This window comes from Leptonychotes weddellii, chromosome 9 (assembly GCF_054177405.1).
Source record: "Leptonychotes weddellii isolate Sample4059 chromosome 9, ASM5417740v2, whole genome shotgun sequence".
NCBI classification, from domain to species: Eukaryota; Metazoa; Chordata; class Mammalia; order Carnivora; family Phocidae; genus Leptonychotes; species Leptonychotes weddellii.
Window position 1 is genome coordinate 99612580 of NC_138377.1, and position 142203 is coordinate 99754782.

Genomic DNA, 142203 nt, shown 5'->3' on the forward strand with positions numbered 1-142203 from the left:
GGAGAAGCAGGCTTCCCGCCGAGCAGGGAGCCCGATGCGGGGCTTGATCCCAGGACCCCGGGATCATGACCTGAGCCGAAGGCAGACGCCTAACGACTGAGCCACCCAGGTGCCCCTAGAAGACATTTTTATGGGGGCGCCTGGGTGGCTCAGTCGGTTAAGTGTCTGCCTTCGACTCAGGTCATGATCCCAGGGTCCTGGGATCGAGCCCCACATCGGGCTCCTGGCTTAGCGAGGAGCCTGCTTCTCCCTCTCCCTCTGCCTCTCTCCCTGCTCATGCTCTCTGTCTGTCTCTGTATCTGTGTCTCAAATGAATAAATAAAATCTTTAAAAAAAAAAAAAAGACATTTTTATGGTCAAAGAGAGAAATTTACATGTATATTCTATAGCTCTAAACACCTTCCCTAAGTAGGAGTGTATGTTGTTTTCTTACATCTTTGAAAATTGCCCTGAAGTAGAACCATAACCAAATCGATGCTTCTTAATGATCACAAATGGGTAATTATTTTAAAGTTTATCAGTACGATTTTGAAGGTAGAACCAGGAGACAGTTCACATATTTATAAAACCAGGTCTTCAAGGGATCTGTAATCTTAGAAAAACAGTGCATCTAAAAGCATTACGTTAGAAGACTACTAAATATTGGGGGCAGGCTTTTATATGCTTGTGTCATCATCTCTGTCTTTGGCCCTTGCACTGGGAAAGCAATGTAAGTTAATTGCTTGTTGTACTAGGAAATCTTGCATTCATGATTTAATTTGTTGTCATTTTTTATTTTCTAACTTGGGTTTCAGTGCAATCGACTGTTAAAGTGGTGTCCTGCCCCAGATTGCCACCATGTCGTTAAAGTCCAATATCCTGATGCTAAACCTGTTCGCTGCAAATGTGGGCGCCAGTTTTGGTAAGCAAGTGATTTCCCAAATTGAAATAGTACACATAGCTTTTCTATTTATTCTTGGTAGTCAAATAGTAGAAAAATTTTTTTTACCTCAGTGGGGAAGGTGGGTGATGTTGATTTAAAATAGTGTATATTTCTTTTAAATAAGAATTAGATTAAAAGGCCACATCTTAAATAATTTTTTCTCTTTCCTTGTTGCTCTTTTTTCTAATGGGGGAAAAATGCAGCTATAATCATATTTTCTTGTGTGCTCCACTGGAACTAATATGGGAGCAAACTTACAGATCTGGGACAAGAACTTAGTTCTTCTTATTTCTGACGGACTGCTTATTTTGTCAGATTATGTTTGGTTCCTTTATCATTCTTGCTCTGTTTTCAAGTTATCTCTTAGGAAATAAAATACACAGGATTATTTTTCCTTTACTCTGACAAGTTTAATCTTACTCCTAGAAAGAAAATGTGCAGATAAATTTGGAGAGATAAAACATGGTTGATGAGATATGCTTTTTAACCAACACTTTCCCTGTGGCTCCTCTGGCCCCAGAGGTTCCTGGTAACCTCTGTTCTTGGAGTTTATAACATACTCTTCAGCCTTTGAATTCTAGATTTGACTTAATAGAGAATTTCCAATACCACATATTCTTATTAGAGAGTTAAGATGATTTTCCATTTTTTCCTTGTGGATCTTTTAGGAGTAAGAAAACAATCAAACCAATTAGCTCTAAGAGCTGGCAAATAGACATTATAATGGTATCCCATACCATTCTTTTTTTTTTCCTCCACAAACAGCTATAGAATTAGACTTACACGTCATTAATACTAAATATTTCCAAAAGGAGCAGGTAAACTCACAGAGATTAAATATGTATGAAATACATGCTATTTTGGTAGAGATTACATTACTGTTTTAGAGTTTTAGATACATTACTATTTTAGAGTTTACCCTGTAGACAGGAGGTGCAGTCTGATTATATACTACTGCTTTATTTATTTATTTTTTTAAGATTTTATTTATTTATTTGACAGAGAGAGACACAGCGAGAAAGGGAACACAAGCAGGGGGAGTGGGAGAGGGAGAAGCAGGCTTCCTGCTGAGTGGGGAGCCTGATGCGGGGCTCAATCCCAGGACCCTGGAATCATGACCTGAGCCGAAGGCAGACGCTTAACGACTGAACCACCCAGCTGCCCCTATATACGTACTTTATAACATATTTTTAGTTGATACCAAAATACAGAGAATAACAGCAATGAATACTTATGTAGCTATTAACCCAGCTTACACAAAGTCAGTATTTTGTTTTTGTTAAGAAATAAAACATGACAGATTCATTTGAAGCTCCTTTGTTCCCTTCTCCATCCCACTCCCCATCTTCTTTTCCAGAAGTAACCATTATCTTTGACTTCATTTAAATTGATAGCACTCTGTTCCTCTCATTTGCAAAGGATTTTTGGCACTCCTGAATTACTTGATTAGCTAATAGCCACTCAACAATTATTTTTTCATAAGCATTTGTATTTATTCTTAATTTATACTTTCTTAAATGTATATACCATGTGCCTAGAGTACAGGAAGGAATTAACAATTAGTATATTCTTAGAAAATATTTAGTCACATTCTTATGTTTTATACTTTACTTGGTACAATTTATCTCTACAGGGCTGAGGTTGATTTGTTTGGATCATGCAAAGATGTGACCTGTTTGCTTCCCGAGTATTGCTCACTGTGCATTAGCATTAAATTACATAATTACTCTACAAAATCAGACTTTTACTCTTCATTTGGGGTGTTAAGAGATTTAATATATGCTAATAAAGCACTGGTCAAAATTTAAGTTCAAAATAGTGAAAATTATTTGTTTGGTGAATTCAAGATTGTTTACAGCACAGAACTATACATATATAAAACGATCAGAAAAATACAGATGGGATTAAACTGAATTTTTTTATCTTAACAGTGTGGTGGATGTTTAGAGAGTCCTTTCTTATATAATTGTCATCAGAGCGTGTCTTCATGCCTATAATCATTTCTTTATTTCACACATACACCACAGTACACGCTCTCCTAACACTAAATTCTAAATAATCTGCTGTGGAATAATGTAAACTTGGCTCATGCCCTTGTATTTGCCAGTTACTAGAAACGGATGAAACCACTGAGAAACTATGAAACATGAATTTGCTTGCTTGTTTATTTACTTACAGTAGGTAGGACTTAATTCTTTTAACTCTTATGTTAACAGCTTTAACTGTGGAGAAAATTGGCACGATCCTGTTAAATGTAAGGTGAGTTTGTCTGGCATTTTCATTTTTAAATAATGTAATAGAACACTTCTGAGACTTGACTGAAAACCAGGGCCCACAATTTTGTTATCCATTTGTAGATAGAAGATTGTGTTTTTCCTTTCTATTTCAGATGAACATCACAAGTATTCATGAAGCATTCCTTAGGAATAAGTCCCTTCCTGATGATTATCAGGATAACAGTGGTTAAGGCACCTCCCTGGGCAGGCTTTGTAATTAATTAGCTAAGGGGAATGACACATCTTGGAGCTGGGCTTCTCATCAAGCTCTAGGTTCCCCACTTGGCTTCAGCCAGAGAAGGTCTTCCTTTGGTTGATTTTATATATATAGGATGTGAGAACTACAGGATTCCCTTGGTTTAAAAGGAAGTAAATCCAGTGATAATCTTGTCCTTTGCCTTTTACATTTAAACTTGACTGTATTTTAATGTTGAAGTAATTTGCTATCCTTTTCTTAAGTCTTTTGTTGTACCCTAACAGTTGTTGTTTTCAAACAGTGGTTAAAGAAGTGGATTAAAAAGTGTGATGATGATAGTGAAACCTCTAATTGGATTGCAGCCAACACAAAGGTTGGTATTTTCCTTCAGTAAACTCTTGGTAGTGAAACTGTTATGAGAATAGGTGCATTAGCAAAATAAGTTTACCTAGTTAAGGACTTCATTTTACCTTTTCTCAGTTAAGATTTGGGGGTTTTTTGGTTATTTTGGGGGCTGGGGGTTTTGGTTGAGTTTGGGGTTTTTTGGTTTTGTTTTTTCCCCCTAGAGTGCCAATTTTTTAGTGTTCCAAGTTTATTTTATTGAGCACTACTGCAACATGCACAGTACTCTTCTTTAGAAGATTTTGTCTGTTAGGAAAACATTGGTTTCCTATAGAAGAAAAAGCTAACAATTTTTCTACCCAGGGGTTTGATAATGCTTTTTCATATTGTTCTGCCTTTAAAAATCTCCAGGGTTTGGGGCGCCTGGCTGGCTCAGTGGTAGAACATGAGACTCTCGATCTCAGGGTTGTGAGTTTGAACCCCACATTGGGTGTAACTCTTTTCTTCTTTCTTTCTTTTTGCTTTCCTTTTCCTGTCTCCTTTTCCTTTCTTTTCTTTTCTTTCATCTCTACACCCAGTGTGGAGCCTGAACTCACAACCCTGGGATCAAGAGCTACACACTCTACTGACTGAGCCAGCCAAGGGCCCCTCCTTAAGGAGTCATTCTTTAGAGCAGTATCAAGAGTAATTGAGTAACTGTTTTTGTTATGTAACTGCACTGGGCTTAACATGTCTGACATCTTTAACATACTAAATTTCTAAAATAATGATTGAAGAGGCTTGACTCCTAAGAACTGGAAGTTTTGAGGGTAATATAGATATCCCTTGTTCTTTTGTTTTTATTTTTGAAGTACATTACTGCTTATGATACTAGTTTTAAGATTCAGTCTCCTTATGACCGTGGACCACTGCTTTAAACCTAGACAGATGTTTTGTTCTGCAAATGGATGTAGTCTTGAGCACCCTTCTTTTCTGTCACAAAGTAATAAGCATATGTTTGAGTCCCAACTGTGTACCCAGCAATTTCTTAGTAGAAAATTGTATAAATAACCAATCTTTAATTCAACCTTATATCCCATCTGTATTGGAAGTGACTAGGGTGATGAATGGTAGTGTTATTCATGGACTATTCATTTTTAGTATTGCCTTTCACATGTGAAGATGATACTTAAAGAATACTGAGTTGTTTGACTAGTGTTAGAGCCAGTCACAGGACAGTGATAAAAAAGAGTATTTATACAATGGAGGCCAAAACACACAATTTTATATCATTAGTACCCTGTTGTACCCAAAAAGATTAAAACGTGAATATATTTTTATGTCCCAGAAAGCCTTAGTAGTGAAATAGTCTTGTCACATTAAACAAATGCCTATGCCTTTGAGGAATGTATGGTTGAAATCAGTATTTTTGTGCTCTCTAAAATTATCATGGTAAAAGTAACTCATGTCACTTAAGAAAACCTTTCTGTATTGTTAGAAAGTTGTTACTTTGTTGTTGAAAAAATTTCCCAGCCAGGCATACTTTCTTGAAAATTGATTTTCCATCAGATAGGGCTTTACCTAGAATCTTTTAGTATGCTCTGTAAAACTTAGAATAGGGCACTTGTATTTTTACTAAGTAGTTTGATTAAACTGTAGCCCTCTTTCTGCATCTAGAGAAATCCCCCAAATACTATAAACCCCCAAGATGTTTAAAATAAGGAGTACGGGGGGCACCTGGGTGGCTCAGTCGTTAAGCGTCTGCCTTTGGCTCAGGTCATGATCCCAGGGTTCTGGGATCGAGCCCCGCATCGGGCTCCCTGTTCTGCGGGAAGCCTGCTTCTCCCTCTCCCACTCCCCCTGCTTGTGTTCTCTCTCTCGCTGTGTCTCTCTCTGTCAAATAAATAAATAAAATCTTTTTAAAAAATAAATAAATAAATAAAATAAAATAAAATAGGGAGTACAGGGCGCCTGGGTGGCTTAGTTGGTTAAGCATCGGAAGCATCGGACTCTCGGTTTTGGCTCAGGCCATGATCCTCACGGTCCTGGGATAGAGCCCCAACCTTGCATTGGGCTCCTAGCTCAGTGGGGAGTCTTCTTCTTCTCCCCTTCCCCCCTCCCCCTGCTCCTACACACACTCTCTCTCTCTAAAATAAATAAATCTTTAAAATAAAAAAAAATACAACAGGGAGTATAGGCTTGAATATGTTTCACTTTGTTTAGAAAGTAGATTATTAAGGAAGAATGGCAATTAGTAATAACAAAGTTATCTGCTTGGTAGTTTTGAGAAAAACCAAAGAGTTTTTCTCTTGAGAGGCTTCAGAAGCCTTTATTATTGTTATTTGCTCCTTAAACAGCTTTGCAGATTATCAGTGGTATCCTAACATATTGAGAGCTTGATACTATTTCGTTAACTATAACCCAGAAATATAGAATGAAACAGATATTTTAGACCTGGAATTTGCTTCTTTGGGAAAATGTAAAATATCTTAGTTGATTTCAGAGATTTGATTTCAAATGTATAATTAGAAATGGCCACATTTCCCTATTTAAAATGACTATAGTTTATGGGCCAGGGTAGTCTGTTTCACAAAGGCAGAATTTTGTAAGTAATATAATGGGTGATACTCCCCCCTTGTGGGAGTTACAGGCATCAAACAAATGCAGCAAAAATATAAGCTTTACATCTTATTTATAGTTTCATTAAAATGAATAAGTTTGATTTTCTACATTTTCCAAAAGAAAAATAACAATAGACCTGCTGTAGGGTAATAACTTTGGCTCGTTAGTAACCAAGAATATGACACAGACTTGGAAAAAGCTGTGATCTCTGTAGCACAGTTATAAATGGACCACAATGAGAAAGACTTAAAGCAAGGGTATTTGAGGGTGCCTGCCTGGCTCAGTTAGTAGAGCATGTGACTCTTGATTTCAGGGTTGTGAGTTTAAGCCCCATGTTGAGGGTAGAGTTTACTTAAAAACTACAACAACAACAAAAATAAATAAAACAAGGGTATTTGACAGAAGAAAGTTGGGAAATTCAGTAGCCACAAGAAGAATTTACCTGTCTTACCAGTCCTACTTGCCTGATTCTTAAGGCCAAATTGCTTGGGCTTGAATCCTGACTCTGCCGTTTGCTACCTGTGTGACCTCAGACCAGTGTTTTTATTATTTTTCTCTCCCTTAGTTTATTCATCTGACAAATGAAAATAGGATCACTCTAAGGATTATGAGTTAATGCATATAAAACACCGAGAACAGTGTGTGGTATACAGGAAGTACTCAATAATTATTTCTAGGTGACACTGGACAGTTAATTATATTTACATGAACAAAATGTTTTACCTCCTATAAAACTATTATTCTACATGTATGGTTAAAAGTACTTCATGTTTTTGTCCCCAACCCCGCTAAAACAAATCTTTTAATTGTTGTATATCTTAATAGCCAGTAATAATGGTAATAGCTTTTCTAGTAGTACTTACTGTATTGCACACTGTTTGGAGTGCTTTCTTTACGTGTATTCATAACAATAAATGTATTTAAAAATAAACCAAATCTAGAACTGGCTTCTCTTCGGTGGTAGTAATACAACCTAGTGTAGCATTGACACCAACTTTGTAGTTTCTCTTCATAGGAATGTCCCAAATGCCATGTCACAATTGAGAAGGATGGCGGTTGTAATCACATGGTCTGTCGTAACCAGAACTGTAAAGCAGAGTTTTGCTGGGTGTGTCTTGGCCCTTGGGAACCACATGGATCTGCCTGGTAGGTTGGGGAAATGAAGGGGAGAAAATGTTCACATAAGTATGTAATATATGCTGTGTATTAACAAATGTTTCTACCTCATGGAAGTCACCATCTAACTTGGGAGCTAGATAAATGAATATAGTATGTGATCATTGTTAAAAGTATATGCAAGATGTCCAGAGACAGGGATAAATGAGGCATATTTCACAGAGCAGGTAATATTTGAGAATTTTAAGGGGGATTAAGAGTTCATTAGTTGAAAGTGGTAGGAAAAATGTTCAGGGCAAAAGGAGCCTCATGAACAAAGGTAGAATGATGTGAAAGTACATGACTTATTTAGAGAAGAGTTGGATTGTCTAATATGTCTGTCTAGGCAATAGTTGAAAACTAAAAGATTATTGGCAAGACCCAACCTGCAGTTGTGTTTTATTTACCCTCGTATGCTATTAGACAAAAATGTGTCCCAAACTTTAAAAATTGGAAAATTGCGCACTGCAATCCAGATTTTTAGCCTTTCTTTGAAACATAGGAACAAGCCTGCATTCATGCTTGGCAGCATTTGCCTGGAATTGATTAGTAGCCCCTTAGATGAGGCCTTTACTTTCTAGTTTGAAATATTTCCCCAAGACTGAATCTTAAGGGCATTTGCATATATCATGCTAGCACTATGTATTTAAAAGATGGCATCACTTTTAATAGAGATAATATATATCTCTCTTCTGTCCATATTTCATAGCAGTTTGGGAAAATGTAAGTTAGATTCGTGATGTCTTGAGTTTTGAGAAAAAAGGGAGCTAGCACATCTCCTGGTAAAAATGAAAGTATTTCTGAGTGTTTTAATACACAGATGACCCATTTCACTAATTTGTGTTTCCTGCTTATTGGCATTTCAGTTTGTGGCCCCTCCTAAGTTGTGGGGCATAGGAAAAGAGTTACAAAGTAGACTGGGACCTAAAGTAGTTTGGACATTATCAGAAGGATTTTAAGTGGGGAGTGACCTGATTAGATCTGTAATTTAGATGAGATGGCTCTATATTATGTGGTTTACATACATTACCTCAGAATTGTGGCTGCTTTGTAGAGAGTGAATGGGAGGGGAAGAAATTGCAGGGGCAGGACAGGAGGAGGATCTCACCTTAAGACAATGGCAAGTCTTTTCTTTTAGTTTCATTGGAACTTTTATTAGTTTCATTAGAGGAATAGTGAGAGGGATTACTTGGCCTGAAATTAATTCTGACTTAGGTAAAACTAGTTGGTTGTGTGGAAGTAAAGAAGGTGATTTTACCACTGTCAAAGCCAAGAATGGTATTGGGGGTTAGCCAGACAGGTACTCTAGATTTTAAGAAGCAAACTGGGGGATTAGACTATTCCCAGAAACTAAATTCACTCTAGTATATTTAAACCAATAAGCCTAATGAATAGAGAAGAAGAGTTATTAAAAGATACATTTCTTGTTAAAGATGCCTTTTTTTAAAAAGATTTTTATTTATCAGAGAGAGAGAGCACAAGCAGGGGAAGCGGCAGGCAGAGGGAGAAGCAGGCTTCTCCCCGCTGAGCAAGGAGCTTATGCGGGACTCGATCCCAGGACCCTGAGATCATGACCTGAGCCGAAGGCAGACGCTCAATCGACTGAGCCACCTGGGCGTCCCAAAGATACATTTTTTGTATGTAAGGAAATCTCTGATCATAACTCAAATTTTAAAGAAGCTATATTGAAAACTGAACAGAGGGGTGCCTGGGAGGCTCAGTCAGTTAAGCGTCTGCCTTCAGCTCAGGTCATGATCCCAGGGTCCTGGGATTGAGCCCCACATTGGGCTCCCTGCTTTGTGGGGAGCCTGCTTCTCCCTCTTCCACTCCCCCTGCTTGTGCTTTCTCTCTCTTTCTGTCAAATGAATAAATAAAATCTTTAAAAAAAAAGAAAACTGAACAAAAACAAAACAAATGATGGATACAGGAGAATGAAGAATGGCCCAGACCAGGGTTGTCAGAAATGTTTCCTGTGTCTTGTCTTTACCCATAGCTAACATTGCAAATGAATCATTCTATGCTTCCTTATTTAAATCTGAAAATGCCCCAGATTCTCAAAATAGCATTCCAAGTAGCACTGTCCATCATCTGATTAGAAGTATAGATGAATTCTCTTTGCTTTTCTGGCCTTCAGTTCCTTAATAATTTTGGCTGAGTAAAGTCCAGAATGAGTTGAGGCTTATAAATACCTTAAAAATATCAAAAGGAACATTTTTAAGGATATGTTCGATAAGAAGAAGAGGTATTAATAGTTGACCAGTAGAGGGCAAGAAGAGCCGATCTTTGGGCTAAATTAAGTAATTTTTGGTAAGAGAGGATTATAACCCAAGCTGGGGGGAAGTTAATAAATCTCCTGACTCGAGTGAATTGTGGTCTGGGTTACTTTAAAAACTGAAAGATGAGATCAGTAAGCTATTGTTGGTTATTTTACTGAGTAGTTAAGGAAAATAGAAAGCTACCACAAACTGAAAGCAGACAAAATGTAATCCCAAATTTCCAAAATTTGTGATTGATTCCACAAACTACATATAAACCACATAACTTTTCTCTTATGTCAAATCCCCAAATCAAATGGTATTATTAGGATGATGGATTAGGGAGTGTTTTGTAGACCTCAGCAAGGTATTTCAGTGTGAGCTGAGAAGTTTGTGGCCTAGGCTATGAATACACGCAGAGATACTTGGGATTAATTGAATGTCCATTTCTTGGAGTTACAGGAAATGAATTTGAGTCTTCCTAAAGGAATACTTCCAAGGTTTGCTGAAAGATTTTGTCCTTACCTTTTTTATTCACGTAAACTATCTATTGCTTTTCTGGTCAGTTTTACTGACGACTTTCTTTCACTAGTTAGAGAATCATGCATACATTTTGGGATAACATCATAGAAGAAGATTAAATTTATAGACATTAAAATCCTGGAAAACTTGACAAGCTGGAACAATGAGTCCAGTTTAACAAGATTTAAATGAAATTCAGAATTCTTCCTTTAGATCTAAAAGGATTACTGTTAAAAAGATTCTGAAGACATGACTTACAGCATGTGAACAATATAGTCCATAATTAAGGGCATGGCCCTCAGTTGGGAGACCAGCATTTTTAGCTCTGAAACCCTAGTTATATGACCCTTAAGTATGTTACTTGTCTTCTCAAAACTTAATTCTTTGTCTGCTCAATGAGGATAATAATACACATTTCATAAGGTGGTTCAGGGAATTGAATCTGATAGTACATTTAAAGACTTTAGTAGTGAGTGGGTGATATGTAGTAAGCACTCAAGTATCAGCTGCTCCCATAATGTAGACTACCAGAAAAGCAGAGGTAGAGTTAATCAGAACAAGGGAAATGCCAGTCTTGTTCATCTCTACTCTGAGCTGACTTCTGGGCACGTTTCCCCTGCTTCTCATTTTGTGTGTCATTCAGTTTTCAGTGACTCTTGAAACTATAATAGCATGTAAAGCATATAGCACAGCAACTGTTACATAGTAGTCCATCAACTGTTGGTTCTCTTTGATTTATAAAGATAAGAAGGTGAGTAACTGGAAAAATTGGAAATATTTGGTTTAAATAACAGACAACCTAGGAAATAAGACCTCTTTCTTCAAAAACTGAGTTAGAAGTTCAAACTGCAGGGGCGCCTGAGTGGCTCAGTTGTTAAGCGTCTGCCTTTGGCTCAGGGTCCTGGAATTGAGCCCCGCATTGGGCTCCCTGCTCAGCGGGGAATCTGCTTCTCTTTCTCTCCCTCTGCCCCTCCCCACCACTCATTCTTTATCTCTCTCAAATTAATAAATAAATAATTTTTTTTTTTTTTTTTAAGTTCACACTGCAGTCAGGAATGGAAATTCTAGAATGACAGTGTTTTTTAATGATTACAAGTGAGCTGATTTGGAATGAACTACTTCAGGAGGTGGGGAATCCAACAACACTTTGATTTCCTTTCAGTCTTGTAATTCTGTCATAAAGGTAGAACCCTGGGCATTTTAAATACCTCAGTTTACCTGTATAAAGAAGAATATTGCTTCTAGATAATCTCTGAATCCAGGCCAAACTTCTGTGATTTGTTCCCTTTTCATTGATTTTTGGCCTTACAGAATCCTCTTAATTTACTTTAAGGTACAACTGTAACCGCTATAATGAGGATGACGCAAAGGCAGCAAGAGATGCACAGGAGGTAAGTACGTTTATTTTCAGGTGACAGTTGAACAAGAATGTGCTTACGTGTTTATTAGGGAATAATTCAGCAGAAGTTTTCAATTCTGAAAGAGTTGTGGAAAGACACCCCAGTAAATACTGGGTATCTGTGTACATTTAGAAAGGGAATCTTATCCAAAATGCTTATCAGTAGCACTCCTGTTTATAGATTTGTTTGCTTTCTTTTAATTAATCTAGTCATGTAGCACAGTATTTGTTAAATAGTTTTGCTGCTGTTTATATACATTCTTTTTTTTTTTTTTTAACCTCATTATTCATCAAGAAGTGGTAAAGATTATAGATGAGCTGATTTAGAATGGACTGCCTCAGGAGGGGAGAGTTCCCTGTTACTAGTTAGGGATATAACTCACTGTTGTAGATGGATTCAAACACTAGGTGTGAATTATCTTCATCAACACTTTGAGTTCCTTTCAGCTTAGTAATTCTGTCATAATTGTAGAATCCTGGAATTTAATTATTCCTTACATTAGTCTATTCCATATTGAAATTCCCTAGTTGTCCCAAAAATGTTCTTTTCAAATGGTTTTCCTTACTAGGATGTCATTCAAAACATCTGCTGCTTATTTTTTTACTTTTTAAATGTTCCTTTAAAATTGATTTCTAATTGAAAAGACCATAAATACAAAAGAATATATACAGCCTAGTCTATCATATTGTTAGAAGTGAGAGTTCTGTGTCTCATTTTTTTAAAAAGCTGGAAAATAATATTTTGTATTTATAAATGATGAATGGTGTTTCACAGATTCTCACAATATCTGTGTTCCTTTTAAAGGGAAAAAAATGCCCACAAATTCCAGTGTTGATTTAAATTATATTCACTATAAAATTACTTAAATGTTTCAACATAAAACCAGCTATAAACGTCTATGCTCATATACAACTATACAACCAAACCAAGAAAACTACGAAACCTTTGAGACTCAAGTTAAAATTAATTTGACAGGTAAATTGTTTGTTGAAATAAAATTACTGTTGATAAACTGCTGGATGGCCCAAGTTTTTTTAAATTGAATGGTACTATGCTACTAAGTGCCATGTGGCAACTTGTTTTCCCACCGACTTTTTAGATCTCAGCTATTGCAAACCTTTATTCCTATAGTGCATCATGATCTGGTTTGATCAGAATTTATCATTGATGTATTCTCTTTCACTTGTTTTCCTCATTAGCTTAGTACAGTTAATGTTGCTTAATGCCAGTTTTAGCCATTTCACAAAGTAAGACCTGAAATAAAACTTTGATTCTTAATTATAAATTCATTGAGATTATCCCAGAGTGTTTGTGTTTTCTTAGGTTGTCATCAGATTTTAAAATACTTTTAAATCCCATGGTCTGTTTAGACCAGATCATTTGGCTCCCCTACCCCACTCCCATTGAGTATGATTAGACTCCAGTTTGAGATGCATCACACCATGTAGTTTTAATATAAAAGTTGTATACTGAAGAGTTATGCTTTTCCAACCTCCCATTTGGACTTGATTCTACTTTTGTATTTTTTTATTTAGCTTAGTTTGTCATTGCATTTCTTTCTGTTGTTGTTTTAATATTAGCCTTTCTCCCTTATGGCTTTCCCCTTCTGTTTTAAGTAGTCACGATTGTCTTAAATCCTGTTGAAGAAACCATAAATTTCTCTAAAGTTTATTCTAATTCTGATAATAGTTATCCTACAGAGAATACTCTACAGAGAAATGTTCTTTTTTTTCTTAAGCTGCATTGTATTTTTCCTAATTACCATGGTATAGGCTTTTAGTTTTTACTTCTGAATGAATAGTAATCTAGCTAGATCTAGCCAGATATGGTATTCACCAGTAGAGAAAGTATATGAGTTATCCTTGGCCTCATTTGGGTGCTGGTAGAATCTCTTTCTGAGATCCACAGGGAGGGTGGATTATTGTGCATAGCTTCTAAGCCAGTTTCTAACATGTGGATTCTAGAGGGTAGAACACATTATTTTTCTGGTTTGCATCTTTTGGACTAAACTAGAATCTTCTGATCTTGTGGGTGTACAGAGAAAGATTTTATGAGTGGCTTTATTTGTTTGTTTATTTAGTGGGAGCTGTTCCTCCCAGAATGGAGCACACATTGCATGCTCATCTGGGCTCTTCTTTCCTCACTTTCCCTACTCCCGTAATCTGACATACTATTCATTGGGAGTTATAGCCTTAAAAAGTACTAGAAGGTTGGCACACAGTCCAGAAAGAACATAGATGGGTAGTTGAGTACTTTGGAAAGGTGTACCTGTGTTGTAGAAAGTTGTTGACTTAACATACTGTGCCATGGTGCTGATCGTGGTGGACATTTGGATTTTCTTATTTTCTAGGCCAGGAGAATTAGTATACTTTTTCTGTAAAGGGTCAAATGGTAAATATTTTCAGCTTTACAGACTATATGGTCTCTTTACAACTATTCGACTCTGCGTCTGATCTTGTAATGCTAAATCAGCTATAGACTCAGATGAGTAGTCATGCCAGAGTTATGGACAGAAGTTGAACAAAGTTCCAAGTTAACTTTATTTACAAAACCAGGCAGCAGCTGGATTTGGCTCACATGCCAGAGTTTGCTTATCCCTGTTCTAAGCTCTAAGCAGTCAGGTTTGTTGTTTTGGACTTCTTTTCCAAACTGTTTTTAGGTCATCACTCAGTGCATTTCTCAATCCAGGTTCTGGCATTTGATTTAAAAGTTGGTCTTATTTGCAGTGGTGGAATGGGTTCATGTTGAATTTTAGAGGTATTTTAGTGAGAAGCTATTTTAGAATTATTGAATCATTAAATCAGTTACTAAAATCCACTAACATCATATATTTTATATGGTAGTTTAGTTTTTCCATTTCATCTTGGAAATTTGACAGACTTGAAAATATTAATGCTTCGGGGGGAGATAAAATGCCAAGCAGATTATTTTCTACATATTAGATTTTAGACATAATTGGCATTAATTTTTTGATTAATGCATATTTAATAACATTAATATTGCTTTTAATCTAATAACAATGACATATAATTGGCATAATTTTCCAGTGTACAAGCATTGATTTGATACCTCTCTGATTCTTGAGTAGTAATAATAGATTTTTTTTTTAGATATTTCACTGTTTGATACTGGATCATGTAATTGGCTAATTATGTGGTTCAGAGTTAGTATTTCTAAGCAGGAACCCAACCATGGGCCTAGTAGTGTCTGTGCTATTTGTAGTCTCTGAGGCATAAGGAGAGGAAGAGGAAATGACAGTAAAAAGAAATACGTAGGGGTGCCTGCGTGGCTCAGTTAGTTAAGCATCAGCCTTTGGCTCAGGTCATGATCCCAGAGTCCTGGGATTGAGTCCCACATCGGGCTCCCTGCTCAGTGGGGAGTCTTTTTCTCCCTCTTCCCCTTACCCTGCTCGTGCTCTCTCTCTCTTGCTCGCTCTCTTAAATAAAAAATCTTAAAAAAGAAAAAAAATGTGTATGTGTGGTACGAAACCCTTTCATAGTGGTTGCATTTAACAAACATTTATTAATCATTTTCTGCATATTAGGCACTAGAGATAACAGTATTACTTTTTGTTTCACTTATTTGTGGAACATAAGGAATAACATGGAGGACATTAGGAGAAGGAAGGGAAAAATGGCGGGGGGGAATTGGAGGGAGAGATGAACCATGAGAGACTAAGGACTCTGAGAAACAAACAGAGTTTTAGAGGGGAGGGGGGATTGGTTAGCCCAGTGATGGATATTAAGGAGGGCACATACTGCATGGAGCATGGGGTGTTATACGAAAACAATGGATCGTGGATCACCACATCAAAAACCAATGATGTATTGTATGGTGACTAACATAACATAATAAAATTAAAAACAAAAAAAAACAATATTACTTTTTAAAAAAAACTATCTCTAGGGGGCGCCTGGGTGGCTCAGTTGGTTAAGCGACTGCCTTCGGCTCAGGTCATGATCCTGGAGTCCCTGGATCGAGTCCCGCATCGGGCTCCCTGCTTGGCAGGGAGTCTGCTTCTCCCTCTCCCGCTCCCCCCTCTTGTGCTCTTTCTCTCTCTCTCTCTCTCTCAAATAAATAAATAAAATCTTTAAAAAATAAAAAAATAAATAAAAGACTATCTCTAGAGATTTACAGTATACTGTGAGAGACCAAGGTGAATTATTTTTGCAGTCTGATAAATAATATAAAACAAATCTAGACCAGGTATATTGTTTCTTTGGTAATACTTCATGTATCTTTAAAACACTTTAAATATGGGGCGCCTAGGTGGCTCAGCTGGTTAAGCGTCTGCCTTCAACTCAGGTCATGATCCCAGGGTCCTGGGATCAAGCCCCGCATCGGGCTTCTCCCTCTCCCTCTGCCCCTGCTTGTGTTCCCTCTCTCGCTGTGTCTCTCTCTGTCAAATAAATAAATAGAATCTTTAAAAAAAAAACAAAAACAGATTTGGGGCACCTGGGTGGCTCAGTCGATAAGCATCTGCCTTGGGCTCAGGTCATGATCCCAGGGTCCTGGGATCGAGCCCCACATTGGGCTCCCTGCTGGAAGCCTGCTTCTTCCTCTTCCACTCCCCCTGCTTGTGTTCCCTCTCTCGCTGTATCTCTTTCTGTCAAATAAATAAATAAAATCTTAAAAAAAAAAAAACTTTTAATATAACTGCAATACCATTATTATCTTTGTATATATATATTTTTAAAGCAATACTTTGTTAATATCATTATCCAGTGTTCAAATGTCTCCATTTATCTCATAAATTTTCTTTTATAGTTGGTTCAAATCAGGATCCACACAGGTCCACAAATTGGATTTGATTGATATCTTTTGAGTATTCTCTAATCTATAGGTCTCTACCGTTCCTTTTTCCCCTCCACGTTGCCAGTTATTTGTTGAGGAAACTAAGTCATTTTGTCCTGTAAAATTTTCACATTCTGGATTTTGCTGATTGTAACTCCCTGGTATCATTTAATAGGTTCTTTTATCCCTGTATTTCCTGAAACTGGTGGTTAATTCTAGATACTCAAATTCAAACTCAGTTGGGGAGTGAGAGGGGCACCTACCTGTTGATATTGTAGACTTTCTTTGGTATTATATGAGGAGTTAGATGATGTCTGGCTGTCTCTCTGTTGTTTTCTACTTTAAAATGTTGATGCTTCTTGTTTACTTACTGCATACTGCAGAACAGTGTTATCCAGTATAACTTTCTGTGATGGAAATGTTCTTTATAAGGCCACTGACAACAAATGGTTATTGAGCACTGGGGAACTGAATTTTTTATTTTAGTTTAAATAGCCACAGGTGTCCAGTGGCTGCCATATTGGGAAGTGCAGCTATAGGATATTCATAGCAGTATTAAATAACAAAAGGTGGTAAGAGATATCTGTTTATTCCTGAGTTTACCTTAAATTCCTATACTGTTTCATCTGTAAATATATCAGCTTTTGTGTGTATTTGATACATTTGTTATAATTACATGTCCATAATTTTTCTTAATGGGACAGCGATCTAGGGCAGCCCTGCAGAGGTACCTGTTCTACTGTAATCGCTATATGAACCACATGCAGAGTCTACGCTTTGAGCACAAACTCTATGCTCAGGTAAAGCAGAAAATGGAGGAGATGCAACAGCACAACATGTCCTGGATTGAGGTGCAATTCCTGAAGAAAGCAGTTGATGTCCTCTGCCAGTGTCGTGCCACACTCATGTACACTTATGTCTTCGCTTTCTACCTCAAAAAGAATAACCAGTCCATTATCTTTGAGGTAGGAATAGTTACTGAGTGGGGGAAAATATCCCTGTGTCATAGGTCTACTTGGTCTTTCATGGATAAGATACATAGAGTTTTAAAGGTTCCTATTTGCTCAGAATTTAGATTTCTTGTCCTAAACTCCATTGAAGTTGATGTGGTTTAGCCAGCTAGTGATTAAGTGCGCAGGCTCTGGAGTCAGCCCTGAATTTGAAACTTGACTTAATCACTTTTTAGCTCTGTTGACTTGCAGCAAATTACTTAATGTTATCTATATCTTTATTTTAAAATGGAGTAAATACTTCTCAAGGATGTTAACAAGGTTTAAGTGAGACAATACATGTATATTGCTTATATAGCACCTGGCACATTGTAAGTTCTCAGTAAAAGCCTTTATTCAGGCAAAACTAATATATGGTATTAGAAGTTAATATGGTGGTTACCTTCGGTGGAAGAGTAATGACTAATGGGGGCTTTTAGCACTAAAGGTTTTTCAAGTAGACATGCTCATTTAAAATTGATGCATAGGGGTGCCTGGGTGGCTCAGTTGGTTAAGCATCTGCCTTTGGCTCAGGTCATGTTCCCAGGGTCCTGGGACCGAACCCTGCGTCGAGCTCCCTGCTCAGTGGGGAGCCTGATTCTAACTCTCCTTCTGTCGCTCCCCCTGCTGTGCTCCCTCACTCTCTCTTGCTCACTCTCAAATAAATAAAGTCTTTTAAAAAAAATTAAAATTAATGTATAATAAAAAAGAATGAGATCTTGCCATTTGCAGCAACATGGATGGACCTAGAGAGTGTAATTCTAATAAGTAAATTGATTTCACTCATGTGGAATTTATAAAACAAAAACAAATGGTCAAACAAAAAAAAAAAAGGAGGAAAAAAAGCATTCTTAAATACAGAGAACAAACTGGTGGTTGCCAGAGGAGAGGTGGGTGGATGGATGGTTGAGATAGATGATGGGGATTAAGAGGTATAAACTTCCACTCACAAAATAAATTAATCACAGAGATGAAAAGTATAGCATTGGGAATTTAGTCAATAAGATGGCATTAACGTTTTTTGGTGACAGATGGTGACTACACTTACTGTGATGAGCACTGAATAAAGAATTGTTGAATCACTATATTGTACACCTGAAACTAACGTAAACTGCGTATTAAAAATTGATGCATAAAACACTGATGTCCATAGATGACTAGACAGTAACCCTGACTAGCAGATGGGAATTAAATGGGTAAATGTGTAGAACTAGCCATAGTAGTAAAGGATAACAATTTTAATCTTACATGCATTGTTCTCTTAGAAGAAGTAGGTTGCAGCCAGCTGTAAACAGGAATGGGTTTATATATTTTCCTCAAGTTTCCCCTCTCTTTGTGTTTCAGCAGATAGCAGTTTGCAGAACTAGAATATTCCAAAAAGACTTTTCCTAATCACTTTCAGGACTTTTTCTTGATATTCTTCCAGTGGTAACGGGTAAATCTTTCGTTCTTTTAACATAAAAAATTATCCTGGAAAAGAGAACAAGTTGTTAGAGGTGAAAGCGATTAAAGAGCTTACAGGTGCAGAAACCACCTGTGAAAATTACAGTCAGTGTTGAGAGCAGTCTATTGGCAAAGAAGCAGATGGTGTATCTTTTAGCTTTCATCTAAGCCAAAATTTACTATGTATTTTTCCTCATTTCTTGCAGAATAACCAAGCAGATCTAGAGAATGCCACAGAGGTGCTTTCGGGCTACCTTGAACGAGATATTTCCCAAGATTCTCTGCAGGATATAAAGCAAAAAGTACAAGATAAGTACAGGTGAGATTTCTTTACCAGTTGTTGAGCAAAAGTTTCTGACCCTATGCCTTAGTGGCGAAGTTAGATGATTGTGAAACTTGGATTTAGCATATTCAGTAACTGTGTTGCTACCATGTTTCCCACAGATTGCTTCTGTCTTTTGGGCAATGAATTGCAGATAGTAGTGCTAGTCAAGTATTTATCCCATTGGCAGGTTCTGCATCTTCCATTCAGCTTTATCTACTTAGTTGCCACATTGTGAGGAAGAAAGAACCTAAGAAAGGGCAAGTGGTTATTATGAGGAGGGATGATATTAGGGTGCTGGTTGTAGCCTGGGGATTCTGGGGTTCATGGCTATCGACAAGTGAGCTAACCAAGCTTTTTTAGAGTTTTTATTAGATTTGTTTTTTCTAAGGAGAGGATTACTTTGTCCTAGGGGTAGAGGATACTTCAAAATGTGCTGCCTCTTAAGCTAAAGATGCAAAATGTTTGCTTTCTCAACATGGAGCTGCTGTTTTCCCCAAAGTTGTTTTCTGACATATATATACTAATATCTTTTTAATAGTAGTAGGAAAATTTGGACATTTGGAACACTTGGAGATTTAGTCCCAAGTAATATTTTCACTTCCCTTAGTCAACTATAGTTACTACATTGTGTTTATAGTCACTTTCACAGTTAACAAAGATTTTATAGGTGGGAATCAGTAACCCTTGAAATTATTTCTTTCTGAAACTATTATCTGTAGAATGACAGAATTGAATCAAATGCTTTCTAAGGGACTTAGGAAGTTCTTACAATTTATTACTCTAGAATTAATTCTCAAAACTGGGAATCACAACTTTTGAAGAATACCTTTTTAAAATCGGAAAACGGTTTGTTTTTAGCTGTGTACATCTAGACCTGAAATGTGCCTTTTAAAAAAAAACAAATGCTTCTTCCAGGTCTGGATAAACTGTACGAGTGCCTTTAAAATTAAGTAAATGCCTCTTTTTTTATTATTGGAGGCTGACAAGTTTTTTTTTTTTCTTTGATTGCAGATACTGTGAGAGTCGACGAAGGGTTTTGTTACAGCATGTGCATGAAGGCTATGAAAAAGATCTGTGGGAGTACATTGAGGACTGAGAATGGCCCTGCATAAAATGAACTCTGAAAACTTTACCATCTAGAGTGCTCATGCAATTAAAACAAAACAAACACAAACAAGGAGGCACTAAGCCTGTTCTGACACCTCTGGTCTGTAGTACCAGAATTCTGTTTTGTTAACGGAAAGTTTAAGTAAATTATATTGTAATAAAAAAAGGTAGATAAACCATTGTACAACAGTATTCTAGGCCGCCAACAAAAGTGTGACAGACACACTAAAAGCCCTCCAACTTTAACTTGTAACGTAGCTTCATTCTCAAAGCTGACTCCTTTTTTTTTTCTTTTTCCTGAGTATAGTACAGTTAAAATTTAAAACTGCTCCTTGACACTGCTTTTCATGTCCAAACCAGCCATTTTGTTGTACTTTGGTAAAGAACTTCTTCCCCTTCCTCCCCTACACATACAGATACACCCACACACACAGACTGACTCTCTTTCTCTCATACCCCAAGGTCATGAGTGAATTAGTGAATTAGTTCCTTGTAAAGAAAATTCTTGGGGCGGGGAAGGGGGTAGGCAGCAAGAGGAATTAAACAAAAAAACAAAAAACTTTGTATATGACTTTTAAAACAAGAAGACAACACAGTATTTTTCAAAATTGTATATAGCGCATATGCATGGACAAAGCAAGCGTGGCACGTGTTTGCATAATGTTTAATTACAAAAAATATTTATTCTTTAAAAATCTTCAAGATTATGTCTATTTGCTGTGCATTTTCTTTCAGTTTGCTTTATCTTTCCAGGGTTGAGGGTTGGGATAAAGGTGTGTTGGTTTAGCACCTCTGGAAGACCTAACTAGAGCTCTGTGATTTTCCTTTCCTGAGATTACTTTGCCCTTTCTGGTTTTGATATGTCCGTTGCTGGCCATGGGCCTCATGCCTTGAATTCCAGCTCTTGATCAGGGACAGGGAGGTCAAGCTCTGACTAAATGCCATGGCCTGATAAGGGCCGCAAGAGGGAGCTTTTTGCTGTCGTTCAGGAATGACCCAGTCCCCAACCTCCCCCCCTCCCATGGCCTCATTCATCTACCTAAGCCTTTGTGCACCCGTGTCATGCACATACCTGAAGGCTTCCTATGCTCCCTGTCACATCCAGAGGAGACATTTCAACTTTTTTCTTTCTTTTTTTTTTTCCCCTTAATTGCTGCTTTTGAGCCTTTTAAGATTTTAGTTATGGCTCTTCTCTCACCCCTTCTTTACATTAGGGTGTCAAATAGAATGTTTTTGCTTTAAATATAAATATAAATAAATAGCCATTCACTTAGTTTCAGATTGTGAATTTAAAATGGCAGATACTGAAATTGCTTGTGTGTGTTGCTGTGGGTTCAGTTTGAAGGCAAACACCCCTAGAACATAATACTCCCATCTAGTGCATTTAAATAGAAATCACTGAGTTTGCTTCTTTTCTACTGTCAGCAGATAGGAGAATTAATAATGCATTTTAGCTGTGATGTCCATTTTTATGAAATTTCTACTAAGAGCTATGTTAAAAGTAAAGGATGGTGGTGGTTTTATTAACTATATACCTGTTTAGGCCATTCTGGCTGTGGTATTTTTCAACAGGTCAGCATCCCTAAATCTGTCAGTTTTATACAGGAGTGCATAGTGAGCTAGGCAACTAGATCAAGAGGTCTTAATATTAAATACCAGTTTTCGTGACCTCTTTGTCTTCCTTTAAATGTCTTGCGCCTAGGGAGTGTTTACCATTTGTGAGGCAGCTTTGTCTGCTCTTGCATTGTACATCTTATTACTCCATTGGGAAGTAGGTTCACTTTCCTCTGGCCTTTTGCCTAAGTTAGGCTTTGCTGAATCAACCCTACTTTTCCTTTTAGAAAAAGGTTGTTACATGAGATGTACTTGCAACTGTTCTTTTCCCATCAAAAATCAGTGAATGTTTGCTGAGTATATTATGCTGCTTCCTTAAACCACTTGTCGCTTTAGGATCAACTTCACCCATACCTTTTATCCTCTCCTCCCTTGCCACCTCAGGTGCAAATCTGAACTCAGTGTCTGCTTCTTCCATAGTCTCTTCTCCCCTCTCCCCCGTCATTCATTTGACTTTATTTTAAATGACTGCATCAATCTTAAAAGACATTTATCAAAACTAAGGAGATTTTTTTTTTTTTTTTTAACAGAAAGCTTGAATGAGTTCCTTTCCCTGGTAACTTTGAAAAGCAGCCAGAGTTGCTATCTAGATATATGTGGCTCCCTTAAAATGTTTTGTGTATGTGTGGTGTTTTTAAAAATCTTACCAGTTAACTGCAGTATCTAGGTTTCAGTGTCATGAATCCTCTTTACATGCTGCCCTTGCAACAAGTATCCAAAAACAGTGTGTGCACTTCATAATATCAGCCCCCACCCATGGAGGAACAGTGCTTTTTAGAGATGCTTTTTAGTTTCAGTGTTGGCATATTACCTAAGGGTATTGCAGGTGTGGGTGCATTCCCTAATTTGTATGGATCAAGGTGAACTGGCCTTTTCTGAACTTCAAGCTTTTAACAGCTATCTCCATATTTGATGGAATTCCCTGAGTTAATTGCTTTCATTGTTAGTAGCTTCAGTGACCCCAGCTGCGATAGGCAAGCCATATTGTATGACAGCTTCCCTATTTCACCTACCTAAGTCTTTTTGTCAGAGACCTAAGTCTTTTTTGTCTACTCACGGTAAGCACCAGGGTCTCCTTGTCTTCTTGAGGGCAGTTACATTGTCTTTTGAAAGTGCATGCTTCATTTGAACAATTCATTGAGCAGTAGATGGACTTTAAATGATTTTCAATAAAATTTTGATCCAAAGCTCAGGATACACACAGTGGTAAAATTGAGTAGCATATAATATCATCAAACTCTAAATTCTGTGTAATTTGCTGCGACCCAGATTGTATGTGTTTTATGTGTGTTTAAATAAATATATTAAATACACATGTGTATACATACACACATATATAACAGATCCAAGACTGACTGACTTGATTTGAAATGGTTGAATCTGCAGTGTAAAATGTGGTTCAGCCATGATTAGGAACTGAAATTTAGTACAAGAGAGAAAAGGACTTGATGTAACAAAATCTTTTAGCTACAAATCCCGGTATAGAGCACTTGGGGGATGGGAGGGGGCGGGTTGGTGAGACAATCAGATCGGTAAATTGATTAAATGCTCCTAACCCTGTAATTTTGTGCATAGAGCACCCTGTGGTGTGGAAATAACTGTTCTTAGATTTTCATTGTAACTGGACTGTTCAGGTTGCCCAGAGGGAAAGAACATTCCTAATTCTAATAAAATAAACTTTTATTTTGTTATTCCATTAGTTACTTATGTTTATTTTTATAGTTTAAAAAAAGATCTATTGGTGGCCCAAGTCACCTATATTATGTGCCTTATTCACTGTTCCTACTTAATATAAAATGATGAGATTTGGTTCAGTTTCTTTGCAGGGAACTGTGAATGAGACCATCCCCAACAATTAACTTGGTTAATGAAGGCTTCGGAGCATTTTCTGAAAGCTTTCCAATTTGTCTTGAACATTGAATTTAAATTGCTCTTTGGGTTGTAACAGTGATATTAGATGCTCAGATTTTTGTCAGTTTTTTAAACTATTTTAAAAGTCATTTAAACTCCCTCACATTGCTTCCATTTAGCTCACTCTTAAAGCTACTAAGTATCTCTTGTAGGGGTGGAGGGAGACTTTTTTCTTAGAGAAGGTCCCCATAAATCGGGAGACCCCATCACTGATATTCTAGCCAAATCCAGATTTGAAGACAATTTAATTTGGTTTTATTTGGATCTATACTTATGAGTGTTCATGTATCACTTCTATCTTCAAAGCACTTTAATTTCTATTACTGTCTGTGAGAAGAAAATAAGGCTCAGTGAGGTCAAGTAACTTGCCCAAGATTTCAGTTTGTTCTATCTGGGACTCAATCAACATTGTACTACCTCTTTGTATATTAATTTAGTCTCAGAATGACCTAGCATTCAGTACCTGGAAAGGTGGCTCTTAACTACAGCATTGTACTTTGAAACCGCATAAAAGACTATATAAATGCCTGTCACTGCTGTTTGAGGAAGGTTAATGTACTATCTCTGATCTTTAATTTGTTGATGCAGTTTCAACAAATGTGGCTCTTTGTTTTGCCCAGTCAAATGAAACCAGCTATGAGAGAAGAATAGCCCTTCCCACCTTGCTGATTAGGACAGTACTCATGGGAAGACTGTCACATGTGATAGTTGAGGGTAAAGGGTTCAGCATTATTTGATTTGATAATAGTGGCCAAGCAATTTGCAGTTAATTGGTCTAGTTATTTGTTCAAGTGAATTTTTAATATAAAGAATTTTGGATAGCCTACTAGAACTTGTTACAGAATTTGTTTTGTAAGTGATAACTGAAAATGTACAAACAACTGAAATCTACTTGTTCTCAGCATTTCTTAGAACTGGATGGCATATGGGGCTTTAAAAAGATAAGTAGTGAGCATTATGGGGAAATCTTCGCTCCTTCAGGAACAGGAAAAAGTGTGGGCCCCTCAGATTTTGTCAGGTTTCTTTGGGGATAAAGTTGGTGTATTTCTGGTTCATTTTAAGGGATCTGCTGCTTAATCTCCCAAGATGAAATTGCTAACCTGCAAATGCTCAACTTGGAAATAAATAGTGCCTATTGTAGGAGTAAACAGACAACTTCTGAGTTTTAATTTTTTGCTTATTGTGGAATTAAATCAGTGTTTAAGGCAACTGTTGGTCTTTTCTCTAGGCAGCAGGTTGGGAAAAATACTATGAGTTTTTTTTGAAAAGCAGTTTTCAGACTATGATTAAACCACAGATACGCTTGTTTAGGGCCATTTTCAGAGTTGGAGCCAATTAGTATATAAATCAATCACACATTGATATGTAGCAGCTCTGACAATACCAAAAGCACAACTTTATTACAGTAATCCAGGGGTGTCAAGTAAGACAGGAATCTCAAAATCATATCTACAAGAGTCAGGTAAATATTTTAATAGACTACTGTGGGCTAAGTGGGCTCTGAGAGGAGCATGGGAAACAAACATTATGTGAATTCTCAATTTTGAGATGTTGGTAATTCACAATATTCTTAAATGTAGGTCAAAAAAAATTACACTTGGGCCATACTGTTTTTCAGTTTGTGTTAATCTTGGGTTTGCTACTGAATGCCACTGTCCATCTGACACACTGGAATCACTAAGCAGAGTAAAAACTAATGCCTACATTGCACCCCGTAGAGATTATGATTTAATCACTTTGGTTGTGTCCTGGGCATCAGTAATTTTTAAAGTCCTATCCTTACCCCCATCCCTGATGATTATGCAACACAGTCTGAGACATGCAGACAAGGTTGGGACAGTTGATCTAGACGTGTATAGTTTCAAGGAGGGAGTATAGGTGAGCACTCTAGGTCATAAAGGACAATGGACCTGTGGCAAATTCACAAGCTCAGGAAAGGGCTATACTGTAGGCCCTAGCTGAGTGGGGTTTGTGGATTGGTGTCTTCTAAGGGTCTAGTGCAAAGTACCCAATTTGTTTTTTGTCAGTTTTCTGGTATGTGGTACACCTTGGAGAAAATAATTCATTTTACAAAACCAAAAGAACAGTAGAACTGGGCGCCTGGGTGGCTCAGTTGGTTAAGCGACTGCCTTTGGCTCAGGTCATGATCCTGGAGTCCCGGGATCGAGTCCCGCATCGGGCTCCCTGCTTGGCAGGGAGTCTGCTTCTCCCTCTGACCCTCCTCCCTCTCATGCTCTCTGTCTCTCATTCTCTCTCTCTCTCAAATAAATAAATAAAATCTTTAAAAAAAAATTGTTTTAAGAACAGTAGAATTGATGAGCAGAGTAGAATGTTCCCATCAGTTGGCAATATATTCTCTTCCCAAGGGGGAGGAATCTATCTGGGGAGTAAGTTAGTGTAGAGTCCGAGCAAAGGTAGTTGAATGGTTATTAGCAAAGCTGTCATTAAGCTATTTGTGCCAAGTCAATGTACTTAATCACTGAGAGTTAAGTTCAGAGCACTTGAGAGTCTCCAGTTTCTCACTGTTGTTTTCATTCTTGTGTGTTAAAACAGTGGATTTTCCTGTTTTTATTCCCAGTGTGGTGTAGTGGGAAAAAATCTCAATATTAGCCATAGTTTTTTATGGGCTTTTCTTTTGTAAAATGGGGATACTAATAAGAGCTCTAACTTGCTGAGTGCTTCTTGCCAGATGCCTTATATTATCTGTATCTTATAAGCAGCCCTAAAAGTAAACATTGCTCTTCTATTTTATAAATGAGAAAACAGGTTCATGGACGATTAACTCACTCAAAAATTAGAGTTTGTGGCAGGGTCATGCTTGTCTAATTCCATGTGTTCATTCCATCATGCTCTATTGTCTGTTTTATGGGGATATTGTGAGAATCAAAGAAAATTAGTTGGAAAACAAAGCCTAGTTACAAATAATAAGCATACTAGTACTAATTTAGACAAAAAAAAAAGATCCAGAGCTGTCTCATAGACTCCCAAAGGCAGGATGAGATTGGACCCAGGAACTAAACTGGCATTGTGTATCATCTATAAATCCACATCATTCTAACAGCTTCTGCTTTTCTTGTCAGCTACCCTGTAGCCCCAGGTGTTACATATTAACTGTGCCAGACAAGTGAGAGAACCACACAGCGGTGGGCCAGGATCATCTGTACAAATGTGGCTTCTGAGAGCTTACCCCTATGGGTTGGGAGGCAGATCTTGGGAGGTCATGGTTTGCTAGCTGCATGTCACAAAAGTTGTCTTCGACAAAACCAAAATGACCTAAAAATTTTTTTTAAATAAATGTAAAGAATTAGTATATAATAGGCAATTTTGGCTAACTTATTTCGTGTTTACGAACTGCTTCAGGTTCATATTTTTTAAACTCACAATCCTGGCTGGCACAGTTGGAAGAGCGTGTGACCCTTGATCTCAGGGTTGTGAGTGTGAGCCCCACATTGGGTGTAGAGCGTACATTAAAAATAAAAAATAAAAATCCTATGAAAGAATTACCATACCCATTTTATAAGTAAGAAAATAGAAGCTCAAAAAAGGTGGGTAATTTTCCTGGGGTATTCCTTTTGTATGTGGCAGAATGAAAATTCAAACCTAGAATCCTTCAGTGATATCCATGGTATCAAGCACTGTTCACTGGAGGTACAGCAGTGAACAGAGTCTGCTGGTTTATCTGAAGCTATTAACCCTGATTCTACACAAAGACTCAATGGATTGTCCAAGGTCCCCCAGACAGTGGCAGAGCTGGAAGTACATTTTGACCATTACACTGTATTTCATCGCACTAGTTGCTTTAGACCGAAAGTACCTGCTAAAGTTACATTCACTGGCTAAGGGATTTCCAGCCTTAGATTGCCCTGTAGACTCAATGACCAGTTCTTATTTTTGGCTCTTCTCTAGTCAAAATGTTTCTTTTGTTGTTAACCTCAGATACTGTAATAAGAAGGACCCAAAGTATGCCTTTTTCTGCCTCACATTTGAGAACCACCCTAGTGTTTTAATGAGAGTTAAGAAACAAGCTTCATATTCTCAAACCCTTTTCAGAAGGCCAATCTTACCTATTGTGAGCTGGTTTCCTATGCACAGAGTAACATTTCTTGGCTTGGTGTCTTCTTTGGCACCTGTATAAAAGTTTGGTATTTGCTTTTCAAGCTCCCTGCTTTTTGCCATGGAGTATTCGAGTTACTTTTCAGGTTAGGAGTTTTGAAGGTGATCATAGGAATATAAAATTAATTCTGTATAGTAGTTAATTCTCCAGAGAGTTCTCTAGGCTTTGTAGATTTTAGATTGCCTTCCGATGGCTAATGTTGGTTTCTGTATAAGAACAAAGCGGTGCCCTAGAAGCCACTGAAGTGTGCGTTAAATGGCTATTTCTTAGAATTGTGAATCTGGGGGTTGTACAGTGAGGATTCGGTTCTCTGGAATCAATAGGCCATGGTGGGATTCCTGGGGAGTAAACAAACAGCGTAGGATTTCATCCTAAATTTTCTGAGGGACACAATCTAAAAACAGTACCTACTGAATTTTCCAGCTTACCCTTACAGGGAGGCTCCCTATGTGTACTCTCCCTCAGCAGGTCACATCATTTGCTCAGAGGGAGTACAGCATAAAACGATAGCCAGCATTTATGGAGCACCTCTTGTGGGCCTACTTGGGCAGTAGACATTCTGATGGAATGCTCTAAAATTGTAAGTTCTTGCATATGCTCTCAAGTCATTTATAACCTAATTGCTGGTCTTCCTGGTATGAACAAAGTTGTTTGCTCATTAATAAATTCCTACCATATAACCCTGCCTTGTGGTTCATTTCTACATAACTAGGGCAAATACTAAAGAGTTTTCTAATAAAGAAGAAAGCATAACCTGAGTGTCCCAACAGCTTTGGGGAAAGATGCCTGCTTTGGATAGGAAATGAGTCTGTATCCAAAAATCCTGCACCTGATTTGGAGCATTGTAAAGGTCACGGCTGCAAATGTCAAAGAATGGGCTTAATGAAGAGTGATAGTGTTCTATATGCCTTTGAAGAATTTTTGCTTTTTTTTTTTTTTTTACTAGCTTGCAGTAGAGTAGGTTAATTATTGTACCATCTGTTCATGTTAAAATCATATTAGTACAAGTCAGTGCCTTACGATGGTCAAATGGTTGCCCACTAACCAGTGGAAATAAACTATTGTTCAACAAAATTGCTTCATAGATTCTAAATGCTATTTCTTTGGGACACTCAATTGTGTGTCCTTTAAGATAAATTCTATAATCAAGGGCCTAGCCTGAACAGACATGGAGGAAGGAGAACAAATCGGATAGGTTAGTAAAGGTTTGGAGACAGATGCTCCTGGAATAGGAATCCTCCACTCACTTTTATTTTAAATTGATATATAGAAATCAATATTTCATAAAATGTGCACATCTTACATGCTAAGTTTGATGTTTTGACAATTGTATACACCTGTGTAATAACCCAGAATAAGATAGAGAACATTACCATTAACCCAGAAAGTTCTCTTGTGCGTCTTTCAAATAATCTCTGCTCCCATCCCTACTCCAATGACTATTTGCTATTTTCTATCATGAAAGATTTGTTTTGCCTGCTTTTGGACTTTATAAAAATGGAATCATATAATATGTACACTTTTGCATCTCGCTCTTCTTTCACTTAAAATGCTTTAAAGATTCAACAATATTGTATGTTTTGGTAAATTATTCTTTATTGCTAAGTAGTATTTCATTCTATAAATATACCACAATTTGTTTATCCATTCTCCTATTGATAGACTTTTAGGTTGTTTCCAGCTTGGGGCAATTATGAATAAGGCTGCTATGTATATTCTTATGTAAATTTTAAATTTTGTTTTGTGGATACATGTTTTCATTTATCTTGGATAAATGCCGAAGAGTAGAAAATTACTGAGTCATATGGTAAGTGTATGTTTAACTTTTCAAGAAACTGCCTTCCTGTTTTTCGAAGTGGTTTACCATTTTGTATTCCCATCAGTGATAGAGTTCTAGTAGCTCCATATCTTTGTCAGCATTTACTGTTGTTAACAAGTGTTTTTTTTTATTAGCCATTTTGGTCGGTATGAAATAACTCTGATTTTAATTTACATTACATTTCCCTGATAATTAATGATGTTGAGCACTTTTCATATGCTTACCTTACATTTGTATATCTTTCATGAAGTGTCTTTCATGTCTTTTCCCATTGGATTGTCTTTTTGTGATGATGATTCTTTGAATTCTGGATACAAGTCCTTTAACAGATATATGTGCTGTGATTTTTGTTGTTTGATTGTAGACAATGGGTTATCTATTCACTTACTGGGATATTTTGATGAGCAGGAATTTTTATTTTGATAAAGTCTATCTTATCAATTTTTTATTTTATAGTTTTATGACCTCCAGGTCACAAAGAACATATTTTCTTCTAAAAGTTTTATGGTTTGGGGTTTTATGTTGAGGTGGATCACAGATGGTCTATGACCCATCTCAGTGGTTTTAAGCTTTACATCTTTGGTTTGGAGTTTTACATTTAGGTATATGATCCATCTCAAATTAATTTTTGTGTTCAAAATGAAGTTTATTTCAACATGGATATCCAGTTTCAGCAACATTTGTTTTAAAAAATTTTTCTTCACCAATTAGATTGACTTGGCAACTTGGTTGAAAATCAATTGACTGGTTATTTCTAGACTCTCTATTCTTTAATCTGAAGAAATTCTTTTAGCCTTTTTCTTATAGTTTCTCTGGAGATGAATTATCTCAGCTTTCATCTGTCAGAGGATGTTTTTATTTTACTTTTATCTTTGGTATTTTAATTGGATATAGAATTCTATGTTGACCTTTTCTTTCTTCTTTCAGTACTTTAGAGAAGTCATTTATTTATCCTCAGGTCTCATTTGTTTCTGGTTGGAAGTCATCCTTCATTTTTTTTTTTTTTACCTGTGCATAATGTAGGTTCACCCTCCCACCCCCCATGATTACATCTGCTCTTTATCTTTGATCTTCAGCAGATTGACTAGAGATGTTTTTCCTTGTATGTAGTTTACCTAATCTCTCGGATCTGTGTTGATGTTTTTCACTAATATTGGATATTTCTTGTCCATTATCTCTTCAAATATTTCTCTTGTTCCATACTCTCTCACCTTCTCCTTCTGGGACTCCACCTTCACATATACTAGATGATTTGGTATTATCCTACAGATCTCAGATGATTTTCCCCACATTCTTTTCTCTTGTTCTCAGTTTGGATACTTTCCGTTTAGCTGTCCTTAAGTTCCCTAAATGCTTTCCTGTTAACTCCATCTAATGAATTCTTTATTTCTGATATTGTATTTTTCTTTTTCTTTTTTAAATAAACTTTTTTTTTTAAAGATTTTATTTATTTATTCATGAGAGACAGAGAGAGAGAGGCAGAGGGAGAAGCAGGCTCCCAAGGAGCAGGGAGCCCGATGTGGGACTCGATCCCAGGACCCTGGGATCATGACCTGAGCCGAAGGCAGACGCTTAACCATCTGAGCCACCCAGGTGCCCACTTTTTTTTTTTTTAAAGTAAACTCTACATCCAGCGTGGGGCTTGAGCTCATGATCCTGAGATCAAGAGTCGCATGCTTCACTGACTGAGCCAGCCAGGTGCTCCTGATACTGTATTTTTCATTTCTAGCATTTCATTATATTTGTATAGTTAACATGTGTCTGCTAAAATTTCCCATTTCTTCATGAATGTTATCTACATTTCCACTAGATTTTTTAGCATTTTCATCATAGCTATTTCAAAAACCCTATCTATTGATTCCAGTGTTTGGCCTCCACCAGAATTTTTAGCATTTTAATCAGAGTTATTTTAAAGATCCTGATAATTCAGCATCTAGGTTGTCTCTAGTTCTTCTATTGAACCTTTCCTCTGTTACGATGGATCTCATTTTCTTACTTTTGCACGTGCCTTTGATTTGATTGTATGCTAGACATTTTGCACACACAAAAAAAACAGGAGAAACCGAAGGAAATATTACTTACCTTCAAAATGGGGCATGCCCATTTTTCTTTCAACCAACTTGAGTAGTGGCTCAGTTAACCTAGGTCTGGGCTTTATTGTGGCTTTAGTTTAATTCAGTTCACCAATCAGCACTTTCCCTTCAGTAAGTCCTGGGTTTGGGACATTGGCAAGATTCCAGAGATCTGACTTAGCTTCACAGCCAAGTCATCAGTCAGTCTTTGGAAATGTGAGAGATCTCAATGGAGACAAAGTGATCTAGCTGCCAGGTTTTTTTTGGTCAGTGGAATGGGGTATGAGGAGGTATTTCTCTCCATTCCTGTATGTGCCCTACCCTAGTCTTTTGAGGAATAATGCCCACAGTGCTTTGGGGATGGATCTCTCAGCTCTCCTGCCCCACTGCTTAACCTTCAAGAGTGCTTCTGGTGGATTTCTCAGTGTTCCTCCTTTGTTCCCTCCTTTTTAAAGGGTATCTTGCACTTGGGAGAGGCTCCACTTACCTCAAAGGAAGGACTGATCTGTCTCAACTCTTCTATTATCTACCCCACTCCCACTTCTCATCTGTTATCTCCCCATACTTGGTTAAGATCCAAGAGATAAGATTGGTGAATGGGTTCAAGCTTTCTCTGTGGATTTGGGTTCTCTCGATGCTAATGTCATGCCAGTCTCTATGGGCCTGTTAAAATTTTGTTAAATTTCAACTGGTTTGTCTTTATTCCCCTATGGGGGATTCCTCTTCCCCGCATAGTTCAGCCAGAAATATGAGTAACCATGGGTCTGTCTCTCCTCTGACGTGCTAAGTCCTTCATTTATGAAGGTTCATTTATGTTTCTTTATGTCCTTATCTTTCTGATGGGTTTAAAAAGATTTTTTGATCTTTTAGCTAATCTGTCCTTTTCTTTGTTTGCTAGGATGGGAGCTATATCCTCTTGTGATTTTCAACATCCAAATCAGAAGTGAATTCCAGGAATGAGAATTTTCAAAGTGGTTTCATTTACATATTTTATTAACTAGTTTATAAAATTAAAAATAAATGGATAATAAAAAGTCAAATTTTATTCAGTGGTAAACAATGAAAAATAAGTCATCTTCCCATTCTATTTCCCATAGCCCTCTTTACTCCCTGTACAGAGACAAACATCATTACCAGTTTCTTGCAATTTCTTCTCAAAATTTTATTTACAAAATGTGAATATCCTCCCCACCTTATTTTTTTTAAGAAACAGAGGCATACTCTATTTTTTACACTTTACTTTTTTCCATATAATTATTTCACCATCTTGAAGTCTTTTATAGGCTATAGTATATGTTAGTATGGATGTACTTTGGTTTATGTAAACAATTCCTGGTGATTCAAGTTGTTGCCAGTAGTTTTTCTCACAATGCAATGTATATTCCTTTGCCCACATTCACTGTTGAGTGTATCTGTGGTATCAGGAATAGGTATATTTAAAGTGCTTCATGAAGGCCACTGGAGCTTCACATTATTTTATAGTGTGTTTCCCTAGGTGTTCCCTGGCTCTTAGGAGTTGGTGGTATGAGTTTTGGGAGGACCAGTACCACACAAGAGGCATAAGGTGCTGTGCTAGAGAGTTGCCTAGCAGGTGACATCAGAACAAAGCTGGCTGGGTTAGACCCTATCAGTGTAGCTGTCTTCCCTTCCTCTCTCCTTCCCTTCCTCTTTTCCTTCCTTTTCTTTTCTTTTTTGGGGGTGTAACTCATTCTTTATACATATATTGGGGATGTTAAAAGTTACTGATGCCTGATTCCTCTCCTGCATCCTCAAGCCCTACCATGGGGGAGAAAAAGATGAATGTCATTTTGTTTGTAATGCCTTAACCAGCTGTATGACTGAAATGATCCTGATAAGCAAAATTACATCCAAGGAGGATTTCTAAGGGAAATGAAGACTCATTGGTTATATAAGAATCAGTGTCTTTGTGATTCTGGGATCTTCCTGTGAAGATGTTATGTTTTTTGAGGAATTTGTTCCTAATTACCTATCTAATTAAAGCACATTAAACTTAGTTATTGCAATTTGAGAAACCAACATGCTTTCTTATGAAAAAGGCCCATGCACAGAAAGTGCTCCATCTTTCTCCTAAGATCTGCGATCCAAGGAGAGATATATAAACATAAGATAATAACATCTATTTATTTAATAACATAGGCGTAAAGAATGTCATGTAGTCCTCACAGGACCCCTTTCAGGGAGATTTTATATATTGGGAAGTGTGCTTATCTGCTTCCCTAAGACTCCCTATCTCAGTACTTGACTTTACTATTCATCCAGTTGCTTTTAAAGTTAGAAACCTGGTAATTTTCCTGTGATATCTATCCCTCCTTCTCTCATTCTCCCATATCCAGTTCTACAGCATGGAAAAATTTACTTCCTAACATCCTTGAGAATCTATTCACTCTAGTCCAAGTGAACTATTTCATTGTCTTTTGTTTGCAGTATCCTTTAGTCTCGCCTAGATTATCAATTCTTATCCCCCTCTTGATTCATTTCACTCATTAGCTAACATGAACTCTTTATTTTTTTAAAGTTTATTCCTTATTTTTTTGAGTGTCTCTAAACTCAATGTGGGGCTCAAACTCATGACCCCAAGATCAAGAGTCACATGCTCTTCTGAGCCAGCCAGATGCACCTAACATGAACTCTAAGTCTGACCTTGTCACTCTTTGCTCAGAACTCTCTAGTGCCTTCCCAATGCCCTTAGAATAAAATCCCTCACATGAGCTCTGTGGATCTGCACCACTAGTCTTTCCTACCTCTCCACCTCTTGCAACCAACTCCTTTCCCCTTTCTTCTTTCCAGCCACACTGGTCTTTTTGTGCTGCAAACTGGCCAAACTTCTTCCATCCTCAGGGCCTTTGCACAAACTCTTCCTTTGCCTTAGGATTCTCCCCAGGCCTTGCCTACATCCTTGTTCCCCAAGCTAATGCCTTATCCCCTAGATTTCATTTTTAAAAATCTCTTACTTCTCTGTCCAAACAAATCTATATTGGATCTCCCTGTTATTTGCAATGCTCCCTATTTCTCCTTATTAGCATTTACCACTCTTCTAATTATATAGTTATGTAGTTCTTTTCATTTAATTTTATTTTCTCTAATTGGAATAGGTAATACATCCACTTGGTAAAAAATCCAAGTTGTACACAAGGCATAGAGTAAAAAGTCTCTTCTCTTCCCTGTCCCTCTATATCCAGTTGTTCTTACTAATAACCACTTTTAACATTTTGAATATCCTTCCAGAGTTATTTTCTGAATAGACAAGCAATTCTGTATATAATATTCCTCTTCATTTTTTGCCTTCTCTTTATTAACACAGATACTATATACATTTTTCTGTAGTTTGTTTTTATCAGTTAATAATGTATCTTGACAATTCTTCTATGTCAATATGTAAATTGTTGCCTCTTTTCATGTACCAGATAGTATGGGCTTACCATAAAATTTTAACCTCAATTATTAGACATTGAGGTTGTTTTCAGGCTTTGGTTATTACAAACAATGGTGCATTGAATAACTTTGTATGTAAAGTCATTTCCCGCAAATATACCTATAGAATAAATTCCTAGAATTGAAATAAGGGAATTAAAGGCTTTATGCATTTTAAATTTTGTAGTTATTGCCAAACTGCTCTCCATGGAGGTTGTATCAATTCACATTCCCACTAGCCACAGATGAAAAATGCATGTTTCCTGACAACTGTGTTAGTGAAAATTTTTTTCTTTGCCATGTAAGAGGTGGAAAGTATCTCTTGGAAACTTTAATTTGCATGTTTTTTCTTCCTTGCAAAGTTATACTTCATGTTTAACAGCCATTTGTATTTCTTATTTAGTGTGCTGTTTCTTCATAAATTTTGCTTATCTTATTAATGTCTGATTTACTCTCTCTACTTTAAGGTCCGTGCTGTGGGTGCAGGGATCTTGTTAGTTTTGTTCATTACATGGTTAGTTCCAGGTACTAGAATGAATGAAGCTCAAGAAATGACTGGCTCATGTCATGCAGCAGTCAAGTTCAGAACTCATGTTTGACTCCAAAGTCCACATGATTTTCCACGATCACTCACGGGAAAAACTAAGCTTTTAACTCACCACCCCAGGGGCCTGATGGGTAATGTAAAACGGCTTAAGTGTGTCAGGAAGTGGACTGTGGCAAAATGGCGAACCTAAGTACAGTCGCAGCGGTTTCTCACGTTTTACTGACATTTGGGAATGGAAGCCCATTGTCGGATTTTTACATGCCCCCAGGCCGGGTTTCTCGCTTTCTTGTGAAATCTCCCGGTTTTTAAATATTTCCAGTCAAAAAAAGACTGCGCTCACATGCAGCCCACCGGCAGCGGATTTGCAAATTCTGGCGTAGAGAGTGGGAACCTGATGAGGCGAATACCTCAGACAGTGAAAGCTAAGAAACGAGGAGGTTTTGTTAAAGTCGAGAATGGGGTTCTGTATCCTAGGGTTTGAGGGCCAGGATTCCTGGAAGGACTGAAATAAACGCAAAGTGGCGGAAGGATCGCACGGTCTTCCCGGCTGTGTCCGGCCATTCCGGCCAGCGCGATCCCGAGTTTCTCCAGCAGCGCCCAAAACAACGTCGTGGGGGCGGTCAGGGTTGCCGTGGAGGAAGAGAACTGCCTGTGTGTTCCCTCACCGGGCCCATTAGCTTCAAGCCGTCGCGAAGCACCACCCGACCCTTAACAGGTTTCCTGAAGACCCTTCCAGGTGAACCGTTCAGGCCCGCGATCTCTTTTAGTTCCCCGCTCAGGCCCCTCCCAACTTCCCCAGAGCCACGACTTCCGTTTGCCTGGTCGTCTGGGAAACCGCTAACTTCCGGCCGCGAAGCGGTGGGCGGAGCCAAGATGGCTGAGGAGCCGCTCGTGAAGGTGAGCGCCGAGTTTCTTTTTGGGGTCCCGTCCGGCAAGCAGGCCAGGGCCAGGCCGGGCGGAGCAGAAAGGCGAGGCAGGTTGGCGGGCTGCCTGTGTCCTACGCAGCTGTCCCTGGGGAAGTGCGGAGCGGGCTCTGGAGCTGCTCGGGGTGCGCGGGGCCAAAGAGCTCCGCTCCTGGGAGCTGGTCCCCCTGGGCAAGGCTGACTTCTTTGCAGCGCTGGGCCTGTGCTGGGATTGCGGTCCCTCTTGGGGTGCGCTGGACGGAAAGGGGAGATTTCATCAGAAATGGCGCTTTTCCTAGTCCCATCTTTTCTGTCTCACGAGGTTTGGAAAGGAAGCACTACCGTTTGTGCAGAGACGGTTTGTGTTTAATCCCCTGGATTAGGAATTGAATATGACAAAGCCTGGAAACTCTGAGCGTCACTGCCTTCTGCCGGTGGGTCGAGACCATGTTTTTTCTCTGTTGTAATTTAGTTTAGGAAAGCGCTGTTTTGGGATTCAGCTGAAGCTTGAGTTAGGCATTAATTAAACTCCACAGAGCTGCTAATACAAAGTAGCCCAGATGAATTCGGGATAACCCAGTGGTAGTTATTTGTGAAGTGTATATTTTTAATTGAATCTAATTTCTGTGAAGTTCTCAGTGTGAAACCTTGTTTACGTTGTTTTAGTGTTGGGTTTCAAAGTATGTTCTACTCATTTGTTAGAATGACTTTATTATTTATTTGGAATGTATTGCCCTTTGAAAAACGCTCTGGGAAACATAGACAAAATAGTTTCTGGCTGACTTTTACAACTTAGTTTTGGCCGTTAAGGAGCAAGGCCAACGCTGTTGGGGCGGGGGGGTTTGTTTTCTGTTCTCTTTTCATATCCAGAGAGGTCAAATTATTGTTATTTTTAAAGATTTTATTTATTTGAGAGAAAGAGAGAGAGAGCATGAGCAAGGGGGCAGAGGGAGAAGCAGGGAGACCGAAGCGGTATTCGATCCCAGGACTCCAGGATCATGACCTGAGCCAAAGGCAGTCGCTTAACTGACTGAGCCACCCAGGCACCCGAGAAGTCAAATTATTTTTAGTGTAATCATACAACTCTGAATACAGGGAAGGAGGCCCAAAGCAAAAATTTTTGTTAAGCTATAAATTAAAAAAAAAAAAAGCCTGATTAATGTTACTGGGTTTTAGATATTAGAAACATATCAAAGAAAATACTTCACCTACATAAATGTAAGGTTTACTGGTAACACAATGCTATAAATATAGCTTATATCTCTACCTGCAATGATAGGTGTTCATAAATAGAATATGAACTTGATTTCTGTGATGGCAGAATTGTCCTGTACTTTTGAATCTAATAGTGTTTTAAAGATAAATTTTGTTTCAATATGACTTTAGCACTTGAGCCTGAAGTTAACTATTTTCATTATTGTCATGTTTATTGCTAGCAGTGTTATATTTGTAGTAATTTCATCTTTTCATGTTACTGCTGCAGGGAGATTTGAATTTCTGCCCTTTTTGGAAGTGATCTCGTATCTTGTAATAAAATTAAAAGGGCCCAACAGTCTCATTCACTCAATCAACAGAGCTGTATCCCACTGAAATAAAAGAAAACTATAAGCATATAGTACAAGGGTATTCATTGCAGTATTGTTTATAGTGGCAAAATGCTGGAAACAAGGTGAATACCCATTAATAGGGTAATAGATGACTTCTGATACTTCCATTCTGAGGATTATTATGCAGCCATTAAAAGTGTTAGAACTATATATGTTGTTGTGGATGGTATACATTTTAAAAAAGCTTGATGTGGAGTAGAGTGTTAAAAAATAAAATTTAACTGAGTAGACTTTAAAGATCTTACTGGCTTTATTCAATGATTCATGAATCAGGCAGCATTCATTCTGTACAAAATGGAAGGCTTCATAGGCAGAAAGGAGTGGGAACAGGGAAGTTACACGAGACAAAAATGTTGGTTGTTGCAAGATCACTTTCCTTTAGATGACGGCAGGGGTCTATCAGGCATATTACCTCACTAATACTTACTGGGTGATTTTTCTTTAATTGAGATTTATTTTTTAAAGATTTTATTTATTTGACAGAGAGAGCACAAGCAGAGGGAGAAGCAGTCTCCCAGCTGAGCAGGGAGCCCAATGGAGGGCTTAATCCCAGGACCCTGGGATCATGACCTGAGCTGAAGGCAGATGCTTAACTGACTGAGCCACCCAGGTGCCCCCTGACTGGGTGATTTCTGATTACTGGTTTAAGATTCTATTCCTGGGAGAGGTAGAAAGTATAATTCAGTCTTTGTTGACATGGGACTTAATAACTCCATTTTGGGCCTTTTTTTGTTTTTTTAAAGTAGGCTCCACAACCAGCGTGGAGCTCAACATGGGGCTTGAATGCATGACCCTGAGATCAAGACCTGAGCTGAGATCAGGAGTTGGACGCTTAACTGACTGAGCCACCGAGGTACCCCCCGGTTTAATAGGGGTATATTGTGTGATCTTAATTTTGTGGCATAAAGAAAAAAACACATAGATCAGTAGATATGGATATATAGATGTGGAGAAGATTAAAAGACTTCAGACAAAGAGAATTTTGGACAAATGCATAAGTAAAAATATAAGACTGCTGTTGTAAAGGCCTTGAGGAGGGATGGAATAAAACTAGGCTAACCTGGGACACACAGAAATTCTAAACTATCAAGGATTATTACCAATTAGTTCCTTAGGAAAACTGGGGACTGATATTTATATTTTATTTAAGAATATGTAAGAAATGGGGGCACCTGGGTGGCTCAGTTGTTAAGCGTCTGCCTTCCGCTCAGGTCATGATCCCAGGGTCCTGGGATCGAGCCCCGCATCAGGCTCCCTGCTCGGTGGGAAGCCTGCTTCTCCCTCACCCACTCTCCCTGCTTGTGTTCTCTCTCTCTGTCAAAATAAATAAAAATCTTAAAAAAAATAAAAAAAAAGAATATGTAAGAAATGATTTCGAGATCTTAATAAAAGCAAATAATACTGATTTCTATGATTTATACTTACAAATTTTTTTATAACTCCCTAATTCCCATTATTCAATGTATTTGTATATATACTTGTTTTTCTTCCTGTAAATTTAAAGATTAAACCTTTCAGAATGGAAAGCAAAAATTACTATTGTACTAGTTGATTTGGCTCAGATATAGTGCCTAGCATATACCAAATATTACATGAATATTTGTTAGATGAATAAATGGTCATAGAACTACATAAAAATGAAGAACCAGAAGAACATGATGTACTCTACATACATCCCAGCTATAAATGAGATCAAGTGGGCTAATAGAATCCTGTCTCAGAATGTTCTGAAAGACTTTTTGAAAAAGAGACTCACTAAAAAATTATAATTTATTTTAATTCTCCTTTCTGCAGAAAGGTTGCTGACTCATGAAGATGCTTTTTGAGTCTTTAAGATTTTTATTTATTTTTTTAGTAACCTCTGTGCCCATTGTGGGGCTGGAACTTACAACCCCAAGATCAAGAGTTGCATGCTCTGCTGACTGAGCCAGCCAGGCAACTTGAACCTTTAAGATTCTTCCCCAAAGTTTAAAAAAATATCCCAGTTAGGGGCACCTGGGTGGCTCTTTTGGTAAACGTCTGACTCTTGATTTCTGCTCAGGACATGATCTCAGGGTTGTGGGATCGAGCCTTGCCTTGGGCATGGAGTCTGCTTGAGATTCTCTCTCCCTCTGCCCCTTCCCCTGCTTGTGTGTGCGCTCTCTCTCTAAATAAATAAAATCTTAAAAAAAAAATCCCAGATAAAAAATAGAGTTCTTTAGCATTTTAAAAACAGCTTTGTTGAGGTTTAATACACGTACCATAAAATTTACGGTTTGATCACTTCTAGTAAATTTATATACTTGCACAACTGTTACCACAATCCACTTAACCTCCATCATTCCAAAAAGTTCCTTTGGGTCCATTTACAACCACTCTTTACTCCTAACCCCAGCTGACCACTGATCTGCTTTGTGTCTCCATAGTTTTGCCTTCTCTACAATTGCATGTAATCACACAATATATAGTCTTATGTGTCTGAATTTCACTTTGCATGTTTTTTGAGGTTCATTTATATTGTACATAGCAGTACTTTGTTCCTTTTTATTTCTAAGCACTATTCCATGGTATGAATATATGCATTTTGTTTATCTACCAATTGATGGACATTAAGACTGTTTTCCTGGGGCGCCTGGGTGGCTCAGTCGGTTAAGCATCTGCCTTCGGCTCAGGTCATGATCCCAGGGTCCTGGGATCGAGCCCCGCATCGGGCTCCCTGCTCCGCGGGAAGCCTGCTTCTCCCTCTCCCACTCCCCCTACTTGTGTTCCCTCTCTCGCTGTGTCTCTCTCTGTCAAATAAATAAATAAAATCTTTAAAAAAAAAAAAAAAAGACTGTTTTCCTGTTTTTGGCTATTATGGATAATGTTGCTGTGAATCTTTGCATGGCCACCCAGGCGCCCATGCATGGATATGTTTTTATTTATCTAGGAGTGAAATTGCTGGGTTGGTAAGTGTATGTTAACAAAAAATCAAAACTGCCAAACTTTTTTTTTTTTTTAGATTTTAATTAATTAATTAATTAATTTTAGAGATAGAGCAAGTGGGGGGAGGAGCAGAGGGAGAGGGACAAGCAGACTCCGAGCTAAGTGCAGAGCCTGATAATGGGGCTCGATCTCAAGACCCTGACCTCAGGGCCCTGAGATCACGAACTGAGCAGAAATCAAGAGTTGGATGCTTGGGGGCGCCTGGGTGGCTCAGTCGTTAAGCGTCTGCCTTGGGCTCAGGTCATGATCCCAGGGTCCTGGGATTGAGCCCCGCTTCGGGCTCCCTGCTCAGTGTGGAGCCTGCTTCTCCCTCTCCCACTCCCCCTGCTTGTGTTCCCTCTTTCACTGTCCCTCTCTCTCTCTCTCTGTCAAATAAATAAATAAATAAAATCTTAAAAAAAAAAAAAAAGATTTGGCTGCTTAACTGGCTGAGCCACCCAGGTGCCCCATGCCAAACTTTTCTAAAGTTGCTGTATACCATTTTACATTTCCATGAGTAGTATGTGAGGGTTTCAGTTTTCTGCGTCCTTGCCTTGTTAATACTTCATATTGTCAGTCTTTTAATATCAGTCATTCTAGTGTATGTATAGTGGTTATTGTGGTTTTAATTTATATTTCCCCAATGAATAATGGTATTGAGTATTGTTTTATGTGCTTATTCACCCATTTCTCTTGGGTCAAGTATCTACAGATTTTTTGCCCCTTTTAAAATGGATTATTTGTTTTAGTAAGATTTCTATATTTGTTAAGTCAAGATAATAAAATAGCTAATAAGTGTGTATTCTGTTTTATTTTGAGGATTTTTTTGTTATGAAGTATATTTTATCTCTAAAAGAATGAATAAAAGGTTATATGTAAGTTTTAAAGAACAGTGTAATGGAAACTTGTGTTTCTACTTCACAGGTTACGAAATGGGTCATTAACAATAACTTTGAATCCTCCTAAATGTCTCTTCCTAAATTTTCCTCCTTTCCCATCAGAAGTATCTCTTTTATCAATTTTATGTTAATCTTTTTGCTTTTCTTTAGTTTTACTATATTTAATACCTCTAGATAATATATTGGTTTTTTTTTTTTTTTTAAAGATTTTTATTTATTTATTTAACAGAGATAGAGAGCACAAGTAGTCAGAACGGCAGACAGAGGGAGAGGGAGAAGCAAGCTCTCCACTGAGCAGGGAGCCCGATGCGGGGCTCGATCCCAGGACCCTGGGATCATGACCTGAGCCGAAGGCAGCCACTTAACCGACTGAGCCACCCAGGCGCCCCGATATATTGGTTTTAAGAAATTGTTTAGTTTTTTCTTTTTTCAATGCTATATATTATCCCATTATAGGAAAATACTATAATTAATTTATCCATTCTACTAGAGATTTGAGTTCTGATTTCTTCAGTTTTATTGAGGTACAGGTGACAAAGTTATAAAATATTTAAAGTGTACAATGTGATCATTTGATATACATTGTGAAAGGATTCCCACCATCAGGTTATTAACAACACATCCTCACTCCACATGTTTTTTTTCCTTGTGAGAACATTCCACCGTTTTAGCAAATTTCAATTATACAGTACAGTTGTTATCAACTATAGTCACCTTAGACCTTATTCATCTTATAGCTGAGAGTTTGTACCCTTTTACCAATCTCTTCCTATTTCCCCTACCTCCCAAACCTGGCAATCACTTTTCTACTCTCTGAGCCTATAAGTTCAACTTATTTTTTCCTTCTGATTTTTAGTTTTAGGTTTTTTTCTTCTTTAAGTTTTTCTTTACTTTAAGTAAAAGTAAGCTCTGTGCGCAATATGGGGCTTGAACTCATGACCCTGAGGTCAAGAGTCACATGCTCTACTGACTGAGCCAGCCAGGAGCCCCTGATTTTTAGTTATTGAAAATAATGTTATTGTGAACAGGGCCAGGGTAAGGCCAGTGAGGTGCTTAGGGTGCAAAATGTAAGGAGTAAGAATGTCTCAGGCCTGGTTGTGAACATTTTTTTTTTTTTAATGTGAACATTCTTATATATGTCTCTTAATCTAAGAGTTTTTCTAGGGTATTCCTAGAAACGGATTGTTGATTCATGGAGTAGGTACATCTTCACTTCATTACTTGTGGGAAACTCTAATGTGGTTGCAACAACTTATACTTCTACCATCAGTTCCTATTGCTTACATCCTTGATATTGTCATAGCTTTAAATTCTGTCAATATGGTTGATATGAAATGAAGTCGTAATGTGATTTTTTTTAAAGTTTTATTTATTTATTAGAGAGAGAGAGAAACAGCATGAGAGGGGAGAGGGTCAGAGGGAGAAGAAGGCTCTGCTATGAGCCAGGAGCCCGATGTGGGACTTGATCCCAGGACCCCGGGATCATGACCTGAGCCAAAGACAGTCGCTTAACCATCCGAGCCACGCAGGCGCCCCAAGTCTTAATGTGATTTTTTTTTTTAAGGATTTTATTTATTTATTTATTTGACAAGAGACTCAGCAAGAGAGGGAACATAAGCAGGGGGAGTGGGAGAGGGAGAAGCAGGCTCCCCGCGGAGCAGGGAGCCCGATGCGGGGCTCGATCCCAGGACCCTGGGATCACGACCTGAGCCAAAGGCAGACGCTTAACTACTGAGCCACCTAGGCGCCCCTGATTTTAACTGACTTTTACCTGATTATTTTTTTTTTTTAAAGATTTTTTTATTTATTCATTTGAGACACAGAGATAGAGAGAGAGGGAGAGAGCATGAGCAGGGAGAGAGGCAGAGGGAGAGGGAGAAGCAGGCTCCCTGCTGAGCAGGAAGCCCGATGCGGGGCTCGATCCCAGGACGCTGGGATCATGACCTGAGCCGAAGGCAGACGCTTAACCATCTGAGCCACCCAGGTGCCCCGTTTTTACCTGATTATTAATTAGGTGGAGCACCAGTGGTTGTGTCTTTTCCTTTTCTGTTCAGTGCCTGGTTCATATGTTTTGCTGCTTTTTCTTTCTTCTTTTTTTTTTTTTTTAAGAATTTTTACTTATTTATTTGAGAGAGAGCAGAGTGAGTGAGCGAGAGAGAACACGAGTGTAGGGGGAGGGTCAGAGGGAGAGGGAGAAGCAGGCTCCTGCTGAGCAAGGAGCCTGATGCGGGGCTCGATCCCAGGACCCTGGGATCATGACCTGAGCCGAAGGCAGATGCTTAACTGACTAAGCCACCCAGGAGCCCCATGTTTTGCTTATTTTTCTACTTGGATGTTTTTCTTACTGGTTTTTTTTTTTTAATTTTTTGATTGTTATGTTAATCACCATACATTACATCATTAGTTTTGGTATAGTGTTCCATGATTCATTGTTTGTGCATAACACCCAGTGCTCCATGCAGAATGTGCCCTCTTTAATACCCATCACCAGGCTAACCCGTCCTCCCACCCCTGTTTTCTTTTTACTGATTGTTTTGTAGTTAGTTACAGGTTCTGGCTGATAATCCTTTATCTTTTATTTATTTTTTTGGTTTTGTATTGCAAGTATCTTCTCTTAGTTTTCTTTTTTTTAAAAAAGATTTTATTTATTTGTTTGACAGAAGGAGACACAGCGAGAGAGGCTGCACAAGCAGGGGGCATGGGAGAGGGGGAAGCAGGCTTCCCGCGGAGCAGGAAGCCTGATGCGGGACTTGATCCCAGGACTCTGGGATCATGACTTGAGCTGAAGGCAGACGCTTAACGACTGAGCCACCCAGGCGCCCCTTCTCTTAGTTTTCTATCTTCACTTCCTTTTTGGAACAGAAGCTCTTAATTTTATTTATTTAAAAAAATTTTTTTTTTAAGATTTTATTTATTTATTTGACAGAGAGAGTTAGCGAGAGCAGGAACACAAGCAAGGGGGGAGTGGGAGAGGGAGAAGCAGGCTTCCCCCCAACTCGATCCCAGGACCTTGGGATTATAATAACCTCAGCCGAAGGCAGACACTTAATGACTGAGCCACCCAGGCACCCCTGGAAGTTCTTAATTTTAATGTAGTTGAATATTTAGATCTTTTCTCAATTGGTTTGTGTTTTTATATCTTACTGAAGTAATCCTTCCCTATCCTATATTTTTTCTAAAGGTTTTTTTTTTTTTAAGATTTTATTTGCTTTTCAACAGAGAGAGAGACAGCGAGAGAGGGAACACAAGCAGGGAGAGGGAGAAGCAGGGTTCCCGCTGAGCAGGGAGCCTGATGGGGACTCAGTCCCAGGACCCTGGGATCATGACCTGAGCCGAAGGCAGACGCTTAATGACTGAACCACCCAGGAGCCCTCTAAAGGTTTTTAAATTTGCCTTGTTCATTTTTAGTCTTTATCTTAATTCATTTTCATTTTCCTGATAAAGCTTTTCTCTTTTTTTTTTTTTAAAGATTTTTTTTTTATTTATTTGACAGAGAGAGACACAGCGAGAGAGGGAACACAAGCAGCGGGAGTGGGAGAGGGAGAAGCAGGCACCCCGCTGAGCGGGGAGCCCGATGCGGGGCTCGATCCCAGGACCCTGGGACCATGACCTGAGCCGAAGGCAGACGCTTAACCGACTGAGCCACCCAGGCGCCCCAAAGCTTTTTCTCTTTTTAAAAAGATTTTATTTATTTATTTGACAGAGAGATAGCACAAGTAGGCAGAGCAGCAGGCAGAGCGAGAATGAGAAGCCAGCTTCCCGCAGAGCAGGGAGCCCGATGGGGGACTTGATCCCAGGATGCTGGGATCATGGCCTGAGCTGAAGGCAGAGGTAGAGGCTTAACTGACTGAGCCACCCAGGCACCCCTAAAGCTTTTTCTATTGAAGTCTGTTTTGTTTAATGTTAATATGGCTACTTTAGTTTTCTTTTTGTTTCTGTTCTCCTGGTGTGTCTTTTTCCATCGTTTTACTTTGTTTTTCTTTGCCTGTTTTAGATGTGTCTTTATATAAATAGCATACATCTAGATTTTTTAAAACATCCACCCTGATAACTGGAGAATTTCATTTTTTTCTCCTTCTTTTCTTGCCTTTTTTTTTTTCTGAGTTTCTTTCTTTTTCTCTCTCTCCTCTTCTCATTTAATTACTTGTAAGTTATATACTCTATTCTTTAGTCTTCCTTTAATGAGTATACAATTTTTTTTTTTTTAAAAAGGTTTTATTTATTTGACAGAAACACAGCTAGAGAGGGAACACAAGCAGGGGGAGTGGGAGAGGGAGAAGCAGGCTCCCCGTGGAGCAGGGAGCCTGATGCGGGGCTCGATCCCAGGACCCTGGGACTAGGACCTGAGCCGAAGGCAGACGCTTAACGACTGAGCCACCCAGGCGCCCTGAGTATACAATTTTTTAAAAATATTCAACTGAAAGTTTAAATTTAAAACTCAGTAATGTAGGGATTATCAAATGCTTCATTACTCATTGCCTTCTGTCAGTTCATGCTACTGTTGTTCAGTTTTGTAGTTTTTGTGTTTCTCAACACCACAAATTATACTTTTGTTTTATTCAGTTAGTGGATGTTTAGAATACTTCCATATTTTACCAATTCCTTTGCTCATTCCACTCCTTCATTCTGGCGTTCTTTTCCTTTTTCTTAATGTATATCCTTTAAAAGTTTATTTAAACAAAAAATTTTTTAAAGTTTTTTTTAGGTAATCTCTACACTCACCATGGGTCTTAGACTTAAAACCCCAAGATCAAGAGTCACATTCTCTTCCGACTGAGTCAGCCTGGTGCCATGAAAGTTAGTTTTGATAGATGTAAGAGTTTAGACCTGAGGTTGACAAACTTTTTGTAAAGGGCCAGTAATAAATATTTTGGGCTTTGTGGGCCAGTCTCTGTTGCAAGTAACTCAGCTATGCAGTTGTAGTGTGGAAACAACCATAGACAAGAAATAAACGTGTGTGCGATTGTGTTCTGATAAAATTTTATTTTAGACACTTAAATTTGAATTTTATATAATTTTCAGGTGTTACAAAATATTAAAAAATGTAAAAACTATTAAAAATGTAAAAACGGGTGCCTGGGTGGCTCAACTGGTTGAGTGTCTGACTCTTGGTTTTGACTCAGGTCATGATCTCATGGTCATGGGATTGAGCCCCGCATCAGGCTCCCCGCTCAGTGTGAAGTCTACTTCAGATTCTTTCCCCCTCTGCCCCTCCTTGCTTGCACGAGTGCGTGTGAGCGCGCTCTCTCTCTTTAATAAATAAATAAATAAATAAATAAATAAATAAAATCTTTTTAAAAAAATGTAAAAAGCATTCTTAGTGTGTTGGCCATGTAAAAATGGGTTGGATTTGTTTGACCTGCAGGCCATAGTTTGCTGACCTTGTGTTTAGATTAACATTCATTTTACTTAGCACCTGAGACATGGGAGTGATTTTTCTTATAATGTCTTTATGTGTAATTATTTCCCATTTTTAATTGTTGAGATGCCAGCTATCAGTCTAATTATCCTTTCTGTATAGCTTATCTGGTGATACTTTTTTTCTTTGGTTGCTTTTAAGAACTTATTGTCTCTGGTGCAGGTCCTTGTGATGTATGCAAGTGTGGATTTATTTTCATTTAACCTGGTCAGGATTGATTGAACATTCTGAATCTAAAGATTAGTGTCTCTCATTACTTCTGGAAATTTTCAGCCATTATTTTTGTTTATATCTTACCATATCATATGTAACAAAGGAGGTAGTTATAAGAAAAATCCCTTTGAAGATTTTCTGCAAAGTTAGAGTATAAGATAGTATTTATTATATTCAATAATGTCCTTTAAAAAAAAAAAACTCCCTCCTAGGGGTGCCTGGGTGACTCAGTTGGTTAAGTCGCAAACTCTTGATTTCAGCTCAGGTCATGATCTCTGGGTCATGGGATCAAGCCCCACATCAGGCTCAGTGCTCAGCAAGGAGTCTGCTTGAGGAGTCTCTCTCCCTTTCCCTCTGCCCATCCCCCTGCTTGTACTTGCTCTCTCTCTCTCTAAATTAAATAAATAAATCTTAAAACAATTCCTAGAATTGAGTGCTAGGTAATTTCTATATAGGAGACCTCATAAACTTCTTTTTATCAAAGTTACTACTTTTTTGGTTTGGCTGTTAGGATGTATAGCATTAAGTATAATACTAATATGTAGTGTCTAAGAGCTTAGTACATTTATTTGTGCACATTTTATGCATTATATATTACTCAGGGTGCCTTGGTGGCTCAGTCAGTTAGTGTCTGACTCTTGGTTTCTGCTTGGGTCACGGTTATGGGCTTGAGCCCCACATCAGGCTCCTCATTCTGTCTAGAGTCTGCTTGAGATTCCCTCTCCTTCTCCCTCTCCCCTGCTCATGCTCTCTCTCTTTCAAATAAATAAAATCTTAAATATATATATATGTAATTATATATTACACATAAGTATGTAGATATGTAGATGTGCATTCTACATTATTAATAGTTTGGCTAGCAAAAGTATGACTTGACATTGCTTTTTAAGCCATATTAAAAAATGGTTTTTAATTTTTCTTTGTGCCTATATGTAGTTAATGGATTAATTGCATGATTGGAGAGCTACTGATTATGGTTATTTGAATCCTTTTTTAAGTTAGCAAGATTTATGGTGATGCTTTCACATAGACTTCTTTCTTTTCAGAGAACTCCGGTTCCTGCATCTGCTGAATCTCAGAAACCCCGGCTGAAAAAAGGTCAGTACGCAATTTCATTGTATGTGTATATTTGCACAGATTTTTTATTGATTCTTTGTTTATATGCATTAGAGCTTTTAAAAATGTGCGTTTTGGAGAAAAACAGTAATAGTCTAAATGATCCTCTATACCTAGCTTTTATTTTATGGAGTTGTTAGATATTTTGGGATTGATTGTGCCTGTAAGTGTGTTTAAATGGGGCTTTATTATTATGTAAGTGTGTATTTTCTACTTGTGGAAAAAACACTGTGAAGTTCTCATGGTACATATCAGGCCTCACATAATCTCATGTCTATGTTAAATAAGTGTGAGGTTTTGTGAAAATTGAGTCTGTGAAGACTAGGTAAGGGCATATACTGTGAAGAGCTGCATTTAAAAATCTAATAGAGATTATGTTCTGTTTTATTTAGAGGAATAGGATTCCTTCATTTGTTAACTTATAAAGTCTTAGGAAGGCTTGCATCAGATTGTAGTTTACTATATTGGATATTCTGTCAATGTCTAATAAACATGTCTAATGCCTAACAAACTTAGAAAAACCCAGACTTTTTACTTAGCAGAAGAGACCATCTATTTTATTATTTACCCATTTATTATTTTCTAGATGAGGAAATGAAGGCTGAGGGGAAGAGGCATGACTTGTTCAGGGTCATGGGTGTAGTTCTTGTCTGCATTATGAGACAATGCAATACATCCTTTTGCAGCATGTGTTTTCCTGTTGTCTGCTAAGATTTTTACATTTCATTTTGCCAATAAATTGTTTAGCTTACTTGGGCCATTTCTGTTCCTCTTTGAAATTCTGATACAAGTTGTTGGAAAATATGATTGCCTTCAGAATTTGTTTTCAAAGGGTTTTTCAGGAATACATCTTTCATTGAAAGAGCATTACATCTGTAATTTAGATTATTTGTGAAGCTTAGGTGTTTCTTCTAATATCTAACATAGTTGCTAATATTTTTTATATTACATCGTTTTGGACATGAGAACAATCTTGCTGTGATGTCTGTCACTTCGTTTAATCGCTGGGGTGATTTGGCTAGTTACGTGGGGCTAGTGGGTAGTATGATTGTCTCTCTAGTGTTCTTTCCATGCTTCCTCCAGAGTCAAACTCCATGATTCGACTGAGTCCCAGTCTAGGAGAGCTGGGACTAATTAGTATATACCAATCAAAAATTGGCATGTGCCCAAATCAGGCTAATGAGATACAAAGCTGATAGCTGTGGGGCAAAGGGTCACATTGGACACGTTATGCTATAAGATGTAACAGTGCTGTAGTGCCCCTCCCAATCCTTTCTTCCCACTTTCTGATTTCTATGATTAAAGTTTAGTTTTCCCTGTTCTTGAACCCCTCATATACGAGTATTTACCCAGTTCCGGGACCCGTGATAGGTATCGGGAATATAAAGATAAATAGGGCCTGGATTCTGCCCTCAGGAATTGACAGTCTTCAGGGTGTATAAGAAATAAGCAAATTATTGCAGTGTAGTGTATGCCTTCCAGCTTTTTCAACTCTTTTTCATATGAAATGTCTAGAACTCTTTTGCCGTTATTACTTTGGTTCTCTGGTGGAATTCACTGTTCCCCTTGGAAGTATAAATTCCAGGACTAAACAGAATATTTCAGGTGTGAACAAGGCCAAGTGGAATGTCTGGAAGGTAAAAATCTCTTCATCTGGATCTTTTATTTTTTTTAGTCCAGTGCAAAGTTGCATTGCCTTTTGGTCAACCATTTTACACATTTGCAATACCACTATATCCAGTTCCAGGGGTATCATTCATGTAGAGTACAATGACTGCAGTGTAAATGATACCTTTGGACTTGTGCAAGGTAGTGATACAGGCACCTAAAATATCGAGGGTATAACCTCTTAATCTGACCTTAATTTCTGGGTTCCGTAACCCAAGATTTTATCAGTCAGTATGGTGAATTACATTGATGAAATTTTTGGAATGTTGTACCGCCTTTCAGTTCCTGGGATAAACCCCACATGGTCATGATGTATTAACCTTTTTATATGTTACTGACTCAGTTTGCTATTTTTTGTTAAGGACTTTAGCTTCTTTTTATGAGGGATGTTGGCCTATAGTTATTATTATTTTTTTTTGCAATGCTTTTGTCTTTTTTTGGTATCAGGGTTATGCTGGCGTCAAAACAATTTGGGAGCTATTCACTCTTCTCTTTCCTGGAAGATTTTGCTTAGAATTGGTGTTATGTCTTTTCTTAAATGTTTGCTAGAGTGTGACGATGAAGCAATCTGGGTCATGATTTCTCTGTGTTGGAAGGCATTTAAGTACAAACTCAATTTCTTTAATAGATATTATGAGTTTATTCAGATTATATGTATTTCTTTAGGGAGAGCTTTGGTAGTGTTTTTCTTTCAAAGAAATTTGTCCATTTCATCTCAGTTATCAAATTTATTGGTATAAAGGTCATGACACTCCTGTATTTTCCTTTTAATATCTGTAGGATGTGTAGTGATAGTCCCTGTGTTCCTGATTTTGATGATTTATGTCTACTGTCATTTTTTTCTTGGTCAGCCTGGCTAGAGGTTTATCCATTTTATTGATCTTTTCAAAGAACCAACTTTTGATTTTATTTTTTCTTCTTTCTTGCTTTTCTGTTTCAATTTCATTGATTTCTGCTCTTATCTAATATTGTGTTTAATTTGCAGTTTCTTTTTTCTTTTTCCAGTTTCTTTTTCTTTTTTTTCTTTTATTTTTTTCATTTTTAATAGCTCTATTTTTTTTTTTGATGTAGTGTTCCATGATTCATTGTTTGTGCATAACACCCAGTGCTCCATGCAGAACGTGCCCTCTTTAATACCCATCACCAGACTAACCCATTCCCCCCACCCCCCTCCCCTCTAGAACCCTCAGTTTGTTTCTCAGAGTCCATAGTCTCTCATGGTTCATCTCCCCCTCCAATTTCACCCCTTCATTTTTCCCTTCTTACTGTCTTCTTTTTTTTAACATATAATGTATTATTTGTTTCAGAGGTACAGGTCTGTGATTCAACAGTCTTACACAATTCACATGCTCACCATAGCACATACCCGCCCCAATGTCTCTCACCCAGCCACCCCATGCCTCCCACCCCCCACCACTCCAGCTGATATGAGGAATTTTTCCAGTTTCTTAAGGTAGGAACTTAGATCATCGGTTTGAGTCTTTCTTCTTTTCTATTGTAAGCATTTAGTACTTTATGTTTCCCTCTAAGCACTGTTTAACTGGTTCATATGCATTTCAAATGTTATGTTTTAACTTTTTTTTTTATTTTGTATTTTTTTTAAAGAATTTATTTATTTGACAGAGAGAGAGACAGCAAGAGAGGGAACACAAGCAGGGGGAGTGGGAGAGGGAGAAGCAGGCTTCCCGCCGAGCAGGGAGCCCGACGTGGGGCTCAATCCCAGGACCCTGGGACCATGACCTGAGCCGAAGGCAGACGCTTAATGACTGAGCCACCCAGGCGCCCTGTTTTAACTTTTATACAATTCTAAATATTTTAAAATTTCCTTTGTGTTCCCCTTTAACCCATGTATATTTAATAAAGGTACTAATCAATTTTCCTATATGGAATTTTTCCAGATTTTTTTTTTGTTGTTGTTATTGGTTTCTAGTTTAATCTAGTTATGGTTAGAAAACATACTTTATATGGTTTGTGTTATGGCCCAGAATGTGATCTGTGTTCATGAATATTCCATGTGCCTTGAAAAGAATTTGTATTGTCCTGTTGGATGGAGTAATCTGTAAATGTCAGTTAGGTCAAGTTGTTTGATAATGTTGTTAATCTAGGTACTTATCGATACAGATATTAATATCCTTATCAAGATACTGATATCCTTAATGAGAGAAGAGTGTTAAAGTATGCACATGTAATTATGGGTTTGTCTATTTCCACTTAAAGATCTATCAATTTTTACTTCGTGTATTTTGAAGATCTGTTGTTGGATGCATAGACATTTAGGATTGTTTGACTTCTTGGTGAATTGACTCTTTTATAATTATTTAATGTCCTCTTCTATTCCTGATAATATTCCTTATTTGAAGTCAGCTTTGTCTGATGATAATAGAGATGTTCCAGTTTTGCTTTGATTAGTGTTTGTATGATAATGTATAGTTTATAAACAGTCAGATTCACCTTTTTTTAAAGTATGAAGTTCTGGGAGTTTTGACAAGTGAAAATAGTCGTGTGACTACCACCACCACCACAGTCAAGATAAAGAACAGCTTAATCACCCTCAGTAATTCACCTTGACTTTGTAGTAGACCACTTCTTCCACTTCCAGTTGCTGGCAATCATTGATTTTTTTCTACCTATAGTTTTATCTTTTCGAGAATATCATTCATTCATTCATTCATTTATTTTTTAAGATTTTATTCGAGAGAGAGACAGCGGGAGTGAGCTCAAAGCAGGGCTAGTGGCAGGCAGAGGGAGAGGGAGAACCAGGCTCCCTGAGGAGTCAGGAGCTGGATGCAGGGCTTGATCCCAGGACCCTGAGATTGTGATCTGAGCCAAAGGCAGACGCTTAACCGACTGACCCACTCAGGCGCCCCAAGAATATCATTTAAATGAAGCATACATTATGTAATGTGTGTATACACACCCTTTTGGGTGACTTTTTTCACCTAGTGTAATGTTTTTGAGATTTATCCATGTCGTTGCGTGTTTGAGTTTCTTTTTATTGATAAGTAGTAGTCAGTTGTATGTGTATACTGCAGTTCATTCGTCCATCCATTCACCAAAGGACTTTTAGGGTTTTGGCTATTACAAATACAGCTGCTACATAAACATTTGCTTAGAGGGTTTTGTGTGAACATATTTTTATTTCATTTGTGAAGTGTCTTGGAATGGGATTGCTGGATGGTATTGTGAGTATATGTTTAGTTTTATTGAAAATTGCCAAGCTGTTTTCCAAAGTAGTTAAACCATTTTGTATTTCCTTCTACAAAGTATGAGTGTTCCTTATACCTCATAAATGATTTGGGAAATAGTCTCTCCTTTTTAATTTTCTGGAAGAGTTTGTGGAGAATTGACTAATTTCATCCTTAAGTATTGGTTGTAATGTTTCTGTGAAGGCATTTGGGCCTGGCGTTTTCTTTCTTTCTTTTTTTTTTTTTTAAAGATTTTATTTATTTATTTATTTGAGAGAGAGAGAGAGAAACAGCATGAGAGGGGATATGGTCAGAGGGAGAAGCAGGCTCCCCGCTGAGCCGGGAGCCCGATGTGGGACTCGATCCCAGGACTCCGGGATCATGACCTGAGCCGAAGGCAGTCGCTTAACCAACTGAGCCACCCAGGCGCCCGGGCCTGGCGTTTTCTTTTGTAGAAATGTTTTCAACAATAAATTCAATTTATTTAATAGAGATAGGGCTAAACAGGTTACTTAATTTTTCTTAATTGAGCTTTGGTAGTTTATGTCTTTTAAGGAATTTTTTCACTTCATCTAAATTGTCTGATTTATTGGCATGAGTTCACAATTTTCCCTAGCAGGTATTAAAAATACTCTGAACGTTTTATAATTAAAACAGTATATTACTGGTACACAATTAGAAGATAAACCAGTGGGGGGTGGGGCACGTCTGGGTGGCACGGTCAGTTGAGCGACTGACTCTTGATTTCAACTCAGGTCCTGATCTTAGGTTCATGAGATCCAGTATCACGTAGGCTTCACACTCAGTGCAAGTCTGTGCTTGTCCTTCTCCCTCTGCCCCTCCCCCTGCTTGAGTGCACACTCTCTCTCTCAAATGAATAAATAATTTTTTTTTAAATAAATCTTTAAAAAGGGGTGCCTGGGTGGCTCAGTCGTTAAGTGTCTGCCTTCGGCTCAGGTCATGATCCCGGGGTCCTGGGATCGAGCCTCGCGTCAGGCTCCCTGCTCAGCGGGAAGCCTGCTTCTCCCTCTCCCACTCCCCCTGCTTGTGTTCCCTCTCTCGCTCTCTCTCTCTCTCTGTCAATTAAATAAATAAAATCTTTAAAAAAAAAAGAACTCTTAAAAACTTGGGGTAGGGGAAAAAGACCAAATAATAAAAAATGGATAAAACACAATCACAATTTACACACATACACAAACACACTATAAGAATGACCTTTGGGCACATGAAAAATATGTTCAACCTGACTCAGAGAAATTAAAATTAAATCCATACTAAGGTACCATTTCTCACCTATCAGGATAGCTAAAATTAAAAAGTGCGAGTACACATTCAATTTGCGAGGCTGTGGGAAACAGACACTGTCTTACATTGCTGGTAAGAATCTCAATTGTTACGGAAGGGAATTTGGCAACATCTAATAAAACTCTATAATCACATTTCTAGGACTTTACTCTGAAGATAACATCTCTGACAATAAACAAAGGCTTATTAACTATTATTCTTTGTGCTGCTGTGATTGTAAAATATTGGAAACTTAAATGCCTGTGTATAAAGAATGTTTGAATAAATGGTAGTATAGCCACATAATAGAGTACACTGCTGCTTTAAAAGAATAAGATTAATATGATTTGATATAGAGTGATTTCCAAGATAAATTGTTACCTTAAAAAACAGTACAAAAGAGTAGTTGCCGTATGCTACATTTTTATAAGAAAGAAGGGGAAATAAAAAATATGTATGTGCTTATTTTCACGAAAAAGAACCACCAGAAGGATATATCAGAAACAAATGAGATTGGCTATCTACGGGGCCTTGTATGGAAATGCTGTGGAAAGGATAGGGGATGTGACACTTCTTTAGGTATGTCTTTCTGTGTAGTTCCGACTTTTGGAATCATGTATTATTTCAATAAAAATTGGGAAAACAAAAATCTTAAAAATAAAATGCAAGCAGAAGCCAATATGCTATGGTTTATTGGAGTCAAGTTTTCTTACTGTTGGAGAAGGGAGTTACATGATATAGAAAGGGGAGAGGTGAAATTAAACCCTAATGGATTAGGGGTGGATTGGAATTGGAGGTATTAGTATTGAAGGCATGGATTTTAATACAGATACATACTTATAGAATAGATTTTTTCCCTACTTCTGTCCACTGAGAAGGGTTAGCATCAATGACACCCTAGTAGCCATGAGCACGGTTAGTGCCCAGATCTTAGTTTCTATGTAGTTCCAGTAAAAGGAACCAGGGTTCCTTAGAGAAATGCCTAATTCCATGTGTAAAGCTAGGAGAGTACAAGATGAACCTGGGATATCTTGTGCCAGAAAGTAAAGAATGGCTTACAGAGTGATGGGAGTTTGTCATAAAGACACAGAAGTGGATTTTAAGGGCTTTATCTGGCCACTGGCCAGTTCTGGAGTGATTTAAGCTTCCAACAATATAGCAATGGATTATAACACATGGAATAAAATAAGAATACACCAGTGCATACTGATAGAAATATACTAATAAGGAAAAGTTCTTTCTTTTAAAATAGAATGATAACTAGTAAGTATAGAATGAATGATAGAAAATTACCACTTGGCAACCATCATAGCAGTAATTGATTCATGCAAAACTCTTCAGTGGATCTAAACTAGTGGGTAAAAGTTTGATGGGAAACAGGATATTTACATAAGTCTCTAAATCTCTCTCCATAAGATATATTTTAATTATGAAGTAGTAATAACTTCATAGTGAAAAAATTTGCCAGACACTACCTTGACCAAATGATAACATCACATTAATGGAGCAAATCAGTATCCTATGCTTCCTAAATCACTTCTATGGTATTCTTGCCAAAAATAATACCTTCAGTCTAATCTTTTTTTTTTTTTTTAAAGATTTTATTTATTTGACAGAGAGAGACACAGCGAGAGAGGGAACACAAGCAGGGGGAGTGGGAGAGGGAGAAGCAGGCTTCCCGCTGAGCAGGGAGCCCGATGCGGAGCTCGATCCCAGGACCCTGGGATCATGACCTGAGCCGAAGGCAGACGCTTAACGACTGAGTCACCCAGGCGCCCCCTTCAGTCTAATCTTGAAGAAATATTAGATGAACCCAAATTGAGAGGTAGTCTACAAAATAGCCTGCATTAAAAAGAAAAATGTCAAGGTCATGGAAGGCAAAAATTAAAGAAGACTAAAGAGACATGAAGCAAACTATAACATATGGTCCTAGATTTGATTCTAGAGCAGAAAAACATCTTTTTTTTTTTTTTTAAAGTTTATTTATTTACTTTTAGTAATCTCTACACCCAATGTGGGCCTCGAACTCAGAACTCTGAGGTCAGGCGTCGCATGCTCTTTCGACTGAGCCAGCCAGGTGTCCCCAGAAAAGGGGCGGCTGGGTGGCACAGTCAGTTAAGCGCCTGACTCTTGGTTTTGTTTCAGGTCGTGATTTCAGGCTTGTGAGATTGAGCCTCACATAGGGCTTTGTGCTCAGCGCAGAGTTGCCTTAAGATTCTCTCTCCCTCTGCCCCCTCCCCCTGCTCGTGCTCTCTCTCTCAAAAGTAAATAAATCTTACGTTTTTAAAAAGATTTTATTTATTTATTTGACAGAGACACAGAGAGAGAGGGAACACGAGCAGGGGGAGTGGGAGAGGGAGAAGCAGACCTCCGGCCGAGCAGGGAACCCCATGTGGGGCTCAATCTCAGGACCCTGAGATCATGATCTGAGCCAAGGGCGGACGCTTAATGACTGAGCCAAAAGTAAATAAATAAATAAAGTATAAATAAATAAAGTAATATTACATTATTTTCTAAATTGTAAAATATATAAAATTTAACCATTTTTAAGCATACAGTCCGGTGGCATTAGTTACATTTACAGTGTTGTGCAACCATCACCACTGTCTATTTCCAAAACTTTCATCCCAACCAGAAACTCTGTACCCATTAAGCAATAATTTTCCTTTGTACCTTCCCCCCAGTCCCTAGTAACTTCTTCTTTCTGTCTCTATGAAATTTGCCTCTTCTAGATATTTGATATATTCAGAATAGTATTTGTCCTTTTGTGTCTGGCTTATTACATTTAGCATAATGTTTTTTTTTTTTAAGCTTTTATTTATTTATTTGACAGAGACATAGAGAGCACAAGTAGGCAGAGCGGCAAGAAGAGGGAGAGGGAGAAACAGACTCCCTGCCAACGCGGGGCTCGATCCCAGGACGCTGGGATCATGACCTGAGCTGAAGGCAGACACTTAACTGACTGAGCCACCCAGGCGCCCCTAGCATAATGTTTTTTTTTTTTTTAATTTTATTTATTTATTTGCGAGAGAGAATGAGATAGAGAGAGCATGAGAGGGGGGAGGGTCAGAGGGAGAAGCAGACTCCCTGATGAGCAGGGAGCCCGATGTGGGACTCGATCCCAGGACTCCAGGATCATGACCTGAGCCGAAGGCAGTCGCTTAACCAACTGAGCCACCCAGGCGCCCCCCTAGCATAATGTTTTAAAGATTCATCTATGCTGCAACATGTATACAGACGTCATTCTTTTTTAAGGCTGAATGATACTCCACTGTATGTGTATCTCACATTTTGTTTATCCACTTGTCTGTTAATGGACACAGACAGGTGGTTTCCAACTTCAGGCTGTTGTAAATAATGCTGCAGTGAACACTGGTGCACAGATTTCTGTTTGAGATGCTGCTTTCATTCCTTTTGGGTGTATATCTACGAATGGAATTCCTGGATTGTACGGTAATTCTATGTTTAGTTTTTTTAGGAAATGCCAAACTGTCTTCTACAGCAGCTGCATGTGCAAAGGCTCCAATTTCTCCACATCCTTGCCAACACTGTTATTTTCTGCTGCTGCTTTTTTTTTTCTTTTTAAATAGCTATCCTAGTAGGTGTGAAGTGGTATCTCCTTGTGGTTGCCATTTACATTTCCATAACGATATTGGGCATCTCTTCTCATGCTCTTATTGGCCATTTGTATATGTTCTTTGTAGAACTGCCTATTTTCAAATGCTTTACCCATTTCTACATTGGGTTGTCTTTTTGTCATTGAGGTTAGGGCTATTTTAATAGTGATTGATTCATGTCTTCCCCGCCCCCCCCCCCCAAGAGGTGTATGCTTCAGTTATTTCAGGATTTTATTTAAAAATTTGATTTTAAGAACCTTATACAGTACCATTTAGCTTAAAAAAGCCAACATTCTTTTCTCTCTCTTTAGTCTGAAAAGAAAGATTTAAAGGAATTGAGAATCTAGTCTTGATTTAATTTTGGAAATAAAGTTTTAGCTAAGCATTATCCTCTTTTTCCTCATGTCTTAAGTATCATGTAGAACTAGAGTGATGAGTAAGTTATTTATATTTAAAAATTATCAAGGCACCATTATATGCAGAGAAATATTCAAGTGTGAATTGACATAATACTTCTGAGTAAAAGTTTGTCAGTATCAGGAACTGTAAAAGTTTATATTATTTAACTTAGTACTTCCTGTTCTAAGAATCTATCCTAATAAAGTATCCTCAGCACATGTATGATTTCATTCTTTTTTTTTTTTTTTAAAGATTTTATTTATTTATTTGACAGAGAGAGACACGGCAAGAGAGGGAACACAAGCACGGGGCGGGAACCTGGGTGGCTCAGTCGTTAAGCGTCTGCCTTCGGCTCGGGTCATGATCCTGGGATCCTGTGATCGAGTCCCACATTGGGCTCCCTGCTTGGCGGGAGGCCTGCCTCTGCCCTCTCCCACTCCCCCTGCTTGTGTTCCCTCTCTTGCTGTCTCTCTCGCTGTCAAATAAATAAAATATTAAAAAACAACAAAAAAAACAAGCACAGGGAGAGGGAGAGGCAGGCTTCCTGCCGAGCAGGGAGCCCGATGTGGGGCTTGATCCCAGAACCCTGGGATCATGACCTGAGCCGAAGGCAGACGCTTAACGACTGAGCCACCCAGGCGCCCTGATTTTTTTCTTAAGCAAAGATATTCATTACAGAATTATTGATAGTAGTGATTTATTGGAAACAATCTACAAATCCAGCAGTAAAACTAGGCTAAGTGATCATTCATGCAAATAAATACTAGTAGCTATTTAAAATAATGTTATTTATTTATTTTTTTAAGATTTTACCCATTTATTTGAGAGAGAGAGAGACAGAGCATGCACAAGCAGGGGGAGGGGCAGGCAGAGGGAGAAGCAGGCTCCCTGCCGAGCAGGGAGCCCAATGCAGGACTTGATCCCAGGACCCCGGGATCATGACCTGAGCCGAAGGCAGACGCCTAACCGACTGAGCCACCCAGGCTTCCCTAATGTTTATTTTTTAAAAGCAGAATCTAAAATTGTCTGCAGATAAATATTTTTCTTAAAATGCACATATGAAAAGATTAGGAAGAAATAATGGTAAATTGATAACCATGATTATCTGTGAGTAGTGTGAATATGTGAGGTTTTAATTTTTTTTGTTGTTCCTTTCTGTATTTTCAGTAGTAAATAACAGAAAATCCAACTCCAAGTGGCTTAAATAATAAGGAATTTTTTCGGTTAATAGAAGAGGAAGTCCAGAATTAGAATGGGCTCTAGCATTGGTCAAGCAATTCAATGATATATAAAGCCCTAAGTTCTTTCTGCCCTTCCACTCTGCTATGCAATGCCTGCTTTTTCCTGAAATAAAGTTGCTAGTAGCATTTGGCATCCATTTTTCCAATGCCAGAGATATGGTCTGGCTTCCCGTAGTTCTCTTTTAAAAATAAGAAAGGCCTTTATTCCCCCAGAACCTCTTAGGAATACTCTTATCATTGGATCAGATTGATAGGCCTGCCAGTCATGGGCAAGGGAGATAGGATTACCATTAATTAGTTTAATTTCATCAGCTGATAGGGAGTGAATTTTGAGGAGTCAGGGTAATTAATCATTGCTGGTTGCAGAGCACAGACAGATAAGTAAGTGGCATATGGATACACAAATGAGGATACACAGGAGGCTGTCAGACTGTTCTCCCTCTGGCACAGTGTTGTTTTAGGAATCACTAGCCCTGAGCTTGCTTCTGTTTCTGTCATCGTCTGCGTCATCTCTGTTTTTCTCTTTGTGTTTATTCTGACTCTTTGCTTGTAGTGCTGCTACTGATTACTTCTCTTTTGCTTTCCTTTGCCTTTTATGATAAAAACATCTTAAATAGTGTAAATATCTGAATCACACATTTTATATTGTACAGGTTTGTAAAATGATTGACTCTGAAGAATAGAATATCAGAAAATAGTTTGTTTTGTATAAAACTTGGTTTAATATATATATTTTTTAAAGATTTTATTTATTTATTTGACAGAGAGACACAGCGAGAGAGGGAACACAAGCAGGAGGAGTGGGAGAGGGAGAAGCAGGCTTCCCACGGAGCAGGGAGCCCGATGCGGGGCTCAATCCCAGGACCCTGGGATCATGACCTGAGCCGAGGACAGATGCTTAACGACTGAGCCACCCAGGCACCCCTAAAACTTGGTTTAATATTACTCAGTAATTTCTCTTGAAATCTGATGTCAAATTGGGCTTCCAGTTAAGATGGTGCAGTAAACTCAAGTTTTGGTCACTCCGGCTCCAGATACAGAGCAATAAAGAATAAAATGTTAGTAGAAAAAATACACACAGCCAACCTGAAGGAAATTGTCTTTAGGCAAATAGACTATTACAGAAAAAGGAAAGGATAATGATTTTTATTTTATTTTAAAATAAAATCAGAAAAATCAACATAAGTTCATCTTAGGAATTTGGAAAATATAAGGAATATAAAGAAAACAGGATAAATATCAGCCTTAAGAATTAATGAACTTTAGTTGAAAAATTAAAGTAGTATTTTGAACAAAAGCTTTCACATTTCACTGTGAAATCCTTGGGTGTCTTATTAACCTGTAGTTCAGATTTTCTCAACCTTGGCAGTATTGACATTTTGGGCACGATAATTCTTTATTGTGGGAGATTAACCTATATGTTGTGGGATGCTAATAGCATCCCTAGCCTCTACCTAGTACAAGTTAGTAGCGCCCAGTTGTGACAACCAAACGTCTCCACATATTGCCATATGTCTCTGGGGCCCAAAATTGTTCCTAGTTGAGAACCACTGCTCTGGTTAAACGGTATGACACTTGGAAGTAGAAGGCAGGAAGCTGATAAATTTAACATGAAGAATTCACACAGAAGTTGGATTAGCAAGCAGAAAGACTTCATCTGAATGAGGAATAGTTGAGGGCATTTTGACTGAGAATCTCAGAGTCTGGATTTGGATGCTGTCCCCCAACCACACCCCACCCCTCAGCCTGAGAGGCTTATAATCCTCACTTGACTCTGGTCTTGAGGATGGTGAGTGCCAACTGTGGAAGGGGTAAATGACTTTCTACTTGGGATTTTTGTGCAAATATATCTGGACTTTTTCACAAACTAGGAACTTCTTATTTGGATTTGTTTACCAGAATTACTTGATGGTTCTGAGAAAATAATATTCTACATGGGGCTACTTAAGTCCTCTTATTTTTCCCTATGGTATGACCTCAGGTGACTTTCTTCTGGCTTTCAGTTGAGGACCCTATCCATCATTGAGGTGAGTGAATTGATTTACTTCATGGGTATATTTATTTTCTTTAAGGAGTTTCCACTGGAGGCCTTTTCCATTTGGGGGTGGCTATAGCCCCAGATGAGTTTTGTCTACAACCTGAGACAATATATTTACTTGTGAGAAACTTGGTCTCAGCTTGAGGTTTGCTTTCAGAGTTTTTTTTTTTTTTAAAGATTTTTATTTATTTATTTATTTGACAGAGAGAGAGATAGCGAGAGCAGGAACACAAGCAGGGGGAGTGGGAGAGGGAGAAGCAGGCTTCCCGCCGAGCAGGGAGCCCGATGTGGGACTCGATCCCAGAACCCGGGGACCACGACCTGAGCCGAAGGCAGACGCTTAACGACTGAGCCACCCAGGCGCCCGCTTTCAGAGTTTTTTAATAGAAGACTTTTTTTTTACTGTGGCAAAATATATGTCACATAAAATTTACCTCTTTAAACATTTTTAAATGTACAATTTAGTGGCATTAATTGCATTCACTGTTTTGTACAACCATCACCACTGTCTTTTGTCACCACATACAAAAACTATATACCCATTAAATAATAACTCTCCATTTCTTCCTCACCTCTAACCCTGATAACCTCTGTTCTACTTTCTGTTTCTCTGAATTTGCCTTTTAGTTATTTCATATAAGCAAAATCATATAGTATTTGCCTTTTTGTGTCTTGCTTATATTCCACTTAGCATAATGTTTTCAAGTTTCATCTGTGTTGTAGCATGTTGTATAGGATTCCATTCCCTTTTAAAGCTGAATAATATTTCATTGTATGTATATACCACATTTTGTTTATCAGTTTGTTGATGGACATTTGGGTTGCTTCCATAGTTTTTTTTCTAATTAAAAAAATTTTTTTTTTTTTTTTTTTTTAATTTTAGGTAGGCTCCATGCCCAACTTGGGGCTTAAAATCACAACCCTGAGATTAAGAGTGACAGGCTCTACTGACTATCCAGCCAGGTGCTCCTCCATAGAATATTTTTAATGTGTCAGTAATTCCTTTTTTTTTTTTTTTTTAAAGATTTATTTATTTATTTTAGAGCAGGGAGAGGGGCAGAGGAAGAGAGAATCCCAAGCAGACTCCCCACTGAGACCAGAGCCCGATGTGGGGCTCGATCCCATGACCCCGAGATCAGACCCCAGTCAAAACCAAGCCCAACCCACTGTGCCACCCGGGCGCCCCATAATGTGTCAGTATTAAAGAATTTAAAGGTTGTGGAGTTCGGAATGTTACAGATATTCTGGAAATATGTCCTTTTCTATTCTGTGTATGACAGTTTCTTCTACAGACTAACTGCAATCTATATATTTGGTTCCCAGTGATGATTTTATAGATAATATGCTTTTGACTTCATTCATACCACTCCCTTTTCCTGTATTTCAGTTCTTGTGTACACAGAATTATAGAGTTAGGACGTAATTTAGTTGTTATCTAATTCAGTTTACAATCCACATGAAATTGCTCTCACAGCATCTTGGATAAACAGTTATCTCACTTCACTGTTTCTGCTGTAATAGTGAATGACTTTTATTGATTTGCTTTTTGAAGAGATAATCTTAGAATAGAATTTCTTAGTCTATTGTAATCTGGCTTTTGCCCTACCACTCCACTGATTAAATTGAGCTGAGCATTGGCATGTTTTTTTATTGTGGTAAAATATACAGAACATAAAATTTATCATTTTAACCATTTTTAAGTGTACTGTTTGTGACATTAAGTACATTCACATTGTTCTGCTACTGTCACCACCATCCATCTCCAAACTTTTCCCATCTTCTCAAACTGAAACTTTGTACCCATTAAACAATAACTCCCCATTACTCCTTTCTCCCAGCACCTGGCAATGACCATTCTTTCTTTTTCCTTTTTTCTTCTTCTTTTTTTCCAGTTTTATTGCGATATAACTGACATATAATACTGTATTAATTTTAGGTGTACAACATGATTTTTTTTTTTTTTTAAGATTTTATTTATTGGGGCGCCTGGGTGGTTCAGTCATTAAGCGTCTGCCTTCGGCTCAGGTCATGATCTCAGGGTCCTGGGATCGAGCCCCACGTTGGGCTCCCTGCTCGGTGGGAAGCCTGCTTCTCCCTCTCCCGCTCCCCCTGCTTGTGTTCCCTCTCTCACTGTGTCTCTGTCAAATAAATAAAATATATTAAAAAAAAGATTTTATTTATTTGAGAGAGAGAATGAAAGAGAGAGAGAGCACAAGAGGGGGGAGGGTCAGGGAGAAGCAGACTCCCTGCTGAGCAGGGAGCCCGATGTGGGACTCGATCCTGGGACTCCAGGATCATGACCTGAGCCGAAGGCAGTCGCTTAACCAACTGAGCCACCCAGGCGCCCTACAACATGATTTGACAGATGTGTGTTTTGCAAAATGATTACTGCAGTAAGTTTAGTTAACATCTATCTCCTCATATAATTACAAAATTTCTGTGTGTGTGTGTGTGTGTGTGAGATGAGAACTTTTAAGATCTCTTCTCTTAGCAACTTTCAGATATATGGTTACGGTATTGTTTACTTTAGTCACTGTGCTGTACGTTACATGCCAGAATTTATTTATCTTATAACTGGAAGTTTATACCTTTTGACTCCCCTCATGCATTTGCTCACCCTCCACCCCCACTACTGGCAACCACCAATCTGTTCTCTATATCTATGAGTTCGATTTTTTTTTTCTTTTATATTACACATATCAGTGAGATCAAAGACAGTTTGTCTTTCTCTATGACTTGACTTATCATAATGTTCTCAAGGTCCATCCATGTCCTGAATGGCAGGATTTCCTTCTTTTTTTATGGCTGAATAATATTCCATTGTGTGTGTGTGTGTGTGTGTGTGTGTATGTGTATGTGTCACATTTTCTTTATCCAACACTGTTCTACTTTCTGTCTCTATGAATTTGATCTCTCCAGGTATATGTCATATAAGTGGAATCTCATACAGTATTTGTCCTTTGTTTCTGGCTTATTATAGTTAGCAATAATGCAGTCTTCAGGGTTCATCCATATTGTACATGTGTTGGAATTTAATTTCCTTTTTTTTTCTTTTTAAAGATTTTATTTATTTGACAGAGAGAGACACAGCGAGAGAGGGAACACAAGCAGGGGGAGTGGGAGAGGGAGAAGCAGGCTTCCCGCCGAGCAGGGAGCCCGATGCGGGGCTCGATCCCAGGACCCTGGGATCATGACCTGAGCCGAAGGCAGACGCTTAACGACTGAGCCAACCAGGCGCCCCGGAATTTAATTCCTCTTTAAGGCTGAATAATATTCCATTGTATGTATATACCACATTTTGTTTATCCATTCAGTCATTGATTGACATTTGAGTTGATTCACCTTCTGGCTGTTGTCAGTAGTATTGCTATGAACATTGGTGTACAAGCGTCTGTCTGAGTCCCTGTTTTCTTTTTCATTTTCTTTTTCTCTCTCTCTTTTTTTAGAGTTCACTTTTTTATTGAACATGTTATAAAAGAGGTTTAGAGGTTTAGTCAAATAGACCAAAGTGCATGTTAGACTCCTCAGGTTCTTCTTTCTGTGCTTCACTTTCTTCTCCTCAGCTGAGGCTGCAGTGGTGAAGGGGGCAGGTCTACCACCCTTTCACTACAGATGAGGCTCTGAACATCGTGTGGATGATGGCCAGAGCCTTTGTACACAAGCCTGGTCAGAGAGGTTCAGCATTTACTTTGGCTGTGTTAATGAGAGCATTGATCTTAACCTCTGTAACCATCACCTCATCATTGTGCAGGAGGAGGGCCCAGGAGATGCAGGTGAAGTGTTGGGCTGGCAGCTGCCGGGCTATTCGCAGGATGAAGTGAGGGCTTTACCCCAACATGGCCTTAGCTTCCTTGGAAGGACTAAGTACTTTACCAGCACACGCAGAAACAGGCTCCCTGCTTTCATTTCTTTTGGGTATATACTCAGTAGTGGAATTGCGGGATCATACGGTAATTTTGTTTGATTTTTTTTTTTTTTTTTTTTTGAGGAACAATGCTGACTTTTAATTTAAATGGAAGTGCTAGTAAGATCTGTAGATCTTAAGTGCCACCCAACCTCCCCCCTTTTTTTTAAGAGAGAGAGAAAATGCGTGCATGAGGGTGGGGTAGAGGGAGAGGAAGAGAATCTCAAGCAGGCTCCACACCCAGTGTGGAGCCCGACTCAGGGCTCAATCTCACAACCCTGAGATCATGACCTGAGTCGAAACCAAGAGTTGGATGCTTAACTGACTGAGCCACCCGGGTGCCCCTTAAGTGCCCAACTCTTGAATTTTGACAAACATATATACTCATGTAATCATTACTCAGAACAAGCCAGACATCTTTATCACCCAGAAAGTTTCCTCAGGCCCCTTTCCAATCAATCCTCCCTTCAGTTCTCTAGGGGGAGCCACTCTGATTTCTGGCTCTATGAATTAATTTTGTCTGTGCTTGAAGTTCATACAGGGGGAACCCTATAATATGTACTATTTAGCTGTAGGTATCTTTTCCTCAATGTTTTTGAGATTCATCCATGTTGCTATAATGTATCAGTTGTTTTTAATTTTTTTATTTTTTAAAAGTACTGTCTGATGTTCCATTGTATGACCTAATATATCCGAGTTTATCCATTCTCCTATTGATGAACATTTGTGTTGTTTCCAGTTTTTGACTGTTATGTAAAAGCTTCTGTGAACATTCATTTACCTATCTTTTTGTGTGTGGGTGGCATGTGTTTTCATTTCTGGACAGTAAGTACCTAGGGAATGAAATTGCTGGGTCATATAGAAAGTGTATGTTTTAGCTTTATAAGAGACTGCCAGACTGGTTGCTATAAATTCTTCAGTGCTGTCAGTCTTTTTCATATTAGACATGCTGGTAAATATGTTATAGTCTCTTATTGTGACTTTAATTTGCATTATCTTTATGACTGGTGATGTTGACAACTTTTTTATATACTTACTGGTCATTTCTTTTGTGAAGGAAATATTCAAGGCTTTTACCTGTTTTTAAATTGGATTATTTGTTTTCTTGTTACTGATTTGTAAGAATTCTGTATTGGGGGTACAGGTTCTTTTGTCTGTTTTATGTATTACGATTTTTCCCCCAGACTGATTCTTACCTATTCACTTTTTTTTTTTTTAAAGATTTTATTTATTTATTTGACAGAGAGAGACACAGCGAGAGAGGGAACACAAGCAGGGGGAGTGGGAGAGGGAGAAGCAGGCTTCCCGTGGAGTAGGGAGCCCGATGCGGGGCTCGATCCCAGGACCCTGGCATCATGACCTGAGCTGAAGGCAGATGCTTAACCAACTGAGCCACCCAGACACCCCACCTATTCACTTTCTTAATGCATCTTTTGATGATTTTAATTTTTAGAAGTTTTACTTTTTTTTTTTTTTTTTAAAGATTTTTATTTATTTATTTGAGACAGAGAGAATGAGAGAGACAGAGAGCACATGAGAGGGGGGAGGGTCAGAGGGAGAAGCAGGCTCTCTGCCGAGCAAGGAGCCCGATGCGGGACTCGATCAGCCCGATGCGGGACTCGATCCTGGGACTCCAGGATCATGACCTGAGCCGAAGGCAGTCGCTTAACCAACTGAGCCACCCAGGCGCCCAGAAGTTTTACTTTTGATGAGGCTGATTTATAAGTTTTTTCCTTTTACGATTAATGCCTTTTATGTCTTGTCTAGAGAATTTTACCCTTAGTCGCAGACTGAGTTGTGTGCCCCCTCCTCTTCTGTACTGGTTTTGTAGAAATTAATTCTTTTGGTGGAGGATGTATTTAATTTGATTCCTGACACTTTTTTTTAATCAATACATAGTATACGTTAAAGAAAAGTGCATAAATCCTAATTGTATAGCCCAATAAATTTTCACAAGGTGAATGTATTCATATATCCATTTTGAGTAAGATATAGAACATCATCAGCATCCCCGAGGCCTCCCTCGTGCCCCCTACCAGTCATTAACTACTCCTCCCAAAGGTGGTTACTTACATCTAACTTAGATTATGTAGATCAGTTTTGCTGTGCTTTTGAACTTAATATAAACAGAATCATTCAGTATGTACTTAAAAAATATCTTTTTATATCTTTTTCATTTGTTATATAGTATTCCACTGTGAGGCTATACCCTAGTTTATTCAGTTTACTCTTTGTTTATTTTTAAGATTTTATTTATTTATGAGAGAGAGAGTGAGCGCACCAGCGGGGAAAGGGGCCGAGGGAGAGGGAGAGGGAGAAACAGACTCCCTGATGAGCAGGGAGCCGGATGCGGGGCTCGATCCCAGGACTCTGGGATCATGACCTGAGCTGAAGGCAGATGCTTAACCGACTGAGCCACCCAGGTTCCCCTATTCAGTTTACTCTTGATGAACATTTGGGATACTTTAAGGTGTTATGCATAGTGCCACCATGAAATTATTTGGGTACACGCATGTACCTAAGAGTGGGATTGCTTGGTCAGTGGGAAGGATAGATTTAGGTTCAGTAGATATAAGCAAACAATTTCCAAATATGTGTAATCTCTTGTGTGTGCATGTACACATGTGCATTTGCCCCCATGCTTATATAGGCATAGAAGTTCCTTAAAAATAAAAAGTCCTCGGGCGCCTGGGTGGCTCAGTTGGTTAAGCGACTGCCTTCGGCTCAGGTCATGATCCTGGAGTCCCTGGATCGAGTCCCGCATCGGGCTCCCTGCTCGGCAGGGAGTCTGCTTTGCCCTCTGACCCTATCCCCTCTCGTGTATTCTCTCTCTCTCAAATAAATAAAATCTTTAAAAAAAATAAAAAGTCCTCTTCTGCTTTTCTTATCATAGAAAAACTTTTAAATCTTATTTAATTTTGTGTTGCTAAGCTATATCTAGTTGACAGCACAAACACATTTTAAAATTGGAAAGTCTTTTATGATTGGGAAGAAGCTTGGTGTAGTTTAATGAGTGTGGAGATTTGGATTATAGCCCTGCCTCATTCATTAATTAGCTGGTGAATGTGAGCAAATCACTTAGCCTCTGGAGTCTTAATTTCCTCATCTGCAATGTTGGAATAGTCCATGAGTTAGTTATAGGACTCACTAGTCTCATAGGACCATTCAGTGGACACTTTGAATAGATATATATAAAATATATATAAATAGATTACATATTCTGTATGCTTATAGAATATATCTAAGTAATTCGTATAAATATATAAATAATAAAAATTTATAAATACACATGGGAGGATACGTACACACCCACACACCCCTAAAAAGGATAAACGTAATTGTTAAATTTTGATTTGAGGAAGTAAAATAGGATATCCATAATTGATCTTTTTATGACTTTTTCTTTCTTCCTCATTTATTTTAAGCTCACAAGAAGCAAACAAGTTGGATAGCAAATAATTTAAGAATAATAACTTTTAAAAGCCAGCTTCTGCATTTATCGTGGGGTGGGTACTGACTTGGTCCAGTCTCCTCCTCCTCCTCCGTCATCATTTATGAACAGAGTTGATGTTTCTGCTGATCCTGGGCCTGTTTGCTCCTAGATCCATTCCTCACCTTTCCCTTCTTTGCTGTGAAGAGCTGACCCTTGCAGGCTTCTTTCCTTACCAGGCCCCTGTGTCAGCAGTTTCTGTCTGGGTTAGCAAGTGGGAGGAACTGGAAGGAGATTGGAGGGCAGGAGGAAGAAGAACCCATGGTTTTCCTCTTTCTCTCTGCTTGGGGAAGTTGGAGGAGTGGGTGGTCTCTGGAAGCATCTCTTCTGTTGCTTCTGCCAGTCAGGCCATCTTTTTAGTTTCTTCCTGGTAACTTCAGCCTTGGATACTTGGATACTTGGATAGCAGCAACACATTTCCTCAGCTTTTCCTTACAGGTGGTAATGGCTTTTTGCTCCCATGCTAACCTCTGATTTGCCCCATCATTCCCTGTTGGGCCTCTCATTTCTTTTGTCACCTGTTCACTACATTGAAATCCCTCTGTTTTAAATTCTCAAGTGGTTTCCAAGTTCCTTTGTTAGACCCTGACTGATACAAAGCTCAGATTGATAGTAATAAAAATGTCTTAAATTTACATTCGTTTCAAGATTTGTCCTCTTTTTTTAAATTCCGGTATAGTTAACATACGGTGTTATATTAGTTTCAGGCATATAATATAGTACAATATAGTGATTCAGCAATTCCATATATTATTCAGTGCTCATCAAGATAAGTGTACTTTTAATTCCTTTACCTTCTTCCCCCATCCGCCTCCACCTCTCCTCTGGTACTGTCGGTTTGCTCTCTGTAGTTAAGAGTCTGTTTTTGGTTTGTCTTTTTTACCCCCTTTGTTTTGATTCTTAAATTCCTCAAATGAGTGAAATCATATGGTATTTGTCTTTTTCTGAATGACTTATTTCACTTAGCATTATACTTTTTAGATCCATCCATGTTGCTGCAAATGGCAAGATTTCGTTCTTTTTTATGGCTGAGTAATACTCGATCATATATATGTATGTGTGTATGTATACATACACACACACACACACACACACATACCTACACATACCACATCTTTATCCATCCATTTATTGACGGACACTTGGGCTGCTTCCATAATTTGGATATTTTATTTATTTTATTTTTTTAAAAGATTTTATTTATTTATTTGACAGAGAGACACAGCGAGAGAGGAAACACAAGCAGGGGGGAGTGGGAGAGGGAGAAGCAGGCTTCCCGCGGAGCAGGGAGCCCGATGTGGGGCTCGATCCCAGGACCCTGAGATCATGACCTGAGCCGAAGGCAGATGCTTAACGACTGAGCCACCCAGGTGCCCCTAATTTGGCTATTTTAAATACTGCAATAAACATAGGGGTGCATGTATCTTTTTGAATTAGTGTTTCTGTATTTTGGGGGGTAAATACCTAGTAGTGGAATTATTACATCATATGGTAATTCTATTCTTAATTTTTTGAGGAATCTCCATACTGTCTTCCACAGTGGCTGCATGTTTGCATTCCTACCAAGAGCTTACAAGGGTTCCTGTTTTTCCACATCTTCACCAACACTTGTTGCTTCTTGTGTTGTTGATTCTTACAGGTGTGAGGTGATAGCTCATTGTGGTTTTGATTTGCATTTACCTGATGATGAGTGAGGTTAAGCATCTTTTCATGTGTCTGTTGGCCATCTGTATGTCTTCTTTGGAAAAATGTCTGTTCATGTCTTCTGCCCATTTTTAAATTGGGTTATTTTTGGGGTGTTGAGTTGTGTAAGGTCTTTATGTATTTTGGATACTAACCCCTTACCAGATATGTCATTTACAAATATCTTCTCCCATTCAGTAGGTTGTCATGTCTTTTAGTTTTGTTGGTTTCCTTTGCTGTCCAGAAACTTTCTATTTTGATATAGTCTCAGTAGTTTATTTTTACTTTTGTTTCCCTTGCCTCAGGAGATTTGTTGTATCTTTCAATGTCCCAAATAATATATGGGGGTAGAAAAGTGTTATAAGTCCTATTATAATATGAGGAAATTAGCATTTATTGAATGGCCACTTTCAGATTTTTCATAATTTTCCACTGAAAATTATTTTTTAAAGATTTTGCTTATTTATTTGAGAGAGAGAGATCACAAGCAGTGGGGAGGGGTAGAGGGAGAAGCAGACAGGGAGCCTGATGCGGGCTCAATACCAGGACCCTGGGATCATGGCCTGAGCCGAAGGAAGAACCTTAATGGACTGAGCCAGCCAGGCACCCTCCACCGAAAATTATTGAGGGAAAAATGGAGTCCCAGAGAAGTTAAATAATTTGGTGTAGGTCCCGAGAAGGCTGGTACTGAATCAGGATGGGAATTCTACCTATAAAAACCATGTGCTATGTGCTCATCCTGGAAGAGATCCTTTACGAAAAAAGGCTTCATTTATAATGTACTTACAAAAGTGTTAGTCATTTTAGAAAATTTTTCAACTGAAAATTCAAAGCACAATAATTTTCTGCTCAGCCTTCATATATCCAGGATGTTATTCCCTAGCATTAATCAAAGTGTAATATAAAATTTGAGTTAGGGCCATTACTAAGAGAATTTGGCAACTAGGGCAGATTACAAGGGAGAAGAATTCTTGCAATTGTCATGTATATTTGGTTATGTAATTGTTTCACATAGAAGTCTGGTGCACCCCTAGAGGGGGAAAGAAAGAGGAGAGATGTCACAAAAGAGTAGAATGGGGTCAGGAGAAGAGAAGGGCCAAGGGAGTATGGTTGCCAGGTTGCCAGCCTTTCACCTGTACTGCCTCAGTGATGGTGGAGGGGCAGTGTGGGAAGTGGAGATATGGACGAGGTATTTGTACAACAGCTGAAAGGCATCACCTTGCTTCGTCTCATCAGCTGGCCGCCTGATCTCTGTGGTAATAGAGGCTCCCGAAGTGTAGCATCAGAGATGACCACCTTTCTCTGCTGTAAAATAGAGGAGGCTCTACTTTGCCTTTACTAATAGGCCTGTCTTTTTTTTAGAGGATCTTTCGTGTAGGTAATTCTCATAATACTTGTGAAAGCATGTAAGAACCAGTACCCCTGTTTGTAGGGAATTGGAGTGAGCAATGATTTGGAATACAAGAAATTCAATTTACACATTTACAGGTAAATTCTAATTATAGACTCAAGATTTATAGACTCTTTCTAAGGCATCCAGAATTCCCTCATCTTTGAAAAATAAATAAAAATACAGATAATAAAAACAACAGTAAGAACAGCTACACTTCTAGGACTTACTATGTGCCAGAAATTGAACCTCTTTATATATATTGTCATTCAGTCCTCCCAACTCTGTGAGGGTATTTTATTCCTTGACTTTCCTATTTAAAAGTGTAATCCCTTACCCTATACTCCTTGTCCCTCTTCTCTGCTTTTTCTCTGTAGAAAAATATCACTCATGTAACTTATTTTATTATCATCTATCCCTTCTGCTAGCACTCTCTGACTTCCCCCCAGCCCTGTCCCTACTGATTAAAGGCAGGAGGTCAGTTTTGTTCCCTTTTGTATCCTCAGTGCCTAGAACAGTACCTGGCACATAGTAGGTGCTCAGTGAATATTTGTTGAATGAATGAATGAGTCTCTATTTTAATTATACATTTCCCAAGATCATACAGTAATAGGACAGTTATGGGGCATTGAAATGAGTTCTAAAATCTTTGATGAAGCTAAAATTCTCTTAGCATTTAGATAAATTTATCTCCAGGAGTGTGAAATGACCTTAAGTCCTTGGTTTTGATGATGCCTTCCCTTCTTCTAATCCCTAGGTCTTCCTTTCATAAGCCTCTGGGCTCTTAAGCTGCCCTGCAAATTGAATATTTTTTTCTCCATTTTTCATCCAGGAAACAGAAAAAATTACTCATCTTTTACTGTGAGATTTTTAATAGTAGCAAAACCCAGATTTGCATTTTATGAATTTTGTCTATAGCCTAAAGCTGTAGAAGCGGTGATACTTAGTGATATTTTTGGGTTTTTTTTTTTTTATTCTTATGTTAATCCCCATACATTACTTAGTGATATTTTAAACTCAAAGGTTTCAGTGTCTCCTTCTACTCTTTCCCTTCAGAGGGTAGATGACAGAGCAGCAGGCCCTACAAATGAGACTTGGCCCAAGATTACTCAGTAAGCCACTAATCCCAGAACTGCACTTTCAGTGTATTTCTTTACCCACTTTACATGCGTGCGGGTGTGCGTATTCACCCCTATACCCACACCCACCTCTAAGCTTAGTGATTTGTATGGCCTTTAATAGGAAATTTAATTCTGGAAGTGGTCAGGCAGAACATGAATGGCTAAGATCTGATGACTGATGGGGCTTGAGGAAAGAGAAGGAAGGAAACAAAAGTCATCAAAGAACCTCACATAGGCCCTTGCTGACTAGAAGAAGGGTGGTCCCACTCAGAGTATGGGTTATTGGAAGATAGTCAGTTGCTTAACATTTTACCTTTTTTTCCCCCTTCCTTCTGGCCTAGAAAACCACACCCATGCTTTCTCTCATAATTGTATCTTATAAATTCCATTGATATTCCCTATTGTGTTCTGGCTCTGCTGGCGCTGGGTCACAGTAAGCTTTTTTTCCTTCCTGTTACTTTATGGACCTGTATGTCTTAGGTTTTCTGGTAATGTATCTTGTAGGGTTATAGAACAAATGATTACGAATAATTAGAAATAATTTCCATCTTGTTTCCTGCTGTATTCTTTCTTCTGCATTTTTAAAAGGGAATATTTCAAATATGTATTAAAGTGCATAAAAAAATACAAACCTCCATATACTCGCTGGCCAGATTTAATAAATAAAAACATTTAGTCATGTATCCTTTAGAGATTTTTATTTTTTTGAGAAATTAAAGCATTAAAGATCTAAAGTCTCTCCCCCCCTTTTTTAAGACGGGGGTGTGGAGGGGCAGAGGGAGAGAGAGAATCTTAGGTTCCACACCTAGTGCGGAACCCCCTGTGGGGCTGGATCCCATGACCCTGAGATTATGACCTGAGCCAGAATTAAGAGTCGGATGCTTAACCAACTCAGCCACACATGTGCCCCTGAAGTCTCCTTTTTAATTTTCCTTTCTCCCCCTTCCTCACCACTGTTCTGAGGTTGGTGTGACCCTTTTTCTTTTTTTTCCCCACAGAAAAGTAATTTCTTAATGAATTTTTACCCATATTTTTAAACTTTTGAATTCAAAGGAATAGTAACTCATTTTGTGGTTTATCATAAATCGTTTCAGTGACTCCAATAGATTTTTTTGTCATTGTTGCCTTCTCATTCCTGGGTAGCAGTATGTTTTACCTTCCTATTGCAAGGACTGTGTTTACTATTTTTGGTCCTCTGATCTATCAGATGGGACATTAACTGTGTTATGTATTTTTTTGTTGGTAATATTCCTGAAATATCCTTTAGAGAGTCATCTTACTCACCTTCAATAACCAGGGAGAGAGAAAGAGAAGAGACGAAGAATGATTTTATTTTTTTCAGGCCAAGTTATGATCTGAGAAACTGACATGATAAGCTACAAAAACTGAGGAGAAGCATATATTCAATGTGTAATAGTAGAACAAGTATCTCTTTTTTTTTTTTTTTAAAGATTTTATTTATTTTTCAACAGAGAGAGAGAGACAGTGAGAGAGGGAACACAAGCAGGGGGAGTGGGAGAGGGAGAAGCAGGCTTCCCGCGGAGTAGGCAGCCCGATGCGGGGCTCGATCCCAGGACCCTGGGACCATGACCTGAGCCGAAGGCAGACGCTTAACGACTGAGCCACCCAGGCGCCCCTAGAACAAGTATCTCTTAGTTTAAAAATCTACACATTTTTGGTGCATGATATTCTTGTGGGCAGCAGCATGAAGAATTTAATGTGATACTGCAGTATGCTTGTAGTTAAATGTGAGCACAGTGCTTAAGGAGAAAATCTAATAACGACGATGTTGTTTGTTTTGTCAAAATATGTTGCCCAGCTCAAGAGTTTCCGATTTTGGAGAAGCAGAACTGGTTGATACATCTCCACTATATCCGGAAGGATTATGAGGCATGCAAGGTGAGCAATTGTAATGATACAGACCATGAGAGGCAGGCTTTGTTAGGCAACTAACAGAGTATGTCACACAGATTTGTGGCAGTTTAAATCCCACTGATAATGTATGAGTTCCTGTTTTCACACACTTTGTATATTGGTTAGCTTTTGCCATGATAATGCTGCTTAACAACCTCAGAATTTCAGTGGCTTCCAACAGCAGACAATTATTGCCCATGGCTCTTCAGACTGGCTGTGGCTTGGCTGGGTCTGACTATAGGCTGGGGGTCAGGTTCAGGTGTGTCCCACGTGTCTTCTCATTTTAAGACCAGGGTAAAGGAGCAGTTGCTGTCTGGTACTTGTTGGTCCTTGGTGGATGGCAAATGTTCAACAATCATAGTATTTAATTTTTTGATCTCAGGATAGGTGAAAAATGAAATTTCATTAATTCTCTTATTATGGTGAACTTGATCATCATTTGTATATTTAAAAACTTTGTATTTCCTTTTTCTCTGTACTGTATCTTTGATACATACTTGCTGACAGACAGTAGTATTAACATGCCAGATATATCCTTCATATTCTTTTTGGCATTTGGAACTTTGTATGCTTCTAAGGCTGTGGTTTTAAATTTTGAACTGTGGCATTTGTGCCTATGGCAGCACAGAACTAGCAATATTTAGTACCACCATGAATCTTAAAAGGTTCCTTTCTTCCCTTCTATGATATTATCCTTTTCTTGTTTCCCTTTTCCTTTTTTGACAACTTCTTCTGTTTCCTATTTTTGGCTTCTCTTCCTCCTTTATTTCTTAAGAGTTGGGGATGTTCCTAGGTCCTATCCTTGACCATTTTCTCTGTGCATTTCATACATTTCCTCCTGGTCTTCAGACCAAGCTGATACTTACTGATTCTTCACAGGCATTTCACATTCAGCTTTTCGTGTAGCTGAATTTATCTGCTTTCCTCCAAACCTATTCCTTCTCTTGTACCCTATTGCAGGGATAGGTACCATCTGTCTGTGTCAGAATCCCCTGACCCATTGTCCCTAATATATTACAGATAATCATTACGTTCTGGAGAGCCTGTCTACTATCTCTTGAAACTGTCCACTTTCTTCTCTCTCCAGGCCTTAGTTAATTTCCATCATTTTTGTTTAAATAACTGTGAGGATTCTTATACCAATCTTGCCTCCTTTCCATCTGTTTTCAGCAGTGCTCCAAAAATGACTTTTCTATTAAGCAAGTAGAATCAGGTTACTTCCTGCTTAAAACTTACCAAGATTCTCTCGTTGCTCTCAACTTTTTTTTTTTTTTTTTAAAGATTTTATTTATTTATTTGACAGAGAGAGACACAGCGAGAGAGGGAACACAAGCAGGGGGAGTGGGAGAGGGAGAAGCAGGCTTCCCGCTGAGTAGGGAGCCCGATGTGGAACTCGATCCCAGAACCCTGGGATCATGACCTGAGCTGAAGGCAGACGCTTAACGACTGAGCCACCCAGGCACCCCTGCTCTCAACTTTTTTAGCATGGCATTGAAGCCCTTTTCTCCCTGACTCTTAGCCACCTCAGCTTCTCCTCCAACCCCTGCCAACACAGGATTTTAAAACTGTTGATTCCAGAAAGCCTTCCTTGAGTCTCTAAGTTAGACTCAGGTGCTTGTTCTCTGAACTCCTATCTCATCCTGAGCTTAGCCTGTCACAGGAGGAAGGTAGAGCCTGTATTTCGCTATCAGAGAGCCCCTAGCATCTACAATAATGCCTGGAAATCTTTTCATATTTTCCTTAGCTTGCCTGGATTCTAGATAAGGGTTGGCAAGCTTTTTCTATAAGGAGCCAGATGGTAAGTATTTTGGGCTTTGTAGGCCACAGTCTCTGTTTTATATTCCTCATCTTCTCTTATTTTTTTATAACCCTTTAAAAATATGCAAACTACTCTTAGCTTGGGAGCTTTACAAAAACAGACTGTATGGCTCAGATTTGGCCTGTAGCCCATAGTTTGCTGACCCCTGTTCTACAGTAAGTAACCACAAGAGAGTTGAGATTTTAAAAAAAATTCCAGACGAACATTATTAATAATTATTTGTATTCTATAGATTTCTTACATATGCTCCTTGTCCATGTCTACCTTTTCTTTTTGTTTTTTTTTTAAATTTTTAGTTTAAATTCAATTTAGTTAACATATACTGTATTATTAGTTTCAGGGGTAGAATTTAGTCATTCATCAGTTGCATATAACACTCAGTGCTCATTACATCAAGTGCCCTCCTTAGTGCCCATCACCCAGTTACCCCATCCTCCCACCTTGCTCCCCTCCAGCAACCCTCTGTTTCCTACAGTTAAGAGTCTCTTATGATTTGCCTCCCTCTCTGTTTTCATCTTATTTTATTTTTCCTTCCCTTCCCCTATGTTCATCTGTTTTTGTTTTTTTTTTGAGATTTTATTTATTTGAGAGAGAGAGAGAGCATGAGTGGTGGGGAGGGGCAGACGGTGAGGGAGAAGCAGGCTTCCCACTGAGCAGGAAGTCTGATGCGGGGCTCTATCCCAGGACCCTGGGATCATGACCTAAGCTGAAGGCAGACACCCAACTGACTGAGCCACCCAGGCGCCTCATCTGTTTTGTTTCTTAAATTCCACATATAAGTGAAATCATATGGTATTTGTCTTTCTCTGACTGACTTATTTCGCTTAGCATAACACCCTGTAGTTCCCTCCACATTGTTGCAAATGGCAAGATTTCATTCTTTTTGATGACTGAGTACTATTCCATTGTATATATATACCACATCTTCTTTATCCATTCATCTGTCAGTGAACATCTGGGCTCTTTCCGTAGTTTGGCTATTGTGGACACTGCTGTTATAAACATTGGCGTTCAGGTGCCCCTTGGAATCACTATATTTGTATCCTTTGGGTAAATACCTTGTAATGCAATTGCTGGGTCATAGGTAGCTCTATTTTGTAACTTTTTGAGGAACCTCCATATTGTCTCCCACAGTAGCTGCATCAGTTTGCATTCCCAACAGTGTAAGAGGGTTCCCCAACCAACATCTGTTGTTTACTGAGTTGTTAATTTTAGCCATTCTGACCAGTGTGAGCTGGTATCTCATTGTGGTTTTGATTTGTATTTCCCTGATGCTGAGTGAGGTAGAGCATTTTTTCATGTGTCTGTTGACCATTTCGATGTCTTTTGGAGAAATGTCTGTTCATGTCTTTTGCCCGTTCTTGACTAGACTTTTTGTGTTTTGGGTGTTTTGATAGGTTCTTTATAGATTTTAGATACCAGCCCTTTATCTGATAAGACATTTGCAAATATCTTATCCCATTCCATAGGTTGCCTTTCAGTTTTGTCGATTATTTCCTTTGCTGTGCAAAAGCTTTTTATCCTGATGAAGTCCCGATAGTTCATTTTTGCTTTTGCTTCCCTTGCCTTTGGAGATGTGTCTAGTAAGAAGTTGCTGTGGCCGAGGTCAAAGAGGTTGCTGCCTGTGTTCTCCTCTAGGATTTTGATGGACTCCTGTCTCACAGCCAATGTCTACCTTTTCTTAAAAACACTTCAAGGCTCCGAACTACTACTCAGAAGTATTTTTCTTCCTTTTTCAGGCTGTTATCAAGGAGCAACTTCAGGAGACTCAGGGCTTATGTGAATATGCTATCTATGTCCAAGGTAAGACATGTATTTCTTCTCTTCTTGCTAGAGAAATGAATACTTTGCCTAGGTTCTGAAAGAAGAGCAAACTACCTATGAAGCACTTTAAGTTCCAAATGTTCTACAAAGGTCTTATTGAGTATTATGTTGTTTGAAATCAGAACATAATTCTTGTGTGGGATTTGACATCAGAAATGACAGATTCTGTTAAAAAAATTTGCTGCTGTCCTTCCCCCCCATTCTCTAGTGTCTGGCTAGTGTTTTCAGAGTGCATGTTAGGGTCCCTGTCTCAGGCAGCAGCTTCAAGTCCAGAAGGGGTTCTGGAAGGGCTCCTTGTAGTCAGGCTAAAAGAGATGAGGAAAGGCTTGAGGATTTTTTATAACGGTGTTAGGATGAAGGGAAGAAACCTAGAGGTATAGAGGGTAAAGCAGAGAATAGATGAAATTTATCAGAAACCAAATATAGGAACCACTGACTGAAATTTTACTCTTTAGCATCTTTAGTTTTTCTAGGAACTTTCCTTTTGATTCTTTGGTGTAAATGAATGGTTTTGTTTACCACTCATTGGATTGGTAGCCTTCAGATTAATATACAGTTTTCTGACATAATTTGTAAGATACTGACACATCTAGGATATCATGGCAAAAAAAAAAAAAATGCTCTTTTATTCCCAATATTACAAGTTCCGGACTCTCAGTGCCTCATAATACTTAAACATGTAAATTCTTCTAAAAACTTAAGCCTGGGAAAAATTACTGATTCAGTTTGGTTGCTATACTGAAAGCCAAGTCCAAAATATTAGTTCATTCGCGGCCAGAATCTTCTTGATTGCACTTTCCCTGTTTGGGTATTCTCTGGAAACCGCTGGATGGAGGCGGTTGGAAGTGTGGATTATCATGATGAATAGAGTGTTTGATGGGGAAGCCCAGGAATGTCCTTATTATGAAGAATTTGTGGGATAATTTTCAAGGCACCTGGTTATCTGCATGGTGGATGCTGGGAATGGAGTAGGTCGGTTTATCTTATTAAAAAAAGTTTTAGATCGTTAACAACTTTGCTACTTGTTTCAGCCTACCTGAGGTCATATCTGATTGTGTTAAAGCTAGAATTATCCAAAGGATTTCTTTGGTATGATTTCTTAACTCCCTCTTCTCCAATTTTTCTGATACCAGACTCTGTTCTCCCCAGAATGTGATGATTTTTTCTGTGTTTCTGTTTCTTGGCAGCATTAATATTTCGCCTGGAAGGAAATATCCAAGAATCCCTAGAACTCTTTCAGACCTGTGCTGTTCTCAGCCCTCAGTGTGCTGATAACCTCAAGCAGGTGGCCAGATCTTTGTGAGTATTTGCTGCCTGCAAGCCCCGGGGCACTCCAGAGAACACTGTAGAATGCATTCTCAGGCAGAGGCTGCTTCTGGCAGCCTGATCAGCCTGATACATAGAGGGAGAGTTGCTCAATGGGATTCACTTTAAAGAGCGGATTGATTTTGAAATTTGAGAAAATGAGTTAACAATGAGTATTTCAAGCATTGTGTAGTGTAGTGTGATGGGGAAAGCCTGATACTGTTTTATCATACAAATAGTGACATCTTGTTCCCTCAGTCCCCTAATCTTACTGGCAACCCGTAAAATTTCTTTCATCTGCTGTTCCAACACGTAGTATAATACTTGACATAGTAAGTTTTAGTAAGTGTTTGTTGAGTGGATGTCCTGACAGTTCCTGGATATAGTCAACCTCTAGTCTTTATACGCTGTTAGGTACACTGATAGTTTTTCTACTCCTGAGCCATAAAGTATCCATGGGGTTCCCATCCCCACTTTCATACCTACTGTCATACTTGCACTGTCTTTGCATAGAGGCCCTGATTGCCTTTGCCTCTCTTTTAGAACTGTGATCCAACATCAAGGCAAGAGATTTAGTCTTGGAAGGGAAGGGGATGTCCCTTAAGTAGATGGTGATGATGAATGCTGGCAGCTCTTGCTTAACTGGTGTGTGTGTGTATATATATATATATATATATATTAGCTTGTTTCTTTTTTGTTCTACATTTGTGGTACATTGCAGAAAATAAATTACAGAAGACTTTCACTAAATTTGGTGTAGAGTGAGACCAAGACCCTGGGACAGCGATTAGTGCAGCCCCTACCAAAAGAGCTTCTGTTACTGATATATGCCAGCCTCATTCGCCAAAACAGCACAGCTGGCTAATAGGGCAGAGGCTTCCAGAATTCTCTCCTGGATGGAATATTAGTCAAATGAGGGACTAGTGGAGTTAGTCCTGTAAAAGCTTTGAGTTAATAATTAAAGAAAATGTATCTCTTCCACAGATTTCTTTTGGGAAAACATAAAGCTGCCATTGAAGTATATAATGAAGCAGCTAAACTTAACCAGAAAGATTGGGTGAGTAGAGAACTTGAAGTTTTTGTTATTAGTGATGTGCTAATGGTTCCATTTGTCATATGGCTGTCTTTTGTTATGGCTACTGAATACCCTACATGCCCAAAATGTCTTTATTTTATCCTCACCCCTTGATTGATGATTTAACTAAGCATAAGATCAAAGTCATGTTGCCTCATAACTTAGCAGACATTGCTGCCTGGTTTTCGGGCAGTCTCTTACCAGTCTGACTCTCGTTGATAACTCCACTTTCCTCTCTAGAAGCTTTGAGGATTTTTTCATTGGAGTTCTGAAATATCAATCATCGTTGTCTAGAAGTGTTTCTTTTCTTTTTTTCCCCCTCATCTGTAGACCCTCAGTTGGCTTTTCTCTAAGGATCCTTGCCCTATTTTGGGTCAGGGAAGTTTTCTTTGAGTAGTTCTTTGATTTTTTTTTTTTCTTCTCCTCCATTATCCCTTTGTATCAGTCAGGGATTATAACTGCAATAAAAATTCTGACTAAATATTGGCTTTACCAATTAGGGGTTTATTTTTTCTCACAAAACCGATCCAGGTGAGTAGTTGTCAACATTGACTTGGTGGTCCAAGGATGTCAAGGCTGAGGCTTTTTCTTCATGTTCACAAGTCGTCTGCTGCAGCTCTAAGATCACATCATCATTCCAGGCAGGGAGAAAAAGGAAACAACAAAGAGAAAAAGACATAGCCTATATTAGGAAAGTATAGCTTTCCCAGAAATCCCCAACAGACTGCCACTTGTGTGATATCAACCATTCCCACCCCTTTAAGGAAAGCTGGGACGTGTAGTTTTTACGTTGGACACATTGACACTCTAAACAAAGTTAGGGTCTTTTAGGAAGGACAACAGGGAGAGTGGATATTAAGCAGCGGCATGTGCCACACTGTTTTCTACTGTATTAAACGTGTTCTGTACTTGTTTCCTGTGGCTCTTAACTTGTATCTCACATATTCCCCCTCCTTGCCTTTCTGCTGTACATTAAGGGACATAGCCTCTCCATGTCTCTGACTCTTTAAGTTTTGTTCTGCCTTCCAGAATTACCTTTTCCTTCCTCTCTTTGTTTTGGTTCTTCTTTCTCAGGCTGTTGATTTTTTTCAAGTAGCTGAGGACTCTTGGAAAGACCTATCTCTATGTGTGAAGGATTCGATTGGTTAGTACAGAGAGCTAGCATGGATTTCCCTGCAGTTCTTACAGCACTATTATTTTTGAGAAGTTTCAGTTTGTTGGTCACTTCTGTAGGTCTGAAGACAGAGATGCCACCAGGTATTTTATAGCTAAAGGCCAAAGTGAAGCCACCGATAAGGGAAAATTCATTTACTCTTTCATTCATTTAGTCATTCTTTCAACAAATGAGTGTCTGCTACATGACAGGCACTGGGCTGTGCCTTGGAGATGTGAAGATGGATTGGTGGATTATGGGACAATCAACTAGAATAGGAAATACAGGAAGGAAGAGAAGGCAGTTTTGGGAGAGGAGGATGATAACCAGTCAGAGCTAAATCCTGTCTTTAAGATTGTGGACATGATGAGTTTTAGCTTCTGGTAGGGTATCTAAATTGAGATGTGTCCAATGCATGCCTGGATATAGAAATCTGAAACTCGGGTGTTCTGGGCTAGAGATACCCATTTTGGAGTCAACAGTATAAAGGTGATGATTAAAACCATGAAATTGGATGAGATCACTCTTCAGTGAGCTGAGGCTGGAACCCAAGAAAAAGTGTGGAAGGCCTGAGCTGAAGAGGAAGAGAGCCTGTAGAGGAAGATAGGGAGGAAGTGGAACAGGAAAGCTCAGAGTCACACAGGGGTTATGAGAGTATCTGTTAGTCCATCCAGTTGGTTGAAAGCGCTCATTCTGCTATTACTGACTCACTTGGGATAGCCATTCCATTGGCGTGAGTAGAGGTGGTCATGCCCTGAACTGCCACTCTGTGTCCTACTTGTTTCTTCAGTTCCTGTGGCCACAGAAGACCCTGTAGCCCTACTTTCTTGGACTCATCAGGGCATCCCACAATGCGGCTGCAGCAGGGGATAATAGTTCCTCCTGCTGGTATCTCATTTGACTTTTGGAACAGCTCTGTTCGGTAGGGAGAATTTACCTGTTGACCTGAGAGGGGTGAGAAGCTGAGGATTTGGCTAGCTGGAGTTACTTGCCAAAGGGGGCATAGTGAGGTGGTGGCAGAACCAGAGCTAGGACTCAGGCCTAGACTCTGAGATTCCTCACTTCAGGCCTGTGATTCTTCCACTCTCCGGCTGCCTTTTGCAGGATGTCTGCTGGATTCCCTCATTCTGTGAAAGACACGATTTAACTCTTATTTGTTCTGTTTTCCTTTCCAAATTTCCTTTGTCATCAGTTTGTTTAAGGCCTGTTGCTGCTGCCTTCTCAAGTAATATCTGTGACAAATGATTTTTAAAGAGTTAGGGGTTAGTTAGCTTTAGGGCACTTAAAGGGCAAGCATGGATACATTTCTCCTCTCTAGCTCCCTGTGTACATTGTTATGGATAAATGGAAAGGACACAAGTTTTGGAGGCGGGCCTGAGTTCAAGTCCCAGTGCTTTGCAGTGTGTGGACGTTATTTGGATTGTTATTTAAGAAAAAAAATTTGTAGGGGCGCCTGGGTGGCTCAGTTGGTTAAGCGACTGCCTTCGGCTCAGGTCATGATCCTGGAGTCCTGGGATCGAGTCCCACATCGGGCTCCCTGCTCAGCAGGGAGTTTGCTTCTCCCTCTGACCCTCCCCCCTCTCATGCTCTATCTCATTCTCTCTCTCAAATAAATAAATAAAATTAAAAAAAAAAATTTGTAGGTTTTACGCTTCTTGAACATGACTCAATGTCTGATATAAGCAGTTATTTTTTTTTCAGGTATGATAATGGTATTGTAGGTAGTTTAAAAAAAAAAAAAAGACCTGTCCTTTAGAAATACATAATAAAACGTTTGTGGATGTTATGCTAGCTGGCATTTTGTCAAGTAGTGGGGTAGATGGGAGTATGGATTGGATGGTTGTTGGGACAGAGTGATGAGTCCATGGTGTTTCTGTCTACATTTATGTATAGTTGAAATTCTTCTGAAGATTTAGACCTAAAAAAAGAAAAAAAATCCTAGTGCTGACACTTTGTCTCAAGTTAGGCAAACTACTTAACCTCTCTGACCTTCAATTTTCTTCTCTCTCAAATCAGAATTGTTATACCTGTGTTTCAGATTTGCTGGGGAAATTAAAGTAATACATATATGAAAGCCATCTGGCATAGAGCCTGATGTGAAGTAGGTACTCCATCAATGATCCCTATTTTGTTATTTTAGGAGACTTGGAACACATTTTAAACCATTTGTCTCTGAGCCCTGGGGTCCGTGTTTTGCCCGACAGGGACACTTCTGGGTCTAAATGTGCTTCCACACCTCTCCACTACTAACAGAAAGTCCTCACTGTTTCCATAGAGCACTTCCCTCACCCTTGCTTCCTCCTTTCTCTGAAGCTGCTGCTAATAAAGGGAGATTCAATATAAGGGAACTTGAGAGATTCTATAGAACTCAAGGTGAACTAGAACTGGAAAGCTGTTAGTAACCAAGGTAGCCTACTCTGCATTTCTGCTTCAGTTTTTTTCTTTTTGTAGGTCAGCCGTTGGCAAACTTTCTGTAAAGGGCCTAGTGAGTATTTTAAGCTTTGTGGCTTCATACAGTCTCTACTGCAGCTACTTAACTCTAAAGTTCTAGTGTGAAAGTTCTGTAGGCAATGTGTAACAAGTCGTCGTGGCTGTGTTCCAGTAAAACTTTATTTACAAGAAAAGCAGAGGATGGATTCGGGCTGTGGGCCAGGGTTTGTAGACTTCAGCAGATTGGCTTCAATGACACGTATTCCGCCTCAGCGGCCTCCAGATGCTGTTGTCGGTCCCCGAGGCCACACCACCTGGTCAAGTCCCGGATTCCTAGGAGAAGGAATCTGGTTGACACACACACACACACACACACACGCACGCACGCACGCATGCACGCACGCTGTGGGCAATGTCTTCTGAGAGGAGGGCAGGGGGCAGCTCTTAGAGAAGGCAGGCCTGGGGCTGGGTGTGTGCCTCTGAGATCCAGGAAGATCACCTGTTCATTCTGATGTTATCTCTTATAATCTGAGTTTTTAATATTAAAGAGCCCATTTTATAGAATTAAGTGTATGTAAGTATGAAATCTTGTAAAAAACTACCTGTAGTGCCACTTAAAATGTAAGCTTTGCTGGACAGTAACAGTCTAGATGCCTGTCGTGTCATTCTGGTAGTAACTGCGGAGTTTACACCTGTGCTCTCTTCCGTGTGTAGGAGATCTGTCACAACGTGGGAGTCTGCTACATTTATCTGAAACAGTTCAGTAAGGTACTGTGGGGAGTGGTGGTGGCGGTCGGGCGCCGGGCTGGGGCGCACCGCGGGCTGCTCGCTGCGGAGGTGCCATCCCTCGTGGTGTGTCATTCCTGAGCAGTGCGTGTAGAGATCTTGGCAGCAAAAATGGAAAGGGCCATACGTTTATCCCCGTATTTATTCTCATTTTTCATCCATCTGCTTTTTTTTTTTCTTTTTCTTTTCTGATTTTAGCAAGAAAATGACAAACTCTAGAAATATGATGAGGGAATTGCAGTCGAATCGCTTCTCTCCTCTCTTCTCTTCCATCCCCACTGTAATTTTCCAGTATAGAAACATGTTCGATAAAACTTAGATATCAAAAAGTGAACCCTTAGGTCTTAAAAGTGTAATCATGACTGTGTGAGCTATTTTATGGCCTGACGGCAACTGATTTTAGTTTTTAAGGTTATTGGAAATGAATTTAAGTTTTAAGTGGATCTCATTTCTGACAGTTACTGTTTTTAACATTATTTTCCATGTAAGAACTTATATTTTTAATGGGTCTCCTTAGGTTTCCTGGGCAGATCTATAGTGTTATATGCTTGCTTAGGAGAGTTTTCTCCTCAGAGAATATTCCAAGCAAGTGCATTTCTATTCATAGGATTATTCTGAGCCACGGGAGAGGTGGGATTGGTCTTTGGTCAGACCTGTACTGAAAAGAAGGAGAATTATATTTTACTGTAAAGCTAACAAATATAATACTTGACATTGATGTAAATACTTGTTGAATCAATGAATGACTTAAAGCCCTTTTGGTCATCGATTAGGATAAAGCTCTTCCAGGGCAAGGAATTTGTTTTGTTAGCTCTCGTATCCCTAGTACCTAGAACAGTAGGTACTCAATGGATAAATGTTGAGTGAATAAAGGAGAACAGTGCGTTCATTCATTTATCAAACTATTGGGGAGGAAAATGAGGTCCACTCCGGGGAAGGTTGTGCAGTTCATCAGTGGTGCAGCTGGGATCGAATTCAGGGCAGTGCTCTATTCTGTACTACGGCACTCCTTTGAATTATGAAGTGTGAGCCATGGGTATGACTATCAAGAAGCAGAAGACGCTCAGAAAGGTTAATCATCATGTATAAAAAACTCTCCCACGTGGCTCCAGAGGCAGACACCTCGTGTTGCCAGCTGTCCTGTCGTCAAGCAGTTTTGGTATGTTGTAGTGTTTTTGGGTAGTAGGGGCTGTTCGCTGAGATGCCGTGTTCCTGCCGGAGTACAGCAGGAGCTCTGTCTTTACAGTAGCCACACCAAGCCATTGTCCTTTCGTGGTAGTGATTGGGTTCTCTTTACTCCATCAATCTTATTAGGCACAAGACCAGCTGCACAATGCCCTCCATCTTAACAGGCATGATTTGACTTACATAATGCTGGGGAAGATCCACTTGCTGGAGGGAGACTTGGACAAGGCCATTGAAATCTACAAGAAAGCAGTGGAGTAAGTATGTCTGTTTTCTTTAAGGCAATGAGAAAATAAATGGGAGCAGACATAGGAACCCCCAAGCTTAAGACTGATTACGGATTACCGTGACAGATTACTAGTTACATGAGTCAAGCTCAAGCTAAGGTTAGAAGCTCCCAGTGGTTTGCTTACATAAGGAAGACTTGGGTTTCTCACCTATCAGTATGGCTAGTCTAGCCTAGCTGGACGGTTCTGCTCCACAAGATCGATCACGGATCCAGGTTCTTTATTAACCCACCATTCCTTCAGTTTTGCCTTCACCTGCATAGTTGAAGCTGACTTAATGTGGTATCCATGTTCCAGGCTGTGATGAGGGGCAGTGGTACAGGAAACTACCGAGTAAGCAGCTCGAAGTAAGGTTTTAATGGTTTAGAAGTTGCACACATCATTCCTGCTCACATCCCATGGTTTGTGAGGTGAAGTGGCCACTAGCCGCAAGGGAAGTGGGTACACACTTGCTCAGGAGGAAGGAGAGGATAGATTTTGGAGTCAGCTGGTAGTCTGCCATTGTGGTTTTAAACTTTATAGCAGATCTTGTTTCCGGAGACATTGGAGTCAGAAATCTCCTGATTCACTAATAAACATGTGGCATTTATTAACATGAGAGCGATACCTTGTTTTTTTTTTTTTTTAAATATCATTAGGGTAGGCTGAACCCCTATTGATAATGGAATGGACTGGCTTTACCAGGATGGTGTTCCAAGTTTCTTCTCCAGGGACACATACTATCTTGTCTTTTTTGTATAGAGTCTTGTTTGTTTTAAGTGGGATAGCTGTAGCAAAATGTCTCGTTTGTTTTGTCACTTAACAGGATGTGGCCACAGTGTATTATTCCTGATAATTAGTCTCTGAACTAAACTTAGATTTCTGTTAATTACCTTTGTCTTCTACCACAGCAGTCACTTTTCTGGTTATACCGGTCACAACACTCTTCTGAATTTTCTTCAACCACATTTTGTGTCTAAAAAGACATAATCCCTTGGTTTGGGGCACGTGGGTGGCTAAGTCGGTTAACTCATGATTTCGGCTCAGGTCATGATCTCAGGGTTGTGAGATCAGGCCTCTCGCTGGGCTCCCTGCTCAGCGGGGAATCTGCTTGAGAGTCTCTCTCTCTCCCCTCTCCCCACTAAAATAAATAAATCTTTAAAAAAATATCCCTTGATTTGTTAAGCTACAAGAGAGTTGTCAGCAAGAGGCTAAGTTTATAGGGACAAGTAGGAAGGAGCCCATGTAGCATATTTTAAGTGTCTATGGTGCTCGGTGGAAGGAAGCCTTCTGCCTTTTAAAGTTGTCTCTTTGAGATTAGCTCACAGAAATCTGGAGGGTGACATTCTTCCAGGACTCATCAAGGACTTAAGTCAGTATAATTCCCGAGGGAAAAAGGGGACAGCTGAACATTTGGAAACTCACTGAGAATGGAGACCATTGTTTATGACCCCATTGCTTTGGAGATGGTAGTCATGTTTTGGTGGGGGCGAAGGGGGATGCCACCAAAATCAGGGAAGTTACGTAATTGGTTTGTGGGTGGGAGGTGATCAAAGTGGATATTTATTATGGCAGAAAGCGAAGGGCAAATACTCAGTTGAACTGAGTATGCTCTGTTTGGCCAGCTCATGCTTCCTCTGGCTGGGGCTTTGGCCCTTTGGTCTGGTCTCCCCATAGGTAATCAGTGCCCCACTCGGTCCTTAGAAGCAGGAGACGCTGTTCCTTGCCTTTTGGCATTTTCACTATTGAAACTGCTGATGATCCTACAGACAGAACATCTCAGCTCAGTGTTGCTTAGGTTTTGTGACAGAGGGAAGGATCAGTGAGGGACTGGGAAAGCAAATCATCTTTTTAAAGATTTTTTTTTTTTAAATTTATTTATTTGACAGCACAAGTAGGCAGAGTGGCAGGCAGAGGGAAAGGGAGAAGCAGGCTCTCTGCTGAGCAGGGAGCCCGATGCGGGGCTCGATCCCAGGACCCTGGGATCATGACCTGAGCCAAAGGCAGCCGCTTAACTGACTGAGCCACCCAGGCGCCCCAAGCAAATCATCTTTTACTTAAATCAGTGTTTACTTCCCAAAGCCAAAGGCTAATTTTGTCCTTGAGCTGGTTTGTGTCTGTCTTCTTTTTTTCGTTTGGCTATTTAGTATGGTTTTTTGTTTAATGTGGAGAGCAGAGCATTAGGGCCGTTGGGATCCTAAACACACAGAAAACTCTGCTGGTACTGTCATACAGTGAGGCCAGAAAAACAAAACAGAAAAGCCCTACAAACCTACAAGAGGGAACTGGCTACAACTGTGTGTTTTAGACAGACTTGATTTATGGAGCATCGGTCTTTAATTGTATCTGTATAATCAGGGACAGTCACAGAGAATATTCCATAGGTGGTTCTTAGGACTTTGGCCCTAAGGAAGGGTCCTGACAAAGGAGTCTGGATTCCAAGTCCCATTTCTTACTTGCTGGGCAATCCGTCCTGTAGCCAGGGTTGAGAGAACCACTTTTGTTTTGTTTTTGTTTTTTTTAAAGGTTTTATTTATTTATTTGATAGACAGCGAGAGAGGGAACACAAGCAGGGGGAGTGGGAGAGGGAGAAGGCTTCCCGCTGAGCCTGACGCGAGGCTCGATCCCAGGACCCCGGGATCATGACCTGAGCCCAAGGCAGACGCTTAACGCCTGAGCCACCCAGGCGCCCCGAGAGGACCACTTTTGGAGGAAATTCCCAGATCACCCTCAGAAATTTTCACGGGGAGTAGGAGGCACAAGAGTGTCTCCAGGTGCAGCACGAGGGCGCGTCAGCGGGCAGGGGTCTCGGTGTCTCATAAACATCTTTTTTCCCTCTGAGCACTCTCTTTGGGTCTCTGTGTTGCAGGTTCTCACCAGAAAATACGGAACTTCTTACAACTTTAGGACTACTCTACTTACAGGTAATGAGAACTCTACTCATTCATGCACTGATGCTAGAAATGCTTTTGGATTTGTGTGGATTGTCGTGTCCCTGCACTTTGAGTTTAACACATTCCACTAAAGGTCGTAGGAAGCACGTGAACCTTACTGTCTGCATTTGATATTCTTTGTCTGCTAAAGGAATGAATTTTCTGCATTCGAATCAGGCAAATAAGTCTGTTCGAGGCTACTGCAGTTCTAATTCTTACCCATGTAAGGAAAGGGCAGATATGAGAAATAACTTGGGGGGCGGGGCTGGCATCGTGTTGTTGTGGGAGAAGCTGTGAGTCAGCGGAGCACCGGCAGGGCTGGTGCCGGGGCCGTTTCTGCTGCTGCTGCTTCTGCCCAGCCAGGTGCTACGGGAAAGAGCAGGAAGAGCGCTGGCTAGAATGAGAAGTCTCCTCTCCCCTCCACGTTTTCCCGCATGTGAATGGCTTTCTTGTAGTGCCTCCACTTCTCTCTACCAGCCTGGCACCCCTGAGGCTGTCTCCCGGCCCGCTCCCCGCAAGCTCCTCAAGTGCCCTGCACAGCTGGTCCACCAGCTCTGCCTCTCGGGTGGCCTTTCTGTCTCTCTTGTTTTCTGGAGCTTACTCCTGAGCCTTCCTGGGCTTTGGCTTGGAGGCTGGCCCCTGGGGAGTGAGGCTTACCTGCCCATTTCCTGCCGGGGAGGCATCAGTGCGGAGCGTAGGAGCTCCCGGCAGATGGAAACTTTGACCTTCAGGGGACAAATAAACAAATATGGGGATTTTTAGTTTTTTTTTTATCTGGTCTCTTGTAGCTCTTTTTTTTTTTATCATGACAACCAGAAAGCCTGGGTGTTGCTGTTCGGGGCATGGTTGGCCAGACTCCTTAACTGCTGTCTCCCCACTGATGTAATTCTCTGGTTTGCTTTTTCTCCAAGCTCGGTATTTACCAGAAGGCATTTGAACACCTTGGAAATGCACTGACTTATGACCCTACCAACTACAAGGTATCGTACGTAGGCTGTCAAACCCCAGAGCCTTCACACAGACGCTCCCACTGCTGCCAGAGCTGACCTGGCCCTAGAAAGCAGTTTGGATACCTGAGAAATTACCTGCTTCTTAGAAAGGTTATAAACAGACATGGCCTTTCTTTTTTGAACATATTGTAAATTGTTAGCGCTCTGCTGCTTATTTTCTCCAAGCGCACATTTACTGTCACAGGCCTGTCTGTCAGGCAGACAGTGAAATCGTTGTGCCGGTGAAGGTCCATGTGTTACTCAGGAAATGAGCAAGGTCTCTACAACTACTGTCCGAGGAGATTCTGGTGAAGTGACTTCTGGGTTCTTAATGAATTTGCGAGGACAACTCTTGTCTAGATAGGACTCTGGGGCTGAGATTGTGCAGTGGGTGGATGAACGTCATGGAGGGAGATGCAGCAGAACGGGCTTTGACAAAGGGTGTGGACCCGGTCCTGTCCCTCTGTCACAGGAGGCATGGTAGGCTGATCCTGCCAGCTTCTGCCTGGGCGCCTTTCCTCGGAGAAACGAGGGCTGGGCTGCGGAGGCCTCCAGCTGACCCCCCTGGATGGTGCCAGAAGGAAATGGACCTTAAGTGGCCAGACAGCAGTTTCTGGGTTGTCAGGAACACTTGGGGGTACCAAGTAGGGGCCGTGGGGAACAGATGAAAGGCCGCTTTTACTGCAAGGGCATTGACTCTGAGATACTGACTTCCTGGACTAGAAGTAGGAAACAAATGAGTCAGGGCAAGTCACTGACATTTTTTCTTTTTCTGTACTGTGCCAGAGAAAGCCACAGTGGGTGCGGGGACATTCCTCCCAAGCATCTGTCCTGAGAGCTTGAATATATTTTCTGTGGCCCGGAAGAAGTGTGTATGTCCTGTCCTTGCTGACGGGCCTGCTGAGTATCTACACCCAGAACGACAGCCTTTGGGGAATGGCTCCATTACTGGCCTTTCATGTCCTGTGTTTTCAGGCCATCTTGGCAGCAGGCAGCATGATGCAGACCCACGGGGACTTTGATGTTGCCCTTACCAAATACAGAGTTGTAGCTTGTGCCGTTCCAGAAAGTCCTCCGCTCTGGAATAACATCGGAATGTGTTTCTTCGGCAAGAAGAAATACGTGGCAGTGAGTGTCTCCCCATCATCCTTGTTTGTGTTCATACAGGCAGTTCCTGGGGCTGCCAGCCTTGCCCCAGTCGCTCATCCGGTGCCCTCTCTCCCCTGCAGGCTATCAGCTGCCTGAAGCGAGCCAACTACTTGGCTCCCTTCGATTGGAAGATTCTGTATAATTTGGGCCTTGTCCACCTGACCATGCAGCAATATGCATCGGCTTTCCATTTCCTCAGCGCAGCCATCAACCTCCAGCCAAAGATGGGGGAGCTCTACATGCTCTTGGCTGGTAAGAGACATTTGTGGGGAGAGCCCCTCTGTAGTCTGTGATGACGGAAAATGATCTAGAATCTTACGAGGTCAGTGGTTAAATGTCCTGTAGAAGCCAGTGCCTCGCAGATCCTGTAGGAGTCTAGTTGAGTGTCCCGGAGCTTGAAAAAGAAGACAATATCTGGTTGCTTCTAGCCTGGGGGCATTTCACTCAGAGACCAGCAGGTTAAATCAAGATCATCCCTAGTTCATGTTTTACCAGTTGTTTTCCCTGACTTGACAATTTATTTACATATATATAGAGAGAGAGAGAGAAAAAGAGAGTCCAACTAAGTTCCAGATACCATTGAATGTTAAGAGCTTGGGCTTTATTAGGAAGGGTCCTCCTTCCACTGCGTACTGGTTGGATCTCATAGTAGAGAGAGAGGATTACATAATTAAATAACCAATGAATATTAACTATTGGTTTTTTGTCATTACATAATTGGTCTATTATTAATGTGAGTATTACTGAAACATTAAAGTACTGACTAATTTCTGGGGGATATTTCTCCACATACTAGACTTACTAAATGTAAGCCTGAAAGCACTTTTCCATATTCTCATTGACAGTGTGGTCTTCAGGTGGGTTTTTTAGAATCATTATTGTGGGGTTCTTACTTATAAGAGGAAGGTTGCAAAAGCAAATTGAATCGTGTTCACTGGGGGTTGCCTGAATATGGAGCGAGCTCTGTTCTGATGGGGTTGCAGGAATGGGAACAGACAGCCCGACTGTAAGGCATGAGCAGCGTTCTGACTTCCCAAAGTAGAGATGGCCTTCACACTGCATTTTGAAGGCTTGGCTGGAACTCACCGGCACGGCGTGGCCGAGGAGCTGGGAGCAACGGTGTGCGGCCCGAGCGGCCGTGTGGGCCCTGCCCTGAGCGGCAGTTGTGTGTGGAGCGCAGTGCGGGGGTGGTCGGGAGAGATGGTCTGGGGCCACCTCACGGACCGCACGAGCGGAATGCCTTTGGATAAAGGACTTTGGTCTTTATCCTAGAGGCCGAGGTTTTCCAACTGTATTCCTAGACCGCTTATGTGTCCGGGGGAAGTGACGCATGGCTGGTGGGGAGGTGGAGTGGGTCCGGCTTCCAGACAGCTCTGTTTTGCTTTGTTTTATAGAACAGGCTTCCAGAAAATACTGATTTAAAAGGAGACTGTGTTCTGTTGCTAAACAAAAGTTAAAGATCAAGGTTTTGGGTGACAGAGAACCAGTGAGGATTCTTAAGTCAGGTGGAGACACGGTCCGATTTGTTTGTAAGTCAGGGCGACCCCGGCAGCTTTGTGGCAAGTGGATGGAGGCAGATGGGGACTTTGCTGTGGGGATAAAATGGCAAGCCTGAAACAACTTGCACCTGAACAAGGGCGGTGTCCAAAAAGAAAGCGCAAAAAACAGGGTTCTGGAGACGCGTCAACTGGCTGCCTGCGGGGAGGGGCCGTCCGGGCTGATGACGACACTGGGGTGTCCAGGCTGCGTGACTGCAGGCCATGGCTTCAGGAGCTGAGAGGGCAAAGGATGGGCTGAGTGAACGGTGGCCTTGAAATGTTCCTTCTGTTTTCTACGCTGGGCTCTCCAGCCGCAGTGCCCACTTTCTTTGTTGCAGTGGCCCTGACCAATCTGGAAGATCCAGAGAACGCCAAGAGAGCCTACGCAGAAGCCGCCCGCCTGGACAAGTAAGCTGCTCTGGCAGGAGTGGTAGCGGGGTGGGCTGGACTCCCCGAAACCACCAGGTGGCGCCACAGCTCGGGTGTTGCTCTCGGAGGCCTAACCGCGGAAGCCTGCAGGCCTCCGCACACCGTGGCTCAGCTGGAACTGACGCGGGCTCTTTCCGAGAAAACGTTTCCAGCCCCGAGTTTAGCAGTTGGGGGGCCAGAGAAGGAGATGGCGGTGGGCTTGGGCTGCTGACGGCCATGGGCTGGCTGGAATAGCAGATGGGACTCTGCGCTTGGTTTAAGATAAACTTAACTCTCCTGGGATTCATTCCACTGGCGTCTGCCGGGCAGCAGGCTAGGGACCCCCGTTTTCAAGCCTGCCCCGGGAGGGGGGGCGCTGTTGAGGGCTGGGACGGCAGACTTGCTCCCACCACCTCCCGCTTGGCTGGTTGGGCAGTTGCAGCCGTGATGCTTGTCCAGAGGTCCACACAGTATGTGTTCTCACCTTGCTGTAGAATGGAGAAGTCTCTACTTAACCAGTTTGTGCCTGGTCTTTTGTGCAACGAGAAGGATCTCTGAATGAGCACGGTTGCAAAGCCTGAGCCCCACAGAATCCCTGTTTGCCACAGGTGTAAGCCTTTAGTAAACCTCAACTACGCGGTGCTGCTGTACAAGCAGGGTGAGAAGGAGGGCGCCCTGGCCCAGTACCAGGAGATGGAGAGGAGCGTCCGCCTGCTCAGGGACAGCGGCTCGCTGGAGTTTGACTCTGAGGTGTGTCCTTTATTAGCTCCCAGGAGGCTGTCTGGGGACTTCCGAGCCAGGGTATCCGAAAGGTTCATGCCTGTTTCAGCTTTGATGTTCCTGGCAGCATGAAATCTTGTCAGTCACCGCCTGAGGAAGAACTTTCCTAGAAGAAAGCAGTAAGGGGAGATTCAGGCTGAGTTATGTTATTGATAGAATACAACTGAGTTGAGGTCTGGGTCTCCTTGCAGCTCCCTCCCACTTCCCCTCTTATGGGAAAGGCAGGAGTTTAGCCCTGTAGCGCACCGACCTTGGATCGTTGGGTTCTGAGACCCTGTATGCATTCCTGTGCCATCCACTGGGGGGATCTGTATTCTCTGCTCTTGGAGAAGGATTTCCTTGCAGTAAATACTTCCTCAAATACTGCTACCGGCAGACACGATTTCAGCTAAACTCCCAGGTGGAAGGCCTAGGAAGAAGTAGGTAGGCTTGTCTCTGCCAGTGATATCTGTGACTTTTTTTCTTCCCATGTGGGCACTAGATGGTAGAGATGGCCCAGAAACTGGGAGCTGCCCTCCAGGTTGGGGAGGCACTGGTCTGGACGAAACCAGTTAAAGATGCCAAGTCAAAGCACCGGACCACTTCAACAAGCAAAGCTGCCGGTGTCCAGCAGCCTCTGGGCTCTAATCAAGCTCTGGGACAGGCGATGTCTTCAGCAGCTGCACACAGGAAGCTCCCCTCAGGTAGGAGGCTCCTCGGGGGTGCAAGCCGCACATGCCAGCAGAGAGATGACAGCTTTAAGTGAGGCTCAGACTCAGAACACGTCTAAGTAGTGTTTCCTGGAAGGGGAAAAAAGCCATACGCTGGCCAAATTGGCACTTGCTTTCTTAAGGCAAGTTGTGCAGTAGGGAACAGCGACTGGGAGGCTTAGGTGAATGGTTAAAACACTGGGGCTGGGGGCGCCTGGGTGGTTCAGTTGGTTGGGTGTCTGCCTTCGGCTCAGGTGGTGATCCCGGAGTTCTGGGATCCAGCCCCGAAACATCGGGCTCCCTGCTCAGCGGGGAGTCTGCTTCTCCCTCTGCCCCTCACCCTGCTCGTGCTGTCTCTCTCTCTCTCTTTCTCTCTCAAATAAATAAAATTATTAAAAAAAACCCCAAACACTGGGGCTTAACACTATTCAAGGTTGGCAATAGACAACAGCACCTTCTGTTACGATGAGGCGGGAAATGAAAGCAAGACTACGGAAGTCAGCGTGGGGGCACATAATTGAGGATCTTTCTCAGTGAGTCTTTGAAGGCAAAGTGGACCAACTATCACATTGCTTCTAGAAGATACGGGGTTTCTTTTTGAAATTTGACAATAAAAATCATGATTTCTTCCAGAATTGTGGAACTGAGAATTCCCACTATTTGTTTTGTTACTAGGTGCTGGAGGGACATCCCAGCTCACAAAGCCACCGTCTCTGCCTCTGGAGCCAGAGCCCACTGCGGAAGCACACCCAGCTGAAGCATCGGCACAAATAAGAGAAAAGCAGGAGTAGGATGACCCCGGAGTAGGGGTTTCTTTGGTGAGGATGTGGCAAGTTAGGAAGGGTCATGTGACGCTGGCAGCAAGGTGGCCAGTGTGTTCCCTGGGCACCAGGGGACGCAGAAGTGTTAGGATGATCACAAGGAGCCTACCGCCGATTCGGCCTCCCGTTAGCCCCGTCAGCCCGGAGATAGGAGAGAGCCCAGACGGGTCCTTTAAGAATTAAGTGCAAGGCTCATGGCTCTGTGTTTGTAGCTCCAAGAGCCAGCAGGTTACACGATGCTGTTTGCTTTTGAAATGACTTTGACCTCCTGGATGACTGACCCCTTCCTTTGTGGAAGGAAAGTCTGAGGCCGACCTCTGCTCAGGAGCCCTGTTACGGTGAAGCCTCGGTTTAGCTGAGGTGACCCTCAGGCTGTGCGGCTTGTCAGCCCCGAAGGCAAACACAGATCTTGGATTAGTAATCCAGCTCTAACAGTCTAAATTGAAGGGGAAAAAATGATGAAAAAAACCTCTGTAAATCGAGGCCCAGCCTGTTGGATATTCCAGCTGCACCTGTCCAAGGGAATCCCAAACAAGTCCCTCTGTCTTGTTCTTGAGAGACATCAGAGCGTATGCAGAGCGAGATCATGTCAGTAATGATGAGAAGTAGGAGTGAGGGCTGGGCTGGTAGCGACACCAAGGATGAAAAGGAAAAAAAGAGCTTCTTAATTTTTACTTAAAATAGTCAATGATACCCCTGGCCAGATGCTATCAGTACATCATCTATGTGTCCTTTTTAGAATAAAGATTATGTATCATCCCTTTGGGGAAAGTTGTTAGGTGTAAAAAGAAGAGATCACAATAAAACCTTTTTTTTTTTTTTTTTTACAATAAAACCTTTTCAAGAGAACCTGTGATCACAGTCCTCTCTTACCTGCTTCCAAAACTAGTTTGAAACCAGAGAAGGCACCTCATGGCCAAGTTCCTGCTTAGTGCCCGCATAGCTTCTGCTGCCGCCCCGAGGGATGGGGGGCCAGCAGTTTGCATGAGGGCCAGTCCCCATTTTGCACTTGAAGTGCCCTATAATCACCAGAATTTGAAGGTGAGGACAGACCTATAGCCAAACCATAGGAAGGAGTTTTTTCTGTTATGACTGGGTCTGTTGCGACACTGAGGCAGCAGCTAAGTGAGCAGCAAACTCTGCGGTTCTGGGGTCTCAGAGACGACAGCATAGCGGCAGCAGGTCCCTTACCCCGCGGCAGGTGTGTGGCAGACCTGGGGTCTACCCCCTGCGCAACTGAGAAGGCTCACCTCTATCTCGCTGTGGGGTCTAGTGTGCCTGCAACTGGAAGGTCTTGGTGAGAATAAGGGTATAAACTAAGAGGAGGAGGAGAGGGGGCTCTGGGAGAGATCCGGGAGGTCAAGTCAACAGGAGTTGGAGGCTGGAGGTAGCAGGCGAGAACAGACTGTCGCGTGGGCACGTGCCGCTGGGGAGAGTTACACGAACCAGAGAAGAGGGACACTGGGGGACTCGGGTGGAGGGTTGTGGAGTCTAGTTTTAGACGTGTTTATCTTCGAGACATCCAGATGATGATAGTAGACAAACAGCTAGATTTCAGGTGCGAAATCTGGCTTGAAGGTAAAGATGCAGGAGTAACTGAATTTGGGTGATGGCTGAAACCACAGATTTGAAAGGAGTCCCCAGAGGAAAGCTAGGAACAAGAAGCCAGGGGGACCAAAAGCGGGAAACGAGTATTTAAAGGGAGAAGCAGAAGAGCCCACAAAGGAGACAGAAGCAAGTGACAGTGATAGAGACAAACTCAGGAGAGTGGTGTTCGGGGAGGCCAGGGAAGGACAGGCTCAGGAAGGGATCGGTCTCCCCGAGCCCTCCCAACAGAGCAATACTGTTATCCCCTCTCTGTAAAGGAGGAAGTGGAGGTTGGGAGAGGTATAATGAGTTTTCCATGGAAAGTGGTGGATCAGGATTTGAACCCAGGTCTGGATGCAGAGCTCCTGCTCTTAACTGTTATCCATGCATTCATGACATACCTTTTAATTTTTTTTTTTTTTTTGCTATTTCTAACCTACATGGTTCATCTGAGTTTTTTTCAAATTGTCACAGATCTCCAAAAGATTTTCCAATGCATTTACTGAAAAAAATCCACTTACAGTTCAAGCCCACGTTGTTTTTGGGGCACAGCTGTACTAGGTCATACCTGCTCGGTCTTTTGGGCATGTGGATTCGCAGCTTCTCATTCACTCTGGTGAGAAAGGAGCTATTCTAATTTCTAATACGGGAGTTGCTCATGTCCTCACAATTTTTCACAGAATTAGGAAAATGAGGCAAAGTACATGATCACAGACACAGACGTGGTTTTAGATGGCTTGAACTGAGGCAGGAAAGTGCAAGTATAAACTAGCATATGAGAAAAGTGCCCTTTTTATGGAGTATATTAGTACAAAACTGCATTCCAAAGACAGTAAAGCTTTGGAATGTATGATTATAATCATTTTGTTTTTGAGAAGGAGGGGGGAGGGGCAGAGGGAGAAGGGAGAGAGAGAGAATCTTAAGCAGGTTCCACGCCCACCACAGAGCCGGAACCAGATGGGGGCTCAATCTCAACGCTGAGATCATGACCTGAGCCAAAATCAAGATTGGATGCTTAGCAGACTGAGCCACCCAGGTGCCCCTATGACCATTTTGTTTTTAAGGAGGAATTGTTATTGTCTGGTAATAGCAGAGTAGCTCATGTTGGACCAAGCCTCCAAAGATAACAAATATAAACAAGTAGCTAAATATAAAATACTAGGTTTAATTTTTAAAAAATGATATGACTGTTCCAAGCAAAAAATTGTGAGGTTTAACACATATAACTAACTAAGGAAGGGGGTACATGGAACTCTAGGCTTGAAAGGTTTTTTTTTTTTTAAGATTTATTTGAGAGAGGGGGTTTGGGGCAGAATCTTCAAGCAGACTCCCCACTGAGTGTAGAGCCCGACATGGGACTCCATCCCACAACCCATGAGATCATGACCTGAGCTGAAACCAAAAGTCGGACGCTCAACTGACTGAGCCACCCAGGGGCCCCTAAGATTTTATTTTTTTAAGTAATCTCTGTACCCAACATGGGGCTCAAATGACCCTGAGATCAAAAGTTGCACACTCTTCCGACTGAGCCAGCCAGGCACCTCTGGAAATTAAAATTCTAAAAAATATACAATTAGTACCCTCCTCCTCTAAAGGGCAGGAAAAGAAGAACCAAGGAATGGGGCACCTGGGTGGCTCTGTCGTTAAACATCTGCCTTCGGCTCAGGTCATTATCCCAGGGTTCTGGGATCGAGCCCCGCATCAGGCTCCCTGCTCTGCGGGAAGCCTGCTTCTCCCTCTCCCGCTCCCCCTGCTTGTGTTCCCTCTCTCGCTATGTCTCTCTGTCAAATAAATAAATAAAATCTTAAAAAAAAAACCCCAAAAAACCAAGGAACAAAAAAAAGATGGGACAAAGACAAAATAAATAGCAAAATGTTAAATGTGAATCCAGTCATGTTCATAATTACATTAAAATGTGATTAGACTTAAAAAAGTAATTGAACTGTACATTTCAATTAAAAAGTAGAGAAAGGAGGGGCGCCTGGGTGGCTCAGTCATTAAGCATCTGCCTTCGGCTCAGGTCATGATCCCAGGGTGCTGGGATCGAGCCCCGCATCGGGCTCCCTGCTCGGCGGGAAGCCTGCTTCTCCCACTCCCACTCCCCCTGCTTGTGTTCCCTCTCACGCTGTGTCTCTGTCAAATTAAAAAAAAAAAAAAAGGATAAACAAATCTGCCACTGAAAGCAAAAGGATGGAAAAAGCTGTACCATTCAAGCTACAGGCCTAAATCTGGAGAGCTCTATTAATGTCAGATTAAAGTAGACTTCAAAACAAGGAGCATTACCGGAAATAAAGAGGGACATTTCATAATAATAAAAAGTTCAATTCAGTAGAAGAAACATAACAAATATGTATGTACCTAACATTATTACTTCAAAATACATGAAGTAAAAATTGATAGAATTAAAGCCACAAACTTGGTTGGATATGTTAGCTCTCCCTCTTTCAGCAATTGTTAGAATTAGTAAGTGTAAGGACATATAAACCACCTCGACTTAATTGACATTTACAGAACACTACAACCAATAACTATTTGTTTTTTGGGTGTTGAGTTTGAGAAGTTCTTTATAGATCTTGGATACCAGCCCTTTATCCATAATGTCTGCAAATATCTTCTCCCAAAACAAATAATCCAGTCAAGAAATGGGCAGAAGATATGAACAGAACTTTTCCAAAGACATACAAATGGCTAACAGATACATTAAAAAGTGTTCAACATCATTAGCCATCAGGGAAATAAATCAAAACCACAATGAGATACCACCTCACACCAGTTAGAATGGCAAAAACTAACAAGACAGGAAACAAGTGTTGGTGAGGATGTGGAGAAAAGGGAACACTCTTACACTGTTGGTGGGAATGCAAGCTGGTGTAGCCACTCTGGAAAACAGTATGGAGGTTCCTCAAGACGTTAAAAATAGAGCTACCCTACGACCCACTGATTGCACTACTAGGTATTTACCGCAAAGATACAGATGTAGTGAAAAGAAGGGGCACCTGCACCCCAATGTTCATAGCAGCAATGTCCACAATAGCCAAACTGTGGAGGAAGCCAAGATGCCCTTCAACAGATGAATGGATAAAGAAGAGGCGGTTCATATATACAATGGAATATTACTCAGCCACAAGAAAGGATGAATACCCACCATTTGCATTGACATAGATGGAACTGGAGGGTATTATACTAAAAGAAAGAAACCAAGCAGAGAAAGACAAATACCATATGGTTCAACTCATATGTGGAACATAAGGAATAGTGCGGAGGACCACGGGAAGGGAAGGAAAACTGGGAAGAAATCAGAGAGGGAGATAAACCATGAGAGACTCTGGACTCTGGGAACCAAACAGGGTTACAGAAGGGAAGGCGGATGGGGTAACCAGGTGATGGGTATTAAGCAGGGCACGTGTGGTGATGAGCACTGGGTGTTACGTGCAACTAATGAATCACTGAACACTGCATCAAAAACTAATGATGTATTATATGTTGGCTAATTGAACATAATAAAAAGAAATTAATAAGATATGTCGAAAACCCCAAAGTATTTGGAAACTAAACACACACTTGCAGTGACTCAAGAAAAAAATCAAAAGAGAAAATATTTTGAATAATGAAAACAAATCACAATTTGTAGGACTCAGCTAAAAGCAGTGCTTATAGGAAACTTATAGCTGTAAATGCTTCTATTAGAACAGAAGAAAGGCAGAAAACCAGTGATAGAGGTAAGCTAGAAAAAGAGCAAAATAAACCCTAAATAACTACAGAGCAGACAAATATTAAAGATCTAAAAAGCCAGAAGCTCTATGAAAAAAAAAAAGACAAATCCCCAGCTAAACTGATGAAGGAAAAAGGAGGAGACAAATCAGGATATGAAGATACCAGGAATGAAGAAGGGGATAGCATTACAGATCGTATGGAAGTGAGAAAGATCAAGGAACATTATGAACCATTTATAACAATAAGATGGACAACTTGGACACAATAGACATTTTTGAAAATGAACAACATACTGAAATTGAAATGAAATACAAAGCCTTAATATTAAAAGTCCTATCAAAGAAATTGAATTTGTAAATCAAAACCTACCTGAAGCAAACTCTTGACCCAGATGATTTAGCTGGCAAATTTTATTAAATCCAACTTTACAAGAAGTTTTAGTAAATAGGAACAAAAGCTTCCCAACTTGTTTTCATGAGGCCAGCATAATCCTGATATCAAAAGTGGAAAAAGACATTACAGAGTAAGGAAATGATGCCCATTATTCTGCATGAACATGGGTACAAAAGTCCTTAACAATATATTAGCAAATTAATATTAGCACATTAAATCTGGCAGTATATAAAAGGGTTACTATGTATATCATGACCAAATTGGGGTTATCCCAGTATAATTTTAAATGTAATTAACTCTTGGTTTACTATTTGAAAAGCAAAGTACTTTCACGTGTTAACAAAATAAATGAGAAAAGTCCTATGATTTCAGTAGGATGCAGAAAAAGCAATTTTTAAAAAGCCATCATAAAAACCCGGCAAATCAGGAACAGACGGTAACATCAACTTGACAAAAGGCATCTATGGAAAAAGGTGCAGTGAACATCACATTTAGTAGTAAAACACTCAACACTCTGCCCCTAAGATCAGGACCAAGGCAAGGATGTCCACTTTTATCACTTTTGCTCAACATTATACTAGAGGCTCAGTGCTACAAAGGGAAGAAATAAAAAGGTATAGACAGAGAGAAAACGTCACAAAGGATATGGTTGCTTATGAAGAAAAACCCAAGGAATCCTAAAAATAAGTAAATAAAGGTACCACAAGGGATAACTGGATCTGGCAAGGTCAGTGTACAAAAATCAATGATATTGGTACATACCACCAAGGAAGAGTTTGAAAATGCAATTCAAAAATCCATTTACAAAACCGTCAAGTACTATCGACGTGAAATACTTAGTAATGAACTCACACATGTAAGCACCTGTACCCTGAAAACTACAAAGCTTTGCTGTGAGAAAAACCACTTAATCACGTGCTGGGAAGCTAACTCTTGTTGAGGTGGAAATTCTTTCCAAATAGGTCTACAGATTACTATCACAAGCCCAACAAGTTTTGGGGTAGAAAGTGACAAGCTGGTTCTAAAATGTGAGGAAGATACCAAGGACTTAGCACATCCAAGGTGATCTTGAACAAAGTTGGAGGACTTAACACTCACCACCTCATTTCAAGGCTTGACCAGAAGAGTGTTTAGTAGTAAAACATCGGGATGGACAAACAGATCAGTAAAACAGAACACAGTTCATAAATAGACAGACCTATGCTTATACAGTCATTTTTGATAAAGGCATGAAAGCAATGCAGTGGGAGAAGGAGTCAGACCTAACACCATCCACAAAAAGTCACTCAAAATGGATTAGAGATCTAAGTGTAAAACCTAAAATTACTGTAAAGTTTCTAGAAGAAAATGAGACTACAGGCAGGACAGTTCAATGCTTCAGACCAGTAAGCCAGGAAGAAAATGAGTATCTGTCTACAGACTGGGAATATATAAAGAACTCCTACAACTCGATAATAAAACTAACCACCCAAATAACAATATATACAAAAGAACCCAGCTGGGGGAAAAAAAAAAAAAAAGTAGGCACATTTGGACACTTCACAAAGATACATGGCCAATAAACATGTAAAAAGAATGCTCACTGTTCATCAACAGGGAGATGCAACATTAGACCAGATATCTACTGGTTTCTGGAATACCAGAAATACCACTACTTACCTTTCGAAATGGCCACAATTAAACATGGACACCTCCGGATCTTGGTGCCAATGAGAAGCCACCAGAACTGTCACACATCATCGGTGGGAGTAAAATGGTTCAGCCACTTTGGAGTGATGGGAACGTTCTGTATCTGGGTAGGCACTACCAAATGGCACACGTGACATCTGTGGAGCTCCACTGTATGAAAATGTCTACCTACAACACCCCAGAGTGAAATGTTAAATCACTGTGGTAGCTTTTCAAGGTTTTAAAATAGTTCTAGAGACCCAGGAAATTGCCAGGTCAGTTTGGTAATAGTAACTGACAATTATTAAGCTTTTAAATACGTGCCATGTACTGTGCTAAATATTTCGCACAGCTTTCTCCTTTAATCAAGAACCCTAAGGGGAGGGACCATCATGCACCCCATTTTATGGATGAGCAAAGTGAGGCTCAGAACGGGTAGTACGTCCCTGTCATACAATACTTGCCATCTCAACACCCTGCATAGAATGTGAACTACTACTGATGAGGGCTCCCTCGCCACGCTAGCCAGAATAAAATGCAAATTCAGTCCGCATGATGATGACTGATTTGGGGCCAAATTGTCTCAACAGTGTTTGGTGTGCTGGCGCTTCTCCCCGGGTGTTCAACCATTTCAAGCAAATGTAAGAGTGTTAAGAGCATTTGTAGGGAGGCTCATTTCTCACCAGGCCCCCTCTTCTAGTCCAGCGGATTTTCAAACTTCTTATCAAGTCGCACGTGGAAACCTTTGTAAAATACAGCTCCGAGCTCAGGGCGGAGAGGCCCGCGGCCCCACCTGCATTCATCCTGGCAGCTCACTCCCACAAAGCCTGTCCCAGGTGCTGGAGTCCAAGCTTCCTGCCAAAGGTTAGCTGCCTTCTCCAAAGGGTGGGATGTTTGGAGGGGCCCGTGCACATTCCTAACTCCATGGAGCTCATTCAGGCACACGTACAGCTTCACAAGACGGGAAGGAATACCTGCCCTGTGAGCATGATGCATTTTGATACTTCCTGTGTTCACCACCAAATTGACTTAGTGACTATAAATACTTCAACACCCATCTTTTGAAAAACACTGCTCTACAGTACGCACTGATTACACGTTATTGACATCACCCATGCAAACTGGAGAACTTGTATATACTAAGGGGAGGGCAGAGCAGACAGCTCAGGGACAGACTAAGAAAAAGTCCCGTGGAAAACACCTCAGTACTCTCAAAGTCGTCTTTGGGTTTACAACAGAAGTGAGGAGTTACTCCAGTTCTTCTTTGGAAAACAGAAATCTCTTCTCACTGAAGCCTTTCTAATACAAATAGGCTAGAAGCTTAGTGTTTTGTTTTTTTTTTTAAAGAATGCTTTTTTTTTTTAAAGATTTTATTTATTTGACAGAGAGAGAGACAGGAAGAGCAGGAACACAAGCAGGGGGAGTGGGAGAGGGAGAAGCAGGCTTCCCGCGGAGCAGGGAGCCCGATGTAGGGCTCGATCCCAGGACCCTGGGACCATGACCTGAGCTGAAGGCAGACGTTGGCGCCCCGGTGTTTATTTTTAATGGAGCTTGGAGGCAGAGACTGATGAGGTAGCAGCCAGAAATTTCCTTAATAAGCTACTTACTTAGAATTTCAAGCTCTAGGCTTAAATTCTCTTGGAAGGAGTAATCAAACCTTTCCTTTTTACCCATAGCAGGGACGGGGAGGTCATAAGTGAAGAACCCAAGGTAGCTTTGAGGTTCCAGAAGCTGCTATGAGCCAGGTATGAACTGATGACCCCTGACTCTTGAAGTGGAGCTGCCACGTTTACACCACTCTTCAAACAACGGAGAAGGCTCACCGTGAGCACTCTTTCAAACTGCTGTTTTGTGGTGGCTTGGCTACTTAGTACTACTGTCTTCTGTCACCTTAACCCAACAGACGAAAGACCTATAGCCTGGGCTCAGCGCGAGGGACTGCCTAAACCCAGCAGCAGGGAAGACAAGATAAACACCTCAAGAGCACAGGAACATACAACCCACATCCTAGTCAGGATCAGAAATGATTTATACTTTATCTGGCTCCAGAGTGGTGCTGGGAGAAACAAAATCAATCACAAGTAGACTTAGTACTCCTGAAATGTAAATTTTTTTTAATATATTTAAAAGCACACAGAAGTCTCCTTGACTTATAAAAAAACAAATACATAACAGGACAGATTTATTCATGATTCTGGGGCTCTGATGAGGTAAAACTCTTTACTGGATGTGGTGTGTTAATGTAAAACAAACATGATCTGTTACACCCGCAGAAGCGTATTCCAGTTGTAAAAGCAAATTCCTTCAAGGATCAGAGTGAACAACGATCGGTCTTCCACTGTGGAAAGCGTGCCCACAGCCGGCGGCTGGGACTGGGCCCAGGCACGGTGGGCTCTGACCAGGCAGCCCACAACCCCGGGCGCCAGGGCAGAAGGCAGAGCCCAGCAGCCCCCGCAGCCCACCCGGCAGGCGAGCCAGGCTTCTGGAAGGCCTCCCGCAAAGGCTGCGCGAGGCTCCCGGCCTGGGTGGGGACTACGAAGCACAGGGGCGATTGTTTTGTCCTGACTTGTGGCTCTGTCTTAAGTTCGAGAGCAGAAGACTCAGAAGGGGTGCTCCTTAAATATTTTCATTGTAACACTGAATGGAAATCATGATCCTGCCCACAAGCGCGCAGCAGAGAGAGAGCATGAGACCCTGGCGCCGGCGGAAGCGCTTTCTCCAGCCGACGTGCTCTCCACAGCGCAGTCTGGCCTAAGATACCGGACAACGCTGCATAAAATGGGGACATGGGAATCAAGTTTTACCCCTGTAACACACAACATAAAAAAAAACAAAAATCCAGTCTCGTTAGTAGATAGCTAAATTCTGAGGAAAACCTGAAATGTTTTTGTGTAATCGTCAACAGGCTGGAATGTATCTGATAGAGTTGAATCTGTTGTTTCTTTGGCTATCTTTCAATTAGATCTAGAAGCTGTTTTGACACGCCTCCATCCTATTTTTCCTGTCATTCTTAAATTGGGTAGCTCTCCTTCAGAAAAATTACTTCCTAGGAGTGAGGGCGGACTTCTGAATAGAAGAGGCCTTCAGCGGAAATGGCATCTCCAAGGCCCACAGTTCGAATGGGATCTTTACACACCAGGACTGGTGTGAAGTGGAAGGATATTCCCTCCCTGTGCCACTCTGCCACTGGCTCATTGGGGTTTATTACGATCCTCGAGCCCACCTCTGAATGGGAAGTCATGAACTCGTGGGGCGCCTGCAGGGACACACGGTTGGCGTCTATGGCTTCCGTGGCGCAGGCCTGCGTCCCGGCCACGCGCGCTCCTGCGGCCACAGCCGCCAGCTGGTTGGCCCAGTGTCCGTCGACAGTGGCCAGGATGTGGTAGACCAGCGTGTGGAAATGGATCCTGGTGAGGTCTGAGGCTCTGCTTTTACTCCTCCCATGTTCCTTCAAGATCCAAAAGAGGATGTCACTGACCATGCCCACGTCGGGGACGCCATTCCAGGAAGAGAGAGAGGAGTGAGGTCCAGATGCCGCCTGGCTGAGGAAAAGCAGCTCCTGTTCGTTCAGGCCCAGGGAAGTCACCGCAGGAAAGACCTGCTAACAGAAACACAACGGAGGTCTCTTTCTGATGGACACCCAGCTCCTAAGAGACCCGAGGACACAGCCCGTGACTACAGTCCAGGGAAGGCAGGCAGTACGGCGTCTCTCTTCCTTCCCACGAGACTCCCCGCCCCGGAGCACGCGCCGGGGAAGGGACGGTCACAGATGACTGCTTTGGCCATGACACCTCTAGCCGCACCTTTATCACCACTTGGGATAAACCCAGAAAGTGGCAGTGACACTTTGTAGACTCGGCCTTCTGCTATATTCACTCCGACCAAGGGCAGAGGGGCACCTACTTCCTATTTCCGTCCATGGCACCCCGCTTGAGACTTCGCACGCGCAGCAGCCCCTCTGCCTACTGGTGGGACCAGGCTCTTGGTTCCCGAACGCCAGCCGGCGCCGTGCCGGTGAGACAGAGAAGGCCCTGCGGCACACAGGGTCCCGTGGTTCCGTGTACACAACCCCAAAAAGCAGGGAGAAAGGTCTCCCGTCAGAGCTAAGCTTTTTAAGCAGCTGTGGGTTAGGGAAGGCCGAGCCGAGTAGCCACGGTGTGCAAAGGGCCGGTTTTAGTCTTAAAGGAGCCACTGTGTCGACCGATCTCTGACCTGGCGGAGCCAGAGAACCGCACACACGGGGAATGTGTGAGGGAGAGGAGCCCCTGGAGGGAGGGAGAGTGCAAGGGGTGCGTGTGTGTGCGCGTGCATGCATTTATTATTTAGAAACCGGTGGCCTGGAACCTTTGCACTGCCACGTACGGCATGTGCTGTGCCAGGCCCTGAGCGGGTGGCTTTATTTCATTCACTTCTTACCATAACCCTCTCAGAAGGAGGAATCGCCTCCATTTCCCAGATAAGGGGACTGAGGCTCAGAAAGGTTAAACAGATACACAGAAAATGAAATAAACATGGCCTTTTTAAAAGGTGGAAAGATAACCTTAAAGGAGAAATGCAAATCGAAACCTCCACTGAGAAACACCAAGTGCAAACGCCGACGTAAACCGCGGCGTGCGGGCGGCGCCTGCATGTGGTATTTGGGAGCTCACGACATGCTACTCACTTTTGCTACCAACTTGAAACTGCCCTAAAAAGTAAAGTCTATTAAAACAACCCACAATTATTCTCAAATATTTTTCACCTGTCAGACTGGCCAAAGAATGCGTGTTTCTAATCACGTTCTGGTGGCAAGGACATGAGGAAATGAGCACCTGTAAAGAGTTCTAGCGGGGGTGAGTGGGGACAGCTCCGTGGAGGGCACCTTGGCAACATTACACCCACAAGGGCCTTTTCTGCCTCACCGAGCACTGTGCTTCTGTGAATTCATCAGACATAGGTACCTGCTCACGGGGAGATGGAAGTCCTACACCAGGTTCTCTGCTGCACCACCGTCTGGGATAGCAAAGGACAGAAACCAAGATGCCCACCGACACGGTGCACGGTGAATAACCAACCTGGGGACCCCACATGCTCCCTTTCATCGCCTGGCTGTGAAAAGACAGCATGCTCCCCAGTGATGACGGAGAAAAGGCCTCCAAAATCCAGTCAGTGAGAAGAAGCAAAGTGCAGAACAGTCCACATTCCGTACACAGTGCTATCTTTTGGGGTAAAAAGGGACCAAACATGAAGGATATATCCCCATGTTTGCTTCTATTTGTACGTGACTCTGGAGAAATAAGGATGAAACCAAGAAGATTCCTAACAGTGGGTACGGGTGGTGGGAGGGAGACGTCACTGTGTGTCTTGGTATCATTGGGGTTCGAACCATATGAATATATCACCCATTAAAAAGGTTAAATAATAATAAATTAAAAGGTTCCGTAACTTGCCTAAGTTCACAAAGCTAGAGAACGGCAAAGCGGCCATGCCAACCCCGGCTTCCGAAGTCTGTGCTCTGAAGCACCGTACTCCCGGGTCTAATCCCTGCTGCTGACCGGAGGTACGAGTCGAACACCTTGGTGCCTGGTGGTGAGGGAGTGAAGCTCCCCCAAAGTTCCTCTCCTCTGAGTTTCTGGAAGTTCAACTGAAAGCAGCTGAGCTGGGCTCTTTTCTCCTTTGGGTTCTACCACAAAACCCATTCACGTCCAACTTCTCCATTCCAGGAGAAATAGGACCCACAAATCCATCAGGGACGCTGCCGTATTGCTAACCTAGTAGGAGATCCTGTTCCAGAACGGCTCTGGCTCCTTATTTGGATCTTCATGGACCCAGGTCTGAGTGACAGAACATCCATGCCTCAGTGAGCTGGCCCGTGAGCCCTAAGAGCCGGCCCCTCCGGGCAGGTGGGCGAGGGCCACAGAAGGCCGCACGTGCTGCCCTGTGGTTACCTGATGCATGATGCTCCTCATGAGCTCCTTGTTGGTCATACTGGCCAGCTCGAGGTGAACCGGAATACCAGTGGGGATGTCAGAAATGGAGGTCACGACCTGCCAAGAGAAGAGCGCAGTGGTGCCATTAGAAACAGAACTCACGCAAGAGGCAAGAAAGGGTCAAGGCCGAGAGGCAGTGCCTCTGGTCACAGCCTTTTTTGCATCATGATGCAAGCTCTAAGCCCCGGGGGTCACCACAGCCTCCAGACAAGGGACGCTCTTGCCGACAGGGAGGCGCCGGGGTCCTACACTCCGGGCACCAAGAACCGCCCGCGCGCTCCGGGAGCAGCCTCTTCCTGGGGGCCTACCCCGGGGAACCGCCGCACAGCTGATGTGAAGAGACGACACACACGACACAGAGGCCGCAGACCACACACCGCGGCGAAGCGCAGGGCGCAGAGGCTCGGGCGAGAGACGTTCTGCCCTGTCCTGCTGGAGCTGCCGCCCGCGGCCGAAGGGGCACCGGGAGGCGCGTCCCCGCGGCGGCTGCCGTCCGTCGTCCCGGGGAGGCCAGGACCGAGGACCAGGCAGCACGAGCTGCAGAGGCCGAGAGCGGCAGGAACCTGAGGAACAACGCCAGCCGAGATCTGTGAAATTCTGTGACAGTGCTATTACCTCCAAGAGCCTCTTCCTCTGCAGCTCCTTGCTCTGTCCCTCCATCATGTGCAATCCAGAGAGGACCACCAGGTCTGGCTGAAACTCCTCCAGGCTGGACACGAACACCTCCAGCATATTCATGGCCCCGTTGGAGAGGTCGTGGGAGAAGATGAATCGGTTGGCATGGGGAGCTTTTAACCGGCCCCACTCCTCCCCTAGAAAAGCCCAGGCAACACAGTGGGAAGAAAAGGAAGAGGCTTTAGGTCTCCTGGCTGTGGGGGCGGGAGGGGGCCTCACGGGAGCCCCGGCTCCGGGCACGCTGGCTTGTGGCTGAGTGCAGCCCGGCGACAATGGCCTAGGCCAGCATGGCGCTGCATCCAGGACGGTGGTCAGTAAAGAAACCAATCCACCGGACCCCGACCCCGACCCCAGCCCAACAACACAACAAACACAGCATGGGCGCCCTATGCCTCTGTCAAGGGGCTGCCAGTTAGTCCCAGGAGCGCTTCCCGCCCACTGAGCTCTCACACACAGGACGCCTGTGGCCCCTCCCTGTAGCACGGCTTCCAAACACCAGCATCCGGCACACAGCGTGCACGTCCCTGCACATGGAACACGCGATCTTTCTCGACGCACTTCCCACCTCGCAGCCGGGCCTCGAGCATCTCTCATGCAGCCGGGCCCCATGGAGGCAAGCTGACTGCAGCCCCTCCTCCCTGCTGCCCGCTGGTGGTTTCCTGGCACTTGATCCAGAAGGTAACAACGTCTGGCTGCTCTAGCCGCCTCTGAGTGCGCTGCTTTGGAATAATGACTGCTCAAGACCAAGTTCAAGCGTTACCTCCTCCCTAAGTGGCTGCTGACTGCTCCAGCCTGAGGTGCACTTTCACTGCTCTGAGCATCCCCAGAGGTTTCCCTGCCCACGGTTTGGGGAGTATCATTTTGCTTTGAGCTAGTTCTCCCACGGTTCTGAACGAGTATTCAAACTTACACCATTACTTAACTTGTCACACATCTGTGCCCCATCTCCCCAAACAGAATGGCAGCTCTTTGAAGGGAACATTGCACGTCTCTTGATTCTCAAAGTACCTGTCACAGGCCCTGCAGAGAGGGCCCACTCAAGCCGAGGGAGGCGAGATGCACCCCTGGCTGGGTCTTCTGGTGGGGGGAGCAGTTTGGGATCTGTGCCCACCACAGGAGTGGCTCTCCCCACAGGCCCTGCGTCAGAATCTCCTGGGGAGCTGAGTTTTAGATGTGCAGGTGCTGGGGCCCACCGCTGTGCACGTGGGTGCAGAACGACCCACGCAGACCCCACAGCGGCCAAGCATCTGAGAGGCGTGTGCTATGGCTGGGAGTCCTAAAGCAGGGCAAGAGACAGAGGCCTTCCCTGGGTTCCCCTGGTGAAGCCTCACCACTCTTTCTTCTCCCAAGGCTTGGCAGCAAATCTTGAAACTCAGTCAGCGCAAGGGCCACCTGGGCTCTGTAACTGCTTCAGGCAATTCCTAAATGATCCCTCCTGCCCCCCCAAACCAGCATGGAGGCACTTCCGGAGACTCAGGGGCAAGGATTTAGGAGCTGGGTTTCTATAGCTTTCCCTCCAAGTATTCATCTCATTTACAAAATTAGAATTCATACACTGAAAGCTCGTTTTTCACTGGTTTCTATCAGTTACTGGACAATCCTTCAGAAAGCTTTTCCCGAAGGCAGACAAACCACAGCAGAGGGTTTCCTCATACTGCAGGCTGATGTGCTAACTGTTGTCAGCAAACCTCTTCCTCCTTCCTACAACAGGCCTCTCCAAACAGAAGCCTTGCCTCTCCACAGGGAGTGCGCGTGTGCATACAGGGCTTACTCTGGAGTGAGTGTCAAGGTTGGCAGAGCCCATCTTTCCTTTACTGTGAGTTCAGCTTTATTGAATCCATTCCTCTGAAAAACATTTTATATGTGGGTCAATATAAAAATCTATGAAAGCAGAAAAAGACATTTCCTATTTACTGAACCCCAACACAATGGTTATGTCGGTTACACCAACACATTCCTTTAATTCCTGGTCCACGTCTTACCATTTGTCCAAAGAAAACACCCAATAATGGCCCACACAGCTGAGTGCAACACTCCGACCCTGTTTTATCTCCAAAGACCCAAAGCAAGGGCAGCCTCCCCTGCGAAGCCTTCCCTAACTCTGCCAACCCCAGTAGATTCAGCTGCTTCCTCCCCTGGGCCACTGTTGGTACCTCTTAAGGATGGGGCACATGATTTTGTAATCATCTGCTCAAGAGCCCATGCCCTGCAGTGAGCTGCGAGCTGAGCGCAGGGCCCGCGCCTTCTGGCACCAGCTCGTCCTGCCTCACACCGCCCCTGCATGTAGCGTGTGAACAAATGAATGAGCGAAGAACAAGCGAAGGAGAGGAAAGACTGAGGACTTCGATGGCCTGTGACAACAAAGAATATGGGTATGACTCCAAATCCAACATCTTCCCCACTGACAAGACTCCGCACAAGGGGAGGAATCCACATCAGAATCCTCCCAAGGGCAAGACCTGGGGCTGCCCCTTCCAGAGTGAAGCTGCTGAGAAGCACCGCCTAACTTACCCAGGAGAGCCACACGGCATTCAAAGTAAATGAATTTCCTCAGGGAAAGAGAGGAGAAGCAAAATAAATAGGCCTCTGTGAGGCAAAGACGAGGAGGGAAGTGAAGAGCTGCTCCCTGGCTGTTCCTAGAGGACACAGGACTGACGGAACGGCCTGAGAAGCAAACCGACTGGAACGCAGACAGGGCAAGCCTGGAACCTCAACGCCCCGGTTCTCACAGAACTTGGAATGCGTTTCTCTGAGCGATCCCTTCTCTCAATTTACCGTCCTGCCCTTCGGCCACTAGGTCAGCAACACCTATGTATGACTCAGTGGGTCCCCGGCCCAAAGCCTGAAAACAAGCTTCTCTGGGCAAGTCCGGCAGGGGAAAAGGAGGAAAGCATTGGTGACAAATCCTCTTTGGGAATTTATTCATCTAAATATGAGAGAAGCTGGGGATGGATTTCTGTGAAGACAAGTGATCCAAGGGCTTCTGCCACCAGACTAGCTTCCCTCCAAGGGTCAGTGAAAATGTAACTTCCCATAAAGTTTCATGGGAGGCCCTGCTTTGTACTAACAAAATAAGGCATAGAAAAGAAAAACTAAAGTGTGGGGTTTAGAAACCCCAGGATGGAGACAGTCTCCTTTGAAGATAGGCTGTGCCGTCTGCTTACCTCCACACGAGGCACAGCGGTCAAATCCAACAGCACAATCCAGTGGAGGAGAGCAGTCTCTCCACCCTGCAGTCACCAGGGAAGCTGACGGGAACCAGGAACCAGGAAGGTCCCCAGGTCATGAGGTGAGCACCAGCAGGGTGCAAGGGAGAGGAATCTGGAACTGGCAGCAGCAGCACCTCCAAGGCTCGTTAGCTCCTCTAGACCCTTCCTGTCAACAGTCTGCTTCATGCCTTTCACTGAAGGAGCTCCCGGTACCTCTGAACCCTTGCCACAACCTTCAGGCAGTAAGAACTATCAGTCTGAGTTTCTGAGAAACTCAAAACTTGCGTATAATTAAATGTGAACCACCTACTGCAACATTCTGTCCATAACGTCCAGACCTAGCCCTTCCTAACCTCCTGATTACAAGAAGCACCCAAAAGAGAACCAGAGACAAACAATTCCTTTTTTGCACATGGAGAAAAACATAATTTTCAAGAAGCACTCTAATTCCTATCTCACATTAATTACTCTAGTACGTGAGGTTCTCTTAATCGACTTGGAAGCAGTTCACTGAAGCCTATTAAAGTAGTGCTTTAAGGGACTAATTAGTCTGTTTAGATGCTTGAGTCTTTAACTTGAGTTAATGATGTGTTGAGTCAGAAATTCAAGAGTCTGAGTTCTGAGCAGAGCAAAGAGACAACAGCAAATATGCAGATTAAATGAACAGAGTTAAAATATGTTTAGGTATTGAGGATTCTCTAAGAATCAGAACTGTAGTCTCTGTGACACACAAAGTCTACTGGGAGTGACGCCGGATGGGCTGGATTTGGACTGATGAACACTGGAATGTTATATAATGGGAAATAATTAAGTGTTGCTAAATACAAACACTTCCACACCCAAGGGAAAATAAAAGGCTTCAAAGGAAGTTTGCCAGAGGCCTGGAATCAATCCTAACAGCTTGGAACAGTTGGCCAGAAAAGCCTAGGGCAGAATCCAGCACAGTGTTGTACAGATGTTACCTGCCCTTCTCTTTAGTAATAAAACTTGGAATATGTGTGTTTAACACATTTTCATTTTTATTCAAGATGCCGGTTTTCCTAGAGCCTAATTTCTCTTGGGGTCAGGTCAGTTCTGTTTGTAGATCTGGGAATTTTCTTCAATGTTACAATACTCTCTGTTCTTGAGATAATGGCCAGCATCAGCTCAGCAGAACCAAGAGGTCAGGCAATCTTCGTAAGGCAAGAAAGGGTCCCGCCAACTTACAAAGATCAATTTCTAGCACAGTCGCACCCCAGTCTGACAACACACAGTCCCTTGTACAGTCTCACACCATTACTTACTCATTTCTCTTACCTGCCTGATATTCTAAAATAAGGTGGAACTCATCCGCTTCCTGCAACGACTCTGGTGGAACAAAGACATTATCATCAAGAAGTTCATGCAGCTTTGGACCAACTGGACCGCAAAGAAGAATCTGGAGACAAGATAGAGGAAATCTATTAGGAGATCTGTCCCTTTTCCCATAGAATCTATACAGTAACCAACAGGGACATCCAGGCCACTTCTATTCATTTCAACAAAAAACTGGAATCCTAATCTAATTTTAAAAGCTTTTGGTTTGGAGGTATGTAGTAGAGGGAGCTATTAACCAGGGCTTGGGCCTCTGGAGGGAATGGCCACCGGAAATGAGGGGCTGACAAAAGACCCGAGTCACACCTGTTAGACAGATACCTACGTAGCTGTGGAATCTCATACACTCTGTAAGTGACTGAATGTTTGTGTCCTCCTCCAAATTCCTAAGTTGAAGCCTAACTGCCGATGTGACAGTATTTGCAGACAGGGCTTTCAGGAGGTAATTAAGGGTCATATGGGTGCAGTCCTAATCCAGGAGGATTGGTGGCCTCATAAGAAAAGAAAAAGGGAGAGCTAGATCTCTCTCTTTCCAACATGCCCACTGAAGAAAGGCCATGTGAGGACACACCAGAAGGTGGCTGCAAGCCAGGAAAGAAGCCCTCACCAGAAACTGGACCCTGTTGGAACCTTGATCTTGGACTTGCCAGCCTCAGAATTGTGACAAAATAAATTTCTGTTGTTGAAGCTGCCCAGCCTATGGCATTTTGTTATTATGGCTGTCGAAGCAAACTAAGACACACCCCACCCCCACTTTCTTTTCTTTACTCTCTCATCCTATGTAGGCAAACAGATAATGGCATGTTGTCTACTCAGAGTTGCCCGATGAAAACAATTCTGTTTGAATTTTACACAGTATAGAAAAGAGCCTCAGAATCACAATATGGCCCTCCAATCAGAGGACCTAATTTGTGGGATGGGGCTCCCTATTATACTTGGCTGTTATGTAAGCAGGATAGCCTTCCAGAGATGGGAATTAAAGAGCACCTCAGTTGGGAGGCAGGTGCTCTGAAACTTTCCCTAAACCTTTTCTTCAACTCCAACCTGGGACTCTACCTGGCTCTTCCTTCTAGAAGTCATTTCACATCTACTGCTGCTCTGCCAGGCAGGCTCTGGACCCCTCTCACAGCCAGGCCAACGGGCTCAAAACCACCAAACAATGAGGGCTTGGACAGCGACGTAAAGGAAAGTCCCCAGAGATGATCAACACCATGTCAGATTTAATATGCCCCACCCAGAAACTTCAAAAGGCGTTTTACTTGCTAATTAACTGCTTGCTTGTACAGCTACAACTTTACTTGTTTTCTCTAATTCCTGGGCAGAACTTCAGCCTCCAAGATGAGAGATCACAGGCCAAATTTACCCTCCTGCCCAAAACAACAAAAACAGACAAAATACATGAAACAATGGTTTTTACAACATTTGGACACAACAACAAAGGACAGTGATCCCTAACAGGAAAAAAACCGAACTGAGTAAGACCTACAAATGCCACATCAAATTAAAGGATTGTTTCCAGATATACAAAATGTGAAAGAGTTCATCATCAGTAGACCTGCACTATATGAAAGGTTAAAGGAAATCCTTCAGGCACAAGTTAAATGATACCAGATGGAAATAAGGATCTAAACAAAGGAATGAGGAGCACCAAAAATGGTAACTCTGGGTAAGTATATAAGATCTTTTTCTTATTATTTAAATCTTTATAAAAGATAATCAACTGTTTAAAGAGCAATATTAACAACACAGGATGAGGTTTATAATATACACGGAAGTAAACCATATGACAACAACACTAAAGACCAGAGAAAAGAAATGGAAGCACCTATTTATTATAAAGTCCTTAGATTATACATTAGGTATGATATCACTGACAGCAGATCGTGATGGCTAAAAATGTACACTATAAATCTTAAAGCAACCACTAAAATAACAAGGAATTATAGCAAATAAGCCAGAAGATAATCTGAAAGCATAGAAAATAATTCAAAAGAGTGCAGAAAAAGAGGAAAAAGGGAAGATAAAGAGGTGGGACAAACAGAAAACAAAGAGCAAGATGTCAGACTTAAACCTAATCTATTAACAAATACATTAAGTGCAAATGGCCTAAATAGCCCAAGTAAAGGAGACTGTCAAAGTGAATTAAAAAGTAAGCCCCAAATATATGCTGCCTACAAAAAATATATTCTTTATTAATTATGAAATCTAAGTCACCATTTTATTTACTTTGCAACAGACTTGTATGTTGTTGTTTTTATCTGGACACATTATTATTATTATTTTTTTTTATTGAAGTATAGTTGACACACAATGTTACATTAGTTTCAAGTGTACAATATAGTGATACAACAAGTCTATATGTTATGCTATGCTCACCAAAGGTGTAGCTACCAACACTATTACAATACCACTGACTACAATTCCCTCTGCTGTACCTTTCATCCCCATGACTTTTTCATTCCACAACTGGAGGCCTGTACTTCCCACTCCCCTTCACCCATTTTGCCCATCCTCCCACTGCCCAAGGAATACATTTTAAATATAAAGACACCAATAGGTTAAAACAGAAAAATGGAAAAAGATATGTCACACTAACACTAATCAAAAGAAAGCTACAATGGCAATTGTAACCAAAACAGATTTTAGAGCAAATATTATGAAATGATTTTCTTTATCCCTGGCAATGATAAAGAGGTCAATTCATGAAGAGGATACAGCAATCATAAATAGTTAGGTATACACTTAATGACAGGGCTTAAAAATATATGAAGCACAAAGTTATAGAATTGTATGGAATAGATAAATCTATAACTATAGATGAGGATGTTAATACTTGCCTCTCAATAACTGATAAATCAAATAGACACAAAATCAGTAAGAATATAGAAGACCTAAACAACACTACCAACCAACTTGGCCTGACATTTATAAAATATTTCATCCAACAACAGCAGAATATAACTCTCCCTCTTCCTCTGCCCTCCCACTCCCCCCATTCTCCCTGGCATCCATGCTCTCTCTCTCAGATAAACAAAATCTTAAACAAACAAACAAAAAAAACTTTACTAAGATAGACCATATTCTAGGTCATAAAAAAAGTCTCAATAAATTTAACAGGATCAAGAGAAGCATATTCTCTGACCACAATGTAATTAAAATAGAAATCATCAGCAGAGGGCGCCTGGGTGACTCAGTCGATTAACCATCTGCTCAGGTCATGATCCTGGGGTCCTGGGATCGAGTCCCTCATCGGGCTCCCTGCTCTGCAGGGAGTCTGCTTCTCCCTCTGCCCCTCCTCCCACTCATTCTCTCAATCTCTCTCAAATAAATAAATAAAAATCTTAAAAAAAAAAAAAATCATTAGCAGAAAGATATCTGGAAACACCCCAAAGTGTTTAGAAAGGAGCTCATACACTTATAAATAGTTCATGGATGGGCTATCAAATAGCCCATCTCAAGAAATCACAGGGTTATTAGAAAGCACGTTGAATGGAATGAAAAAAAACTATAATGTATCAAAATCTGTGGGATGCAGCTAAAGAAGTACTTAAGGGGAGGGCGCCTGGGTGGCTCAGTTGGTTAAGCGACTGCCTTCAGCTCAGGTCATGATCCTGGAGTCCTGGGATCGAGTCCCACATCGGGCTCCCTGCTCAGCGGGGGGTCTGCTTCTCCCTCTGACTCTCCCCCTCTCATGCTCTCTCTCTCTCAAATAAATAAATAAATCTTTAAAAAAAAAAAAAAAAGAAGTACTTAAGGGGAAATTTATAGCACTAAACACCTAGATCAGAAAATAAAGTCTCAAATCAATGACATCAGCTTCTACCTTAAACTAGGAAAAAAAGAGCAAGTTAAACAACATGAACAAAACTAATGAAATACAAAAGAGAAAAATCAATGAAACCTAAAGTTCATTATTTATTGAAAAGATCAGTAAAACTGATTAAACTCTAAGCAAAGAGGAAAAAAAAAAAGATCACAAGGGGAAGTTGCAGAGAGGAAAGATCCTGAGCTCATCTCCTCCCACAGACACACTGAGGCTGCAACAACATATAGAGCAACTCTCTCTGAGAACAACCTGAAAATTAGCAGAACAACTCTTCCACATTAAAGACATAAAGAAAAAGACATACTGAGAAGTGCAGAAGTGACAGAGACACAGTCTGGTCGGGACCCAAACCCCCGGCGTCCTGACCCACAAGTAGGAGGGATATCATAGGTGTGGAGGTCCTCCCTAAGGAGTGAGGGGTTCAAACCATACACTGGGCACCCCCTGCCCTAGGGATCTGCACTGGAAGGAGGAGCCTTTATAATGTCTGGCTTTGAAAATCAGTGGGGCTTAGCTTTACGGGAACAAGAGGGTTATAGCAGACTGACACTTCACTACTAAAGGGCTTACACAGAATCTTACTCACGCCAAGACCCAGTGCAGAGGCAGCAGTTTGAAAAGCACCTGGGCCATAGAAGAGATTTGACTAACTTCAGGGACAGGGATCTGCAGGAACTTTCTCTGTGAATAGAAGCATTAGCAGGTACCATATTTTGCCCTCCTTCAGCCTAGCTGGCCTGACACTAGGAAACAAAAGTTCTAGCACTTTCTATCTACTTTACCACCACTGCTCACCCTGCTCCGGCATTTCCCTGTAGACCTGCTCTGCCTGACCTGCCCACCGCAGCAGGTACCCCCTCCAAAGTGGTTCTTACCCCACCACACCTGGCGGGCAGCTGGGATCTGCACCTGTCCAAGGTGACTCCTGCCCCAGGAAGGGGCAGGCCAGCCCCAACCACCAGTACCCCTGCAGCAGCCACAGCCTCTGAGCTAGCCAGGCAAACCCAACCACCAACGTGCCTACAGCACTTGCAGCCCAGACACAACAGATGGGTACGTGCGGCCCACACAGGTGGCACCCCAGAAGTGCCTCTGCTTGACCAGGGGTGACTGCACTTCTGGGCCCCAAAGGATACCTTCTACACAAGGCCAGCACCTTCAAGACCAGAAGATGTGAATGAACTACCAAATACGTAGGAACAAAGAGAGAGACCAACAAAATGAGACAGAGAAATATGTTCCTAAGAAAGACCTCAGAAAAAAGAACTAAATGAAACAGAGAAAAGCGGTCGACCTGATAAAGAGTTCAATGTAATTAATGGTCATAGAGATGTTCACTGAACTTGGGAGTGGATGAACTCAGTGCAAACTTCAACAAAGAGAAAATATAAAAAGAACTAATCAGAGCTGAGCAATAACTGCAATGAAAAATACACGAGAGGGACTCAACAGCAGACTGGAGGATGCAGAAGAATGGATCAGTGCTCTGGAAGGCCATCCAAGCTGAACAGCAAAAGAAAGCAAAAAGAAAGAAGAAGAAGAAGAAAAAATGAGGACAGATTAAGGGAACCTCTGGGACAATATCAGGCAAAATAACATTAGCATTATAGGGATCTCAGAGGAAGAAACAAAGGGACAGAAAACTTATCTGAAGGCATAACAGCTGAAAACTTCTCCAACCTGGGGGAGGAAACAGACAGTCAGGTCCAGGAAGCACAGACAGCCCCAAGCAAGATGAAGCCAAGCTTAAAAGCAGCAGTAGAAAAACAACTAGTTATGCACCCAGGAACACCTGTAAGACTACTGGCTGATTTTTCAGCAGAAACTTTGCAGGCCAGAAAGGAGTCCTATGATATATTCAAAGTGCTGAAAGGAAAACACCTACGATCAAAGACACCAAGGATATGGTACCCTGCAGAACTGTCATTCAGAACTGAAAAAGTGATAAAGAGCTTCCCAAACAAAAGTTAAAAGGAGTTCACTACACTAAACTGACCTTATAAGAAATATTAAAAGACTTTTTTAAGCAGAAATGAAGAGGCCGTAACTAGAAGAAAATTATGAAAGAAAAAATCTCTACTGGTAAAAGCAAACATATAGTAAAGGTAGTAGATAAGTCACTCATAAAGTTAGTGTGAAGGTTAAAAGACAAGAGTAAAATCAACTAAATCTACAATAACTAGTTAAGAGACACACAAAATTTTTAAAAATGTAAAATATGATTCCAAATACATAAAACATGGGGTGGAGGGAGTCAAAACATAGTGCTTTTAAAATGTGTCCACCCATCAATTTAAAATAGACTGCTATATATGGGATGTTATATACGAACCTCATGGTAACTGCAAACCAAAAACCTACAACAGATACACAAAAAATAAAGGAATCCAAGCGCAACACTAAAGAAAGCCATCAAGTCACAAGGCAAGAGAGCAAAAGAACAGAGAATAACTACGAAAACAATTAACAAAATCGCAATAAGTACATACCTATCAATAATTACTTTAAATGTAAATGCACTAAATGCTCCAATCAAAAGACACAAGGGTGAATGAGTGGATGAAAACACCAGAACTTGCTGCCTACAAGAGACTCACTTCAGACCTAAAGATAAATACAAACCGAAAGTGAAGGGATGAAAAAAGATATTCCATGCAAATGGAAACAAAAAAGCTGGAGCAGCAATATTAAATGAGACAAAATAGACTTTAAAACGAAGACTATCATGAGACAAAGAAGGGCGTTACATAATGATAAAGAGGTCAATCCCACAAGTGGATTTAACAACTGTAAAAACCTATGCATCCAACATAGGAGACCTAAATATATAAAGCAAATATTAATAGACATAAAGGGAGAAATTGACAGTAATACAGTAACAGTGGGAGATTTTAACACCCCATTTACATCAACGGATAGATCACCCAGATCAAAAATCAATAAGGAAAGTGGCTTTGAATGACAAATTAGACCAGGTGGACTTAACAGATATATACAGAATATTCCACCTAAAAATAGCAGAATACACATTCTTTTCAAGTGCATATGGAACATTCTCCAGGATAATTCATATGTTAGGCCACAAAACAAGTCTCAATAAATTTAAGAAGACCAAAATCATATCAAGCATCTTTTTAGACTACAGTGGTATGGTAACTGGAAATCCATTCCAAGAAAAAAAAGTGGAAAAAAGCAAACTATGTGGAAACAAAACATGTTATTAAACAACCAATGGGTCAACAAAGAAATCAGAGAAAATTAAAAAAAATACCTTGAGATGAATGAAAACGGGAACACAGTATTTTAAAATCTTTGGGGCACAGCAAAAGCAGTTCTAAGAAGAAGTTTATAGGCCATACAGCCTATGTCAAGAAATAAGAAAAACCTCAAACAAGCAATTTAACCTTGACCTAAAGGAACTAGAAAAAGGATAACAAACAAAACCCAAAGCAGAAGAAAGGAAATGATACCAAAGAGCAGAGCAAAAATAAATGAAATAGAGACTAAAAGAATAGAAAAGATCAATGAAACTAAGGGTTAGTTCTCTGAAAAGACAAAAGTGATACCCTTTTAGCCAGAGTCATCAAGAAAAAAAGAGAGGACTGCCTACAAACTAGAAGAAGTGGACTAATTCTAGAAACTATCTTCCAAGAGTGAAACAGGAAGAAACAGAAAGCCTGAACAGACCAATTAAATCAGTAATAAAAAAACTTCCAACAGGGGCGCCTGGGTGGCTCAGTCGTTATGCATCTGCCTTCGGCTCAGGTCATGATCCCAGGCTCCTGGGATCGAGCCCCGCATCGGGCTCCCTGCTTCACGGGAAGCCTGCTTCTCCCTCTCCCACTCCCCCTGCTTGTGTTCCCTCTTGCTGTGTCTCTCTCTGTCAAATAAATAAAATCTTTAAAAAAAAAAACTTCCAACAAACAAAAGTCCAGGATCAGATGACTTCACAGGTGAATTCTACCAAACATTTAAAGAACAGTTATAACCTCTTTCTCAAACTATTAAAAAGAGAGAGAGAGAGAAAGGAACGTGTCCAAATTAATTCTACCAGGCTAACACTACCCTGATACCAAAACCAGACAAAGACACTACAAAAACAGAAAATTACAGGTCAATATCACTGATGAACACAGATGCAAAAATCCTCAACAAAATATTAACAAACTGCATTTCAAATACATTAAAAAGATCATTCAGACCTAGCCTCAGCAACCAGACAACAAAAAGAAATAAAAGGCAACCAAATTGGCAAGGAAGAAGTCAAACTGAGGTTTGCTGGGGGAGGTGGGCAGGGGGATGGGCTAAATGGGTGATGGGTATTAGGAAGGCACTTGTGAGGAGCACTGGGTGTTGTACAGAAGTGATGACTCACAGAATTCTACTACTAAAACTAATATTACACTATATGTTAACTAACTGGAACTTAAATAAAAACTTAAAGAAAAACAGCTAAGAATGATGGATAAAACAAAATGAAAAAAGAAAACAACAACAACAATAAAATTTCAAATGTGCATGTTCTGGCAAGATCGGTAGAAATCCTGACTCTAGAAAAAAGCAAGAATCTAGACATAAAAAAAAAATCATCCACCACAACCAAGTGGGATGCAAGAATGGTTTAATTTTGCAAACTAATCAACGTGATACACCATATTAACAAAATGAAGGCTAAAAATCATATGATCATCAACAGATGCAAAAAAAAAAAGCATTTGACAAAATATAAAAACTTTCAACAAAGTGGGTATAGAGAAAACATAACTCATCATAATTAAGGCCATCATATAGGACAAACCCACAGCTAACATCATACTCAGTGGATCAGGAACAAGACAAGATCAGGAACAAGAGAAGGAAGCATCTCTCACAACTTTTATTCAACATAGTACTGGAAGTCCTAGCCACAGCAATCAGAGAAGAAAAAGAAACAGAAGGCACCTAGACTGTCAAGAAGAACTAAAACAGTCACTATTTGCAGATGACATAATACGGTATTTAGAAAACACCAAAGACTCCACCAAAAAACTATGGGATCTAATAAACGAATTCAGTAAAGTCGCAGTACACAAAGTAAATATAATCTGTTGCATTCTATATGGTAACAAACTAACAGAAAAAGAAATTAAGAAAAAAAATCCCATTTACAATTGCATTAAAAAGAATAAAATGTTGGGATGCCTGGGTGGCTCAACTGGTTAAGCATCTGCCTTCGGCTCAGGTCATGATCCCAGAGTCCTGTATTGGGCTCCCTGCTCAGAGAGGAGCCTGCTTCTCCCCCTGCCTGCTGCTTCCCCTGCTTGTGCTCTTTCTCTCTCAAATAAATAAATGTTAAAAAGACACTGATGAGGGCGCCTGGGTGGCTCAGTTGGTTAAGCGACTGCCTTCGGCTCAGGTCATGATCCTGGAGTCCCGGGATCGAGTCCCGCATCGGGCTCCCTGCTCAGCAGGGAGTCTGCTTCTCCCTCTCCCGCTCCCCCCTCTTGTGCTCTCTCTCTCTCTCAAATAAATAAATAAAATCTTAAAAAAAATTAAAAAAAAAAAAAAGACACTGATGAAAGAAATCAAAGACACAAATAAATGCAAAAATATACCATACTCATGGATTGGAAAAATTAATATTGTTAAAATGTCCATACAACTCAAAGCAATCTACAGATTCAATGCAATCTCTATTGAAATACCGATAACATGTTTTCACAAAACTAGAACAAATAATACTAAAATTTATATGGAACCAGAAAAGACCCTGAATAGCTAAAGCAATCTTAAGAAAGAATAACAAAGCTGGAGGCTCACACTCCCAGATTTCAGGCTACACTACACAATACTATTTTAAGTGAAACAGTATGGTATTGGCATAAAAAAGATCAATGGAACAAAATAGAGAGCCCAGAAATAAACCCACGGTCAATTAATACGTGGTCAATTAATCTATGACAAAGGAGGAAAGAATATACAATGGGGAGAAGACAGTTTCTTCAACAAATTAGTTGAGAAAACTGGACATCTACATGCAAAAGAATGGAATTGGGTCACCTTCTTATATCATATCCAAAAGTAAACTCAAAATGGATTACATTTAGGTCTTTTAAATATAAGTTCTGAAACCATAAAACTCCTAAAACAGAGAGTAAGCTCTTGGACATCAGTCTTAGCAATATTTTTTTTGATTTGTCTCCTCAGTCAAGGGCAACAAAAGCAAAAATAAACAACTGGGACTACATCAATCTAAAAAGTTTTGCATAGCAAGGAGATCATCAACAGACTGAAAAGACAACTTAATGAATGGGAGATATCTGCAAATGATGTATCTGCTCAAGGGTTAATATCCAAAATATGTAAGAAACTCATATACCTTACACCAAAAAAACAATCTGACTTAAAAAATGGGCAGAGGACTGGAAGAGACATTTTTCCAAAGAAAACATACAGATGCCCAACAGACACACGAAAAGATGCTCAACATCACTAATCATCAGGAAAATGAAACACAAACCAAAACCACAGTGAGAGATCATCTCATGCCTTTCAGAAAGGCCAGTATCAAAAAGACAAGAAATAACAAGCGTTGATGAGTACATAAAGGAACCGCTGTGCACCACTGACAGGAATGTAACAATTTGGTGCAACCACTGTGGAAAACAGTAGAGAGGTTCCTCAAAAAATTAAAAATAGAAATACCGTATGATCCAGCACATCTACCTCTGGGTATTTACCCAAAGAAAATGAAAACACTAATTCTAAAAGATACAGTTATGGGATGCCTGGATGGCTCAATTGGGTAAGCATCCAACTCTTGATTTCAGTTCAGGTCTTGATCTCAGGGTCATGAGTTCAAGCCCTTTGTTTGCTGGGCATGGAGCCTACTTACAAAAAAAAAAAAAGATATATGTACCCCTATGTTCACTGCAGCATTATTTACAACAGCCAAAATATGGAAGCAGTCTAAATATCCATTGACAGATGAATGGTTAAAGAAGATTTGTTGTATATATATAATAGAATATTACTCAGCTATAAAAAAGAATGAAACCTTGCCATCTAAAACAACATGGATAGGCCTACAGGATATTGTGCTAAGTGAATTTGATTTTACTTCTACATGGAATCTGAAAAACAAAACATATGAACAAACAAAACAAAATTCCTAAACAGAACGAACTCATGGCTGCCAGAGGGGAGGGAAGGGTGATAGGGCAATGGGCAAAATAGGTAAAGGGAATTAAAGCGTACAGACTTCCAGTTAAAAATAAGTCATGGGGATGGAGAGCATAGTAAATATAGTAGAAAATATTGTATCTTTGTATGGTGACAGATGATAACTATACTTATCATGGCAATCATTTTGTAATGTATGTAAATGTCAAATTACTACATTGTACATCTGAAAGTAATATAATATTCTGTGTCAACTGTACTTGAATTAAAAAAAAAAAGGTGAACTTTCTAGGAAAAAAAGACAATATAAATTATCAATATCAAGAATGAGAGATAATATCACTACAGATTCTACAGATCTTAAAAGGAGAGAGTATTACAATTAATTTTATGCCAATAAATTCAACAATTTAGATGACATGGACAAATTCCTTGAAAGATAAAACCGTCAAGGCCCACTCAAGAAATACAGAATCTGAATTTCTCTGTATCTATTAAAGAAATCAAATTTGTTGTTAAAAACCTTTCCACATGAAAACCTCCAGGCCTAGAGGGTTTCGCTGGTGAATACTATAAACATTTAAGGAAGGTATCATACCAATTCTACATAAACTCTTTAAAAAATACTGAAATATTTCCCAACTCATTCTTTAAGGTCAGTATTACCCTGATACCAAAACCAGGCAGACACACAGGGAAAATACAGACCTCATGGAAACTGATGCAAATTTATTTTTATTTTTATTATTTTTTAAAGATTTTATTTATTTATTTGACAGAGAGACAGTGAGAGACGGAACACAAACACGGGAAGTGTGACAGGGAGAAACAGGCTTCCCACTGAGGGGCTCGATCCCAGGACCCTGGGATCATGACCTGAGCCAAAGGCAGATGCTTAACGACTGAGCCACTGAGGTGCAAAATTTTGTAAACCGAATCCATCAATATAAAAAAGGAAAATACATCTGAACCAGGTGAGGTTTACTCTAAGGATGCAGGCTGGTTTAACATTTGAAAACCAATGTAATTACCACATATCAAACTGAAATACGAAAACCATTCAATATGCATTTTTTCCTCCTCAAACAGCTGGTTATCTATCTGTATTTCTGGGTATCTCTGGGGCTTTGATTCTGTGCCCCTGACCCATATTTCTATTTTCAGGCTGGTTTCCCCAAACTTGAGGACTATTCATGGTTCCCCCCTCTGTCATCAGTAGCCACATCTATTCTGCACTTGTCAAGTTTGTTTACTCTGGAATCATCTTTGTCAAGTCTATCTTCTTTGTCCTCACATATGGTCTAGCACCAAGTGATTCCATCTTACTTCATTTTTTTGAGGGACAGCGCATGCATATGCATGTGCATGGTGGGAGCAGGGGAGAAGGAGAGAATCTCAAGCAGGCTCCACGCCCAGCACAGAGCCCAACATAGGGCTTCATCCCACGACCCTGAGCGGAAGTCCAGAGTCAGACGCTCAACCAACTGAGCCACCCAGGCGCCCCTCAAATGATTCCATTTTTAGTAGGCTTTAGATATATCTGTTTCTCCCCTTCTGGCTGCTCTAATCCAAACCTTAATCATTTTACAGTAGGAAAAGAGCAATAACCTCCTTGCTGGCCTCTCCCCTCAAACCTATTCAACTCATAGCAGAGAACCTTCTTACTCACATGTTATTTTGAACACAGCAGTAATTTTTAATTGTTTAAACCAAATGGTTTAAGACTTGAAGACACCCCCCTACTGACCTCCACCTAGAGGCCTTCATTTCCTAACACTCTGGATCTAGGCTCATCAATACCGCCAACTATGTTTTCTCTCATCACTGTGTGTTCCCCAGTCCTAGGTACTGATTCCACAGCCCACATCCTCTCAACTGTCATGTGATATAGTATTTAAGAATGTGGGTGCCAGAGTCCTAGGTTAGAATAGTTCCATTTCTGATTAGCTATGACCGTCTCTCTATGCCTCAAGCTTCATGTAGAAAGCAAGACACTTACAGTACAAACCACAGCACCAACTGGCCTCAGCTGTGGCTAGGACTAGCTGAGATAATCTATGTAAAGCACTGTCCCGCACATAGTAAGCCCTGAGGAAGCATTAGCTATTGCTACTGTCCCACGATTACTATATTGCATCCTAACAAGAGACCTAGCGTCTGGCACACAGGTGGTCCATAAGATGAATATTTATTCTTGCTCCCAAAATTATTCAAACACTAGTGAAAGATACAGGTTTTAATCTGGGAATTTGACCTACCTTTAAATCTGAGTTGGTTGCAAATTTCTGTCCAATTAAAGCTGCATTTCCTCCTACATAGTGCTGTAAGATAGTTCAAAGTTATTAGACAGTATTTTAGCAAACCATGTTACCCAAGCTTAGTAATTTTTTAATTTATTGAATTTATAGTCTTTTTTTTCCAAAAAATTTTGAGGCTGCTTTACAACAATGACACACAGATGAGGTTTTAATAAAATCTTTAACCACCTAGGTTAAGACACAATGAATTTTAAACAAAGGTGAAAAAAACCAAATATGCTAACCATGAAAATTAGTATAACTGCCTTAACTGTAGATCAAATCTGGCCTTAAGCTTTCAGGAAGCCAGAAGAGATAAAGGAAACATGAAAAATGTGGACAAATCTTATCATCTGTGCCACAGTCCTACTAAAACGAGTGTATGATTGTGTTACTCTCCTCCTAAAAATCATTCAGTAGATACTATAATGAACTAAACTCCAACTTGTAAGTGAGGCACACAGGCCTTTCCTTATCTGCTCCCCACCCCCCTGCTCTCTTCTCTACCCTCCTCTCCTGCGCTTCCCTCCCACGCCATGCCTGCAAGCTCTCTGAGCCTGTCTTCCTGTCTTTGTGCTTTTAGCACATGCTGTTCCTCTCTTCCGGATGCCTGGCCCTTCTCATGCACTGGGAAATCCCCACTTCCTTCTCAAGAATCAGCTGCACGCACCTCTTCTGCCATGCTTGCTGTCCCCCTTTCCCCACTGCCACCTCAGCCTCCAACAGCTGCCCTCCCAGACAGGATTACAGATCCCTCGCTACCCCCATACTCGAGCCTCCGCTAAAGCCCTTGTCCACTTGGGCTACTGTCATCTGGGTACATGACTAGCTCCCTCAGGGCAGGACTGGCTGTCTTCTTATAGTAAGTGCTCAGTGGATGTTTGTTGCTAAATTTTGAGAAAGATGTGTTAGAAAATACAAAGGCTTTCCTGGGAGCAAGTCTAAGTATAATGGGTCCTAACGTAGAACGATGTCTCCTAAACACTGCCTCTTTCAGCTGCAGACCTGGTGCTGGAGAGGCAGATGACTCAAGGCTGGTATTCCATGTTGCTGACTAAGGATGGATCCATGTGTTTTGGACACCTGACAAGTAGGAGATAAGGCTGAGGCTCCATTATGAAAACCGAGAAGCCTAGTCAATACTCTTGCCCAGATGGAATGCCACCATCTCACCTTCCAGTCCTTGGCCATATGCAGAGGCACAGACTAAACAATTCAATTCTAGATTCTAGACACTGCTTTCATCCTAAGCTTCGTGTTGACCAATCTCCAGATTCAGGTAAATAGTAACCGCTTCCTATAGGTAAATTTAAAGCTTTCTGTGATATATAGGCTAAAATTTGGTCTTTTCACATGTTAGCATGAATTTTTATTTGACTATTATGGCCAGAAGAATTTACTAAAAATCTTGGGGAAAAATATTAAGATTCCATGAAGTGGATTTTGATTTTTCATGAAATAGTTATTGACTACTGTTTTATCAATCTGCTTACAGTTTAAGGGAGTTTGAAAAGATACCAAATGAAGTGTCGCCCTCATGGAAGGTAAGGAGAGCATTTTAGGTCTCATAATTTTAAGAAATAACTTGGACAATCAAAAAAGTAGGTGAAGCCTTTATAGAAAAAACTTTTTTTTTTGCATTATGAAACAAAAAGCAGGATCAAGGCAGAAGAGAATAGAAATTGAATTAGTGGTTCAAATACTATGATCATAAAGACTTTTAGCAGCAGACCTGTCATCATGTTAGAACTATCGAGATTCTTTCATAAGAGATCAGAATCTCACTAGTGAGCTCAGCTATAAAAATGATTGCAGCTGACATTTTAACAGCTTGCTGTCTGCTTTACAAACTCAGCTGGGTAACGCCCATGCCCACTTCTAATGTTCAAATGGGAAGCTTCAAAAGCAAAAAGAACTTTACCTTGAAAGTTCTCAAAATAAAAGTGGTCATAAAGAATGGCCTGTGAAAAGTACCAATTAAAAATGGCATTAAGAGCTCCCCTAGCAAGAACCACATCCAGACTGGGGGTGACTAGCCAAGGGAAGATTTTAGGTGAGTAGGAAGAACTGGGTGGTGGAGAGACACTGAAATAAACAATCAAAATTCAGTCTCAAGAGGCGTGAGGGCACGTGTAGCAGCAGGTATGCTGGGGTGATGGCCTGGGATCTCCAGGCCCAGCACTGCCTCTTACTCCATGTGAACCTCAAGCAAGTATCTGGACCATGTGGGCCCCAAGGCTTTGTTTATGATCACCGTGTGGGCTTGGGGACCCCTAGGTCTGACAGGTTCTACCCTGTAGACCAGGGGTTCTCAAAACAAGGTCCTCAGAACAATACCATCAATGTAACCAGGAAACTTCCCAGAAGGGAAGTAAATTCTCCAGTCCCCACCCTACAACTACTGAATCAGAAACTCTGGGAGCAGGGCCCAGGAATCTGTTTCAGTAGCTGCCCCCCTGACAAATGACTCTGTTTCAGGTCTGAGAACCACTGATCTAGACCGGCGCTTCTCAACCAATGTGATTTTGCTTCTCTCCTCTCCCTAGCCCTGGAAACAACTGACCATGTCTGGAGACATTTTTAACTGTCACAACTAGGGAAGGAGGGGAGTGCTACTGTCTGATCCAGTGGGTAGATGCGAGAAATGCTGCTGAACATCTCACCCTGTGCAGGACAGCCCCTACAACAAAGAATTATCCAACCCAAAGCATCCGTAATGTTGAGGTAAGGAACCTGGTTCTGGACCACCAGAGCAGAGGTGAGGATCCAGGACTCCCTTGCCCAAAGGGAGCAAAAGCTAAATCTAGTGCTCTGTTTGGCCTTATTCTCCTGCTCAGGAAGGACTCAGCCATATCACGATTATTCCATGTTATCAGCCACAGCAATATCCAAACAAGAGTAGGCATCTTTCCTACCTTCAATTTGGGTAATATGAAAAAAGAGCAATTTGCTGGATGAACCAGAACCAAAATTTTAGTAACTATGCTTCATAAATGTTGGCTGAACTGAACTGACTAGAAACAGCGGAGTTAATGGAAGTTTAGATACACAGTTCGACAGAGAGGGAAAACACTGCAGAACTGGATTCCCAACAATCACCTTCCAGAGAGACTGGAGGAAAAGTTGCTTGGTTGCTTTTAGGAACCTTACAAAAAGCTATCTTTCCCACCTTATTATCAGTTTAATATCTGATATGTCCTGTGTCCCACCTTATCTTAAATTTACTGCTGGTGAACCAAACAGACCTGGGCTCCTGGGAGCTCTGATGCAATCTGGGCAATGTCATGAAAAGCTTCCTTATCGCTGAAGAAGCGCTCAGCTGCGGCTCCCTTCCCCATGAAGTGAACGAAAGCTTCTTCCAGATCATTCCTTGAATGCAGAATGGTGTGATCTTTCCCATTCCCAGGACTCCGGCCAAGTGCCTGCAAGAGCTTCACCCCCGAGAGCACTACATCCACACAGGCATTGACTCTGGAAGGAAGGAGGAAAGAGACAGTGTGAAAGAAAAAGCAGAAGCACCAGGGCAGCTACTTTGCATTAACAACAGAGAAATGTTTCCAGGAACTGTATCCAAACAGAAAAACCGAGGAAGCGGATCTGAAATCTGAACTGGGAAATAAATAGCATATAGTGGAAGGAAGATTCCTTTATCTGGACATACGTCTTAGGATCAGAACACAGGGTTCTTTCCAACAGGATGGCAAACTTTTTTTTTTCTTAAAGACTTTATTTATTTGTGAGAGAGCGAGATAAAAAGAGAGGCAGAGAGAGACATGCTGAGCAAGGAGCCCGATATGGGACTTGATCCCAGGACTGTGGGATCATGACCTGAGCTGAAGGCAGACACTTAACCGACTGAGCCGCCAGGCATCCCCTGCATGGCAAGCTTTTACGCTAGCTAGAAAGAGAAAACAGGTGCTCAGCATTTCAGAACAAAGCTATCATGATAACACAAATACAGCATTTCTGAGAAAATGTTGGCAAAGCCACACTGTATGGATTCCTCCTGGCTTTGTGACTTGGGCAAGTCACTTTAATTTCCGGGTCTCAATTTCCTCATTTATAAAAGGGTGTAATATGGGTGTTTGACTCATAGAGCTGTTTTGAAGATTAAGTTAATATATGCTTAAGAATACTGCTTGGTGCAAAGTAAGCAAAATATAAGTTTTGGTCAAAAGCCAAATATCAGATACCTTCCCTCCAAAGACACATTAGGATGGTGGTACGATACACTAAATACCTAATGTCTAAATACTCCTGGCTGAAACTCTTCAAGAGTTAAGTGGTGCCTTAAAGACTGAGGACCAGCTGCAGTCTGGTAACAATTCATCACTTGGCAGGTGTTCACTGGACCAATCCATGAGACCTTTTTAAAGGGTTTGTAAGAAGCCAATGCTGCACCACCTGGTTGGCTCTACAGAACCAAATTATAAAGCACTGTGGTTGTCTGGCACCGCCTCTCTATGGTGTGCACAGAAAAGTTCTGGTTTATATTTTTAATGTTATTTTGCTAAAAGCCATCCCTTAAAAGAGAAGGGTCAAATAATCTGGGTACCTAGAGGTAGACTTCCTGCCCCCCACCCCACAGTCACCTTTATTCCTGCCTCTGCCTACTGGGGATGTCATTCTTGCCAATGGGGCTAGATGACCACACAGGCAGCTCAAAGCCTCTGAGAAGGTCAAGGCTCACAGCAGGCCAATAAACAGCTCCTGGTGATAAGGATGGCTAGGCTTCCAGCGTAATTCTGAGCAGATTTGAAAGCAGAAAGTATACTCATCAATAAAGAAGGCCCAAAGGATTGGATTCTAGTGTAGAATACAGCTACAATGTTTCCCTTCTAGTCTCTTAAAAAAAAAACAACAAAAACTCTTGATCTGGAAATTAACGCATGAATTCATTAATGGTGGTAAATTCTAAAAGGAATGAAATTGGGCAAGGGAGAGGAATTTTATTTTTCACTAGATGGATTTCTGATCTTTATACGCATGTATTACTTTTTTTTTTTTAAAGATTTTATTTATTTGACAGAGAGACACAGCGAGAGAGGGAACAGAAGCAGAGGGAGTGGGAGAGGGAGAAGCAGGCTTCCCGCTGAGCAGGGAGCCCAATGCGGGGCTCAATCCCAGGACCCTGGGATCATGACCTGAGCTGAAGGCAGACGCTTAACGACTGAGCCACCCAGGCGCCCCACGCATGTATTACTTTTATAATTAAAAAACAATATAATTTTTAACAGGTCCGTATGGAGGCTAGACATCATTGACATCACTCAAGCAAGGTTTACAAGGGCAAGGAAGAGACACATCTCTCCTAGTGACACAAATTGACTGTACCCACATCATAAGAATTCTTTAATTTTTCCCCTATGGATCCCATGCTTTTGAAAAAGATTTTTGCCCACCAAACAGGATTTAAATATTCAAATGTTCTTACTGTTTTAAAACAAAGATACACACATACTCTAAAAGCATAATCTAAGAGTTACTATGCTTTTCTGTGCATAAAACACATTGACATTCATGTGGCAGGTGCTTAATGATGTTTAAAGTACATTCCTTTCACAGCCCTACTGATCATAAACCAAGCATACCTTTTAAACTGGTCTTTAAATTCCACCTCATACAGGGTGTTCCTTAGTTCTTTATTTCTACTGGATGTAATATTAGATGTCTAAAGGGTAGACTCTTAATAGGAATACTCTCCCTGGCTCTCAGATTCAAGTAGGTTCCCGAGTTTCAGACAGTGCAAGTTTGGATAGTGAGAGACACTATTTCCACCCAACAGCCCTATCTAGAAAATGTTTCCCAATGGATCTGGGTTCTGAGTCTGGAGAGCAAAAGTTCAGACACTGAGGGATGCCCACATTTGAAAACAGTAGCTTGCACAAACACATCGTCTTCATCTCCAGTAATACACTAAGATCCTGAACAGGGTCTGGTTCTTTATAGATGAGAATGGAGGAAGTTTGCAAAAGTTACAAAACAAAACAAAACCCCAAAACCTCCTATAACCAAAAGGAACAACGTTCAACATATTTTGCAACACAAGACAAAACCCAACAGAACTAATTTTGAGTTAAAAATATGTACCTACCATAGGAATATTTTCCACCAGCCCACTTCATCATGTCATGAATACCAAGGGAAAAAAATCTTAACAAAGGAAAAAATTTTATTCAGTAGCTTTTAATAATAAAAAGATCACTAAACATCTACATGCCAGATACCCAACTAAGTACCTCTCCATGTGCTTTCTAGTTATACTTTAACCAGAGCAAGAATCTTCCTCTGCTCTTACCTCAATTCAATAGCAACCAGGAATGTAAACAAGCACATTACCTATGGTGCTTTATTCTCAGGAATTAAAGGGAGGGAGGCAGGGAGCAAAAGAACCAGAAGACAAAATTATGCTCATTTGACGTTAGGCAGAATTTCACAGTTGAGTGAGAAATGTCTAACAGAGGGGCGCCTGGGTGGCTCAGTCGTTAAGCATCTGCCTTTGGCTCAGGTCATGATCCTGGGGTCCTGTGTCAGCAGGAAGCCTGCTTCTCCCTCTTCCACTCCCCCTGCTTGTGTTCCCTCTCTCACTGTCTCTCTCTCTCTCAAATAAATAAAATCTTAAAAAAAAAAAGAAATGTATAAAAGATCATAATGTGAGTTTGGAGAAAACGAAGACACAGGTGAAATAACTGGAAAATAAAGCAATGCTGAATGTCCAAACAACAGGAAGGGCTAGAAGGGTAGGGGAGCTTGGGCTTCCAGGCCTACTGCCAAGGCTCTTGAGGGGTGGGGGAAGGGGCACAGTTCCCCTTCTAGACTGCAAGTTCTTTAAAAGCAAGGATGGTGGTTCTCATCACCTCCCTTCTGCTTCATTATCTGTAAAATGTTTCCTTAGCTTCTTCCTAGCTTTTTAACACTATACCTGAGATACTGCAATAGGTAATCATAATCACCATAAGATGCAGAACTGCAGAGAAGAGAAATCCAAAGGGGCGGGGGCAGTGGTCCCTGGGCTGAACTCGGGATGGCGCCCTGGACAGAGAAAGAAGCCTGGTATTATGAAGCACTGAATATAAGGCAGGCATTTGCAGACAGGCCACACCAATTTGCAAAACGCGATAAGATAGGGTAGTAGTCACACTGCTTTCAGCTGAGAAAAGTTGAAGCTGGGGGTTGACTACCATTCCACAACTGGAAAAGCCTAAATTCAAACCCAGATTTCTGATACTAAAGCTCTCACAGGGAGCATGCACAAGCAAAGATGCGAATGAAGGGATTAACTTTTTTTCTGGGTACAATAAGAATGTTGATCTAGTTAGAATGGAGAGTTAAACAGAGGAGTAGAGTAAGGTAGGTTTCAAAGGTCAGGGTGAAGCCACGTATTGGGGAATGAACACTAGGTTCATCATTCACCCAATGAGTCTTTGGCACCAGAATCCGATTCTGAAGCAGGGGAGGTGGCACATCTTAGAAAGATACGGTAGTGGGCTCCTATCCTTTATTTCTCTGGGTCCTTTCCACCAGCCCCTTACATGCTGGTGCCTCCCAGAACCCCACCCTTGCCATTTACCTTCTTTTCTTGTTCTCCTCTGGTGTGATCCCATACACTCTCTGACCTCGACCTAACTATTGGCATCTTCAAAGCCTGTAAGCCTGCTCCTCAATATGCTCCTAAACTTCAGCCTGTCAGCTGATAGCTCAGCTTCTGCTACTAACAACCTTAAGTAGGTAGATACAAATATTGTCATCCAGTTTTTACAGAAGCTTATAAGTATTGATTGGCCCAAGATTACACAGCTGTCAAGTACCAGAGGCACAAGGTAAGCCCGTTTCTGTCTCTGTGTTCATGCCACATTGTTGCTGTAAGGGAGATTAAGAAAAACGAACAAGATTGTGTTGGAAGATAGCAGGTTAGATTTCAAAGGAGGGGCAGCGTACCTGCTTGTGGGATTTCAAATGAAGCTGGTATTCTGTCATGCCAGCTGGAACACTAATAATGAATGTATGCTTTCAACAAATGAGGCCGGGACCTTGCTTCACCCATTTCTGCATCCTCAGAACCTAGCACAGACCTGACACATACCCTGTAGTTGCTGATATCTGCTGAACCTGCATAAAGCCAGGGAGGACACTTAAACTAATAGGGAGGGGTGCCTGGGTGGCTCAGTCCGTTAAGCATCTGACTCTTGATTTCAGCTCAGGTCATGATCTCAGGGTCACGAGACCGAGCCCCACGTTGGGCTCTGCACTCAGCGTGGACTCTGCTTGAGATTCTCTCTCTGCCTCCCCCCGACACTCGCGCCTGTGCACTTTCTCTCAAAATAAATAAAATCTTAAAAAAAAAAAAGAACCGAAACTGATAAGGAAGTGGCTGAAAGGGCCTGAACTTGAAAAAAGAGGTAAAAGGAGATATATCTCAAGAAACGATATGCTGATTAAAAAAAAAAGTACTATGAGGTGCCTGGCCGGCTCAGCACATGAAGCATTCGACTCTTGACCTCAGGGTCAAATTTGAGGCCCACATTGGATGTAGAGATTACTTAAAATAAATATTAAAAAAAAATACTAACATTTGCCTGCTCTTTACAGAAGACGCCATGCAAGATTACACAATTATTTCGTTTAATCTTCAGGATAACTTTGCTCTACCTTACCCTTGCCCCAGTACTCACAAACACTAGCAGAGTACTTCGTAGAAGGTCTGCTTTTGTATCGTGCTTCTGAGCTGATGGCAAGATATTTAAGTTGAACTGAGACAGGATTTAAAGTTAGTGTGAAGGGAACAATGAGGAATACAAAGAAAGGAGGCACTGTGAGTTGGGAGAACTGTAAATATGCAATGTCACTGAAGTCAGGGGAAGAAAAGAGTTTCAAGAAGGGCAAGTTTAGCTGGTGGAAGAACTGCAGGGAGTTGACAACGAAGACTAAAAAAAGACAGCTGAATTGGAAAATCAACAAGTCACCAGTGAGCTTTGAGAGTAGTTTCAGTAGAGTGGTGGTCTCCCAGACTATGGTATTAAGAAAGGGGAAACGGGGCGCCTGGGTGGCTCAGTTGGTTAAGCGACTACCTTCGGCTCAGGTCATGATCCTGGAGTCCCGGGATCGAGTCCCGCATCGGGCTCCCTGCTCAGCGGGGAGTCTGCTTCTCCCTCTGACCCTCCTCCCTCTCATGCTCTCTGTCTCTCATTCTGTCTCAAATAAATAAATAAAATCTTTAAAAAAAAAAAAAAAAGGGGAAACAAGAAAGAGAAAGTCGGTAGCTAAAGCACTGAGGTCACTCCTCAGTGACCACGCCACTCACTCAAGAAGTTCAGAGGAAGGCGAATGCCGTCAAATTGGTTGCCGCAAAAACGCAGTCGCCAAAAGAACTGAAACAGGAATGAAGGAGACTGGTACATGAGGATGTTAGGCTGCGCGGGATTTGCAAGAGGCTATTAGGCTGGTCCTACGGAAATGAGAGAAGGGCGCAGGGACCAGGCAAGAGGAAAAAGCAGTATGCTGAGTCCTTACAGCAGTGACGAACAGGGCTGGTCCCAGACATCCGACGCTTCTCGCCAAGGAGGCAGCGTGGACACCAGCGCCTAGGAGCCTCCCGGGGGACGTCTGGGAACCCGTTTCCGCGCGGTTCTACCTCCTAGCTCCCCAGCAGCCGGAACTCCGCCAAGGCGGCGCTCGGAGGCCCGGAGCACCCGCACCTCCTGGAGAGACCCAGAGACGCAGGGCCCGCAGGCACTCACCCCACGGCCACGCGGCGCCAACGCCGGGCCGGCAGTACGATGAGCGCGTCCCAGGCGGCCGCCAAGCGGCCCTCAGGGGAGCCGGGTCCCGGGGGCACGGGCGCCAGCTGTAGCGAGCTCCACAGCGAGCGCAGCGCCAAGCTGGGCAGCTGCGGCTCCAGCAGGAGGACACAGCCCACCGCCAGCGCCAAGAAGCCGGCGTACGCAGAGCCGCGCCACAGCGCCATGGGGACAGTGGCGCCGCAGCCGCCAGCCCGCTCCTTTCCCAGCCCGCGCCTCTTCCGTCTCGGCGTGCGCCAACGTCGACACGCGTCACGTCACGCCCGCGCGCCACGGCCCCCGAGGGGCGGGCTGGGGGCGGGGCTCTGCACCGCTCCCCTGGTGCCAGTGGCGGAGCTGGGGGGGGCGCAGTTGCACGGCCCTGGAGGAGGTGGGACAAAGGCCAGAACGCGAAGCCGGGCCGGGGCGCCTTCCCGGGACTCCAGACGGACCCCACCAGAAGTGCGAGGGTACGTTTGTTTAACCCGTACGACAGAACGGACGGATTATGAAGAAGCAGGCCAGGCTCACGCTAATCTTTGAGCCGTCAATGTCCGCATTTGGGCAGCGCCTGCAGTTGCTCGGAGGGGCACCAGTCACGCTCCCCCTCTTTTAATTCGTCCCTCCGCGAGTGTGTCCGTCCTCCACCGCTGGCTTAAGTCTTCCTCTTTCACCCCGGGGGAATTAGCTCAGACGGCAGCCGCGCCGCAGCGAGCCCCCTGGGGCACGCGAGGCGGGGGGATTCCGCTTCCTTAGAGGGTAGCCGAGGCCTTCGGCCGCTCGAGGCCTACGCCAAGACGGGAGACCCCGCAGTGATCCCTCTCGCGGGACGACCAGAATCAGGCCTTAAAGTAACCCTCTTGGGGGCGCTGTTCCCTTTAACAATATCAGAAAAACGCACAAATGAACAGGGCTTGTGTTACGGAGTTTATGGACTTGGGTTAAGAAACACTGGTTTCTCCTCTTTTCCGTTGGTGATAGGGCTTCAGCCCAGGCAGGCTCCGTCTTCCTCGTTGTGACCCTTCTGTGTATGAGCGTACGTTAAGAGCAGTGGAGCTAGGCTTGTTACCAGCTCCTCAGCAGCCACCGTGTACCGCCTATTATTCTTCCTTGGCCTATTCCTTTTTTTTTTTTCCTTCTAGTTCTGCTGGCTCCTGACCTTGGCTTTGTGTCCGATTTTCCACTGTGCCTGACCTTTGGACTTGGCAATGAAACTTTATTTCCCTAGCTTTGATCTTGGGCAATAGGGTTCATCCCCCTCCCCAGCCTCACATCACACACTTCCCCATCCTGGCCATCTACCTTCCCCTAGGTCACCTCACCCAGTTTACCTGATTATAGCCGCCTTTTCAAAGGAGATGTTGACACAGGAAGAGATTTGGGCTGCCACGTAAAAGACAGAAGCCAAGGAGCCAATGAGATTTGTGTGGAACCATCAAAGTGTCTTCTCTAGAGTTGCCTTTCCCTTCTCTCTCCTCAGGTAGGCATGTCGAATCAGTTCCTAGAGAAACTGCTCTCTCTCATGGCCGCCAGTGGGCAGGTTTCCCTACCATCCCAGAGAGACTCAACCAGCGCCTAACTCAAAAGCAGGGTATCCACTGATGCCAAAGAACACTTCTCAATTAATTGTGCCTTGGATAAACCTCATTGGCTACAACAGTGCCACCGCACAAAGCTTAGAGAATACCTCTCTCTATCGAGAATTTGGACCAAGAGTCAGGAGTCTGTTGCTAGTTTTTGTTTTTTGTTTTTTTCCTGGACCCACAGGATCACATAGGCTTGAAGGTCAGATAGAGTTAGTTAAATATATTTCCAAGGTGAAGTTTTGGAGGAGCTCAGGAAGCTGAACTATGGGAGGTCTATGGAGCAGACAGGCCGAGAGAAACGGGAATGCTCCACACCAGAGCGATGTGGAGAGAAAGCTACCTGGGGCCTTCCCTTCTGGCTCCCGAGATAGCTGCTGAACTGCCAAAACACTTTCTTTGAACCTAATTCTTCTGCTGCTTTCTAGGCTTGCCAGAACAACCCCCCCCCCCCGCCCCCGCCGGCCACCACTCCCTCAGTTTTATTAAGATATAATTGACATATCAATTGATACATCAGTTATAACACTATAAGTTTAAGGTGTCCAACATAATGATTTGATACATGTATATGTTGCACAATGATTACCACAGTAAGTTTAGTTAACATCACTACCTCACAGTGACAAAATTTTTTCTTGTGATAAGAATATTTAAAATCCACTCTCTTTGCAACTTTAAAATATATGATACTAGAACTTTTGATTTAGCCACGGAGACAAAACAGCAGCCATTGGAACAAAGTGGAAGTTTATTTCTCATGTGAAAGTCCGAATGGGGTGCTGATACTGTAGCAGCAAGCATGGCCCCATCTGCTCATTATCAAGGTTGCTCTGGGGCGCTTGCTGGTTGCTGGCTCAGTGTAGCTTTGTATTGTGGGTGGTGGCAGGGCTGGACAAAGGGCCCGGAGTCTGGACCTCAGTTCCTCCTGAGAATAGCAGGAGCTGTAGGAAGAATATCAGCTACACTTGCGGGTCGTGGCAGAATCTGATGTGACTTCTGGTCACATACACAATCCCAGGGGTCTTAATTCCTTCTCACTCCTCATCAGGGGCTCAGGGGCAAGCAGTCAGCTCTTTGGGTACTGCAGTCCCTCTTGAAATACTTCCTTAATGAAAAATAGTCATTTCAGATTCTGATCATTATCTTTTTAGATCTGGAATGCATTGCAAGCTTACTGTTTTTCTAGAAGTCAGATTTCTGGGGGCAATTACACAAAAGAGCCCGGAGTGGGCAGCCGTGGCTCCATTCCCTAGGCTGAACAAAGAGAAAAGATCTGGGCAGGCCTCAAGACACCCCTTCCCCCACCCAAATTGCTTCCAGACATGGCCTTTGCTGTTGGTTCTCTCTCCTAGGACCTTGAAATGAGAGAAAAAAGCAATTTGGTTCCAGAAAATTCAGAGACAAATGGAGGCTCCAGTTGTCCTACCCAAGACCCTGGCCTGGAAGGCCAGGATGCAGATCCCATATTTATATAAGGAATTAGCAGAATCCTGTCAGTTCCCAAATTAGCCTGAGGCTTTGGCTTTGACATAAACATAAGTCAACAGCACTCCTGTGATCTGAAGGGTTTTAAGGAGCAAGTTTGTTCCCACATTGGAACAGAAACTAAAATGGTACCAAATAGTCCTTATGTAAGCCAGGCTAACCCACTTTTCCACAGTTCCAGGCCTCTGGGGTTTCATCCAAGCTGCTCTCCGAAGTCCACACTGTGTCAAGGCCTTTGCTGATGCCAGGGACACAGCCCACCAAGGCCACACCCAAAGGCCGGAGTCAGGGCACAGCTTTGAAGGTTATAGAAAACTAAGGAGGGGTGCCTGGGTGGCTCAATCGGTTAAGCCTCCAACCGTGCAACTCTTGGTTTCTGCTCAGGTCATGATCTCAGGATCCTGGGATTGAACACCCCCCCCCCCCCCCCCCCCGCCACCAGAAGGAATAAAGGATTCCAGCATCTGAACAGAGAAAGTTTTATG

General features: G+C 41.3%; 3 protein-coding genes and 2 long non-coding RNA genes across 11 annotated transcripts in view; 3 read left to right on the forward strand and 2 right to left on the reverse strand.

Moving 5' to 3' along the window:
• ARIH1 (ariadne RBR E3 ubiquitin protein ligase 1) overlaps positions 1–23632 on the forward strand; it is a 124341-nt gene extending 100709 nt beyond the window's left edge. Inside the window, exons 7-14 of the mRNA XM_031025874.2 lie at positions 795–901; positions 3139–3181; positions 3696–3767; positions 7353–7483; positions 11603–11660; positions 17168–17428; positions 19102–19214; positions 20232–23632. Coding sequence (XP_030881734.2) covers positions 795–901; positions 3139–3181; positions 3696–3767; positions 7353–7483; positions 11603–11660; positions 17168–17428; positions 19102–19214; positions 20232–20316 — 870 coding nt within the window. The 3' untranslated portion in view covers positions 20317–23632. The remainder of the gene's footprint in view (positions 1–794; positions 902–3138; positions 3182–3695; positions 3768–7352; positions 7484–11602; positions 11661–17167; positions 17429–19101; positions 19215–20231) is intronic.
• A 12990-nt stretch (positions 23633–36622) lies between these two features.
• BBS4 (Bardet-Biedl syndrome 4) lies at positions 36623–97868 on the forward strand. 4 transcript variants are annotated; one of them, XM_081831364.1, is made up of 16 exons: positions 36623–36733; positions 48866–48917; positions 75775–75854; positions 79428–79491; positions 80700–80811; positions 81802–81874; positions 86190–86243; positions 87576–87703; positions 90582–90636; positions 91557–91625; positions 92610–92762; positions 92864–93035; positions 94633–94729; positions 95338–95479; positions 95991–96192; positions 96874–97868. In XM_081831364.1, exons 1-16 carry the CDS (start codon positions 36710–36712, stop codon positions 96987–96989), a joined length of 1593 nt encoding a protein of 530 aa, XP_081687490.1. In that variant the 5' UTR covers positions 36623–36709; the 3' UTR covers positions 96990–97868. The 4 variants fall into 4 exon arrangements, with proteins under 4 accessions (XP_081687490.1, XP_081687488.1, XP_081687491.1 ...); XM_081831362.1 differs by lacking the exon at positions 36623–36733 and adding an exon at positions 37061–37172; XM_081831365.1 differs by lacking the exon at positions 36623–36733 and adding an exon at positions 37062–37172 and having other exon boundaries at positions 94660–94729.
• On the reverse strand, positions 89753–95992 carry LOC145723562 (uncharacterized). The gene is made up of 2 exons (XR_014148719.1): positions 95760–95992; positions 89753–95615 (listed from the first exon to the last, which is right to left on the reverse strand). It is a non-coding gene; the product is annotated as an uncharacterized LOC145723562 (long non-coding RNA).
• Positions 97869–106472: 8604 nt separating the features above from the next.
• On the reverse strand, positions 106473–138904 carry ADPGK (ADP dependent glucokinase). Of its 3 annotated transcripts, none has more exons than XM_006731269.3 (7): positions 138609–138904; positions 132117–132342; positions 128833–128895; positions 115531–115651; positions 110966–111162; positions 110309–110407; positions 106473–107979 (listed from the first exon to the last, which is right to left on the reverse strand). In XM_006731269.3, the coding sequence occupies exons 1-7, from the start codon at positions 138833–138835 to the stop codon at positions 107428–107430; spliced, it is 1485 nt and encodes a 494-aa protein (XP_006731332.2). In that variant the 5' UTR covers positions 138836–138904; the 3' UTR covers positions 106473–107427. The 3 variants fall into 3 exon arrangements, with proteins under 3 accessions (XP_006731332.2, XP_006731331.2, XP_030881737.2); XM_006731268.3 differs by having other exon boundaries at positions 106473–107982; XM_031025877.2 differs by lacking the exon at positions 138609–138904 and adding an exon at positions 138382–138527 and having other exon boundaries at positions 106473–107982.
• Positions 138905–138982: 78 nt separating this feature from the next.
• LOC115940243 (uncharacterized) overlaps positions 138983–142203 on the forward strand; it is a 41521-nt gene continuing 38300 nt past the window's right edge. For both annotated transcript variants that reach the window (XR_004075027.2, XR_004075026.2), the window contains exon 1: positions 138983–139117. This is a non-coding gene — a long non-coding RNA (uncharacterized LOC115940243). The remainder of the gene's footprint in view (positions 139118–142203) is intronic.

Excerpts from the sequence above, each read along its gene's own strand:
- BBS4 (XM_081831362.1), top strand. The coding sequence starts at position 37,131 with ATGACAAAGCCTGGAAACTCTGAGCGTCACTGCCTTCTGCCG. Across the intron at positions 94,730-95,337 it reads GAAGCCGCCCGCCTGGACAA|GTGTAAGCCTTTAGTAAACC; the intron begins GTAAGCTGCTCT and ends TGTTTGCCACAG. Across the intron at positions 95,480-95,990 it reads CGCTGGAGTTTGACTCTGAG|ATGGTAGAGATGGCCCAGAA; the intron begins GTGTGTCCTTTA and ends TGTGGGCACTAG.
- ADPGK (XM_006731268.3), bottom strand. The coding sequence starts at position 138,835 with ATGGCGCTGTGGCGCGGCTCTGCGTACGCCGGCTTCTTGGCGCTGGCG. Across the intron at positions 128,896-132,116 it reads CAGAGCTCCCAGGAGCCCAG|CACTATGTAGGAGGAAATGC; the intron begins GTCTGTTTGGTT and ends ACTATCTTACAG. Across the intron at positions 107,983-110,308 it reads TGAGGAGCATCATGCATCAG|CAGGTCTTTCCTGCGGTGAC; the intron begins GTAACCACAGGG and ends TGTTTCTGTTAG.